At 33.3% G+C, this 144,179-nt stretch overlaps 2 protein-coding genes across 5 annotated transcripts; one reads left to right on the top strand and one right to left on the bottom strand.

Moving 5' to 3' along the window:
• Window positions 1-19,117: 19,117 nt before the first annotated feature.
• On the top strand, window positions 19,118-36,459 carry COPS4_1 (COP9 signalosome complex subunit 4). 4 transcript variants are annotated; one of them, XM_051212192.1, is made up of 10 exons: window positions 19,118-19,268; window positions 19,680-19,771; window positions 19,813-19,889; window positions 19,921-20,075; window positions 20,114-20,217; window positions 24,221-24,374; window positions 28,000-28,238; window positions 32,036-32,315; window positions 34,115-34,199; window positions 35,720-36,459. In XM_051212192.1, exons 2-10 carry the CDS (start codon window positions 19,701-19,703, stop codon window positions 35,866-35,868), a joined length of 1,314 nt encoding a protein of 437 aa, XP_051072346.1. In that variant the 5' UTR covers window positions 19,118-19,268; window positions 19,680-19,700; the 3' UTR covers window positions 35,869-36,459. The 4 variants fall into 4 exon arrangements, with proteins under 4 accessions (XP_051072346.1, XP_051072347.1, XP_051072348.1 ...); XM_051212195.1 differs by having other exon boundaries at window positions 19,921-20,217; window positions 35,720-36,067; XM_051212193.1 differs by lacking the exons at window positions 19,118-19,268; window positions 19,680-19,771; window positions 19,813-19,889; window positions 19,921-20,075; window positions 20,114-20,217 and adding an exon at window positions 28,591-28,678 and having other exon boundaries at window positions 23,584-24,374.
• Window positions 36,460-38,600: 2,141 nt separating this feature from the next.
• Window positions 38,601-114,717, bottom strand: PRKG1_1 (cGMP-dependent protein kinase 1). Its single transcript, XM_051212191.1, has 15 exons — window positions 112,609-114,717; window positions 76,655-76,821; window positions 71,156-71,269; window positions 69,567-69,672; window positions 66,407-66,548; window positions 62,345-62,439; window positions 61,612-61,683; window positions 60,670-60,741; window positions 56,278-56,368; window positions 54,766-54,905; window positions 50,217-50,448; window positions 43,993-44,156; window positions 42,221-42,343; window positions 39,730-39,859; window positions 38,601-39,040 (listed from the first exon to the last, which is right to left on the bottom strand). The coding sequence occupies exons 1-15, from the start codon at window positions 114,417-114,419 to the stop codon at window positions 38,945-38,947; spliced, it is 3,555 nt and encodes a 1,184-aa protein (XP_051072344.1). The 5' UTR covers window positions 114,420-114,717; the 3' UTR covers window positions 38,601-38,944.
• Window positions 114,718-144,179: the final 29,462 nt, after the last annotated feature.

The raw sequence follows: 144,179 nt of genomic DNA, 5'->3' as shown, positions 1-144,179 counted from the left end.
TTATTCCATTTTTAGCATCCTAGTAGTAATGTTGAATTATAATAAATAAATTTGAAGTTTTACTTACTACTACAGTATTACAGATCCAAACAACAGTTGTAGTAAACACTTTATTTCAATTAAGAAATATATTACTTGAAAGTTATTAAGTAGTATTATCTGGTCACTACAGACTACAAAATATCTACGACAATCCGATTATAATACTTAAACACTTAAATAAAGTAAGATAAATTGTGAATCACTTTTCGAGATGCTCAATGAATAATAAAAGTTAGTCTCTGGCTTTCATGAATAATCATGTCTTCTTTTTACAAATTCACCTAAATTATTAGTTTATTTATTAGTTGAGTTCATGAGTCAATTGAAGTTAGACCACTATGGGTAACCTGGAAGCACAGGACAACCGTCTCGTTCTAGTGTGGAACTATAGCTTATATTATTATGCATGTTTTATTTCATTGCATGCTAATTTGTGAAATATTTCTATCTACTGATTAAACCTCTAGCAAAGTTACTGAATCTCATTTCTTTATTCTACCAATCTATGGTATTATTTGTTTAAGTTAATTGAAATAACCCATATTAAATATATGTTTCCAGATTCTTCCTAAATATGTCAATTATCTCTCCAAATCTATGTGGATCCTGTTGTCATCATATTTTACACATAGTCAAGACTCTGTACAAATATTTCCTACGTCATCACCTAAATGCTTATCGTTTTTTTTCCTGATTTACTTACTATAATTTGATTTGAGTCAGCTACATCAGTTTATCATTAAAGATGAGCTTTAAAGGAACTCAGTATTGAAATCCAAGGCCTTCGGCTTGTATTTACTTAGAATCTGCAACCTAACAGCATTGATTTGAATCTTTCTCAAGTTTAAAACACTGCAAAATATAAATTAAACATAATGCCAATAATGAACCAATGATACGAATGTGGATAAAAAACAAAGAATAATCTCATAAAGTTACTAAAAAGTAGTAGTTATAAAGAGATAATCATTCAGTTAATGTGTTCAACGACTTAAAACGCTTGAAAATTCTCTATATTGTATTATTTTCATTTTTATACTTCTTTTCTTTTTGTTTGTTACAAATTGATCATTGTTGAACAACTTCATTCCGTACAAACATATTCAATCCCAATAAACAATAAACTGATACATCACACATGATTAATATAAAATGAAATGATGCATAGAATCTTTTGCTAATAGAGGGAAAAAAAACACGCATTTAACAGTTGAGAATAATCTATGAATATCTCTTATAAGATTGAAAAAAAAATGCGTTTTAAGGAATAAAATACTTGGATACTCATTTGTCTTCCATTGAAATCCATTGATTTTTGAACAACGTTTTTTCTAAATTTACATGAAATAATGATCTAAGTAAAAAGTTAGAAAAATGTATATTACACTAGTTGATTCAAATGAATGGAAATGTATTGTATTGGTTATGTTTCTCATATCAACATAATTTAAAGTTACAATGTATTTGTGGAAAGTGATGTTATCTATGAATGAATTGAATTGTACTATAAACATTGTAACTGTAGTAGGTCATAACCATACGAAAAATAGAATCACACAGTAAGCAGATCATTATGAGTAACATTTGAATAAGTCATTCTAGTTATTTTATTTCAGCTCATTATTGAAAACAGAATCTATAAAGGTATAAGATTAAATAATTTTATGGAATAACATCATTGGCAACTGTTTTCAACTTAAAGCAAGAAGAAAAAAAAGCATTCTGAATGAATGAATTGAGAAAATGAATTATAGTGTAGTGAACGAATACTTGGTGAAGATAACCAATATATTGTTTAATACAAAATTATAGAATGTCTTCGTAAAATATGTAATCCATATATTGAATACATTATCTGCACATTATCCATCGATTAGCTCAAATATCATCATTCCTTCATTCCTGTTTTTATTTCAATTACTAACTGTTTACATTATTGTTCTATTCAACTCGATCTTTTTAACCTTTTGCTTTGAGGCATTCCACTTCTGATTAGTGTTACATACAACGTATGTCTGTCAACATAGGTATCATGTACCACAACATTAAATGTTGAATAGAACTGGACGTAAAATGTCAATAAGGCAAATACTAAAGAGTATCGAGAAGTTTTTTCATTAATTTAATCCATTTAAGATAGTAAATTCCAACATCCCAACTTATACTAATATTTTTGTAATTAAATAACACAAGAATATCCATTTCTGTTTCTATAATTAAGTTGAAATCTTTGTTAAGCATCTATTTTTACTTTGTCATTGAACATTAGCACCTTATTATCTGCGTATTTATATGACTTGAAATGTGAGTTTTTAATTTTATTTTCGACTATTTCCTTTGGTAATACCCACTTCTAGCTTTAAAGCATAATGTTAACAGTTTTATTTATGATTTGTATAGTTAAACATTTTTAAAGAGACTAGTTATAATTTGATCGATTCAATTCTAATAGTATTATTTGTTAATATATAGAAGTCATCATATAATTGTAACCAAAATGAATATTATTCTCAGCTATTAAAAAATAATTTATTTTTATCAGTATAGGTTTATTAAGTTTTGATTGTGATCATGAACCGAATGGTGTTAGACCACCATTGAAAACCTGGAACCACTGGAGGTTAGGCGTTCGCTCTCGAGACTGATGGTTCTGGGTTCGAATCCCGCGGGCGGGATAGTGGATGCACACTGCTGAGGAGTCCAACAATAGGATGAAACGGACGTCTAGTGCTTTCAGGTTTTCAATGGTGGTCTAACATCAATCGGTTCATGATATCAATCAAAAAACTTATTTTTATAATGAAACAATGCATGATATTATCTTTATTCACAGGATATTATTTTATTTAAATGAATGTCTTAATTATGAATTCATTTAGAACTTTGTTTACTTAGTGGTTTAAAAATAGTCACTAAGATGTCATACGAAGTCAGTTTTTTGTCCATTTTATCAATGAGCATTACAGTTTATTTGCAAATTAAGAGAAATTAGGAACTAAATTGATAAGTCAAGTGCTCAAAAATGTATCATGAATATTGACTAATAAAATAAATGATATGATGCCCATAATTATAAAAATAAATTACTGTGTTTAATGTAATCTTACAACGTCATAACATTCGGGTAAATACTGTTACTCCCAATGGAGCATAAGCCGCTGACCAGCATTCTCCAAACCACTGTGTTCTGGGCCTTCCTCTCTAGTTCTATCCAATTTTTATTTGGCTAAATAATTTAGCAGATATTTTCTAATGGAATTCGTTTATTTATCTTTGAATTTTTTGTTAGAACATTGGTATTCCAGAGACAGTCGACCAAACTTATTGATGAGTACAAAATGAACTTTAAAAAAACATTTCTAAAGTAATTCTTCAGTTATTCATTGTTTTGTAAAATGAACCATTTTGTCAGGTTGCTGAGTTCAATAACATAAACTGTAGAAAAATATTTAAAATTTTAAAAATAATTTCTCGTCTGTTATATGTAGTGAAAATTTAATGTCAAGATATTTCAGTAGAAAATTCATGGTTTATACTCACTCATAATTTACTGTTGTGTTTGAACTCTAGGTAAAAACAACCGCTTCAATGAAAATTTAATGAATGTGGAAAATCCTACTTGAAGCCAAGTACTTAATATTTGTGTGTATCTTATGGTTTCCACCCAGCACTTTTAGATCCATCGACGAGCACTTAAGGTTCAGACTAAAAATATTTGGTTAAACTGTCAATGTCATCACGTTTGTGAGTATACGGTTTTACAAAAAAAACATTATAAACGCAAGTGTGTGACATGACCTCTTTATTTTTTTAATAAACCTCATTGGTCGATATAGTCATCACAAACTGAGAGTGATTCAGTTATAGGTTATTAAGAACTGTAACTTAATTAGGACGTATTAGCTTCACTTACATTCCGATATGCCATAGTGTCTTTTATGAAACTTTCTATCTGAAAGTACATGTTGTATATAGTACAAAACGTGAACATTCCTTTGTAAATTGTTTGACCTTATAACCATAATTTTATCAAATCTCAAGTTTCAAAACATCAAAAAATTTTCAAATAATCGAGAAATTCTCTTTACCTTATTTATTTTCTAAGATTAAAACTTTAACTATTTACTTAATTCTTTGTTAAATAATGAATACTATCCAGTTTTGTTTTAAACATAGTAGTTCTGCTCCAAACCCAAAATAAATTAAGTTACTATAATATTAGATTTTATGATAAACTCTAATTAACATGAAAAAAAACCCAAATTATTTGAGCATTCTAAAACCGTCTTACCCTTCTAAGTTGATGAACAATGAATAAGTAATCGCTATACAATTAAACCAATCAAAAAAACATGTCTTATTTATATCTCTGCATAACTTATTAATAACCAAAATGCTGATACATATTTTTTTCTGATTACATCTACATACTGAAAAATTAAGTTGTAGGGCCAGTGAAATTCCACTGATTCTACCAAAATCATCAGGCAGTTGGGTCATTCAATATCGAAAAAATCGTCGATCATCGTCAGGGTCAAGGACAACCAACGCGCATCAGTTAATCGTATGCCATGGACTAGCCCATGTGGTGGTGGTCTTACTTTCCCTTGTGTCTACTTTAACTAATATATTTCTGTAATAACGTCCTTTGTGTTGTACAGTCTTAAAAGCATCTATAGTACCTTGATACGTCAATGGGGCAATTCACATAAGGTGCTGACCACGAGGTGTGACATCAAAGTTAGCTAGTTCGTCACACCATTCCAGTCTAACTCTAATAGGTACCCAGTCATTTCGACACAGATCATCTACGTTGGTGATCTACAAAGTTATTACAATGCTAAAAGATTTCTGTTTATGAAATTTTTTTCAGATTGTTACACAATTGTTCCACATTCTATATCAATCCAAAGTATCTAAATGATAACTTATAATTTTATTTTGTTTCAATGTACTCATTCATTTTCTCAAATTGTAACGGAAGTGTAACGGAAGTTTACTCAAAATGTTTCCAGATTTATTAGAATTCCTTATTACGGATATCTTCTGGACAGTTCTATATCTTCACTGCTTTCTCAAATGGAGTTGATTTCATGATGTAAATTTACTAATTAATAGATTTTCATCAAACTTTTCTCCACTTTTATTTACTTTTAAAAATATCTCAGCGGTTAATTAAGTTATGTTTACTGTATACTATTCTGCATTCAACTAAAGTATAAGTGTTTTATCATTTGATACTCTATTTTAAAACAAATTATTGACCTATGATCTACTAATTAATAAATGTTATTATTATTGTTCCGTGTCACAAACTTATCCCTTGACTGTCAATAAAAAGTATTTATCTTTTTATATCATGAACTAAGAGTTATTTAAACACGATAATTGGATTCAGAAATGATTTATATTTGCCTTAAGTAAATCATTGTAAAGAATTCTACCTTAAAACAATCACCTGGAGGAAAAAAATAATTGACAGTTGTCATTTGGTCAAGTACCAATAACGAATACTATCTACTCATTCTATTCAAGTAGGTGACTCCTAATGACTCAACAACTATTAAGTACTCATTGGTTTATAAGTTGTATTGAGTTGATAAGTTACTGATGATAACTCCAGACAAATTGTTTGCGCTGATACGATAATGAAGTTAAAAAATATACGTCGTTTTTGTGTGACTTATACGAAGAAGGAAATCGGAAAAATTCATTTAAAGAAGAGTTCTCTTTTCGGTGAATTCATTTTCAAAGCTTTACAATTACAAGTATATGTTTCTTTTTCCAAATTGATAGTAATTACAATAATATTGATAATAAAGTCATGCCAAAACTACTTGGAAACAGAAAAGGCATGTTAATAACACGTCTAGTTAAAGGTGCAGGTTTGATGCTGTTAAATCGTAAGATCTTTGTTGACAAAATGATAAACCTTTTGTCAGATGACATCAAATTCTTGAAACAAATCAATGCAAAGAACAAGACCAGAATGACCAAAAAGCAACTGAGTGGAGCTCATAAGAGAATGAAAAATGACCATGTACATAACGAAGTTATCTGTGAGCAGATAAAACAACCAAAATCAGTAATACCACTATCACATGGTTTGCCTAAAATACACGAACCTGGTCTACCACTTCGATCAATTCCTGAGATTTCCGAATCCCCTTTTATTAATTGTCAGCTAAAAACAGAACTACGTCAGTAGTACGCCGAAAATAAAGTGTCCTGAAACTCATGGAAGCCATTTGTCAACGTTATTACACATCATATTCTTTTGGAATATGCAGAAGATTGTAGTATCTAATAGACGCTTACATGATTCATTCTAGCTTTTGAACAGACTTTAGTAAGTCAAACAGAATACGACATTGAGTAGTTTCTACCTTGATAATAATTCCTTTCTTTTCATAGGAAATTATGATCTTCAGCAAGTATGCATGTCTTATTTTTATGCTCTTGTATTTCTACGCTTATGATCCTTGTCTGTAATTGTGTGTGTTTTTCTGTCACTCATTATTTTATCCGATGCCTGTCTCTTCGTCATAAAAGGCATTATCTGTTTTGAGCTATATTAACGCTTGTAATAGCGAGCTGGCGTGTTTACGATCTCCAATCTTATTCTTCCATTTGAGTTATTTTATTCCATAAATTCTTTAATCAGAATCAAGTCAGTGATCATATACGTGGGTAGAGGTATGTATATTTTATTGACATCATCTTTTAATCAAATCGAAGTCAGATTACGGACCGCTAAAATATAGCTTAGTTTGATTTATTCTTATTATTCAGGATCTAAATTGATCATAATTGTCCTGTAACAACTGGGTACCGGGATATGAGATGGCGTAGATTTACTCAATTCAACAGAACGATCACTATCCGTGGTGAATAATCAATACGCTTACTGTACAATTATATATCTGTGTGTGTTGTATTCAAACCTACCATACTAATACAATATAATCTCATACAGATTACTTCGAATTTCAGTTCTTGAATGTGTCTTGTTGAAGTGCTAGACTTATTAAGATTAGGTTTATTTCATCACATTATTTCAAATTCGCAATGTTGCACAATACCAAGGGAGCTGTAAATCATCAACGTAGATTATCTGTGTCGAATGAGTGGAGGTCTACCCGAGTTAGACGAGAATGGTGTGGCAAACCAGCTAACTTCGAAGTCACACCTCGCGGTCAGCATCTAACGTGAATTACCTCTTCAACGTATCAAAGTACTATGGATGCTTTGAAGATCGTATGACACAAACGACTTTATTCTGAAAACGTATTAGTAAGGATAAATACAGAGAAGATAGCGAGACCACCACCGCATGCGCCAGTCCGGCACGGTTAAAACGTCAGAGCCGTTCAAAGCAGCCCGCCCTTTCGTTTCAATGACCTTGAACGGCCTGACAGAGGCGGTCATTCCGTATTTCAACTGCCGTGGGTTTTTTGGGTTGCATGAGCATCAAGTTTTTTCATATTTGAGTCATCTTTTGCTGCATTAAAAAGCACAAAATAACTACCAAAAGCACTAATTTAGCTTTTTCTGTTTTGTAGTGTTCACGTTGGCTGTGTTGTTGCTTCCTAACTTGACCTGTGATCCCAACTGCTGTAGTCAACCTAAACGAAATGTCAAGTCACCGATAAATCTTAAGTATTTGTATTACTTCCTTGGGTTATTATTGTTTCAAGTAATAACGTTTTTATAATTGATGATTTCTGTTTGTAGTGCTTCATGCTCAAGTGACATTTCAGTCGACGTTAGCGATGCTTTTCAAAGTATGATTCTGAACAAGCGTTTTGCGTGCCGGGATGACTTTGATATTGCGCTAAAAGAGTTCCAAAAGATATGGAAGAATAATTTTATCTCTTTTCAGACGACCCATACTCATTACATCCACACGGAAAGCAAGCTGCTGAAGGATGTCAGGTTCAAATACCTGTTTGTTACATTTCACTGTACATTTGGTCATCAGCGGAAATCTGGAGGTTTGAAATTGAAGCAAAAATCGTGAGATCTTTAACTAATATCTGATGTTGAAGGTCTTAACTCCGTAATTGCCCATCTAAGTTCCGTGTAAGACTAGAGGAGCAAAGATATGTCATCAAATCCTACAACATGCTCTACAGTCATCCATGTAGTAGTTCATGGATGGCTTATGATCCATGGTCAAGAAGATTGTCTTCGGAAGAAAAAGAAAACTTGAAGCCAGTAATATTACACTGTCATTCAGCAGATGAAGTTGTAGAAAGTATTAAGGAGAGAACTGGTAAGCAGGAAACTCTCCACTCGTAAGCGTAAATAAATATTTTTCAGGTTGTTGTACTCGGAGGCAGGTAATGGATATGCTGCGACAAAAAAGTGAAGTAAGGGAACATTTAGAAAATGGATTTGTAGCGAGAATATGTTCCAGTAGTTCTGACCAAATACAGTTGTACAATAAATATCCAGAAGTTGTGTGTATTGATCCAACTTATAATACTAATAAGAAGAAGTGATTATGTTTTTCGGTGTATTCTACTTTGAAGATATTCATTATTCCAGTTGGTTATAACGGATAATTTTGGTCAACGACGTAATGTGATGTTTTCCTGGACGCGAAAAAAAATGAGTGCAGATGTCACCTGAATACTTGATAAATTCAAAGAAATAATGAGAAGCACAACAGCGACAGAAATATTTGTAATGGACTGCGCACGATCAGAAAGCGCGGCTGTCCGTATCACACACGGGTATGCAAATATCATTCTGTGCGCCTTCCATGTAATTCGCGCTTTCCGGAAAAAGGTACACCAATGATTGCTTACACAAAATTGCCCTTAGACACAGGACAAAATACTGAGAACATACTTGAGTCGATTGGTTACTGCTGAAACGGTTGGAAGGTATTTTTTAAGTGTATTTATTCACTAGATTTAATCAGTATTTCAGAATAATAAACCAGAGAGACAGAGTGATAGGCCAGTATCTATCACGCTTTTGGATGTCACGTAAAACAATGTGGGCGCGTGCCTTTTATGGCAATGTTCTAACTTTAGGTAACAACACGAATAATCGTGTTGAATCACTTAATCGACAGATCAAAAGATCTGTACGCAAAAGTAATGGTCTGTACAAATGTATTTACAGGGCTTTCAAATGGATTGCAATGACTTCATCTAGGAAAAGTATCGGCGATCAAACAACAGCCGGGAGATTTTGTGAATATAATGCTCCACAGAGCTTGCTTCCTGTGCTGAACATGCTCACTCCATTCGCAAGATCGAAAGTGCTGTATGAACTTAAAAGAATTCGTTTCATTTATCTTGAATACGAAACCGGTGACTGGTTGTTTATGGTTGACTGCGGACGGCATTACGAAGTGGATGTAAATACTTATGAGTGCAATTGCAGCACATTTATTATGTGTCGATATCCGTGCCGCCATCTCCTACTGGCATATACTAAAAGACGAACTCTTACAGGTAAGCTATATTAATCATGAAATATAAACTGTATAGCTCATAAACTTCTTAGAAATTGCAGCAGATGGAAGTTACATATTACGCATAAATTCCAAAAAAACCAATACAGGAGGCTATGAGCCTAGTGGCTTTGACCTGTGAAAAAGAACGATGGCGTATGCGCTGATAACACGAGCACTGACAGTGAGGAATGTATCAGTATAGTACCTGCTGTTACGAGACTTTGATTGACGGAAAAATCTCCGTTAACATTAACGAGGGGGCAGTACCACCTGACACTGACATTGGTAACTGTTGTGAACGGGGAAATAAGAAGCCCAGACAACTACGAAAGCTATTTTCTTGGGACGTTATTTCATTTCATTAAAACGTTGTAAAACACTCATATTTATTTTTGTCCCTATTTTATTCTACATAACATGAGCTTTTGTTCTATGCACCATTCACTGCCATACCCTTTTTTGTTCCGAGAATATTGTAATTTAATCATAATATTTTGCATCTTATTTTCTACCGTAATTCCCAGTTTCGGGCATAATTGTATTTTTCCAAATTATCGTACGTCGTGGTCAGGATATTCACTTATTTATTCATGTACATTTTTGCACTAATCCGAATTCAGAGAATTCAGAGTGTTCCAACTGTCTTGTCTTCTCTCACTTGCGTGCTTGCCAACCAATCAAGTTCTAGAGTAAGTCTCTCTCTACCCGATCTCGAACTCAAGCGTATTAGTCTCAAGGTTAAGCCGCACAGTCTATTGCCTCAAGGTCTGGACTAGACAGATCAAGGTCACGTCATAACAAAGTATCGACGGGGTAAAATCGATTCAAGGTCATGACGGTAACCATGCACCTCTAATGGAAACTGAAGATCTGAATAGAACCTTCACCGTTCCAAGTAGTCCCGGTGTACTGAGGGATGAAAAATGGACTACAGTACGGAGAAAACAAGACGAAACGAATAAAGCTGTAGGCAGTCCGCAGGTGGTCAGCAAGTCATTGGTAGACTCCTATTGTGAATCACAAAATGCACTACCAAATTTGATAGTGAGAGAGAATCCCACCCTGGCGTGACTGAGAAGAAGAATTTAATACCATCGAATATTATTGTAAGCAAGTTACCAGAGTCAAACGACCCTGATCCCAAAATTAGACGCGCGCATGATTTCGAGAAGCTGGGAGAATATATTCGTAGCATCTTATCGGATAACTCTAAAGGATTTCAGGTCCAAAAACTAGTTAGAATAGGCAAGAAGACCGAGGACAATATTAAACCCTGACCATGCAGACACCTTGAGGCAATCCTAGAATCGGATAAGCAACGGGATCCCCTGTCAAGCAGTGCTCTTAGTCACGACAATTTCGACATCCGAAATACACCTGATATGTCTCTCGAAGATAGAATAAAAAGGAAGAAAGCACTAGCTGAGGTAGAAATCCGTCGACAAAACGGTGAGGAGAATCCCCAGTTAGTGGGTTTTCGGATAGTCAGGTCTTGGAAGCGGATGCTACCAAGGCCTGTGTGGATAGGCCGTTCTACTTAGGAGTTTTATATGCCAACCCTCGTAGTCTAAGAAATAAGTTCTATGGACTAGAAGCATTGGTGGACGGATTAAGGCCACTCATTGTAGCAGCTAGAGAAACTTGGTTAGTCCATGACTTAGACATTACTCCAGAATTATCAGGATACCATTACCTCAGGGGTGATAGACATAGATGTAGAAAAGGAGGTGGCATCCTGTTATATATAGCCAATAATATAAATATCCGCTCCTCTGCTAGCGAATCCCATGGTAGCGGTAATTGTGAAGTCATTAGCTGTAAATTGGCTATCGGATGTAGTACATTTATGCTGGGTGTCATCTATCGCAGCCCTATCTGCTTAGCTGATGACTATTTTAGAGCACACTCATCTTTGGAATGCAAATACCAGATGCTTGATAATAGGAGACTTTAATGCACCTGATATTAGTTGGACTGAGATGACCACGGAAGGATCTATAAACTTCTTTGATAGGACGTCCCTGATAGCAATAATGGAGCATTCATTAGAGCAGCACGTATCCAAACCCACACGTTTTGGTGCTAACCAAGGTTCTTCTCGGTTGGACTTGGTAATCACTCATGAGACTGAGGATATTGTCGACCTAATTATACTTCCATCGTTAGTGAACAGCAATCACGTTGTTTTGTCATCCCCGTTTATATATGTATAAAAAGGCGGACCCAGAGAAGCGATTGAATTCCATCACTTCTGATACAAGAAAATCCGTTAATCTTGGCAGAAAATGATGCCGAAAAAGCTGAAGCTTTATCGAACTATTTCAGTAAAGTGTTCGCTATCAGTGATGAGGAACGGCCAACGATTGATTGTGATCGTGGCGTCTCGCTAATGAGACTGCCTGGAGACTGGAAAGAGGCTATAATAAGTCCGGTGTATAAGGCTAGGAGTAGGGATTTAGTTAGTAACTATAGATCCGTTAGCTTAAATAGTACAGTTGTAAAACATGGTAAAAAACATTCGGATATCTGTTATAAACTATGTTGAAGGGTGTAATCTTTTCTTCAGGGAACAACATGATTTTCGGAGAGGCCTAACATGCTTGACAAGTCTTCTCACTGCAAGAGAAGATTGGGGTGGGGCAAAAGATCGGAATATTCGTGTGGATGTGATCTTCATAGATCTAAGTAAGGCCTTCGATAAGGTCTCCCGTTCTGGTCTTAAAGTCAAACTGGAACGTTTTGGAATCCATTATACAGCCGTAGATTGCATAAGTAACTTTCTCCATAACAGGAGACAAAGGGTAAGGGTTAATGGGGCTCTCTCCTCGTGGATACCTTTGGAAAGTGGAGTTCTCCAAGGTACAGTTCTCGGTCCTTTTCTCTTTTTACTTTATGTAAATGAATTACCAACTGTAGCAAAATCATTCGTTCTACTTGTAGCGGTAAATAAATCCCCAAAACAAATAGCTCTTTAAGTTTTCGACATTGGATGCTGACTACATGTTTTGATGGACTCACCTAGCTGAAGGCGCTCGGTCATGCATCCGCACCAGATCACATGTGGGAACACTGTGCTCAACATCTACTGCAATCGCTAGCCAGATTAGACCAGACGATTCTCGATATACTGATAGTCCATCAAATATATTGTAGCGGTAAATAAATCCCCAAAATAAATAGCACTAAGTTTTCGACATTGGATGCTGACCATATGTTTTAGTGGACTCACCTAGCTGAAGGCGCTCGGTCAGGCATCCGCACCAGATCACGTGTGGTAACGCCGTGCTCAACATCAACCGCAATCGCTAGCCAGATTAGATCAGAGAATTCCGATATATTGGTCATCGCCAAATATACTCTTCCGGTCTCCTCGACTCTGTCTTTTGATTTCTCTTGGTGGGAACGAAATATATTAGGTGTTACTGGTAGAAGTGTTGTCAAACACTGAATACCTGTGACATCATCATTGGTGAGCCCGACGTGATCTGGTACACCTAATTGCAACTGTGAGTCTGTTTCTTTTTGGGATTTTTTATATATCATTGCCTTATTTTTTATTTTTTTTTAAACATTGTGATTTTTTTTCGTGTTTTTTCTTGGACATATATATTTTCCCCTCGTTCATTATCGTACTTCATACTTCATCATGACTGAACAGTCACCTAAAGTACTCAAGCTTAAGACTTTGTCCCCACCTTCGTTTCAACTGATGCCTTTCTGGCCCGACAACATCGAAGCCTGGTTTTGCTACGCAGAAGCCGACTTCCACGAGCACGGCGTGATCGACACACGTGCACAATTCCTCGCAGTAGTCAAGGCACTACCGCGCGAATTCAACAGGTACGTAACACCTAGTATGTTTACTAGTGATGTTTCCGATCCTTACGAAATCTTAAAACGCTCGATTCTTAAACGAGGAGACCCAACCGATCGACAAAGGTTAGATCAACTCTTCAATAACATCGACCTGCAACACGGTTCTGCGACAGACATGTTGCAACGGATGAGAGAGGTAATAGGCCTAAGAACTTTCGACGAAGGTCTATTCAAACAACTCTTCTTGTCAAAACTTCCCCAACAGGTGCAAGCAGTTCTGGTCTCGTTTCAGAACAACGTCTTAGACGAACCAGCTGCATCTGCCGACCGCATTCTAGAAATTACGAAACCTTCTACTACCGAGGTATTTTCAGTCAAAGAAAAGCCTCACACGACTCAGAATGATATAACCGACTTATGTCACACACTCACGCGTTATCTTAGTCTTCGTACCGACCGTAAGAGATCGCGCACACCACGTAGAAGCATTTCTCGTAAGCGATCTGTCTCTAGACCACGAGAGACAGATAACCCCGACTGGTGTTGGTATCATAACCAGTATGGAAAGTTTTCCAGAAATTGCAAAAACCCTGCAATTTTCCCAACACGAAACCGACTGATTCGAAAAACAATTCGGGAAACTTCCAAGCCGGCACGCGTTAACGGCAACCGTAGCCGGCGAACAAAGCCGTCTGTTATTCGTCACAGATGTGACAACGAGAGTTCGCTACCTCGTCGACACTGGCGCAGAAGTTAGCGTTCTCCCAGCAAATCCTAACGACCGGCTACACGAATCGACCCTAAACTTACAGGCGGCAAACGGAAAACCGATCGCTACGTATGGCAAAAGGTATGTTTACCTTAACGTGGGTTTACGCAAACCCATCCACTGGATTTTCGTTGTTGCAGATGTTTCTATACCAATCATTGGTATGGACCTTCTACAACACCACAATCTGATCATCGATACGCGCAAACGGAGGCTAGTAGACGGGAACACTAATTTGTCCGTTTGCGTAACTTCTTTTACTGGTTGTAGAGTATCCCCAGTCACAGTTAAACATATGATAGACCCACTCTATCAACCACTACTCGATAAGTACCCTGGGATACAACAAACTCAACCGAAACTACCGTGTGTAACCAGCAACGTCACACATCACATCACGACTACAGGACCACCTGTATTCTCTAAAGCACGACGACTAGCTCCTGAAAAGCTAAGGTTAGCGAAAAACGAATTCGATCACATGATGGACTTAGGAATCATACGACCGTCAAGTAGCCCATATGCATCTCCGTTGCACATGGTCCCTAAAAAGGACAGCAACGATTGGCGTCCAACTGGTGACTATCGGCGATTGAACGCGAAAACCATTCCCGATCGTTACCCGTTGCCTCACATTCACGATTTGACAGCTACCTTGAAAGGTACAACTGTCTTTTCGAAAATCGACTTGGTTAAAGCGTATAACCAAATCCCTATGGCTACTGACGACATACCGAAAACAGCTATCATAACTCCTTTCGGACTCTATGAATTTTTGCGAATGCCTTTCGGTCTAAGGAATGCTGCTCAAACATTCCAAAGATTCATAGACGACGTTTTTCGAGGTCTCAACTTCGTACACGCGTATGTTGATGACTGTCTAATCGCAAGTCCGGACAGAGAAACACATCTCAAGCATCTGGATCTTGTTTTCGAACGACTTCAAAAACATGGCATTACTGTAAACGTTCAGAAATGCCAATTCGGAACCGACTCGTTAGACTTTCTGGGACACACTATCGATGCTCAAGGCATTTGACCTCTTAGGACCAAAGTGGCGGCCATTCTGGATTACCCAGAACCGACCACCGTCAAGCAATTGCGCACGTTCAACGGCCTCGTAAGTTTCTATAGACGTTTCATACCCAAATACGCATTACTTATGAAACCTCTGACCGACCAACTTCGTGGAAATGCGAAATCCATTAATTTGGACGACACCGCACGAAAAGCATTCTCCACAGTTAAGGAACTGATTGCTAAAGCAACAATGCTCGCACATCAGGACACCCGAGCACCCATTAGCATCGCAGTAGACGCATCCGACTCAGCAATCGGAGGAGTCTTACAACAATGGGTTAACAACTCCTGGCAACCCTTGGCATTTTTCTCTAGAAGGTTGCTAGACACCGAATCGAGGTACAGCACATTCGGTAGGGAACTCCTAGCTATGTATTGTGCTGTACGGCATTTCCAACACTACATCGAAGGTCGTGAATTCACTTTTTTCACGGACCATAAACCGCTCACTTTCTCGTTAAGCTCTCCTTCTGACAAGTACTCTCCCCGTGAGTCTCGACAACTGGACTACATTTCGCAGTTTACTTCAGATATTCAACACATCTCTGGAGCAAACAATGTAGTTGCAGACGCTTTATCTCGTATAACTTCCTTGAACAGTTTCCAAGGAATCGACCTTCTTAAACTCGCCGAGCTTCAAAAAGAAGACAGTGATCTTCAGCACGAGTTATCGTCCACAACACTTAAACTACGCATCAAACAGATGGGAACAGGCAAAGAAACCTTACTTTGTGACACATCTACAGGTAGGGATCGCCCAATCGTGCCGAAACATTATCGACGCAATGTCTTCAACACATTGCACAAACTTTCGCATCCAGGTGTTCGTGCAACCATCAAGCTTATAGCAGAACGGTTTTGCTGGCCTGGAATGAATAAAGACGTGAGGGAGTGGGCACGCTCCTGTGTAAGCTGCCAAAAATCTAAGGTTATCAGACACAATAAATGTCCCTTAGGCTCGTTTAAAACTCCCGATGCTCGTTTCGACCATGTCCATCTGGATTTGGTAGGACCTTTACCAGATTCAAATGGATACTCTTATCTCTTAACCTGCGTTGACCGTTTCACTCGATGGCCGGAAGCAGTACCTATTAAAGACATCACTGCTGAAACAGTGGCCCGCACCTTCGTCGAACGATGGGTAGCAAACTTCGGTTGCCCTTCAACCATCACCACAGACCGCGGACGTCAGTTTGAATCCGATCTTTTCCGTCGTCTGACCACACTTTTAGGAATCACTCGCTTCCGAACGACCGCCTACCATCCACAAGCAAACGGGTTGGTAGAACGTTTTCACCGACAACTGAAAGCTTCGCTATCAGCAGCAAACGTTTCACAGTGGACCGACGCTCTTCCACTCGTCTTACTAGGTATCCGCAATGCAGTGAAAGCTGACATTGGATACACTGCGGCTCAACTCGTTTATGGAACGACACTTCGACTTCCAGGAGAATTCGTGGATCCTTCATCCTCTTCAATGAACATGGATCTAACCTCCTACACGAACAGGCTTACAAACGCAATGCGTTCAGTTAAACCTGCTTTCACTCGACCTCAATCAACTGATGTTTTCGTTCAACCTGACTTACGATATAGTACACACGTTTTCGTTCGTCGAGACTCGCATCGACGACCATTCGAATCAGCATACGAAGGACCCTTCAAAGTTCTTCAACGTGAATCTAAGTACTATATAGTCGATAAGAACGGAACCAACGATAGCATCAGCATCGATCGCTTAAAAGCAGCGTATTTAGAAGGAAATCCTATCTACGTGGATTTTCCTTCGGTACAATCGAACGACACGACTCCGACACTTATAATACCTCATCCGACAACCAACACACACGAAGATACTTCGACAGTATCCGAAAATAAACTTAAAACGACGCGTTCTGGAAGAAGGGTGAGATTTCCAGAACATTTAAACGACTATTGCACGTAAGGCACTTCTCGACATTGCATATTATTTTTTAAAAAAAAACAATTTTAATATGCTTATATATTTTTATTTCTATTTAAAAAAAAACAAAACAAAAGAACAATTTTTTAATGCTATTACGTGTTCATGAGTTTATTTTCCATTTTTTTTCTCTGACATTGTGCTTTTACACACATACGAGTGTATTTCGACATGCACTTACATTTTATTTTTTCTTTTCCAGGACGGCTGGAAAAGAACGATGACGTTTATGAGGATCCGAAATTTTCATTGTACATTTTCTTTTTTTGCTATGTTGAACCTCCGTCCCATATAGTAAGGAAAGACGACCAGACGCTGCTAAATTTAGTAAGCTATCAGAAGAGTGTTTACCAACGACAAACTCGTTGGGTTTAAACTTCTGGCTGGCCACGTCTTAGGGTCGTCACTGCCCCACTAGGGGGGGAGTGATCTGTAGCGGTAAATAAATCCCCAAAATAAATAGCACTAAGTTTTCGACATTGGATGCTGACCATATGTTTTAGTGGACTCACCTAGCTGAAGGCGCTCGGTCAGGCATCCGCACCAGATCACGTGTGGTAACGCCGTGCTCAACATCAACCGCAATCGCTAGCCAGATTAGATCAGAGAATTCCGATATATTGGTCATCGCCAAATATACTCTTCCGGTCTCCTCGACTCTGTCTTTTGATTTCTCTTGGTGGGAACGAAATATATTAGGTGTTACTGGTAGAAGCGTTGTCAAACACTGAATACCTGTGACATCATCAATATCTTCGAACTTCCTCGCTTCTGTCTTTTGATTTCACTTGGTGGGTACGCTTCATATTAGGCGTTACTGGTAAAAGCGTTGTCAAACTCTGAATACCTGTGGCATCTTCATACTCTTCGCCGATGACATAAAAATTTAGAGACCTATACACAGTATGTTGGATAGGATAGTATTACAGAATGATCTTAGCTCATTGGTGGTATGGTTGGAAAGGTGGTCACTAGAAGTAAATCCTAATGAGTGTAGTGATGCACTAAATAACTATGATGAATCGTATAACTATACAATATATGGATTCGTGCTACCCAAAGTAAGAAACTATAAAGATTTAGGAGTCATATTAAGCAATGATCTCAAAACGACTGGTCACTGTAAGGCTGTTGCTGCGAAAGGCTATGGAGTATTATGGTCTATTCGTAGGTCTTTCCAGTATTTAGATGACGAGATTTTTAAATAACTATACCCGATTTATGTGCGACCACATTCGGATCATGGAATTCAAGCAGCGGGTTCTTGTTTCAAGTATGAAGCACAGATGCTGGAAAGAGTCGGACGACGATGTACTAAGATGGTACAAGGTCAATCCGGCCTATCTTATGAAGACAGACTGAGACACCTTAACTTATTTCCGTTATCCTACCGTAGAATACGGGGTGATCTATTATTGACTGATCGTATACTGAGCGATGACCTTGGTATTAACATGTCTTATCTTTTACTTCCGTCTAGGACTGATCATTTGAGAGGACATTCGAAGAAAGTTCAAAAACCGAGATCAAATTGTTTACGTCTGGAGTTTTGTTCCTCGCGCCGGGTAGTGAATTACTGGAATTCTCAACCGAAACACGTAATATCAGCACCTTCTGTTAATACATTCAAAACGAGGTTAGACCTCCACAGTATTACAAACTGCAAGGATTAATATGGGTCGATAGACTTCCTAAGACTGACAAGGAACTTCCTAGTTGGGCGTCAACAAACAGCAAGGGTAAACTCAAAGTTGTCTAGCTAGGAAAGTGTGCTTGGCAGGGTGCTGTAAGGCACAGTTTGGGAGACAGTGTTGTTTCTCCTGTATGTAAATGACCTTCCTAGTCTCCTATCATCATCGGTTTTGTCGTATGCTGACAATGTCAAGATATGGAGAGCTATAAAAAGTGAAGGTGATAGTTTAAAACTGTAGTAAGTGAACAGCTCCACTAGTTTTAAAAGAAGAGCTACTATCTGAACAACTTAAAGATAAGGAAAAATCAGTTAACATTCGTTGTGTACCGAGACCTTAGACAACTATATGCCTTTTGGCGCTGTATTCTACCTTCCCGCAACAAGCGGTTAGCACGACTGTCATTATAGTAATTTATCAGCAATAAGCAATACGGTAAGATAAAAACGACCTTTGATTCAAAATTGTTAACTGATTCGCTGAGCCACTACCTTTGATTAGGCAGTTACGGTTAGTTAGAAGCTAGTTGAGCTGAGAATTTATACGTATCTCAATCTTCCTATCTTGGAGTTTTCCCAAAAATCCAATGGTCTTCCCCAAAGTTTCGGGAAATGACACAAACCCACCGAAATTTCCGCAAAACGAATAACGCATTTCTCGTTTACTACTTTTAGGGAGGCTGAGTTATCTTTTTTAAAGTGATTGTTTACAGGTGTTGTTAGCTAAACAACAGTGGTTTAGACCACTGTTTTTCGTTTATTTATTCACTATTGATAATTTTGGTAATATTTTTGAACTTTTATTGTTCTCTGTAAAGTTATTTTTTTGGATGCTTTATTGTGACAGGGTTACGGATCTGTTTTAAATATGGCGGAGAATCTAAGTACTATTCTTTCTGAAATCACTACTTGCAAATCACCAAAAGAAGCTACTGAAAAGTTTGTTGCAAAATAAACTAAAAATTTTGATTTTCTTGCAGGTTTTCAAACTTGCTCAAATCTCTTCCTCAGTCTTCCGATAGTTTACTAGCTGATATAACTACAATCGTCAACACAAGTAGTAACATTTTACCTATTATTGGTTACAGTTTCTCAGGATATGGTGACAGTTATAGCGGCCAGGAAGTTTTGTGATGAACTTATAAACTTTGTGAATCAAGTTCCTGATAATTCTTTAGCGATTAGTGCATTGCAAATTCTACTTTCTCGAATGCAGTCAAGAAATATTGCTTTTGAATCTCAAGTAGGTTTTTGTATTTTACAACTTAAAAATAATTGTAGTTGGTTGAACTACGTGATTCACTGTCTAAGCGATTAGAAGCTGTGGGAAACCTTCGTGAAGCCGCTACTGTTTTGTCTGATATACCATTAGAGAGTGGACAACGGTAAGTGATTTTTGCGCATCCAAGTTTGTGAATAGTTTGGTGTTTAATGTAGATGCTCGTTTCTCTGAACTGGACAGATGTATGTATGAATATAAATTCATTCAAAAGTGTTTTGTAGTTAAACAATCTAAATTGGTCAGGTGATACGATGTAGTAGGATATAATATTAAAGACGATGGCTTTTTTGTTTCTGTTTGAACGATAAACTTAGTGTTTTGCATACATAAACCACTATTCATACAAGTAGATTGAACTTTTTGTTTCTTCCTTATCCTGGTTTTGTACATACAGAAATTTAAATCCTAGTTTCTCACTACTGTCAATTTATCATGGTTTCATTGATTTTGAAACCGATTGCTTTTGATTACAAGTGTAGTTTTTATCTTTCTTAGCTTCCATATTTGCACATTATCTTACTGGAATATTGTTATTTAACTTGTTTCGGATCTTAATTACCTCAAGTGGTGTCCGGCAAAACTGTCCACTATCTCCATTTTCGTTCATTTTCATCAGAAACTTACTGCTGGAAATAACGTCCTTGTCGACTGGATTTTCGGGGATTGATCCCCTACCAAGAGGTCCACTTATTGACTTGGAGTACGCAGGTGATATAATCCTGTATGGTGAAGATGCTGATAAAATACAGTCTTTTTGTAGCGTTGAGAAACTTTCAGAATGTTTGGGATGCGTTTCTACCCCTCCAAATGCAAGTTGTTGCTTCAAGACTGGCCTGCGTTAACACCTGAAATAAGGATAGGGAGTGAAGCAGTCGAACGCGTCGATAACTCCACTTATCTTGGAAGTCTGAACAACTGTAATGTGTTGTTGTCCGACCAAATTTCTATACGGATTCAAAAAGCTCGTTTGGCTTTTGCCAACTTAAGTCACCTATAGTGGAGGTGAGATATCCGTCTATCAATTAAGGGATGAGTATACTGCGCAGCAGTTCGTTTTGGCTTTACGATTACGAAACGTGGCCATTAAAGGTAGAGGGTACTCGTAAGTTACTAGTATTTGATTACAGATGTCGTAGAAATAATGCTCGCATCTTCTGGGATCGCCGGGTAAGTAATAGTGAGGTTAGACGCATAGTATTAGGGAATGATGGTAAATCAGTTGACAACGTTGTGTATCTTCATCGACTGAGATGGTTGGGCCACGTATTGCGTATGTCCAACAACCGACTACCACTACGTACAGTGCTGGAGACGGTTAGGGCGGTCAATCCAAATGTGGCATCAATCCACAAAGTCACTAACTTCTGGTTTAAGTCATGTTGGTAGATGCAGACTACTTGGTTGGGGTCCGCGTGACTATCATAACCAATGGTTAGAGACTGAGTGACATGGCTCAGAATCGATCACAATGGCGTGCGTGTATACACTCTTTATCCTCCTTTAAACTGTGAGATTAAAGTTGCTTTATACTTTTCTTTCTATGGAATCCAGTGTCCATCTTGTTGTGTTAATGAGGTATGGCAACTTGGACCGATGCATATATGTGCCTGGTCCTACGTTGTAGCTGACTGACTTCTATCGACTAATTCTTCCTCCCTGTATCATATCGTTGTATGAAATCATTTTTTGCAATCACTGACGTAACTGCCTCTATGAATTTGATTATCTTGGTGTACTAAGGAGTACTGACAACTTGGACCGATGAATATATGTGCCTGGTCCTGGTTGTAGCTGACTGACTGACTTCATTTATTTACTAACATATAATTATCATTAGACTTTAACTCCTGACTCTTCGGCCAGAAAATTTCTGCGTCTTTCGCTATTGGTTGTTCTTTTTTTAACTTCTGTTTATTCATCTGAAATTGTAACTAATCTATAAATTTTCATAATCGAATCCCATCAAAACAAGATCTGTTTGAGAAACTAAATTGTTGGATCCATTTGTGAAAAACGGGCGGTTTACAACGACTAACTGCAATGTACAAGGTTTTTTGAAATTTGTATATACTTAACAGCCTTAGTGTTCTTTATTTTCAAAAATTCCTTGCGAAGATATTTAGTCATTAAACTTGTCAAATATATTTGTAATATTCCCATATTGTAAATTTAGAACAACATATATAAGCGAACAATATTGTTTTCGATTAGATCCTCATCAGGCTTTACTCTAATATACAGTAATATTTATATGCAACATATACGAAATTATTAAACCAATCAAGGTAGTTTATAAGTCAATGATAACAATGGAAAAGATTACATAATAAGTAAAATGTGAAAAGTACAAATTGATGGTGTGACAACAGGTGCATTAGTTTTTGATAAGCAATAATAATAAAGGTTCAAATCAATGTTACATAATCTGAAATAGGTCAATGATTAGAAAAATATAGAAACTGAGATAACAATTATAAAATTATAATCAGAATGGGTTTTGTGGAGATTTTTTAGAAATTTCACAGATTGAAATCATGAGTCAGTTGAAACTAGACCACCATTGAAAACCTGGAAGCACTGGACGGCCGTTTCATCCTAGTATGGGACTCCTCAGCAGTGCGCATCCACGATCCCGCACCACGTGGGGCTCGAACCCAGGACCTACTGGCTTCGCGCGCGAGCACTTAACCACTAGACCACTGAGCCGGCATCCAACGGTGTTAATGTCTAACTTCAACCAATCCACGAAGTTGCGCCACCGTACACCATTGTCTTCAGTGAGTTCCTATCTCACAACAGACCTGGTTGAACTCCACTGGTAACGGCTTCTCACTAGAACTTCGGGAGTTTTTCCTGAAGTCAGTCAGTGGAGTTCAACCAGGTCTGTTGTGAGATAGGAACTCACTGAAGACAATGGTGTACGGTGGCGCAACTTCGTGGATTGGTTGAAGTTAGACATTAACACCGTTGGATGCCGGCTCAGTGGTCTAGTGGTTAAGTGCTCGCGCGCGAAGCCAGTAGGTCCTGGGTTCGAGCCCCACGTGGTGCGGGATCGTGGATGCGCACTGCTGAGGAGTCCCATACTAGGATGAAACGGCCGTCCAGTGCTTCCAGGTTTTCAATGGTGGTCTAGTTTCAACTGACTCATGATTTCAATCTGTGAAATTTCTAAAAAATCTCCACAAAACCCATTCTGATTATAATTTTATAATTGTTATCTCAGTTTCTATATTTTTCTAATCATTGACCTATTTCAGATTATGTAACATTGATTTGAACCTTTATTATTATTGCTTATCAAAAACTAATGCACCTGTTGTCACACCATCAATTTGTACTTTTCACATTTTACTTATTATGTAATCTTTTCCATTGTTATCATTGACTTATAAACTACCTTGATTGGTTTAATAATTTCGTATATGTTGCATATAAATATTACTGTATATTAGAGTAAAGCCTGATGAGGATCTAATCGAAAACAATATTGTTCGCTTATATATGTTGTTCTAAATATATTTGTATCAAACTTATAGTTTTGTGTGTTGGTTTATCAGCAGATTATTAAATGCATTCAGCATATGTGCGTTGGAATTAGTTTACTGTATTCTCAGCAAGCTGCCTTTAATTCTTTCTGTGAAAGTCAACTATTTGTTTTAGGTGATTTTTTTCTCAAAGCATCCACTTTAGCTTCTATGTAAATTCACTGGCATACTTAGAAGAGAAAACGTAGTTTTTTTTTAAATAATTGGTAACCACCAATTCTAGAGTCGACTCATTTCCTTCATTGTCAAACATTTAAAGCAATAGTATGTAGTGACAATATAACATCGATGTATAATATAATGTTTGATCCCACAAATCAAATATATTTTGCAGTTTGTGCGTAGGTACTTCATTTGGTTAACATCCTAACGATCTGCTGTACATTTTAAAAACATCAATTGATGGCTTTTTCAATAAACACTGAAGTCTCCATCTAGTACATTGTTAATATATTTCAGCATGTTAGCATTTCATTCGGTGTATATCTTTTCTTCATAAACGATGCCATGAAATTTGTCGATTCCTACTATTTGTGTTTTTCGAAATGACATTTTAAATAGAGTCTATGGAGTAAATTATAAATTGGACATCTATTTGAGAATAGCGGAATATTTCTTGAAAATTCATGAAATTCAAGAAGCTGAAGTTTTTGTAAATCGGGCATCTTTGCTGCAACCGGAATGTCAGAATCAGCAACTGTTGGTTCGGTACAAAGTGAGTTTAGAAATAAATTTTTATGACTATCCTTACAATCATAACATAATCAAGTTTTGTTTGAAAGAGTATTTGTGGATAGTCAAATAATATTGGAAAGGCTCAAACTCGTGTCTTAATTTTCAAGATTTTTTGAGTTCTCAAATAAAACATCTTTGTATATAATTTATCGTCAGAGATTAGTTGTCAGTTTATTCGATTTCGTCATTCTCAAACTTAATTTTTCACTGAATAAGCATTTCGTACCGCAAACATAATAGTGTCTGACATGAACTTACGAATAAGATATCTCTACTTCCCACTTCGTTTTCAATATGTACCATACATTCTGTTGAATATATTTAAGCTGTTAGACCTCTCCAAAAATTCACAACTTTAAGATGTGGTTGATTGGTAAACTTACTACTATTGCCCCTAGTGAAGGAGTATAGGCCGCCCAACAGCATTCTCTATCCAACTATGTCCTGGATAATCCTTCCCAGTTGCAATTCATCCTTTTCATGTCTGCTTTCGAATGCTGGTACGGTGTTCTTTGGTCATCCTCTTTTCCATTTCCATTCAGGTTTCCAATTTAGCACTTGCTTTGTCATGCAGTTTGGTGGTCTCCGTAATGTATATCCTATCCACTTCCTACGTCTCTTCCAGATTTCCTCCTCATCTGGAAGCTGATTTGTTCCCTCCCACAGTAGTCTGTTACTAATAGCATCCGGTCAACGGACATTGAGTATCTTACGTAGACAATAGTTTATAAATACTTGTACCTTCTTGATGATGATTGTGGTAGTTCTGGAAGTTTCAGCTTCGTACAGTAGGACTAACTATCTTGACGTTCGTATTGAAGATACTCCCTTTGATGTTGGTTGATAGACAGTTGTTTTGAGTTGCATATGTTGTTCAACTGTAGGAATGTTGTAATTACTTTGCCGATCCTCGCCTTTACGTCTGCATCAGATCCTCCTTGTTCATCGATGATGCTGTCCAGGTACGTGTAGGTTTTCACATCTTTGTGAGCTTCTCCGTCAGTTGTGATTGTGTTTGTGTTCCCTGCGTTGTATTTGAGGATGTTGCTTTTTCTCTTGTGTATGTTGAGGTCTACTACTGCAGAGGCTGCTGCTGCTACAATGTTTATATTCTGTGCTTCCCGTTCGATTTGGAGATCTTCACAATCCAGTCAACCACCAGAAAAAAGAAGAATACGAAGAGTAGGCAGCCTTGTTTGACTCCGGTCCTTTTATTTTTGCTTTTATTTGAACACATAAATATTGGTACAAGGGGGGCACCAAATACATATGCGCCACACAAGTCACTTGATTTGTGTGGGGGCTGGGCTACTGCCCGGGTGCCCAAACCAAAGCAGGTAGTTTTCTTATGGGGTCACACCCGGAGCCTTCTACCTAAAGATCTGATCCACAAGGCAGTGGAGCATCGTAAGGAGATGCAGTCCCATGGTAGCCGGTGACTGACGATTGATTCATACGTCATTCGTTCCTTCAGGATACTGGAGCCCATGTGCACCATTGGTTTGGAATGAGGGTTTTCCAACTCACCTAGATTGACTCTCCGTGTCCACTAACCCGGTTAAATCGCCGGAAATTCGCTTTTCGCCCTCCATTCCGTAAACAACACCCCCACCACGAGAAGGCAGTGAGTAGGACTTCCCTGCCAGAGGCTATATACGCGTGGTCATGTGAGAGCATTTCGAGAGGGAGAGCGGACTCTCCCCACCCTCGACCGTACCAGGGCATTTGCAGATAAAGTTTTCGCCTTCTACTCCGGCCCTTACTTGGAATGCGTCTGTCATCTGTCCTTCATGCACGGCTTTGCAGTGTAGTCCGTCATATCAATTCCGGGTGATGTTGACGATCTCCTCAGTTAATCACTGCATGGTGTCGAAGTATGTTCCTCAAGGTTCACCTATGCACACTGCCAAATGCTTTCTCATGGTCAAGGACGTCGATGTATAGTGACGAGTTCCATTTAACCGATTGTTCAGCGATGGTCCGTAGTGTCGCGATTTGTTCTGTACACGACCGATCTTTACGGAATCCAGCCTGTTGATCTCGAAGCTGGATGTCTACTGAATCTTTCATCCGGTCCAGCAACACTCTGTTGAAAAATTTTCTTGGTACTGATAGCAGTGTGATGCCTGTGTACTTTTCACATTTGCTCAAATCTCCTTCCTTTGGTATATTGATGAGGTGTCTTTCCAGTCTATCTGTGGCACCTATTCTTCTCAAATCTTCTTGAATAAAACTTGGAGCTATCATTGCTAGCTCTTCCACGTATTTCTGCTTGTCAGCTCTGATGCTCATCTCTGTAGTGTGACGCGGTGAGACGCATGTAACTTTTTGTATGCGCTTGTGTGGGAATATTGTGCCACCTATAACCATTTTTTCGAATGCACGCATACACGTTCTCGTTCCTTTCTCCTAGTCCATGTTGTCCCATGATATCTTCATAACTGTCACTGTCCATTCCGACTTTGGCGTTTAGGTCTCCTATCAGGATAGTCAGGTCCCTTCTTGAGCACTTCACTATAATCGATTGCTGTCTCTCGTAAATCTGGTCTTCATCGTCTTGAACGAGGAGTAACATCCACAATAATTTTCTTCCCTGATAGCAGGACTAAATGTCATCGTACCATCTTTTGGGTGACTAAGTGGGAGATCCTATTACTTTCGTCTCCACTGGAGAATTCTATAAGTTTCAAGTTTTAATCTCAAAGTGTCTGTGCGAATCGTCGTGCAAGTTTTTTCATATTCTGCTTTAAATAAATGTTTTTCAGTTATCATTTCAAGTGTTCATTGTCGTCGTCACAACTTCGTATAATCCAATTGGTTTCTTTGCTCGAACATCTTGCTGTTTCAAGAATAAAGTGATAGTTGAAGCGCTCATAGGAGATGATTGTTTCAAGGATAAATAATTAATTTGCCCAATCGATGATGTGTAAGAAATTGGGATTGAAGGAATAATGAGGTAATGGAAATGAGAGATAGGGATAATTACTGATTATGTAGCAATGACAATCGTGGTCATTTATGAGACATACATCGGACACAGCTTGCCGAAGAGCGGTATGGCAACCCACGGGGGAATGCGTGTTTGTCAAGTCTCTTAAAGTTATCCACTGAGGAGGGTGGGATCAGTTTGACTGAAAGCGCATTCCAAACTAGGGTAGCTCCCACTGAGCGAAATTCAGAGCGTGCTCTAATGGCTTATCTCTTGGTACGAAAAGGATTGCGGGTGATTTTTCTAAGATTTTGTTCTGAAAGAAGATTCTTCAACTCGGAGGACAGAGTTTAAATGGTTTGAATTTTTTATTCTGGTTAGCGTTTTTTAGCAAGGTTTTTTTATCCAAGATGAGGTTGCCGTCCCCACTCCCGATCCTCCTCTGTGTGGGCTTCGGACCGACAGTAACGCTATAAGAACTACAAGCGGAGTTGATTGGTTGGTAGTCATGTATTGCTTCAACTTTTTACTATAAATATATATGATACACAGAGAAAATCAACTGATGTAATAGTAAGCTAAAGAATTCAGTTTATATGTTGTAATATATACAATATGTTTTTCATTGTCCACTAGATCGTTTATTTCCCTTATCGTTATTTAAAATTTATCTTAGATAGCCTATGCACATTTATTGGATTTAAAGCAAAAATTCCTCGAAGCTGGTCAACGTTATGCTGAATTGTCCATAAGATTTCCATGGCTTGATGATTCCGAGCGTTTGGCCTTTATAGAACGTGCGTTAGCAGCTGCCTTACTTTCAAGTGCTGGTCAACAACGTTCTAGATTATTAGCTACTTTATATAAAGATGAACGGTGCCAAACTTTCGATGCCTATCCAATTTTAGAAAATATGTAAGTTCACTTTACAGTGTTCACATTAAATGTTATGTCGATTATTAAGTAGGAAAGAATAATTTATATCTCTATCTGATGAAGTCTATAAACTTTTCTTATCAATCAAACACTGACTAGACCTTGTTACTTACACGGGATGATCATACTAACAGTCAATTAGTTTTTCACCTCGTTTAGCTGATTTAAAAGACTTTTAAACTAAAAAATACCGAATTTTATTTGGATAATGTGTTTTTTTAGTTAAAGAATGATTATTTTATTATTCACAATTCAAGCTTGTTGTGTGCCGGGGATACTAGATCCCCAGAAATCACTTGGTAAACGTTTTGTATTTGTAATTTTATTTTAGGAATTTAAGTTTCTCGTTTTCGCGCCAAAATCGTTCAGTTTTACCTTCAGCTTGTATTCCCCACTTGGAAGGACCCTACATGCTATTGGTTCGTTGTCTCTTTTATTACGCTATTTTGTGATGTTTCCCAAGGACCTTTTTATATTGTATATATACGTTTGAGTTGTGTGCTTGGTTTGTCCGGTCTTCAGACTGCTTGTGTAATATACCTTTTACTCATCTGAACCTGGTCTTCTTTCTGGCTAGCAGGGCTGGGGAGCCCATTTATGCTCTGGCACAGCCGAGGGTGGGGAGAGTCCGCTCTCCCTCTCGAAATGCTCTCACATGACCACGCGTATATAGCCTCTGGCAGGGAAGTCCTACTCACTGCCTTCTCGTGGTGGGGGTGTTGTTTACGGAATGGAGGGCGAAAAGCGAATTTCCGGCGATTTAACCGGGTTAGTGGACACGGAGAGTCAATCTAGGTGAGTTGGAAAACCCTCATTCCAAACCAATGGTGCACATGGGCTCCAGTATCCTGAAGGAACGAATGACGTATGAATCAATCGTCAGTCACCGGCTACCATGGGACTGCATCTCCTTACGATGCTCCACTGCCTTGTGGATCAGATCTTTAGGTAGAAGGCTCCGGGTGTGACCCCATAAGAAAACTACCTGCTTTGGTTTGGGCACCCGGGCAGTAGCCCAGCCCCCACACAAATCAAGTGACTTGTGTGGCGCATATGTATTTGGTGCCCCCCTTGTACCAATATTTATGTGTTCAAATAAAAATAATAAGCAGGACTGGGACGCACTGGAGTAGTTTAGCTTGTCTCGTCGTTGTGTTGCTTATCCTCCATCCTATTCGCCTATTTAAGTGATCTCGTAATCTCTTCAAACAGCATCATGGTCGAAGTACATTCTAAGATCATATAAACATTTTTCGTCTGGAAAATGCACGCATATTATCATAAGCTGCTATAGCTTCGTTTGTGAACCACTTCATTGCATTGTGTGCATCTAAAAACAGCAATGCCATTGGAGCATATGACTTATTTGATAGTGACTGGCAATGTATATTAGGTTCACTATGATTTATCTCCTATCCCGACTAACAGTTGGAAAGTGAACCAAGGCGTATAAACACTGAAGAGGTTCGTTAACCGCTGCTATCAATAGTAGTTACAGTCGGTTTTTAGAGAATTCGTTTGTTTGAGGATCAAAAATTCCTAAAGGTAATTTTGGTTTTTTGACGAGTAGTCCAAAGTCTTCATTCTTAGCAAATCTTGGTTAGTTGTTTGGAAAACTAGGCGTTTCTAAAAGGTATCTTGTATTTTACTATTCAAGAATTGACTTGGTCCTTACTAACGTATACAGATAACAGCTGTCACTTTACTAAGCAGTGGGCTAAAATTGAAAGTAGTCTTTCTGTTGTATCTGATGGTCGTACTCCCCCGATCGATCTTTCAATTTCTTTAATTGTATGGATAATATTCTAATGCTACATTGTCTTTTCAAAGTCACTCGGGAATTGACTATATACGTGCATCTTGTGAAGTAATATTGCTTTTAATCTGAAAGCAAACAGTTAGTGTTGTTGCCCTTTTATCTATATATTTGCCGTTCAATATTTGTCCGGTAAGATGCAGTAGAGAATAAAGCTGATGTTGAAACACTGACAAATGTGATAGGCTAGTCATTGCCAAAATTTAACACTTGGTAGGTTTTTTTAAGGAAAGTTTCCACAACAGGTTAAAATTAAGTGGAGAACCACTTAAACGCAAGGGATATGGGATATTCGTTTCATTCTAGTTTGAAGATTTTCCACAGTTTGAAGAAATTACCATAAATACGAAATTGATTTATAACCAGGTTGTTTGTAAATGTCTTTAGTTCTCACTTAGACGGAAGTGAAACTCAATAAATCGTTCACTATTACATTTAGTTATTTGCAGAATGATCCCATTTTAAAATAGTTTGCATAAGTTTCCAATATATGCAACAGTTAATAATGTTGACTATAGAAATAATATCGTTTAAAAAGCTGTTTACAGATTTAGTAATGAACACTTATGTTTCAAAATAATACACTAGTTCAAACAACAATTAGGAAGTTTGTAATTAACTGAGTCCGTATATTGTGTTGACACTTCCTGTTATAATATGATGAAGTGAATTTCTGATAGTCTTTTATCTGAACGGGTGGTGTAATGCTTTTTTATCCTCTCTGAATTGATCTATTCCCAGTTGTATTTATTTGTGATCAGTATTTCGTTATGCTTGAATTCGATAGTCATATGTATCTTATTCCTAATGTGGATTAATGTTCAGAGCAAAGTGCATACCTAACAGTTATCCGTTCATACTACGAAATATTTTGAACTAAGTTGTCGAGCTGTACTAGTCACTTTTTAGTGATTTGTGTTTCTAGCATTCTGTAGTATATTAGTTTGACATTCTTTGGATTAAAAATAGTAATTGGTATCTTGGTAATAATGCATTCTTGAAGATATAAATTTCGGGTTCAACTTTTTATAAGAATACTACTTCATTGAAGTGCAGTAGACGACCAGTTCCCAAATGGGTTAAAAATGTCCTAGTGGTTGCTAAGTATCATGCAATTTCGTTTTTGGTATGTATTCAAAAAGCTTATTCCTTTCTTTTGCTCACTTAAGTAATAGATAGGGTGTCTATCAAAGGGTAAGTATATTGTACACTAGTCTGCTGTTTTACTTCATAATTTCGAAACGTCACCTCTGAGAGTGTAAAACATGTGTGGGTTTCTAGTATATGGTGTTTTTAAAGTATCCCATCTTCATTGTAAAACGACCAAGTTAATACTTCTGAGTTTAGGCGTAGGATACTACATAAAGATGGTAATTCAGTTGATGGATATGTATTATACACATCTATTCACTGCCTACTTTGATGTGCGATGCTGGATTGGATAACAGTGGGTTGAAAGGAAGCCAGAGGTGTCCAAAAAAGATATTGCATCGATCCATTAAGTCATTAACTGTGGGTCGGGGTCGTTAGGAGTGATTCAGACTTCCTGTTTTGGAGTTGTGATCTATGGTTGCAGACACTTGGTGATCTAACTCAATTTGCAGTATTATTTCGTAACTTTTATTACATCAGTTCATTCTTTTTCGAACCCTATTCTCTTTATTAGGCAATTTTCATCATGATAAACATCATTACTTCCTTTTCTTTTCTATAGATCTTATTAATTTCATCTGACTTTGATGTGGTGTAGAAACTTGAGTTGATACATACTTGTACGTTGCTCATGGATACTTGTTATGTGCACGAAGTGTATATGCCAACAAAATCAAATTGATTCACTTCTATTAAAATTGCAACCTCAAATCTATATGTACCTGTGTAAAATTTATATTGTCTGATAATGTCCCACAATATCCATTGTTAAAATAATTTGTTCGTTCATTTATTGGATTTTATTTAGGTTTATGGGACGTTTAATCAATCGTTCATCACTCTCCAGTTTGGAGCCTTTGCTTAAGAAATATTATCCTCATTTATTACAGTCTTCATTACAAGATTTTTCGGGAATAACTTCAAGTATTCAAGATCGGTCGGGGAAATTGTCATCCATAACTTCATCTTCTGTACAAAAACTGCTTGAACGAGCTTTAATTGAACATAACATGTTAGCTGCCAGTCTAATCTATAATAATATCAGTTTGGAGAATTTAGGTCTTCTTTTGGAAATATCTGCAAGTGAGGTTGGTAATTCAAAATTGCTTTTAATATAATTTCCTGTATTATTATTGTTATTTAAAAATAGTTCCTGCAGATTTTAAGGGCTAAAGCGATGTAGGAGTGTTTACGTGATTAGATTTTTGGGACAAATTATTCGTATCTTTTGTATAGATAGTCTTTCATTTGTTTGACAGTTGTACTACTCATCATTCGAAGTAGTTGATTTTTTTCAATATACAATCCCACACCTGTGACCTGAAAATCTAATCCATGACCCAATTGTACTACATCAAAAGATTCATGCTGATGAGTTACTGTTGATTGAAATAGGTTCATACACAATTGGGTATCTTAGATCTTATATTTAAGATAGGCATAAAATCGGGGTTTCCCAACCTTCTTAAATGTACTCTTCGTATTCAGGAAAACACTTTCGATACCTAACATCTTACTTTACCGTGTGTAAAACACCATTACTATGTGAGTGCAATAAATTAAATTTCTCTTTCAAAGTCTATAATGTATGCCATAAAGAAAGAGAAAACTTTACTGTTGATCTAATCGCAGTATTGTATATTGTTACATATCAATCTTAAATGCAAGGAAAAGATTTTTCAAAGGATATCTAAACTAATCAATAAATACAAATTAAGTTTTTCCCCAACATTATTTGTATTCTTGTAAATTTTACGATAAAAATTGTCTTTATAATGATTTCCTTACCCCTTGATTAGTACGTTAACCTCATTTGTTATTTATTGTCGAATCCATTCTTGTTGATACAATCCATTCTATCCTTCTATAGACATACATTTTCCATATAACTATATATACGAATGTACAGCTTAAGTAAATGATTTAGTCGAAAAGAAAATTTTCTTCGCTGAATTCTCTTTTTCTTATTCAATGACACTATGGGTTATTTTAATTATCCAAATTAATTATTCTAAAATAAATATAACAGGTTACAGTTCAGTTAACGACAAATACTAGTGGTTGTGTAATTGAATTCTGTGCATAGTGTCACTCTGGTGATGTATTAAAATGTTTGTTTAATCTATAAAGTATAGATATTTCTAAGCTCATGATTAAATTGTGGAATGTATTAAATATTTATTTTCGTGGCTAAAGTTTTATCTAATTAATTCTTGTCTCAAACTACCACATAGTAATAATAATAATAATATCCATGATTTTGTATCTACTGAATTGTCATTGTTTTTTTAATATATTAGTTTTCCATATAGACAGTTAGTTAGGTGAAATATCTTGTGGACAATTCCTGTATTTGAATGTAAGGCAATAAAGCATTAAGGTAATCCAATACAGATTTTCCTATCAATGTTTATGCATAATGCAAAAAAAGATAAACCTATCTGTTAGCTTGATATTTGTCTCAGGAACATGAGATTATTTCCTTCTAAATGTATTTTTGTGACTATCTCTTGTTGTAGTTCATGAAATCTATGCATTCCTTTTTTGACAGTTTAAATGGAATGATCTAAATGATCTAAGTTCTATTATATTCCAGGAAATTGAAAATTTGTCTCATGGACGATTATGTAGCATATCACTTTTAGAAAGAAATTGATCCATAAACAAAACTGAATTGAATCGGATTTAGTTCAGTAGAATAATAAACAAACTCGATATAAACTGTTCACTTTCGAAGTTTGTTCAAGTAAACTCTTCAAGTCGATTGTGTTTTTTTTTGACTGAGCTTATTTTAATAATTTAGTTTTACAGATCAAAGTGTTGTAATGTAAGCAAAATAAGTAGTTTCTATTTTTTATTAAAAAACCACGTATTTGTCGAATTTTAGGCTGAATCTATCGCCTCTCAAATGATTAGTGAGGGAAGATTAATTGGTAAACTTGATCAAATTGATGGTGTTATTCATTTTGAAAGTACGTTTATAGTTATTTGGTCAATGGAATATAATAGATATCTACTTTATGCTTAATTGCAAATTTTGGTTGGCTGTTTTATTTTCATCCTTTTGAAATGAAATTTAATTGACTTAATTGTATTCAGCCCATCATCGGTAACCTATCTTTGATTTGTCGTGTAAGTACTGGTTTGGTTGAGATTACCTGTAACTTGATGGCCTGAAATGTCCTTTCAGCAGATCTTTTGAGTCGACGTGTTAAAATGTCACCTTCTATGGCACTTTATAGTGGTAATCTTGAAATTTCCGGTGTACGGTTGCAAAATGTTGAGTTCATTTTTAGTTGACGTATAGTAATTGTTCTCCTCCTATGTAACTCTTGTAGTAGGTGTCTTTGTTTATGTGTATGATGACATGTGTCGTTTCTATATCATGTTTCTAAAACTTCTGTCTTGTCTATATATTCTATGGTTTCCTGAATTCGCTAATGGGATTCATAATTGTCCATATTTATTAAGATTATCAACTGTAGTATATGATAGCGCCGATAACCGTTGTTAATAATCATGAGACATTTGCACACATGTGTGCCTATGCATATATAATACTCCCTTATTAAATCATGCCATAAAAGTTGCCGTTGTTATCCGACTCCAAAGATCGAGGGACACCCACTTATATAAAACGGTTCATGTGGGGCTTTTCAGTTGTTATGTTTCATCCCCTTTTTTATAGAGAAATTTACCACAGAAAATGAAAAGTCAGAGATAGGGTGTTCAAATTTTCTCGGAATTATCTTTTTTAAGGTTTAAAGTTGGAGAATGCTGGTGAGCGGCCTATGCTCCTCCACGAGGAGTAACAGGCGTACGTAAGTAAAAAGTATTGGAAAACACTGTTCCATCACAATAAGTACCATCAACATAACTACCTGTATATTTTAGCTCTCAAACTCCTATTACATTGTAAATTACAATAGTATTGTAGTGTGTACTACTGATGTCGACAGATATAATTAGTATGTATCACCAATCAAAAGTGGAATGCCTGGCAGCAGAAGGTTGGGAGGATCGAAGTAAAGAGAACGAAAACAGAGGGTGATTAATATGGAAATGAAGGAACGATAAAGTCTGAGACAATTGATGGACATCTTGCAAATGAAGTATTTACTGTATGGTTCTCAGATTTTACTAAGAGATTCCGTAATTTGGTATTCAAATACATTTGGTTGTCTCAGCCTCTGTTCTCGTCCAATGCAGTTTCATTATCCTTTAATGACCTTTGATGACAAAACTTCAAGAAATAAGCTTCATTGAGATATACCGAATAAATAAGATTATTCAGGACATATAACATCACTAATGAAACTTGGAAGTCGAAACATTTCTACCTCATTAACTAAAGGCCTAAAATGGTGATTTATTAGTTTAACTTGTCATTTATATACATCTATCAATTTAACAATAAGTTAATTATAAGTCGTCGGACTCATGTTTTTATTACGCCATGCGTACATTTCGTTATTCCTTTTATATATTTCAGGCAGAGATCCTGGTGTTTCATCTTGGAGTATGCATATTCAAAGTTTATGTACAGCTGTTAATCGTATAGTTGAAGATATTGAAGCCGCACATCCTGATTGGGTTCATTCTCATTTGAATTCCAGAATGGTTATAGATCCACCAGTGTGAAATAATTAAACATTGTTTATCTTCTGTCCTAGAACCCATCACTAATTCCCATTTATTTTTAAAAAAATATAGTTTTCGTAAATTCATTGAGCTTTGTGTTTTACTTTGGTCCTTTATTTTATCCGATAAGAAACTCCGTTTCATGTTGATTTATTATACCTGTTTCTTTTTATTCTGAATAAAATTGTATGAATCTAAATCTCGGATAATTTATTCAAATTACCAGTAACTTGAAGGTATTATTGAGAAAAATTGAGACAATCCAGCTAAATCATTGGATAATGTGACCATTTCACTAACAGTAGTAAAGATCAAAGTTTACTCAATATTTAATAAATAGTTAGTCATCAAGTTGAATTCGCTAAAAATAAATTAAATCCAATATTAATATAAAATGGTTATGAAATCAAAAAGTGACTAATACACAGTAAGCAAGTTCACTGTCTAGCTCCTGAAATAAATGACCACGTCGCTCAGTTTTTCAGCATCATTCTCCGTCATATTGTAAAATATTCCTAAGGCTCATTTGTTTCGAATAAAAAGTTTGGATTCTAGTCTCCGTTTCTTTTGTCATTTATGCAATTAGCTCCAAAACAGTAATTGAATTAGAAACTCTCATGAAACGTATATAGTACGATCCCCATATTAATTAATTGGCGTTGGCTTCATTTGAACATTTTATTTTCAAAGCCCGTATTTCTTGTACATTAATTGCAAATGGTGATTTGTGAGTATAATGTTATTAAAAGCATCATAACTCGAGATATAAAACGTTTTCGACAGTGCAAGATAAATTGTAAGAGAAATTACTGGTTGTTCAACAGGACGAAGTAATTTTAACGACACAATTATTCATCATCCCTCAAAACTATTGGACAGATATTAATATTCATTGAGAAAAATTAGTTTTGGGTCATTGTGGAAATCGTTCATGAGTTAGGTGTAAAACTTCCAATGATCACAGAAAATTTCCCAGTAAATTATTTATTTGTTTATAAAAGCGTCAACAGTAGGTTATGAAATGCGACAAAAGTTGTTTATAAATAACTGTGAGGTTGAATAGCCATTTGGGAAATATGAATGTAGAGAATGAAATAAAAATAAAGAAAGTAGAACTTGGAAACATGATAAATTTAGAGACTGGACAATTAACTTTTTTCATTTAATCTCTAGCTCCAACTGGAGATTTTCTAAGTCCTTTGTTTCGCACAGATTTCAACATTACAATTTAGCAGTGTTATTTAACTTCGGAATAGTTTTGGAAAAACGGCTGGTTGGACTTTATGACCGGTTTAAACTTCCGTCGTGATAGTCAAATACCGCTCTTGGAATAGGCTCTATTCATCCTACTAACAAGAGCGGTTTTACTTTAGTATGCAGACTGGCAGTCTGTCCCTTAATTCGTGCCAGTCAAATAATACTGATAAAGTCCAACCGGTCAGTTATCGAAGTTCAGTTTTTTCCTCAAAAACCTAGTAAGTAGGGCTGTCATAACCTCTTTTAAAACATCGTCCCTAAATTCGACACACAAATATAGTCTTTAGCGACTGAGGGTCGTTCAATTCTTTCGAGACTTTTCCAATAAAACTACAATGAAAATCGTCGTTTGCAGTTTGTTGTCAAACCTATTCATGAACCCGTAATCCTCTGATCATCTTAAGTCACAATGATTCCAGAAATTCGTATTTTGTCTTGGTAGATCAGTATCTGGTCTACTGCTCAGAACATTCAAAAATTGCTAGTTCTACACTTTAGTCGCAAAATATGCTTTGCTAACTGATAATCATTGAACTGTCAGCTTTGCTATTAACGTGTAAGATTGTAAGTGTACCACTACCATTATAAGTATCTAGCCCAACAATATAGTATTATGGAGGTTACTCATGCGACGATCTTTCACTAGTCCAGTGGTGACCTCTTAGTTAAATGATGTTTTTTTCAGTTAAACTCGTTCAGAGTTGTAGGTTTAGGGAGGGATTCACTAAAACAAACCGATCATAACTTTCCGAAGCAAAAACATTTGAAGATTATTTCTGTCTGACAAATTCTTGAAGTAGAAAATAACGTTGAAAATCAGCCCTTAGATATATTAGCTGAATCAAGTGTGATTCTTCCTATTGTTTGAGAAAACCTCTGTGGTAATATTGTAATTGAGAGATCTGTTTTTCATTAGTATAAGCTTAAGAAGAATTTAATTTTGTATGGTCTTGTCAAGTCATATGTAATGTACATTGTATTATGTTTATAGATATTATCTATCATTAATTCTATGTTTATAATTTAATTTCTAATTCTAGTTAACACTTAAAGGAATGGAATTATGGTCTTGTTCCGGTCAAGTACCATGATTAAGTCATTTGATTATACATCAGTCTTTGTATATCATCGTCAATGTTATATAATCTCGATCTTTTTTAATTTATGAATATTTATGGTTATCTTACGTCACAATATGTTTAGACCACTTAGTTGGAATCCAATGGTCTAACTTCCTAACCTCAGTTATTATTCTCATTATCAATGGTTGCTATTATGAATAACTTCCGTTTTATCATGGCACATCTGTAATTTCCTCCTGTCAATTGTTGACAATTTTAATAATGATAATAATCATGATAATAATAATACGATTGCCGTTGTATTCAACAGTGATCTAACCATATATATATATATATATATATATATATATATATATATATATATATATATATATGAAAATATAGACAAAAAGACTCATGCATTTATTAATATTAATATACGTAGTTTCGTTCTTCTCTGTCGCTGACTAGATATGAAATAAAAGTCAAAAATAAAGGAAATGAATGATTTTTCTTCTTTTTTTCTCTAAAAATAGTATCGTGGTAATAAAGGCAAAAACAATAAGAAAGAATTTCCATCAGAGAAGTTGTTACAATACTAGTTTAACAGAAACAATAAAGCTGAAAAGTGTCTCAGTGAAAATATTGAGAAAATAACGTCATTGTTTATCATACAGAATATTTTTTGGGTCATATCGTTCAGTCGTCGCAGAAAGTTTGGGTTTAATATAAAATTATTATTATTATCACTATGCCTTTTAAAAATCTTTATCCCAACCGGTTGTATCTTCTGGAGGCAATTCTTCTTCTTCTGAATAACTGTCAAAGTTTGATAAGTCTGTCGGTGAGGAAATCTGTAGGTGTACAAAAAAACGAAATAGTGATTACACTGCTATATAAAAAAACATTATTTATCATAAAAGTATATGAATAAACCGTCTTTAATGCTAAACTAGCAAATTAGATGTATAAACCGTAAAGAATAGTTCATTGTGAGGGTAACACCAGCCACAGAACCATTAAAAACCTCACAGTAATTGTGACAGTCATCACTGTGGACATTTTTTTGGTATTGATGCTGCATAGTCAGTTAACTGGAGTTAGAGCTGTGCAATACAGAATTCTAATCCATTGGCCTAAACCTGACGCATTCACTAAATCTTTGATGTATTCGTATTTGAAATTTATGATTTTGAATTGTAGAAGGATTGACAATTATATATATATATTATTATTATATCTTGATCATTTGTAGGTCAGGACATCAACTGATAATGTAAAGCTCACAAGGCAAGTCCTTCCCCAATGATAATAAAGTCATTTCAAATTTGAACAAAGACATATCTATGATTGTTTTCAAGTAAAAATATTTCTGAATGCTTCAGTAGAATTTTCCTTACCTAGATCTAGGGATACTCTTCGACATCAACAAAAAGATATCCTGAATCGACATCTTGATTATTTAAAGTGTCATATAAAGCATTTTTCCTGAGTGGATACTTATAAAATGCAAACAAAATCTGTCATACGCAAATGAACTTACTTTTGGTGTAATAGGAACCTGAATAGTTCTAGCTATAAGTCCATTCCAGTCGAATCCTTCAAACCATGCATGATTTCTCACTTCTATTATTCCTGATTTTCGAGCACCGAGTCGTTGGGCTGGAGCATCTCTACAAGAACAAATGAACTGATATCTTTTACAGTTGAATAATTAGTTTTCTAGTATATATATAGTTATGTTCTACTGGCTCTGTCCATAATCATTTGACCAAACCTTCAATCACAATACCGACTTATATGACCTTATTCTTGTGCTAAACCAATGACACGTCAACTAGCACTAGTAGCCTTGCGTCTACTCTGAATCCTTATTAATCGTTCTCGCCTAGCACTGCCCGTTTAGTTCAGGGCACAATCTCAGCCTTCACTATGTGAATCATGTATTTCAGACATATACAAGCAAATTAAACCGCATCACACGACCAAGCCAAAAGTGGATGTGATTGTGAGGGACTGTAACTAATAAATAGAAAATAAGTTAAGAATTGTAAATAGTATTGCAATAGTCAATAGGTCAAATGTAAGAAATACGAATATATATACATATGAAATTACTACACTACTGTATTCCACCTTCCTTCTCTTCGTTTAAATTTTCCGATATTTCTAAGATATATTTCAAAAGTCTGGTTCTTCACAGATAGTTTAATAGTTCAATTAGTCTTCTAAATTTCTTGAACGACTAGAGTGGCCTATTCAATAATCCCCCGCATGAGATAAATCCTGGAATCTTAATCGTATAGAAATACAAGCTAAGTGACTGAATATCTGACAAAATATATCATCTAATTGTGAATTATTTGTCAATTAGTGAAAAAAATATATCAGAAGGGGTTTTGTGGAGATTTTAGAAATTTCATTGATTGAAGCTAGACCACTATGGAAAACCTGGAAGCACTGGACGGCCGTTTCATCCTAGTGTGGGGCTCCTCAGCACTGCGCATCCACGACCCCGCACGCCGCAGGATTCGAACCCAGGACCTATCGGTCTCGCACCAGGCGCTTAACAAACTAGACCACTGAGCCGGCACCCAACGGTGTTAAAATCACCATTGGGCCCTCTACTGGCGGATATTTTCCTCGCACAACTGGAAAATGGACCACTTAAAAGCACAATTAATCATTTACCAACTTATTATCGTTATATAGATGATACTTTCATAGTATTAGAAAAAGAACATGATTTTACACCAGAAGATGAACAGAACAATAGCATATCATTTCTAGATGTCCAACTAACTGGAAGAGATGACGGAACTTTAAAAAGAGAGATAGACAGAAAATCTGCAACAGGACAATACACTCGTTTCTACAGTGCAGTTCCAATCAGATACAAAAGGAACTTGATAAAGATCTTGACTCATCGTGCCAGAATGATTTGCTCGGAAGACACCATTGATGATGAACTGGTTAACATTCGGAACTCACTTAGTTTGAATGGGTACCCTATGAAATTCATCGACAAGCACATGATGGAGGTGAAAACGAGGGCAACGTACCTACCGTCCCTAAGAAAATACTGTTCATAAAATTACAATTCCTAAATGACACCACTGAAGAAATCGTGACTCAGAAACTAAGAAGAGCTGTACAAAAAACGTTTAATGCAGTCAGATTAAATGCTGTCTTCTACAGCCACCCCAAAATAAGAATTACCAATAAAGACAGACTGCCTGAATTCGCCAAATCCATGTGTATCTATCGGTTCAACTGCTCCTGTGGAGCCAGTTATATAGGGCGTACAATTAGGCAAGTTCGTCATCGTATTACGGAGCATTATCCATCGTGGTTAAGTAAAATGCAGATAAAAGTGATTAAAAGTTTTATTCTCTCACTTGGTTGACATAGGTCATCAAGTCAAATTGAATAAAGCTTTTAAGGTTATCTACAATATCCCATCAAATTTGCCACATGGTATACGAGTGCGCCTCTTGCACGTGGCGGAAGCCATCGCAATTCATGTTCACAAACCTCACCTTTGCATTCAAAAGAGATTCGTACAACCACTTTCTCTGCCCTGGCCATCAGTATAAGATTTCCTTCAAAAGAACTATTTTTCATACTTCATCCACTTGTTGTTGTTTTTTAGTTTTGTTTCTGTTGCTTTTGAACTTTATGACATTCATCTCTTGATTCTTACGTAACTAGTATTCTATTGACCATCCATTAAAAAATTATGTTCCTTCTCTCTTTCTCATACATTACACAACGTAGCAACTTCTTGATTACTTTGAATATTAATAATCCTCTTTCTTCCAATTACTCAATGCTAATTTAAATGTCATTATGTAATTATTACTTAACGTATCCACTCGATGGGTATTATATAATTATTATAAATCGTATATATATTAGTGTAGAGCCATGATGAAAAACTAATTGAAAAGAAATTTCTTCGCTCAATTCGTTCCTTCTATATTACATATATAATTACAGACATTAACTACAGTAGAATTAAAAGAACATTTTACCTGCATAACTTTTTAATAAGGCACTGTGCATTTCGTGTAATAGATTTGGGAAATTCAATTGTATTAATTCCTTTCAGTATAATATTGTATATTTTCATTGGATCAGATGAAGTGAATGGAGGTCTAAAATATAGGAGTTAACATAAAATAATAATTACCATAATGTTAATTATTGATAGTTTAGTTTATTCAACATACATTTGATGAATGGAACTCTCAGAGTTATTTATTTATTAGAAAAGTATCTTGATTAAATGTCTTGGTATCATCTGTTACTTAATTATGAATAATATCTTCAAACCCTAATCTTTCCGATTACTGCTTATACTTTTACTACCTCTACCACTACAGGATTTGAATCGGCAACTGTATCTCTGTGCTAATGTGGTACGGCAACTCAAACTAATGTATGTACGTACGAAGTTCTACGTTGTTACTGACTGACTGACTGATTAATTATGAAATATGATGAATTTTTAATTCAAAGTTTATTTTTAACGTAGTTATATTGTTTGTTTAGTAAACTATTATCTTTGATTCATGTAAATTGCCAGCTTAGTGGTCTAGAGGTTAAGCGTTCGCGTGCGAAACCGATAGATCTTGGGTTCGAATCTCGCAAGGCGAAATCGTGGATGTGCACTGTTGAAGAGTCCCATAATACGACGAAACGACCATCCAGTGATTCTAGGTTTTCCATGGTAATTCAGCATAAATTGACTCATGGCCTGAACTATTAAAATTATGTAAACTTGTTAATTAATGATGCGGCCTCTTATTGTAGAAACTTTGAAATACTTTGTAGTACAGTAGAATTTTTACCACTCTCAATATCTTATGCTGATTATAAGTTAAAGAGATAGTACAGAGAGAATAGTATTTATAAAACTCTTAATGATTGAACATAAAATAAATCCATCTTTTTGTTTGACATTTTGGTTCAAGCGTTTTCAAAGAAAAATAAAAATTCTTGGATCAGACTACCGAGGAAAATGATGGATTTATGTTTAATTTTCTACAAATTCAATTTCCTCTCTGATATATTTATTAATTTGCTAGAAATTTTATTATAAGGTAATGTAATGTAGGTAGTGTACTTCGAATATATCTATTATACCAAGAGTAAACAAAATGGTTATAGTTGCATTTTCATGTGAAAAACATGTAATTATCATATTTTGCACCGCTGAATGCCGGCTCAGTGGTCTAATGGTTAAGTGCTCCCGCGGGAGACCTGTAGGTCACGCGTTCGAATCCTATAGGGTTGGGTCATGGATCGCACTGTTGAGGAGTCCCACAATAGGACGAAACGGCCATCCAGTGCTTTCAGGTTTTCCATAGTGGTCTAGCCTCAACAGACTCATGATCTCAACTATTTAAATTCTTGATACTACAAGTTGTTTGTGTTAAGATTTTGGAACTATTTTTCGATAGATTCGCACTTGGAGACATAGAATGTATTTCAACTTTTCTGATCTTTGTTTCTTAGTAAGAATCATTGTATAAATTATTACAGTAAATATCAAATATTCTTACTTCAAAGAATATATACTATAGGTAATGTTCAATTCTGGTTTTCATTAAAACCTAATAATGTTGAATGAAATCAAATTTATCTTTCTATGATGAATTGTGTAGCAGTTCAATACTAACAATTAGAATTTAAACTGTCTTTAGAATGAGACAATAAACTTGCATTAACCAATAACATTGTGAATTCAACTTCACAGAATTAAAAGTAATAAATAAAATAACAAATCTCTTCTTTGACTTACGTTCCAGTTAGTAATTCAAACATTAAAATACCAAGTGCCCAAAAATCAACGGTGAAATCATGTCCTTTATTCAAAATCACTTCAGGTGCTACATATTCTGGAGTTCCACAAAATGTCCATGTTTTATTACCGTATCCGATTCGTTTTGCAAAACCGAAATCAGTCTGAATTTTAAAGAAATCAGTAACTTAAATTACATAATTCTGAAAATGTCTGTACATTTGAAATTAACATCCAAACTTATACATGTTCTTGTACAGCAAAAACTCATTTATTCCGAACTTGATTGTTTTCATTTAAATACATTTAATTAAATGCTAATAATTCAGACTCAAAGTAAATTTAAACCGTTTTCAGATAAGTGTCCTTTGGTAAACGATCACTAACCTTTGTGCTTGCATGTCAAATCCAATATTCAAACAATCATCTGATGCTACATTTCCACATAGAAGACGGAAACAGACAACTAAATAGTTGGCTATTGATACATTTTTCATCAAGACTTGATCATAATCCGGATTTAATCAGTCTAAACCGACAAATAAATCATACTATGGTGTTCGTTCATATTAAATAGGTTGTTTGAGCACTTTAACCAAAAAGCAAATTTTCAGAAATCATACTACCGACCCAAGTAAGCTATTTCCAACCGAAAACCAGTATTATTAGGTCCCGAAATGAATAAAAAGTTCACGTCATCCACAGACTGCCAACCCCGTTGGTGGTAAGTTAATTTAACGATAAACACTTAAAACCTAGCTTTATTGACTAACTGGTCACAACAATACTTCCTGATCAAACCATTAAAAAACAATTAAAAATAATCATGGATAGTCAACAAGCTAAATACTTCTAATAACCTTTAATTTAATTGCTTTAAAATGTTAAATAGGCTTACAATTACTATCAACAAACTCCGTTAATGATTATAAGTTGATTATCAACTACAGTAAGTTATACAATATTCAAATGGAATAATAATTATTCTATTGCTTATAATAGTAATCATTGAAATGAATAGTTAGAAAATGCTAAAATTAAACAAGAAGTACATTTTGCATAATAATGATTTTAAAATGTAAAGTCCATTTTCTTTTTCATTAATTATGATTGATGAAATATAGGCAAAAGTTGAACGATTTAAAAGATATAAGATAGAACAAGAGATTTATCATGCAGTTGGCAACGGAATAAACAAAAAGTTACTCAGTAAATTTGATTGATTTAAATAAATCCCATTGATTATGATAATAAGGTTTATACTCAACTATTTGTTTCTTACATGATGATAAATCAATAGGCGAAATGAACTACTTATCAAATATTTTCGATTTTATACATTATATTATCCCATACAATATATTATAGATCAACTTGATGAAGTTATTTCCAACCAAAAAGGAAGGCTTAGTAACCATTCAACTAAGAAAAAGCTACACTACCAGAATCAACCAAACATATATACATTATATATAACTTTCAATATCCAAAACGTATGTATGGATGTATATCCTATGAATAATTAATACTGTATATCAAACTAAATAAAATGATAACTATACACCGGACAGATTATTTTACTGACAGTAGGATGTTTAAAATATTTTATTCATTCATATTACTGATATCAATTAAGATAAAATAGTCTGAGAAGATTTACTACAGAAATTATGAACCTTTGTTACAATAAATTAAATAACATTATTTGATGGAAGAACACTTTTTTGATCAGAACACATATTTCTATCTGCCTACAGAAAAAAAACTCTTTCAAAGTGTTTCCTATGTAATCTGTTAACATTCAGAGTTAAACGATGTGTATATGATAAATTATCATTCACATTATAAGCAAAGATGGACAATGGCTAGTAGTGGAATCCAGGATGCGCGTTTCGTCCTATTTGGGACTCGTTTGAACAGCGTTTGAAGCAAACGCTACTGTGTTTGAGTCGTAGAGTGAACATCAGCTCCAAGATACAGGTACATCCAGCTGACGAGTCCCAAATAAAGGAATTTTAAAATCATAGTTTACATAGTGAATTGACCTTGCTTAGACAACTTCTGAAAATCAGGAAACACTAAACAACATTTATATCCAATATACGAACCATCATCAACAGTCTATGTGGTCTTTAAGTTAAGCACTTTGCTTGAGGTCTGAATATGTTGCGTTACATCATTGGTAGGGTAATAGACGCTCATTACTGAAGAGTCATATTTTAGAATGAAACAGGTTAATCCATGATGTAAATTATAAAACTCAACAAACTTCACAATCCACTTAGATGAATCAAGTTTTAAAAATGATTTGTCGTTTATAAGAATAAATTTATCATTCATACAATTGATACCAATACAAAACCATTGGTAATAAGTTTGAGACATGGTAAAAAATCAACTGATTAGTATCCAGTTTATGATCAAAAAGCATACGTTGAATCATATGATTATGTCAGATTCATAACAGACAGCATAAGAATAATTAAATAATTATGATTAGAAGTAAATACATAATGCTAATCTTGCTGGCGTCGAATAAGAAATGTTTATAATATTCATCTTGTAATCTTGACTACGTAAATGCGGAATAAGAATGAATAGTTAGTGTTTTTTTTAGTTTTTAAGTGTAATTAATTCTTGAGAAAATTCTTAATGTAAAGAAACCATAATTATACTTCATTTAATGATGAAGTATTCTAAGTGAATCAGTGACATTGCTATGGGATTGTCACTTGCTTTAAAAAATTTACTAATGATCATTCTAAAAAGCACTATCTTCATATCAACAATTAATAATTTTGATTTATGTAATGATTTATGTATGAAACCACCGTCTAAGACATAAGTAGTGAACGGTACATTAGATTAGTTCGAACATCGTAGTTTTGTACTCCATGGTGCATATTTTGAGATGGAGGTGAAGATTTGTAGCTCAGGTAGATGATTTTGGGTGAAGTTACATTCTCTGAGCACAGAGGACGAAACTCCATCAAAACTGAGTGTATGTTTATCAGTGGCGAAATAATAGATGTCTTTACAGCCTCAATAATAAGTCCTTCTTCAAGAAAATCGCCGAATATTATCTTAATAGTTGAGATCATGAGTCAACTGAAGCTAGACCACCATGGAAGTCCTGGAAGCACCGGATGGTTGTTTCGTCCTACTGTGGGTCTCCTCAGCAGTGCGCATCCACGATCCCGCCTAACGAGATTCGAAACCAAGACCTATCGGCCTTCCGCGTGAGCACTTAATCACTAGACCACTGAGACGGCATCCAACAGTGTTAATGTCTAACTTCAACTAATCCACGAAATCGAGCGACACATCCACCATTGTCTTCAGTGAGTTATCACTTCACAACAGACCCGGTTGAACTCCACTGGACTAAACGGCCGTTCATTGATTCCAGGATTTACATGGTGGTCTAACTCCAAACGACTCATGATTTCAACTATTAGAACATTATCTTGTTTGACAAACTAAAGATAAATGGAAATTAATTAACGTCTTGACTTTTAAATATACATTATCAACTCTGGCATCATTAAAAATTACCAATGAAGTTAGCGAAGAACAGGTTGATGGTAATGTGGATGGCCTGAATTCTGTGTTTCAGTAAAGAAATATCCATATTTTCATATTATCATACTTTTATCCCTCTAACTAGTTCTCTACACCTTTTAGGTTGTCATTATCACCTGTTCATTCCCTCAATTTTCTCTAAGTGGACAATTAAATTTCCCACTTGTTGTATACTTGAGATAATCACCTTAGTGTTTTTTTTACCTCTTTACCTTTATTAAATACTTGAAGTTTTCATTCAACTAAACTCGTTCATGTAAGTAATTGAGACCCATTTCGTAATTATGTTTTAAATATCGTATGTTGTAAGCAGCTGACGAGAACCAACCAAATAAAATGAATTCATGCTATTCTGCTAGAATCTTTGTTCTTGCTCTTTTCAAAATGTTTTTATGACTGAACAATTATTAAATGTGGAATATTATATGAATATTAATATACAACTCATTTTATTCCGCTAAAAATAACACTAATATACAGTTTCCGAACTTTAATTCATTGACTATAAGGATAGATCACATTCAATCTACACTAGGCTTAATCGTGTACGGAACATTCAGTTCACTAGTAGTATATCCATCATGTATATTTACATAGTTCTATATATATTTTATCCAAGATTACACTCATATCATACAAAATGTTAAAAGAGACATGTTACTAACATATCATTTATACATAAAACACTGTGATCTTGGAATAATACAGACTAGTTAACTTTGTAGGGTTCTAATTTTTGAATGTATATTATTATATCAATAAAGTAAATACTTGTACAACTCTTGAATTTACAAAAACTATAATACTCTTTTTTAAATATATGATTCACCATTCTAAATAGTTATTATTAAAGGAAAGTGAAACTTTTCCTAATGAATATATAATAAAGAATGTATGTTAACATATATTTTTAATTTTTCGTATAGATAAACGCAGAGGATGGAATATCGTTTACCATTTATTATTACATTGTTTAATTATTGTTAATAATTAGTAACCTCCAAATGCTCTGGTACGGCCAAGATTAGGGAGAGTCAGCTCTCTCTCTCTCTCTCTCTCGAAATGCTCTCATATGGCCACGTGCATACAACCACTGCCACACAAGTCCTACTCACTATTTTCTCGCGGCATTACTATCGTTTATGAAACTGAGAAGAAAAACAGCGAAGGTCCGACGATTTAACCGGGTTGGTGGATACGGAGGATCCACCTAGGGAAGTTGGAAAACCCTCATCACAAACCAATGGTGCACGTGGACTCCAGAATCCTGAAGGAACAAATGGCGTATGAACCAAACATTGGTCACCGGCTACCATGAAACTACATCTCCTGACGTTGCTCCACTGTCCTGTGGATTAGACCTTTATGTCGAAGGCTTCGGGCGTGACCCCATAAGAAAACCACCTGCCTCAGTCTGGGCACCCGGGCAGTATCCCATCCCTTACACAAATCGAATGATTTATGTGGCACATATCTATTTGCTGTCTCCTTGTACCAATGTTTATGTGTTTAAAGAAATAAATAAATAAAATATAAGTGGAAATTGATATGCATGAAGTCACAATCTTAATATATTGGTTAATAAAGCAACAAGTCATCTGAAAATTAACTCTTTCTCTCTCTCTCTCTCTCACACACACACATACTTTTACCTCAAAAAACCAATGGTTTTAATGTTAAAAACAAGAATAACTGACCAATGTCCACTTATCTAAATATGTATTCATCTTGATTATGATTTCTTTAAGATAAATTTTAAAAAGATTTACCATGATAAACAATTTGTTAACCTTTATTATCAATATTCTTTTGTCAATTCTCTAGTGAATAATAAATCAAACAGATAGTTTGTTACTCAGTTTATTATAGAATTTTTCTAATGTTGATTTTGGATTTAAAGTAACAAAAATAAAAGTCGGTGTATCCAATGAAGCTCATCATACAAACGATATGATAGTTAGAATTAAATTATAGAAACGAAAAAGAACCCATTCATAGGAATTTCTTATAATATCATTAAAGACAAACAATTAAGTAAACAACTGAAATTGATTTTATTTCCATAATGAATATTGAGATGAAGTGGGGGGGGGTGTTTGTTTGTTTGTTTTGAATTCGATATGATGTATTTATTTGATGTGAATAAAAAATTATTTGATTTTACATTGTTTACTGGGTAACAATTTTGTTTTCTTTTGTAATTCTATATCTCATTCATTATTTAGATTTATTTGTCGTAAAGAAAAATTGAATCAGGTCAGGTCAAGCAAACTAGTTTCTGACATGTTTAAAATACCTAAGTAATTATTATTTAAAAGTATAAGCAACTTAGTTACATTGTTTTGATGTTATTAATTATGCTAATATTAGTCATTTCATAAATATTAATTAATATATTTGTAATATCCCAATGAGTAGAAAAACTTAGATTTTCTGACGTTTCATGAGTCAGTGTAAGTCAGTTCTACTCATTGGGATATGACAAATATATTGATTTATTTATAACAATCTACCCAATGCTCAATTTCTTCGAAATTATCAAGTCAAACCTTGATAATAATACTTACAATAGTCATTTCAGTTATATGGAACACTTAATAAAGAAAAGTTTTTAAAAAAAAACACTGAATATACAAATTTACCATTTTGCAGAAACCTTGACTGTCTAACAGTAAATTTTCCGGTTTTAAATCACGATAAACAATTCCTCTTCTATGTAAATAATTTAATGCTTCAACTACACATGCTGAATAAAATCTTGCTGTTGAATCATCAAAAGCTGTAGAATTGCGTAACAATGTCCACAGTTCACCACCTAGACAAACTTCTAATAAAATGTATAAATAACGTTGATCTTTATATGTTCGATATAATCTGAAAAATAACGTGAATAAAATTTAATGGAGTTAGTTATGAAATACTTAAATTATTTTCAAAATATTGTGATATATGCATGTACATCAAGTATATGATAAGTTAAAAAAAATCAGGTAAGGCATGTACACCAAATGCTTCCAGTTTTAGTCATCATAAGGAATGAATCTCTACCGAAACCTTTGTCAGGACTTATGAAACAAAGAACAAGAAGACAGCAATTAATAACAGTCGAACAAGAACAGAGAAAGTCAAGGCACAGGCTGAATGCACAGAAACAAGCACGTAAGTGAAGAAGAGCATTAGAACTAACAAGCAGAACTACGTGGAAGACCTAGCAATGACGGCTGACAAATGCCGCAACGGAAGGAAATATAAAACATTTATATGACACAACGAAGAAACTAGCATGGAAATGTGGTAAACCAGAGAGACCAGTCAAAGACAAAGAAGGCAAGAAAATCACTGAGATTCGAGAACAGAGGAACAGGTGGGGAGAACAATTTGAGGAGCTCTTGAACAGGCCGGCTCCATTGTATTCTGTATGTCTTCCTATAAACTCATTTGAGTTATATCAAGAAGTTATGATTTTCGTTAGTAATCATCACAAAATCGATTCATTGTATTTTTCGGCTTTCTAAAATTCGTTTTATAATAATATCAAACTTTCTTCAAATAATTCTATATATAGTCTCTTTAACTATAAATGTCCATTCATAATATAACAAATGTTAAAATATAAACATATTTACTTGTTTGTGAAGATTGTAGTAATTTTTAGTAGTTGAATTCATAAGTCAATTAAAGCTAGACCACTATAGAAAACCCGGAATCACTGGACGGCCGTTTCGCACCAGTATATGACTCCTCATCAGTGCGTATCCACAATCTCGCATTCAGGACTCGAACCCGGAACCTTCGGCCTCGCGTATGAACGCTTAATCTCTGGTCTAATGAGTAGGCATCCAATGGTGTTGATGTCTAACTTCAACCAACCCACAATATTGCGCGACTTTTGACCATTGTCTTCAGTGAGTAACTGTCTCACAACAGTGCTTTCAAGTTTTCCATTGTATTCTAGCTTTAATCGACTAATGAATTCAACTACTAAATACTTACGTGTCATTTAGTCATTAAAAAAGATATGCAAAAATACAATGATGAAGTAAATCACTGAAGAAATAATCTGATGATAATGAAACGACTTAAAATGAATACAAATTTGAAGTTGATGTTAATGCTAGAATATTTAAATGTCAATCTAAAAGATCTTTATCAAAATAATAATAATAATCTATAGTTTTAAAACTTACTCATTAAACTAATAACAGTGTAAACTGTTTAACAAACTTGTTAGGAAAACACTCATATATAATTACATCTATATACTACTTATTGTTATTATTACTACTTAAATAGATATAATGAATAATACTTAAAGTTAAAATATTGTAAATACATAACAAAAAGTTTTAATTAACAAATTAAATTAAAGATGAGATTATTTTAATTTTTTATTTATTTAGTTGGTTGAATGGAGAATGTCAACCAACCTGTCAATCTTAGTTGTGGTTTTTTTTCTTCCTTAATTTTCTCTTTTTTTTTAATGTTTTTTTTATTTGTTTACTAATTTCTTTATCTCTCTGTGTTGATTAGTGAAATTTTTCAACAGTAAACAAAACTAAGTTAGAATGGTTGTTTTTACTCTTTCCTTCTTTTTATCATTAAAATAAAACAATAAACAAATGAAAACTTAGAAACTAAATGAAGATGGAAATGTTTGTTGTGGTTGTTGTTTATTTCATTGTAACAAATTAACTAACAAAATGAAGAAATTCAATGTTGAGTTGTTTGTTTGTTTTTAAAAAAGAAATAGTTTATGGCAATATAATGAAATTGAATAAATAGGATAATGGTAATTTAGTAGCATGATGAATTCTAGATAAATAAACCACCTTTATTATCTTGTATAAAGGAATGAATTAGTTTAAATGAATCATATCAGAGTGTATATGTCTAACAAAGGTAATAATTTAAATAAAACCAGAACAAATATTGATACAGAATAATATGAATTCATTATATTTCGTGGTTTCTCGTCAGCTGCTTACAACCAAATGTGTATTAGAGTTTTGCATAGAGATAAGGAATAGTATGGAATAATTGACATAAATGAATGTAAAGTATTGGAATGACAACGGTTATCAACGATAACTATATATATGTATGCAAGAACAAGTCAGAGGTTATTAGGTGTTAGAATCAAGGTGATGGAGTTCAGAGAGAGATAAGATAAATTGTGTGATGATTTTAGAAGTGAAAAAGGATTTATGGAACTAAAAACTGATAAGATGGGTCACGCAATAATCGAATAGAATTTGAAGAGTTCACATAATTTAAAAAATTAAGTTAGAGGAAATGTATGAGTGAAAGGGTGGTTTAAGAATTCGGTAATGGGAGTGGAATATAACACAAAGCCTTAATTTCTTGGGAATATGCTCAAAAATGCAAATATATACTCTTCTTTCGATTCTTCCAATGAATGTGCTTTGGCACGTACATGTAAATTGATAAATGCAGTTGGAGCTACTGAGAAAAGAGGACTTTTCGATTTCAGTTTGTTTGAGTGAGCAGTTCGTTTCCCATACCGTTGTCAGTTTTTCCGCTGGGTAGGTCACTTTCAACGCGGAATTTATTATGTGATTAATTATTCCAGTAATTTCATCTCCTTTGAAGCGTAAGTATAAAAAGCAAGTTTTTTTCCACTCTATCATACTTTACCCGAGGGTTGGTATTTGCATATTCATGGATGAATTTAGCCGGATATGTATTTTCACGTAGGCACTTAGTGATCAGAGTAAGTTCTTCATCAAGACATTCCTTTGAGCAAATTTTACGTGCGCGGTCAAAAGGGGTTCGTACGATACCTTTTTGTACCTCATTGGACAGAACCTGTAGTAATTAAGATATACACCACTCCATGTACTTTTGCGATGAGTGTGTCTTTGTAATGTGCCAACTGATGCTCGTCCGATTCCAATATCTAGGGAATGGAATTGACCTTCAACTTCATGTTCCATAGTAAATTCTATATCCCTGTGTCCTTTATTAAGCAGACTGCGTAGGTTCATGGAGTGCTTGTGATTCTTGCAGATAAGAAATGTGTCATCAATGTATCTACAGTAGAGTGTGGTACCGTCGATTGCGTGCTTAAGCTTCCTCTGTTCCAGGTTTCCCATAAATATGTCGGCCAGAATTGGGCCCGAAGGGCTACCCATGGCTACTCCATCAATTTGACGGTACATCACATTGTTGAATTTAAATTGTGTTTCTTGTACACAAAAACAGGAGTTGTTTAAATTCTTGGATTGGTAAAGGCTGAAGTTCAGGATATTCATATATGATCTCTGCCGTTTCTTCTAAGTGGATATTTGCGAAGAGCGATGAGACATCAAATGAGACCATGAATTTATCAGAAGCATTTATATTATCAAGCTTTTGCACAAATTCAAAGCTATATTTCAGAGTGTATGGTGCTAGTTTCTTGCAGATTGGTTCTAAGCACCTTATCAGCCAGCGGGCGAGTTTATGCAAGGGTGATATGGTCATAGATAATATTGGTCAATTGTTCCATACTATTTCTTATCACTATGTAAAATTCTAATACATATAACATTAAATATCTTGGCACATCTTCAGCATTCGCATCACATTATAATACTAATTGATTAAAGCGATTATTTAATTAACACTGTTTAATTTGTACAACTGAAGAAAGTTCATTCAAACTGGACTTGTAAGATCATTAGGAACCAGTATCTGATACAATAAAAAATAGATGTTCACATTTATTAACAATTAAATAATCAAAACCTGTTAGCAAAAGAAGGAACCATTTATTATAGAATACTGTTGAAGTCATGAGTCAATTAAAGCTAGACCACCGTGGAAAACCTGGAAGCATTGGATGGTCGTTTCATCTTAGTATAGGACTCCCCAGCAGTGCACATTCACAATCCCGCACTATGAGATTAAAACCCCCAGCCTATCAATCTCGCGCAAGTGCGCTTAACCTCTAGACTACTGAACCGGCTTCAATCGACTTATGAAGTCAACTATTAAAATTACTATAATATTCATAAAACCCCTCTCTGATTATAATTCATTATTTCTCATCAAAGAAATTTAAGTCAAATATCTGAAGAATACATTCCTTCATCATTACCAATAGGAAGGTTGAATATTACCAATTAAATTATCTATTATCATGAATAATAACATAAATACTAAAGGAATATTAAACTATAACCAACTTACTTTACAATAAATTCATGATTTGTTTCCATTAAAATATTTTTCTCATTTATAACATGCTCTTGTTGTTTTGTTTCTACAATATAATGTTTCTTTAATTTTTTCAAAGCAAAACATTGTCGTTTATCTTTATTTAAATAAACCTACATACATAAAAGAGAGAAACAACAATAACTACATTTAAAATAACTTAAATGAAAAGTTATGCTGATTATGTTATTGTTATTATACACTGGAAATTGAATGATTTATTAGATCAATATGACTCAATTGGCACAATTACATTAGTATCAGAAGGGGCTTTGTGGATATTATAGTAAATTTAATAGTTGATATCATGAGTCAATTTATTCTGGACCACCATGGAAAACTTGGAAGTACTGGAAGGCTGTTTCGTCCTATTGTGGGACACCTCAAAAGTAATCATGCACGATCCCGCCTCGCGAGATTCGAACCCAGGATCTATCGGTCTTGCGTGCGAACGCATAACCTCTAGTCCACTGAGTCGGCATACACAGGTATTAGTATCTGACTTCAACTAATCCATGAAATTTAGTGATACAATCACTACTGACTTCAGTGAGTTACTATCTCACAACAGACCTGGTTGAACTTTACTGGTCATGTCTTCTCACTAGAACTCCAGGAAATACCTCTTGAAGCCAGTCACTAGTGAGCATATGTTGGTTAGTATCAAAAGGGGTTTCGTAGATATTGAATATTAAACGAATTATATACTTGTTTGAACACTTCCTTGAAGAATAATTTGTAGTAAATGATCAGAATGATAAAATATTTTCTTGAAAATATTTTAAGTTTTAGTGCGGCCCTTTACTTAGATGTCAGTTAGATCGGACGATGTTGTTGATGGGCTCACCATTTTGGTAGCCCAATATCTGACTCTAATACGGAAAAAATAAGAAAGAGATATGCTTTAGTGGCCATGAATTTGACCTCAATTAGATCGTATGAATGATTGCTGTCGAAATATATATATCGTCAATCCTCGTACATTTCATCGACTTAGATCAAAAAAGGATTTCGAATACATATAATTTGTACAATCATTGATCTGGACAGACAATCAGAAGGACAAAGCGAAGAAAGTGAAGAAGAGAGAGCGAAGCGATACAAAACGACGCGCAGTGGAGAAGACATGTAAGCCAACTCCATTAAATCAAGTGTTAATCGATATTTATAGTCACACAGAAATAACTACAGACATGCGATGAGTAGGATAAGATGAACACACATATACGCTCATTTAAAGCAGTCAAGATTGATAAGTGAATAATTGACGATGTCAAATCATAACTCACGTAGAATGGATAAATTGGTGTGTCCAGAAGCTAAAGGTAATTATATGGTCTTAACATAGTAACCGACACTACACAGTTGACTATAAATGAATATACACTAGTTATTTTACATCTGGAATATTTTATCTAGTGTTATATTAAAGACAATGTATTAATTGTGTGCCAATATAAAGTTAATTATATAGTCAATACTCACCAATTGCACACGACCAAAGCCACCAATCCCGATTGTTGATACAACAGTGAAGTCACTAAGTTTGATCTCAGAAAATTGTTTTTCTCTTTGACTACAAAATTAATATAAGTATATGGTGGATATGCGATGATTTACATAATTATAAAATATATAATTAGGTATTTAATTAAATGACCTCGGCATGTGGGGGAAGGCACAGAATACAATTGACAGCTTGGATATAACTAGACGATTTTGACTTCACAGATGACCTACCTCTTCTATCCCATACACAGCAACAAATGCAGTTCAAGAAAAACAGTTTAGCAGCAGCCTCTGCAACAGTAGACTTCAACATACACAAAAGAAAAAGCAACATCCTCAAATACAACGCAGGGAACACAAACACAATCACAACTGACGGAGAAGCTCACAAAGATGTGAAAACCTACACGTACCTGGACAGCATCATCGATGAACAAGGAGGATCTGATGCAGACGTAAAGGCGAGGATCGGCAAAGTAATTACAACATTCCTACAGTTGAACAACATATGCAACTCAAAACAACTGTCTATCAACCAACATCAAAGGGAGTATCTTCAATACGAACGTCAAGATAGTTAGTCCTACTGTACGAAGCTGAAACTTCCAGAACTACCACAATCATCATCAAGAAGGTACAAGTATTTATAAACTATTGTCTACGTAAGATACTCAATGTCCGTTGACCGGATGCTATTAGTAACAGACTACTGTGGGAGGGAACAAATCAGCTTCCAGATGAGGAGGAAATCTGGAAGAGACGTAGGAAGTGGATAGGATATACATTACGGAGACCACCAAACTGCATGACAAAGCAAGTGCTAAATTGGAAACCTGAATGGAAATGGAAAAGAGGATGACCAAAGAACACCGTACCAGCATTCGAAAGCAGACATGAAAAGGATGAATTGCAACTGGGAAGGATTATCCAGGACATAGGTGGATAGAGAATGCTGGTGATGATTATTAACTTTACTATTTTTCTGTAGCCTTTTATATTTAAAAAACCGTCAATTTCATGAATGCACAATAAATAGGCCATCGCTATATATCAAACGATACTTAAAGGTAATCAGTAGTTGACAGTGATTTTTATATTCAGTTTCAAAAGAATGATTTTTTGCGTGTGATTCATATCAGCATCATCCGATTTAATTTGATTGTCATAAATATTATTTTATTGGGTTATCAACAACAAGGATAGTTTATATATTTTATTCTAGTTCAAATTAACCAAAATATTATATATGACCTCAGGAAATTACTCGTGGGACAATTAAAAAATCAGAAAGATTCAATTGTAATCATCATCAGCAAAACGGTCGTGTATCGATGTTCATTAAACAGCTTAGAACAGTCTAGAAACAGGAAGTATCTCTTTCTAATAGAAATATATTAATGAAAATGTCCTAATGAATTTATATTCTTGATAAATCTTTATAATTGTATCTAAGGAAGTGGTAGAGAAATAAATACTATACTGTTTTCAAATTTAATCAATCTCTATTATAAAAGCCATTTGATTTTTAATTTTCTTATAGAATATTTCATATCTATTTAGATTTTGTCAAATCACTATTGTTTATTCACGTTGGCGTTCTTTTTTTAGTAAGATTTTTTCTACGGGATGGGGTTGCCGACTTCATGACCAACCCTCCTCCTTTACCCGGGCTTGAGACCGACAGTAGCTATAGAAGAGCTACAGGCGGATTGCTCAGGACAGAGTTGGATGAAGATTGGTGGTGGGTAGCATACGCTTCTCTACGAGGAGTAACAGGCGTAAGGAAGCAAAGAAGTCACTATTAAATTATTATATAAATAACATAAAATATTATGAATACACTAATCTTCATTGCAATAGATTATCAATATTGTTTATTTGATTCTTTTTGAGAATTTTTTTCTAGTATTCAGCTTTCAAGAAAAAAATATTTTGAAAAACGTACATTTTTTTATTATCATATCTAAGTGATTGTTTTGATCTATTTGACAGAAATCGGAACATTATTATAGTTGAAACGTGTTATTATTTTTGTTAAAGTAATCATTTAAACAGTATTTTATAGAATAATTTTATAGCTTATATTATCATTATTATTATTCATATAGGAAGGTAATATTTTCTACAAACATTTATACATTTCAATAGTTGAGATCATGAGTCGTTCTATTGTGGGACTCCTCAGCAGTGCGCATCCACGACCCCGCTTCGCGGGATTTGAACTCAGGACCCTTACAAATTATGTTCACGTTTTAAAAAAAATCTATGAAATGTTCGATTAGTAAAAATTGTTTCAAATAACTTCATTACTAAGCTGTTTGGTGAGACTATAATTTACGGACGACTTTTGAGCCATGCTAAATTGATCCTGAGAGTGTCCACCTAATAACTAGAACCAAATGAAGGTTATGAACCAATGCTAGGGATTAGAATTATGATTTACAGTTGATGGTTGAGGTTAGGAATTAGATTTTGTGATTTCATCACGAACTGACATCAGCTATAACGCCAAAACTCTATTTAATCAAATGGATGAGTGACCTGTTATCTTATACCCGATCGGCTCGTCCATAAATTAGTCTCATCAGCTGTTCAGTTAAAAATCTATAGTCATGGTATTAGTACATCTACAGTTAGACATTCATAAATAAATACACTATACTAGGATGCTTGTTAGAATAGTGAACTATTTACCAAGTTACAGATTAAATATGTCCGAAATGTATGATATGAGTTGCTAAAGAAGACTGCGCAAATTAAAGAATGAAGCAGTACGAAGATAAACATAAAAAAATGTTTAAATTTAAGGGGTCTTAATGTACAGTATATTTATCACAAACGTTTTGCTTATGTAGAAACAAATTTGACGACTTTCAGTAATCTACTATTAAATTTATTTTTACTTCATGTAATATATGAATTACTATTTCTATGATTGTTATCTGAAGAAGATTGTAGTGATGTAAATTATACATTAACTCTATCTAGAAAACCATTAATCAGGAAGCACCATTAATCTATTTCATCCTAGTTTCGAACATCGCATCTACACTACAGATTAAATGCATAACAATTACTCCTTACTATAAGCGTGTTGACTATCATTGATGAGTTTATATCTGATCATTCACATTTTCAACTACAGTCAATTCGTAATGTAACACAATCTTGATCCATTACCACCACCACCACCACTATAATTCAGCTATACCAATAGAGTAATGTAATTCGTATGACTATACTGAAAATCAAAATGTTTATAATCTAACGATTGCTAAACTTTATAGTGTTAATTTGAAGCCAGAATAGTTTGTCAATTGTTGATATATCTATATATTATGAAATATCCACTTTCTTCTCGATGAATATTTTACAAATTTCCTCCAAAACGGGTAACGAATATTGTAACCACGGTCTCAGAAATAGTCATGTGAATAAATGACATGTCTTCTCCAATTACCAATATGCAACAATCAAGTAACTTAATGTTTTTATTTGAAAAAATTGTTTAAGAGTTTATTGGAGAATAGATGTAATAATGCAAATCATTTTTGTGAACAGCTTCAGATTAGAATCGTATCTGCAATGTAATCAGTAATGACATGATCTTTGTATAGAAATAAAAATTTCTGTGCAAAATTTTCATAACCTATTCTGTAAAACATTAATTATTACAGTTTGGATTAATCGATATGAATTAAAACATATGTATAATGATGATTGATTATGTGCTCAAAAGATGGTCTCCATTTATTGTCAAATGATATGAAAGGAAATATACAGTTGAGACAACATGTTCTTAACAATTTTTAGTGAACATTTGACATGTTCAGTGCACTGTGCTATGTTTGAAGAAATTATGCATTCACCTAATCTGCGAACGGAACTAAGACTCAGTGACACAATGACCAAATAAGCTAACTATGCCAATGTGTCCAATCCCAGCTCACCAGAGATAGAAGTCCGGGTTCAAAAGAGGGAAATACATTCCACAACCAGCCAGAAGCACAAACAACAACAAGCGCAATTCATGCGTATATATACAGCATAGAAATGTCCATGGGAAACGTTACAAAATAGCATATTAAAAAAGAGACAACGAACCAATCACATTTAAGGTTCTTCCAAGTGGGAAATACGATATGAAGGTGAAAATGAGCGCTTTTGGCACGAAAACAGGGATTTCGAATTTCCAAAAATAAAACTTTTAGTAAGTAAGTTCTGGGGATCAAACATCTCCAACATACACAAATTATTTTTGTAATGTTTTTTTTTCAAATAAAACGAGTAATGAATTAAAAGATATATTAACTACATTAATTAAATGTTTAATTTGATAGAAATAACAAACGTTAATTGTTCACTTACCTAATAGTAGGTTTCTCATCTGGATAACTTCGTTCAAAGCTGACCAAATCTTTAATGAGTACATTATATGAACTGTTAATTATAGAGAGAAAACAGTAACACATCATTTTAAATACTAAACTGCCTTATCATTTCGATGATGATAGTTTATATATTTATCATTATTACTATCGTGAATGCGATTTAAATGTGGAAGGTAATATGTAAATTAAGTCTAACTTATTATAACTCTGATTTATTCTTTGTTGAATAATTACCACACTAGGAAAATTATATTTATAACATAACAGTAATAATAATAATAATAATAATAATAATAGCTGAGAATATCAGTCAATCAAATTACTGTTACCAGATACTCACTGACTAGTGAAACAAACACCTCACTTGATAATACTTTAATGCTCATAGTGATTGTTACTGCATTTAAAATGCAGGTACATCTAGCTGATGCATCTTAATTAAGATAAAACATGCATTCTGGATTCCAATGTTAGACACTATTTAATTCTAATAAAAAGCCTAGTGTTAAAATTTAGCATTTTAATGTCACTTCAAGTTTGTCAAACAGGTGGTTTATCATCATTGATGATTATAACAATAATCTTATTGATGTATTTAAGTCTTATTAATTTCTGTATATTGATGTTTACACAAGATCTATATTATGATCTAGCGACACGCATTTATCTTTACCTACGTCTCTTAATTCAGTTATGCAATCTAAAAGGAAGTTGCGAATAGCAATTTAATCTATTTATTAAATATGTAAAGCATTTTATTATCATTTCAGATGTTATCACTATTCAGATTTGTCATTTGCAGAAAGTTTGAATAAATTAAAAGTAAACTAGATTTTATTAAAATAAGTAGTATCTGATAGATTATAACAGTAAACGTTTATGATTAAATGCCAACAGTTATGAAAGCGTATTCACTTACTCTCTGTCCAACATTAAACAATCTACACCACGTGGTGGCATCGCGATTATATTTGCGGTACGAACATCTTCACTTTAAGTAAAAGTAAAATTAACAACAACAAAAAACATAACTTTCAGGTAACAGTATGGCAACACAATGGAATACTTATAAATAATAAACGTATATAATTATGAAGACTATTCAGTGAATAATATTTCACTTGTTCAAGTTTATTATAAGTAACAAAAAACGTTATGGTTGCCGTATTACGGGTTTAATTTGTTTCAGTGAGTTATTCGGTTGTCTGACTGAATATTTAACGCTATCTTGTATTTACATTTGTATCAAGAGAACATTTAGTAGAGATTATCGTTAGTCCTATGTGTTATTATAGATATGATACAGTGATTGAGACTAAAGTCGTCGTACACTAAGAAAAACTAACATATTTTTTTCGTTAATATGATTTAATAAATCTGTTAATGTAACCAAATGGAAATTGATAATCTCCCTAAATCAATCAACTGTTATACAGAAAATAAATCAGAGACATGGATAACACGATCACTTTAATTATAAGTATCAATGCTAAGGTTAAAAATAATGGTAATTTTATTTCGGTTATATTTTTACTCTAATGAAGTGGCCCACAATAGACTACGAAACGTCAGAAATATAATTTTCTACTCATTGACACATAACTGAAAAATGGATTCATTATAATCATATTAATTATTTACCAGGAACTTACTCAGTTAAAGCTTTTTCTCCGAACCAATCACCACGTGTCATATAACGAATAAATTGTTCATTGAATTCATTGCCACGGTTTTTTGTCACTTTTACCTAGAAAGTAATCATTCAGTTATTCACCATTCTATGATAAGGACAATAATAATAGTCAGTATTGAACAGCAAGCTTTACAGTGAAACTAAGAAATTAATTTATTCTAGATAGGAATCAATAAATGAAATATCCACTATTAGTAGATCCTTAGCATGTAAATGGTTGACGTGATTCTTTGAATTTTACAAAATTTAGGTTATACCTGAAAATTCATGTTAAAAACTAAGTTTATTGAAAATTCCGAGCAAATTTGTAGGTACTACTGAACTAAAATTGAAATCTATCGTAAAATAATCTTGATTCAGTACATAAATAGAATTGTTACTCTTATAAAAAAAATTTAATTCTTTCTTTTCATATTTCCTCCAGAGATTAGATTCAGACAAATTAATTATCTACATCACATGTTATGAATCGGAATACTAATCTACATGAACATGATAATTAGTATAGTTTTTCATTGCTTACTAAAGTTTAAATACTCTTTGGCCAACTATTTACAGATTGAATAATGCTCAACTATTAAATGTATTGTATTGTAGTGTCGGTTGCCATGTTAAGACCATATCATTTATTTTAGCTTCTGGACACACCAATTTATCCATTCTACGTGAGTTATGATTTGACATCGTCAATTATTCACTTATCAATCTTGACTGCTTTAAATGAGCGTATATGTGTGTTCATCTTATCCTACTCATCGCATGTCTGTAGTTATTTCTGTGTGACTATAAATATCGATTAACACTTGATTTAATGGAGTTGGCTTACATGTCTTCTCCACTGCGCGTCGTTTTGTATCGCTTCGCTCTCTCTTCTTCACTTTCTTCGCTTTGTCCTTCTGATTGTCTGTCCAGATCAATGATTGTACAAATTATATGTATTCGAAAATCCATCCTCGTATTTGACTCATTTAATTTCGCTATTCACTAACGCCAGTTTAGTCGATAAAGATATATGAGGATAGCCAGGATATATATTTCGACGGCAATCATTCATACGATCTAATTGGGGTCATATTAAGGGCCACTAAAGCATATCTCTTGCATATTTTTTTTGTATTTTACTAAACTTTAGTAATATGTAACTACTTTACTTTAACAATACCTGTGTTTTAATTTTCAGAAATGTACACATATGTTTATTTGAATCTGAATGAACAGACTAATCGAAATGCAACTGATTGAGATCTTACAAATCATATTTCATTATCTTTGAGCTAAAATTAAATATTGGCATTAAGTGACACTTCAATGTCAGAAGAAAATTGTTTTAACTACATTAGTATTTTCAAAACTTAGTCAGAGATTGAAGTAATTGTAAATCTAGGTTAAAATATGAAACGTATGCTATTCCACTACATTATTTTTTAAAGAGCGATTTGCCGGCTTCACACTAAAATGAGTTAAATTATAAGAGTAAATGAACGAAGTGTTGAGTACTTCTGCCTTCAATATACAACTGACATGAAATCATTTTTTGATGATCAACTCATCATAAGCTCAACTTTTACGTTGCTAAATATTGAGTGTTTTGATGATATATACACATGTATATTACGTCAAGTTTTTCAATTTGTTGTAACGTGTGACTGCAGATTAGGTGCGCAGCGTATTATCGATCGATTCAGTGATACATAAACACGTAATGAACGACATAGAGTCCCGATTGGCACTGCTTCGCTGTCTGTCCCAGCCAGCTGAGTCTAGAACGCAAGTCACAGCATCTGAGATATGAATCATTATATTTCAGACATACTCTATTTATATACCAATCAACCAGACCACATCGTACCATAAAATAGAAAACAACATTTTTACAATATTTAACAAATGAAATAAATATCGACCAATAGGGAGTGTACATTTAAAGTCCATGGCCACCATTAGACTTAACATGATAATTATTGGTATATTTCTCTGCACATCCTTCCACAATTAAATGTATTTTTCATCACAAACAGATAACATCCGGATATTCACTTAAAGCCATGGGTCTATGAATTAAACGTATCATCTTAGAATGAAACCACCCACATCTATTCTCTTATACAACATTTTTGAGAAAATCAAGAGATCATAATAAAGCTGAATGACTAAACATTAAATAGAACTTTCGATTTTCAGATATTATAGAATCATCTGAAACAAAGTCTTACTGCTAAACTTTGAAATAAACCAAGTTACCCTATGCATAATCTAAATAACCATTTACAAAGAGTACCTCTGACTTTCATCATAACATTTTGTTTGATAGCTGATGTGTCAATGTGGTGACCCGAACAGAAGTGAGCAGAAATCAAATCTGTGATTCAGTTATCACAAGTTCAATATCTAGACCACCAAGCAGCCGCTCGAACTATTTATCCATGAGAAAAAAAAAATCAAATCTCCCAATTTATCAAATAGATTGTTCAGTGCAAAATTTTGTCAATAAACTTTATTAATGTCTTCATGCTATAATTAGACATATTTGATATACTAGTATCATCCTATGAAATGACTGTCGTTTAGTTTACTGGGAAGATTAGCTGATGAGTAAACATAACTGTGCTCCTTAAAACCGTTTATATGAGTTGAATATAATTTTTTACGAAACAGTTTTACATTTTTTGATTGACATCAAGAACCGATTGATGCTAGACAACCATTGAAATCTGGAAGCCCTGGAGAGCCGTTTCGTCCTATTGTGGAACTGCTTAGCAGTTCTCATCCACGATCTCGCTCGCGAGATTCGAACACAGGACCTTCAGTCCCGCACGCGAACGCTTAAGCTCTAGACCACTGAGTCGTAATTCAACGGTGTTACATTTTTTCTCACAAATGTGAATGAAACATGAAAACTTTAAAAACATTTTGCATACGTAAATCAAGTACTAGAATACAATCAACCTCATAAGTAAAAACAGCGTAAAATAAATTATTGTGTTGATAAAAGACTTAACAAATTCTCGAAATGAAAAGTTTGGAAGAGAAGCAAAACAAAAGATCGAGAGGAAGATGAATAATAAGTGTATCTGAGATGCCTTTCAAACTAACAACCGCGACTCCAATCAGGTAGCTTAAATATCACAAGTTGACTCAGGCTAACAGTCAGTTATGTCATGTATTACTTGAACTGAATTTTATCAAAATTAATCATGCACGAAGCACTGTTAGCCGAATTATAAGACTTGTTATATTCAGTACCTGATACTGATTTCAGGATATTAGCCACTCATGTAGAGTATGTTACCTTCAGATAAGTGAGTTACTATTCAGTTGTCCACATTTTCAGTTAATTCATGATATTCTACCGTAAAAACAGTCTGTTCAAACGGAAAGGTTTCATAGCGAAATACGAGGATCATGGTGATAATTCTCTGAGGATTAATACAGAATCCCTATCCACTAGTTTAGAAATATCATATTTTTTTAAACTACATTTAAGTTATAGGTCCAGTGTAACCTAAGTTTGAAGATGCATAACGTTGCTAATCAAATAACGTCCAACTGCATTTTCAAGTGACAACAGTTTTGAAGCTGAATTTTCTCGAAAGAATACATCTTCTGAAGACAATTTGTTATTTATGAAAAATTAAGGGTTTCATACATGTAAATTACTTTTATTTACACAGTTTTTCGTGAATATTTTTCCATTTCAAACGTTTTATTTGGTTTGATCAACAATTTGATATACGATTAAAATCCTTATCAATGAAAACTACAGTTCTTTTATACACTTTTGCAGGAATTTTATCTGATTACTTATCAAACTATGTTTTCTACAAAACATATTTATAGATGAAACGTCGTTTGTTTCATAGGTCCTAAAACAAAATAATTTTCTATGAGCATGCTAAATTCTCATTTTGCCTGAAAGCTATCGACTTAAATATGTTCACAATAAAGCATATTGAGTGTATCACATTTTGCAAGATTACTTTGTAAGCGATATATTAATATCAATATAAAATCATTTACTTACTTTTCCACCTGTTATAATGTAAAATGTGTTTCCACGTTCTCCTTCTCTAATGACATATTCATCAGGTTCATAATGTTCTGATCCAAGTACAACAGCAACTTTTCCAAGAACTTCTAAATTTAGATCTTTAAATGTTGGGACACTAAAAGTACAGTGATAAAATTATAATTTATAAAAACTTATCTCATTATAGAGGCGTATATGTGGCCAATTTGAGTCTAAATTTTATAGATGAAATTTTAAACGATTATGATAATTTTATATATACTGCATTACATATTTTCTTGAATTTAAAACTACGTCTGTCCTATTTTACAAACACATCAAGGAAAATGACACAAATGACGTAGTTCAGGGTAATAAAAATACATTTGAAATTAAGTTGGAAATACTTATAATCGATAGAACTGATCAGATCAACAATTATTCTTAAACATTTTAAACTCAGTAAAACTAGAAGTACTAGAAGTGTAGTGAAAGAGAACTCACGTAGTCATTCCACTTCCGATTGATGTTACATTCAACATAAGTAGCATACACGACGGAAGTACTGTTTATCTGATCATCTTAATAATCTCACTTTAAAGCCAATTTTAGTTGAATTCGAAAGAAACATGTCAGAGTTTGTACTCAATTCACATGATAAAGCCGAAATCAATCAGATTATTCCCAAACAAATGATACAATACAAATAAAATCAATGCATCTCTCGCTACTAATCCACTGAGAGCATTATTAACACTTTACGTATCAAACCTAATTCGAGAAACTAAAACCGTACGCATGAGTAAAATACTGCTGGTCTAATATGCATCACATTTTGATGTACCAAGTAAAAGGTTTTATTGTAGGTTGATGATCAGTTCAATGAAATTCAGAATGAAATTCAAAATCAAGTATTTAATTACTTGTGTAAAAACTGATTTCTATGGATCTGTAAAATTCATTTTCAAAATAAATTCACACCTTTTGAATTATATCAATTATATCAAGCCTTGTCACTTGGATTTAAATTTCATATCCCCAAAACACATGCCGACAGAATCGACACAGAAACTCAATTTGAGAATTTACTTGGTCAAATTAAAGAGCTGCACCCAGTTAGTGAAGAAAAGAAAGGCTGGTTTAAATGTAAACTAGTCGATATTGCAAAACGATATCTTGTTTCACCTACACTACTGCACCAATTTTTGTTCTTGCTCTCTTTAAGGTATATCAATTCTGTTTCTTTTTTTCTGTAGTTTAGCAGTGACTTTTCATGAGTAAATTTGGACAGCATCATTGATGAACATGGTGGATCTGATACAGATGTGAAAGCGTGGATCGGCAAAGCAAGAGCAGCATATTTACAACTGAAGAACATCTGGAACTCAAAACAACTGTCAATCAACACCAAGGTCAGGACTTTCAATACAAATGTCAAGACAGTTCTACTGTATGGGGCGGAAACTTAGAGAACTACGAAAGCCATCATCCAGACAATAAAGGTGTTTATTAACAGTTGTCTACGCAAAATAATTCGGATCCGTTGGCCAGACACTATTAGCAACAACCAACTGTGGGGAAGAACAAACCAGATCCCAGCAGAGGAAGGAATTAGGAAGAAGATAGGATAGGACGACATTGAGGAAAGCACCCAACTGCGTCACAAGACAAGCCCTCACATGGAATCCTCAAGGCCAAAGGAAAAGAGGAAGACCAAAGAACACATTACGCCGGGAAATGGAGATAGACATGAGAAGAATGAACAACAATTGGATAGAACTAGAAAGGAAGGCCCAGGACAGAGTGGGTTGGAGAATGATGGTCGGGGGCCCATGCTCCATTAGGAGTAACGGGCGTAAGTAAGTAAGTTTCATGAGTAAGATAGATTTTTAATCATTTATATAAAATTTAAGTAATATATCCATTCGTACAAAAAGATTGATAGACATTAACAAAACTAATTATATAATATGTAAAGATTTATGCTTCATTCATTTTATGACAGGGTGTAAAATATTCTATAGTATGATGTTTGGTAGATATCAGAATATAAAATATAAATGGTTGATTAGGTTTTAAAGTATAAAACTGTAGAATACCTAAAATACCTTGGAAATAAACATAATACTCATTAATTATAAATCAAATCATATTGAAATATATTCCCAAGTTTGTATGACAACAAATCAGTCATTACATTACTTGACGAATTATATTGTGATATCAGATCATTCAGAAAGAAAGAACACAGACTCTTTTTGTAATTCAATTTTTTTCCAATAATTTTCGGCAATAATAAGAGATAATCAGTAGCAATATCATTTTACAATCACTTTAATTTATTAATAAATAACACTATGGCAAAATAGCTATTTAGTAACCACTGACAGGGAAGTCCTACTCACTGCATTCTCGCGGCTTTATTGTTATTTACCAAATTGAGAGGACGAAAATCGAATGTCCGGCGCTTTCACCAAGTTGGTGGATATGAAAGATCCACATAGGGGAGTTGGAAAACCTTTATTTCAAACTAATGGTGCACATGGGCTCCAGAATCCTAAGGAAACAATTGGCGTATGAACCTATTGTTTGTCACCGGCTACCGTGGGACTGTATCTCCTGACATTACTCCACTGACCTGTGGGTTAGACCTTTAGGCCAAAGACTTCGGGTGTGGTCCCATAAGAAAACTACTTTCTTCGGTTTGGGCACCCGAGCAGTATACCATCCCTCACAAAAATCAAGTGACTTGTGTGGCGCATATGTATTCGGTGCTTCTTTGTACCAATATTTATATGTTCAAATAAAATAAATGAATAAATAAATAATTAATAGGCCATATGTTTGGCAGACTGATTTTGATAGAACGGTTGAAGCTGAAAAAGTGAATTGTAAGTTCTTAAAACTTTATCAGTTGAATCTAGTTAAACATATTAACTAAGTTCCATGCAAATTATTAAGTGATTTGATTGAGTATTTAACATTATGAAGTGAAATTACTGTCACAATTTCAATTCATACGGTTATAAAGTAGGATTAAATTAAGATTAATTCTTGGTAACAAGTTTGTTAATGAATCTATTTTCATTATTATCGTCATCAAAAATAATACTTGCATACTTATTATATGTTTAAATACAAAGGATACCATAAATTATGCATGTGTATGAATTACCTTTTTAGGAATTTCACATATTCTGTTTGTTTTTGTATTCCTGTAAACATCATAATTGATTGAAAACATGGACGATCTATTGCCCATAATTTACAATCGGTTATCGCTATAAATAATTAAATGTAAATTAGAACTTAATGACAAGAAAAAAATAATTTTATGACCATTATAGTTCTAAAAAATGCGCTCAAATAGATATCAATAATTTTTAGTTGAACGGGTTTTCTGCTATGTTATTATGAACTAGGAGAATCTAAGTATCCTAAAACGCTGATTAGAACGTCTCAACAGTCTACACTCAAATCTATCTAAGAGATCAAACATAGCTTCTTCCGACCAACTACGTTAGTGCTACGTTATTATATAGACCGATAGATAAGGACTGTAGTGTTTGAATGAACTAATGATACCTTAGTACTTGTTGAATACTTGATTTCGAATTCTAAATACAATACATTCGTTCGTGCTTGTCTAGTACTTCTTGATTCGATTGCGTTAATTCTGGGATTCCTAGTTCATACAATAATTCAAATACTTTCAAACATTATAGGATCGATTGGATAAGAGATCTTGTGTAAATTTCGAACTAGAAGATACTGAATGCTATCCCTTCTAGAGCCACTGTTATTCTAAAACCAAATAATTTATAAGTATCTTTTAGTTTTCAATATTTTCCCGGTTGAAATAACTAACTGATGAAAACATTCACCGTATTTCCTGTTTTTCAAAACTTTCTTTCCTTTGTAAATTTCTCATTGGAACAAAATAAAATCTTAAGGTGTTGATAACTTCGCTTCATCTCCTCCTACGACTTGACATTGTGAATATTTAAACAGAATGAAATACCTTCAATTCAAAATATTTAATTGGAAACAAGATAAATCCTATTTTTACAATAAATTCCTTTGTTCTTTTGTAAAACTACTCCGTAAACGATCGTTTAAAAACAATAAATTAATTAAGCCTATCACAACAACTTATTTGCTAAATATATTCTTTAATAATTTGTCATCTATTATTATAGTATTATTTCAATTTACATTTTCCTTTGCATTTTTCAAGCATCTTTGATGATCAAATAGTAGTACAATATATTCTTTACTCGTAGTGTATCATTTCATGTTGTATACACATTTCTGTACCCAAGCTCTGGGTTAATTATTTCCCAGCCTTGCAAATATGATGACAAATAAATTCTGGTATTGATTAGCTTTATTTGACTAGTTATAAATATTAGCCTACTAACTTATCCAAGTGTGTTTTATTTTGTACAGATAACTAAAGCTAAATTCAAGTCAGTCATGAATTACAAACGTTTTATTGAGTACAAGCATGTTGCATCTATACATCATCATATGTATTTTAGTTGTATTCATTTTTAATTAGCCATTCAGGTAACGTTTTATTACTCTGAACAATAATATAAAAGACCACTACGTTACAGTCAAAGTTTTCGTTCTTTAATCGATAATTATGCATCTAAATTATTTATAATATGTTTTATTTTTATTACAATTCTTATTACTGACTACTCCAAACATGATGGAAATTTAATGATCAATGTTTAAAGAGCATATATTTTTAATTACCTCTCACACTAGCTGTTCTTGTACAGTTGTACAGAATAGCCAATTCACCAAAAACTGTACCTGGACCCATCTCACGTAGACGTTCACCAGATTTTTGTACTTCAACGTAACCATCTAGCAAATATGGAAAACAGATGGCATTATATTGTTGGATAAGTGCATGATAAAAAAATGAATATAATTTCCATGGAAAGTACAAAAAAATGTTTTATTTAATACTTCTTTTAATTCAACTCATCTATTACTTTATATCTCAAGATATGCGACAGATGTAACGAAAATCTCAATAATGACCTTTGAGATCATGATCTCTAGAAACAACTAAACTTAACAATATTAAGTGGTCAGTAATCAATGAGTATAAACAAGTCAGTCCTACAGATGATAAGTTGATTTCTGAAAATCTCATAATGAAGATCTCGAGATGTAACTATGAGTGAGTTACATTAAGAACTAAGTTTCCTAACATTTTGGATACGTTCTTCTAAAGTATCTACAAGATAAAGACTGATAGTTTCCTTCTTACTGACTTCAGTGTTTTGACAAATCAGTAAAAGGAATTAAAGCATAAACAAACTAGGTTGGTTGTATAGTCTCTCATCTGGATTAAGACTAAAGTCAAATAATGATTTGATCGAAAAGTTTAACATCTAAGATAAACCCTTACTTTTTCATTAATGACTAAGTAATTTGCCCTCTTAACATCTAAGAGTAGCATAAGACTTGTCTTTACTTAGCAATCAAAAAGTGGTTAGAATGATCAAAGTTTATTATGATTATTTAAGATACAGCTTTAGAAAAATAATATAACATGTGCGAAATTAAGATGAACTCCAAATTAAGATTAGTAAAGAATAGATTCAAACGCATTAAAGACATAGTTTCAATCTATGCTAGTTCTTATGACTACACATGTTTTTTAATTGTAATATTAAAAATAATTGGAAATAATGCAAAGTTGTTAGGTACATTGAATATATCGGTTAGAATAATGCAATCAAAAGTATACAATGAGTACTTTTTATACAAATATTGGTGTTTTCTTGTTTTATTTATAAATTCATTAACGTTTACCATGGAAAATTATTACATTTACCAGATGGGTTTTGTGGACATTATAGTAATTTCAATGGTTAAGATCATGAGTCAGTTGAAGCTAGATCACCATGGAAAACCTGGGAGCACTGGATGGCCGTTTCGTCCTAGTATGGGACTCATCAGCAGTGCGCATCCACGACCTCGCCCCTGCGAGATTCGAATCCAGGACGAAACGGCCGTGCAGTGCTTCCAGGTTTTCCATGGTGGTCTAGCTTCAACTGACTCATGATCATAACCATTGATATTACATTTACGTATGAAGATATACTCCTTGAAGACTAAAATGTTCGCTCTTTATTTAATCCTTTATTTCTTTGAAAAGATTATAAGAATTATTAAGTTGTATTAAGTGAACAGAAGGTTATGATTTCTAACAAGTGATAAATTACCAAGTTGTTTAAACAGCTATTATCTTTCCTTTTGACATAATTAAATAAAACCAAAAAGTATATATTATTTCAATCAATAAAACTCAATTATAAGTTTTATTTTCTTTAACTGACTAAAATCTAAGTTTCTTTACCTTTAGGCAACTATTTCGTTAATCAATAGATGAGAAGAAAAAACAAATTCTCCCCTCCCCGAAATTATTTAATGACACAATAATGTTAACGAAATAATTATAAAATAATGTGAAGTCAATTAATGAAGAGAAACTTGATCACTGTAATGAATTATATTATTATCAGAAGGGGTTTTGTGGAGATTTCAGAAATTTCGATAGTTTAAATCATGAGTCAATTAAAGCTAGACAACAATGGAAAACCTGGAAGCACTGGACGGTCGTTTCGTTTTAGTATGGAGTTCAATATGTTCTGTTGTGAGATATCAACTCACTGAAGACAATGGTGTACGGTGGCGCATTTTTGCGGATTGTTTGAAGTTAAACATTGACACTGTTGGATGGCGGCTCAGTGGTCTAATGGTTAAGCGCTAGTGCGAGATTGATAGGTTCTGGGTTCGAATCCCGCGGAGGGGGGTGGGATCGTGAATACGTCCTGCTAAGGAGTCCCATATTAGGACGAAACAGCCGTCCAGTGCTCCCAGGTTTTCCATGATGGTCTAGCTTTAACTGACTCATGATTTCAACTACTGAAATTATATTAATCTAATGTAATGGAAAGTAAAATAGAGAAATTCCAATGAAACGGTTAAAATCTGTCAAAGCAAAAATTATAATAATGAATTTAAATAGGTATCAATTCCAAAGTTAGACATGATAATTTCACATAAATTAAGCATTGAGTAAACGAGTTAATAATAATAATAATAAATGTATATTTTGTTATATCCTAATGAATAAAAGAGAAAAAATTGTATTTCTGACATCCTATTTTAACTTGTCAATATGAGTTTTTATTTACGCATTAGTTTTCCAGCCATTTGGGTGATAACATGGGAACAAACAGTTTTTATATACTAATGTGTTTATATTGTATGATATTTCTTGTTTGTTTAGTTGTTTGTTCTTATTAAAGAAGATAATGCAATGAATTATGTGTGTTTCTGTTCTTCTTTTTTTTCTTTTCATTTTGTTAAATCCTATTATTATTATTATTATTATTATTGGTTTATGTCGGGTTTTCCCAGAGTATATATACAAGATGCTTTTAGAGCATTAGTTAATTAAAACTGGAGCTTAATTTAAATTCTTATGACAGATTTTCATGCACATTAAAAATTCACTAATTAATAATGTGTATGATATTATTTTCTGTATTCTAAAAAAAGCAGCATATTGATGAACTATTTATTTTTCAGTTTGTTATTTATTTAATAATAGAATTCGAGGATACGCACTGCTGGGGAGTCCTATACTGAGATGAAGTGGTCGTCTAGTGCTTCTAGGTTTCTCATGGTGATCTACTTTTAACTGACTCGTGAATTCTACTATGAAATTGCTAAAATCTCCACAAAACCCACTTCTGATGATAATCATCTTGTGCTCACTAGTGACTGGCTTCAAGAGGTATTTCTTGGAGTTCTAGAGAGAAGCAGTGACCAGTGGAGTTCAACCAAGTTTGTTGTAAGATAGTAACTCACTGAAGACAATGGTGGATGTGTCGCTCAATTTCGTGGATTGTTTGGAGTTGAACATTAATACCTATGGATGCCGGCTGAGTAGTTTAAAGGTTGAGCGAAACTGACAGGTTCTGGTCTCGAATCCCGCGGGCTGGATTGGGGATTCGCATTGCTGAGGACTTTCATGCCAGGACGAAACGGACGTCCAGTGCTTCCGAGTTTCCCACGGTGACCTAGCTTTAATTGACTCATAAATTCAACTATTAAATTACTAAAATCTCTACAAAGCCCCCTTCTGTTATTTATTTTTTTACATAGAAATCTAACATACACGTAACGCAACATATGTTAATTTAAGCAAAGGCTATCCACAACTTTCATCAAGTTTGTGTCAAACTCAAACATTTTAGCCATTTTTTGTTCAGTTAGGCAGTGATTCTTTCGTATTCAAGTGTGATATTTGTATGATATTTCATTTCAAGCACTTACATTCATTACACTTCTGCTTTTCATTCGACATAAGGGATTGCTGTTCGCTAAACATTCCCACAGAATATAATATATAGAAAATAACACTAGTTTAAAAGACTGAAATTGTCTTATCTTCCCAAATCTTCAAAACAATACATTAGATACTTGATTATAATATTTATGTCCCAGATCCATCTTATGGAAAATAGACTTAGTATTGTAAACACACTGACAAAATTCATTTAAGTAACATGCAAGAATAATCTAATGACCTAAATCGTATTAATATCATTATTAGGTCTGTAAAAAGAAATGCGACATCAAAATACATAGTCATGCTGAATAGTGTTTTAAACAACTTTGAAAAATAAATGCAGTTCAATGAAATGCTAAGATTAAAAGTCTATAAAGCCGGCAGTTCAACAGCCCTATATTTGATTGAGACATCTATGATTATTTTATTTAGTTACTTCATGTGAATACCTATATAAACAGGTATACTAGTAAAGCAGGTAACATGTTAAGTATGAGATGTTTTACGAAACTATAAATCTCATCGATCGTACAAATATATTGGTAGCAAAACCTAATATCTTGCCAAAATGCTGATATTATTTCTGGTCTAGATGTTTATCACAACTATGGAGTAAACTTCTATTCGATACTTACTCAGCGGAACAAGACTGTTATGACTTAATACAAAGAGGGATGCTTGACCGTCTATGAAGATTTACTTATACACCAAACACTAGCCTATTACTAATCAAGACAATATTCAAATATGCAAGGAAATATATATCATTTTAAATATACATTTAGTGGGTAGATTTGGATAAATGGAATGTCAGTAATTACCATTAACTTATCAATAGTTCATTATATGTAAATAAAGTCTTATGACTTAGCTCCAGGAAGAGAGTAAATAAAGTGAAGCTGAAGCTTTGTTTCATGTGGAAACATGACAAGAAAGACGTTTTATGGTGCATTCATTTCTATACTTAGATTTACTTTACATTAATTATTAGTTAAGACTGATTAACTAAATCAATTGCCTTGAAATTGATGAATCTAATCACAAATAGTTTAGCAATGTTAACAAACATCATGCTTAATTTATCCATAACTGTCTATTACAATAATCAAAATGCATAAATTGTAAATAACAAAAACAAAGTAATTTATTTGTTGAATACCATGCCTGATCTTATCTTAGCACTGGATCGATGATAAACGTATCAAAAAAAGTTCCACTACCTTCTAGTAAAAAAGGTCATGTGTAATAAATTTTAATAAAGAGGGTGGAGATCTGTGGCGCAGGTGGATGATTTTGACGGAGTTTTGTTCTCTGAGCTGGATGGTCGTGGAGCTTTCATCGTTATTCTGAATGACATCATCAACAAAAACTCCAGGTAGAAGTGAAGTGTTCAATTGTCTCCACATATGCCTCATAGCTTGTCCTGTAGACCTCAATCTTGAGTGGTTATTGTTGACCTTTAACCTGTGATTGTTTACTTCTTTACTTTAATAAATTTTAATAAACCTCTTCAGAAAAACCAAGTTATCGATTCAAAAATTGGCTACCTAGACAAGTTTATATTTAATCCCTTCAAATAGATAATATCTAAAATCCCATGATTAATTTAATACAATTTAATTAATTGATTTATAGGTAATGTAATGCAATTAAGCGATAAGGTTTATTAAAAATAGTACAAAGCAAGCATCAAATTATATCTTAAATAGTTTCAGGTTTTCAACAGGAAAATATAAACCTAAATCTTATAGTTACACTGCAAATTAATCAACAGACTTTGATCAGTACTAGAGAACTAGTCAAAAATATGACAATAATCACTACATTTCAGTGATCAATCAATTTTATATAAATGATATAATTATTCATCTTACCTTCTAAAACATAAACAACCGAACCAACTTCACCTTCTTGTATAATCCACGACAATCTAGCACAGCCCAAAGGACACATTGAATCCACAATTTTAGATATTTGCCTTTTATCTAAATGCTTCATAAAGTCATTGTTCAGAATAGCTTGAGTAATTAACGCCTTTGTACTAATGAATAAAAGATAAAATAAACAGGTTTTTTTGTAATTTATGAAAAGTTAGTTGAAATTAATCAAAACTATCATTAATCTGTCACCATACTAACTAATTCTTAGTGTTTTATACACTATGACTGTGCAATCCATTGTGATCAAGGATAGTTTATCATTTTGATGGAGTTTTGTTTTCTGAGCTGGATGGTAGACTTCTATCTGAAGTTTCTGCTGATGATGTCGTTCAGAAGATTGATGAAAGCTCCACGACCAAACCATCCAGCCCAGAGAACAAAACTCCATCAAAGCCATCCACCTGAGCTACAAATTTTCTCCGCCATCTCATAGTTTGTCATATTTAATCAGCACACTTAATTCTTATAAGATTATACTATGACAGTATAACAATGACGAACTATTAGGGAGTTGTATTGTTTAAAATAAAGCAAAAATTTAAAATCTAAACAACCAACTATAAATCTTTAATCTTTGAGTAATTTAAGAAATAGATATATGTGTATACATTTGTTAAACGATTGGTCATGATTATGATCAAGTAGTCTACACAAATTATAATCGCTAAAACCTAATGTTAATAAGTTCATAAGCTGATATCAGACCCTACGTTTCATTCAACCTACTCCTATGCTGATTGATACGCGAACTAAATGAATACATTATAGAAAATATAACAAACTCACTATTTACTAGTAGATTCTTCACTTCCTAGTTATGGTTATGTGCCTTAGTTAAAAACAGCCAAGAAACAATATATTTTAAACTTTCTAGTGAGACAATTCAGCATGTAAAGTTATAATACGATGTAGATAGGCTATCAACCAATTATTAACTGGGTTACAAATCACCTCGCACTTTCTCATATAGACTCGTTCTTTAATTATTTTCACGGTTGAACACACGTATCGGTCTATGTTGGACCACCATTCAAAACCTGGAAGCACCAGATGTCCGTTTCGTCCTAGTATAGGTTGCACAAGATCATGGATCGACTGAAGTTGGACATTAACACCTCTGAGTGCCAGCTCAGAGGTCCGTAGGTTAGGCGTCCTAGCGTGGGACTCTTAAACAGTGAGCATTCACGACCCCGCACACAGGACTCGAACCCGGGGCGCCCAACCTCCGGCCCGCTGAGCTAGTCTTGATGTCTAACTTCAACCGATCCATGGTTTTGTGCAACCCATACTAGGGTGAAACAGTCGTCCGCTGATTCCAGGTTTTCAGTGGCGCTCTAGCTTAGATCAACTCGTGAGTTGAACTATGAAAATACTACACAAATCAGCATACTGTTTAAATGTTTTATCAATTACAATTTGAAAGTTGAATTATAACATATTGTTACATAGTTTACGGTTGATTAGAAACTGTTACAACTGTCTGATAACTAAATCTTAACTGTACGCATTTCAAAAAACACAGTATCCTAATTAAGGAAAACTATGATACCTATATGTATTACTAAACCTAAAGTATAATACCATTATATATTATTTCTTTGCCTGTAAACGCTATCGGCAAAATAGACTTTTTTACCATGCTTGAATTGCAGTTATGCAGATAACTGAACCAAAGATATTTTCCTGTGGTTTTTTCTTTATTTAAAATGTATTTCTACACAGTTTAACAATGAAAAATCACTGTTGAACGTTTAGATTTATTCATATTAATTTCATCATAAAGTTAAACAATGCATTAACATATGGCTAATTCATTAAATAACTGTTCATATAAGCTGGTGTTTATCGAACTTTCTTCAGCTATAACATTAACAATAAAATAAGTTGTCTAGAAATGTCCATAATACGGAATATAGACTGATAGAATATGAAAGAAATTACTCACTGAAATAAGCAGTCACTCAATGTTATTGATTATTTGTGAGTTTTTTAGCTACTATCACAGCCTACTTATAAACTGATAAATAATCTAACTGAACGCTTGAATCAGTTTTCTAAGCTCTTCTAATAACCCCAAGTTAAATCTACACGACAACTTGAACATAAGAGAAAAAACACGAAATGTGAAGAAAAAAAAACCTTTACTCTAAAGTTAGTTTTTGTACAGAAATTCGAAGGTATTTATGACATTTTAGATAGCCTCGAGCTTCTGAAAAGCTCTGGAAATCTACTAAACATAATAGCAGGATAGATAATCATCCAAAAATGCGATATGTCACTTTCTAGATGTTTCTGAGAAAGATCTATTCACTGCTGATTGTATCAAATATTTCCAACCATTTTCAGCGCTCCTCTAAGCTTTCTTTTCTCAAAAAAATACTCTGGATCTTTTCAACATAAATATCTTCAAATATATTTATAACTACTAAAATGTAGTTTGTAATGTTACAATTGTCATAGTAACATAATAAATTGGTAACACAATACATTATACAATGAGTGTATTTTTAATATAAATATAAACATATTTACGTATTATTAATGTAAGGAATCTTATAATAATAATAATATTATTATTATTATCAAAATAAGATCAATGGTGATAATCACTACTGTTAACTATTATTTAGATATGAGTTTATTCAATCATTTATATAATTTATTATTATTATTTAGCCTTAAACATTGAATGGGAATTCTACTATCAAAACAACATATGTTTACAGTAATTATAAATATGTCCAATATGAAAAATTATTATCATAATTACTATTATTATTATTATTACTATTATCATTATTGCCATAACAACAACACCACCAACAACTTTCATTTATAGACAGAAATTGAGACAACTACAGAAAAACATTGTGATTGTTTATTTAATTATTTATTACATCATTAAAAATAGACAAATTTATTTGTCAGTATTTATTCATAGAAGTGTTTTTTCTAGTTTATAAAAACAAAAAAAAGAATAAAAAAATTATTTATCCATGACAAAATCTAATCATCTGATTTAATAACGTTAGCAATAGTTATGATGTAATAAATTGTATTTGATATCTGCTGAACAATGGGAGCATATATATGTATATATAGTAAATGCCCTAGTTCGGCCGAGAGTAGCGAGGGTCAGCTCTCCCTCTCGAAATGCACTCAAATAATCACTTGCAAACAACCACTGACAGGGAAGTCCTATTCACTGCATTCTCGCGGCATTACTGTTACTTACGAAATTGAGAGGACGAAAATCGAATGTTCGGCGCTTCAACTCAGTTGGTGGATATGGAGGATCAACATAGGAGAGTTGGAAAGCCCTCATTCCAAACCAATGGTGCACATGAACTCCGGAATCCTGAAGGAACAAATGGATTTTGAAACTATTGTTTGTCACCGGCTTCCATGAGTTCACATCTCCTGACGTCGCTCCACTGTCTTGTGGATCAGACCTTTAGGTCGAGGTGTGGCCCCCTAAGAAATCCACCTGTTTCGGTCTGGGTGTAGTAATCAAGAACACAAGTGGAGACATTCGAATGTATTCGATATCAAATAACAGAACATCTCAATAGAATCTGAGAACCTTATAATAAATAATTAATTTGCGAAATATCAATCCATCGTCTCAAACTTGACTGTTCCTTTGCAAATATCAGTCCATTGTCTCAGATTTCATTGTTCACGCATTTTCATACCGATTGCGTTCCGCCTCCGTTCTTTAATTATCAATCTTCTACTGAAATACATTCTATGTCTGACCATCGTCATATACTTCTTGTGTGGATATAAGTAGCTCACACTACACGGGCACCTGGGCAGTATCCAATCCCTCACACAAACCGAATGATTTATGTGGTTCATGTCTCTTTGGTGCCTCCTTATACCAGTGTTTATTTGTTTAAATAAATAGATATTTTCTAGTGAACATTGGTACTTAAACAATATAAGTCATTATTGGTCATAAACAACGTTTCTTTTTCACTGAATAAAATCATTTTATTAGTCTAAACAAATTAACTAAATAGCAAATAGTTAGATTTTTTTCAATTATTTAACTAAATGATTGATTTACTAAAATGAATTTTTTATACTACTGATTAGTGTGTAATCAATTAACAATAAATACTATGGACAAGTCTTACCTCCTTGATGTAATTGAAAAAAGAATACCACTAACCCGTTTAAAATAATTTACTTAAACGGTACCATACCTGAAAATTTGAATGAAAAGTTTCTAACAAAACGTTGATTAATATGATTATAAGACTGTAACGATTCATTCAACTAGACTGGTCGTTTCATCCTACTATATGACTCCTCAACAGTGTGCATCCACGATCCCTTTCACAAAGTTCAAACCTATGACCTATCAGTCTAACTTTAATTGACTTATGAATTCAACTACTAAATTATTATCATGTTCACAAAACTCCTCTCTAATTTGTGATAACACCAATAAATTCAAATTTTCTTATTTCTATCACAACTGTTTTAAACAAAAGAAGTAAACTTTTGATAATTCAATATTCAATACATGTGCTTAAAAAGTTACACATTAAACACTTTTCTTTAATAAAAGAAATTCTTTGAATCATTTATGAAAAGAAAAATTAGACAATATAATCAACGTTTTCATTTTAATCTGCATGAATAATCAAAGTGAATTAATAATCAAGTTCCGAATATTATAAAAAGTGAATTATTCAAAGGTGAATAAAATTATCCCAATAATTGATATATATCAGTTTAGGGGTTGTGGAGATTGTTAAATTTTTGATTGAGATCATGAACCGATCGATGTTAGACCACCATTGAACACCTGGAAGCACTTGATGGCCGTTTCGTTCTATTGTGGGACTCCTCAGCAGTGCGCGTCCACGATCCCGCTCGCGAGATTCAAACCCAGGGCCTTTAGTCTCACGCGCGAACACTTAACCTACTGGACCACTGAACCGGCATCCAATGGCGTTAATGTCTAATCTCAACCAATCCACGAAGTTCCTGAGAGGTCCCATAATAGGACGAAACGGCCGTCTAGTGCTTCCAGGTTTTCAATGGTGGTCTGAAATAAATCGGTTCATGATCTCAATCAAAAATTGATATGTAATTAAATAATAAATTATAATTTGTGCTACTCTTTTATGGTTGTGAATTAATAACACTATATTAAGAATAGCTTATTAAAGATCACTATTTTAACCATTATACTTTTCCATACATTAACGAGCATCTTATCCTTTTGAATAAAATCAACTATATTTAGTCCATAATGAATTAACATAAGTCACGCTAAGTAATAGTTTTCATCATACATTCCATGGTTCATTATTATAGATAAAAGTTAGTAGTTGAAACTAATAAAATCAATGTCATTTTGCATTTATGTGTCTGATAATTGATAATGTTAGCGTATTTAGAAATTCCCCAATTCTATAGAATCTATATGGAATCATTTCATATTCACAACCATACTGGTAGACCATCAAAGCTATTTATAATATAATTAACTAAAGATCAGTTTACGCTTATTCAGCATATTCTTTACCAATAAATGAGATTTAGGCTTCTACAATTAATAGACCTTAATTTAGTATGAAGTATCGAATAAAAGTTCTTTTGTGAAGATCTTAACATAAGTTCAATTATAGATGTTGACATAACTTATTATAAAATTACCTAAAACATATATAATATTCAAAGAGTGTGCCTAAATTAGTCTGGGACACTGTCAATCCTCTCTTTTTCCCTAATAGTCACTGATGTTTATAAAAATCCTTTTTACAAAATAACCTCATTTACAGTATATTTCTTATAAGAACAAACTGCTTTCGGATATATAAAACCGTATTAAACTCCTATATGTTTGAAACTTCAGCAACGTTACAACCTCAAAACACTTCCATGAAACAATATTGTCTTCAAGTCAATCCCATAACTTTTACTGAATATGTATTCATCAGACCATGAGCACAGACGATAGTAATGAGCTTTTAGTGAGTATTAATTCCCAACTACCTCATATATAAACATTTACTGACAAACGCAAGAGGGTGTAACGCAGTAGTCAACATGTTTTTTGAGGGCTTGGTGTGGTGTGGATTCCCTTTGGTAACAATCATAAATTCATATGATTAAAGTCTAATGAGTTGTACTAAATAATTTAATTATTAGACAATTTCCGAAATGATAAAATTCCTTTGTTTAAAATAACTGAATTTTTTAGTTTACATCACTGATAGATCTTCGTAAGAAAATTACCTCAAACCAGGAATCACTAGTCAAATAATTCGTTCTAGTATAGGTCTTCGCAGAATTGCTCACCCAGCACCTTTAGATCACGCGAAAACAGCTTCACGTTTAGACCACTAAACAGGTAAAAAGTGAATTATATGTCTACTTTCAGAATTATTTGATATATTAAATACATTCATTAATGAATAAATGATAGCTACCCAATCAAAATTTTTTGTTCCTATTTTACTAGTTAACTAATGGAGATGTTTAGATCTATTATACCTGGATTATTTCGTTAAGTAATCTTAACTTTCATAATGAAGCAATAAACTGTTCAATTAAAATGTGTTTTATACTCATTAGTATGTTATAACTTCCAGTAAAAATGACATTATAAATAGAAACTATTACCAGTATATTCAATAGGTTTTATTGATTACTAGTTCCTTTAAAAAACCTCAAAAATAATGCAGTCAGAAACGCTGACCTCCATATCTTCATGATTATGATGAAAAATTGAACCAGTTATTCAACTCTGTAAATAATAATGTTTATTTGTGACGTTCCAATCTAAGAGCTTTCAGTAAATTGACTCATTCGATAAATCAGCAGACAAATAATTCGAAGTTTAATGAACATTTAGTCCGATATCAATGTACTAATAGTAAACAATAGCAGCATCTTTTCCATATCAGTCTTGTTTGTTTTTGATGATCTAATAAATTCATGTCTACCTGTCCCTCACAATAGCGTTAAGCTTCATATCTTATTATGTGTGAGTCATTGAGATTATTGTAGGCTCTCGTTTGTTGTCTTTCATCAGTCCGTAAATAATTTATTTCATATGTGTCAAAGTACCATAGTAATGTTGTTTCATAACCGTTATATGACCAGAAAACACGTTATTGATGAGATTTAATCCTTTTCAAAATAACACACATACGATACTAACCTCCTTAATGAGAAATTTAATAACTAGTTCTAATGAATTCACAGTATAACATTTTTAGATTAAAATTTCTAGGATGATTATTCATCATTAAGTATCTCATAAGAAAATGTTTTGCTGTCCAATCAATATCTTAAGGATAAAATCCTCGAACCAATATCTTCATATAAAACAGAGAGTCTAAGTAACACTGTGGTTAGTAATCTACCTAAATATACAAAGATACGTCTGTTGATTTCCCGACTAATTTTAGACACTGACATAAAATCACATACATCACATTTTATAAATAAGTAACTATGCTATTTCATTTGTACTTATAAATTCTGTCATCTGACAGCTATCGATTTTTTTTTGTTTTTGATTTAAATGTTTGCCATTCAAACAAAATCTTTATACAAGCTTAGTGTCAGGGGCTTATTACCACTAAGATAGATATAACTATTTCGTTCGAAAGAAAACATTAGGTATGCATCTGATTATTGTGAAATGAGTCAAAACAAAATAATTTTCATGTTCAATTAAGGTTGATAATCTTTCTACACTAATGAATGAAAACCAATAGTTTAACCTGTTTTCTAATATGATGCATTATTCATTCATCTCTTTACTCCTAATGTAAAATATTTATCATTATGACTGATTATCAACGTTATATACTCTACAGTTTTCAGCAAAGTTCACTTTTAAAGAATTTTTTTATTTTATTTATTCATTCAATAATCCTTTCTTATCAAATAAGTAAACATGAAATTCTCTGTTTCCAGTCTCAAATTTATATAACATTTTTCTAAAGCTTACTAATTTAAATCGATATGACAAATCTCTATAGAAACACTGACAATATTTTACTGCCAATGTTTTGTTTACACTAACCCTGAAATCAGGACTGGATACATTTCACCTAATATAATAGAAGAGACAATCGAAATATCACCCTACTCATTCTATGTATATCTAAATTAGTCACCAAATAAATCATAGTACAGAAATGATCAGTGATATATCTTATTAATTCAATCTCTTAATGAGTATAATGCTTGTTATATACTGATTAAACCTGAAATGTAATACTTAACAAAGTGGTGTTATTTAGGTATGTTGTCTTGACAATTATTACTTCATCTTATCTAAAATTTCGTTATTTGAGTGATTAGATATTCCATTTGGTGTATTCTTTCAACATATACCTATTATTTTTGAAGTTATTTAAAACTTTCAAAGTAAATATCAATCTAATTTCATTTTAACAACTTTGTAATTGTTGTGAATTTTACATTTTCAGGTTTTTTTTTCATTATTTAAGAAACCACACAGTTATACTCAAAGCTATACACAATTTATTGAATATAAAGAACTTTTTCTATTCAACTGACAAACTAACATACTTCATGACACCTACACAGTATTTTGATATAGTTATAACAAGACATCATACAATTTTGCTGACAAGATTTCTATTCTTATATTATGATAATATGTGTATGTATATTACAAACCTTGGCTCTAACATCGTAATGATCTCCTTGCTATCATAAAACAAGATATATATATATATATATATCCATGATAGGTTTGACTGTAAAACTTTATTTTAAACCAAATATTTAATTGTTGCACACAGACATACAAAAAAGTAATAGATAAAGCAAAAAACGTTTACACTAAACATAAGAACCAGGTTACAATTATTTCTTATTGTTTCGTTTATTTCCTTGATCCTTTAAACTACACCTACTCTGGTCTTCTCCTTCCTCTCTTCCGCTCCCTCTATAAAGCGGTTAGTTAGAAAAATGCCAAAACTATTGATTTGCTGTTTTTATATATTTTTTTCTAGTGAATAATAAATGTAAACATAAGTGTTGCAAAACTGTACTAACTACCAATTAGTCATAAATTTACATGGAAATCGGTTCGTGTACCAAATAAAACGAGTTAAATTTTAAAAAAAAGAAAAAAACTTCACGAAGAAAAAAACATTGGATTCTGGCTCAGTGGTTCAATAAGTTAAGCGTTCACGCACGAGACTAAAGGCCCTGTGTTCGAATCCCGTGAGCGGGATCGTGAATGCGCACTGCTGAGGAATCCCACAATAGGACGAAACGGCAGTCCAGTACTTCCAGGTTACCAACGGTGGTCTGAAATCAATCGGTTCATGATCTCAATCAAAAACTTAACAATCTTCACGACCCCTATACTAGCAGGCAACATTAGTTTGAACAATGAGACCATTAAAAATGAAGCTGATATCTCCAGCGAAATCTTTTCTATAAATGTAAAATTCAGTTGGTTTTTTTGTTGATAATTTGTTTTGTAAATATTAACACTGTTGATGTGGTGCGTGCTACTTATATTGATATGAGTAGTATAAAACGTGAGTCAGGAATGTAATGTCTGGCAGCAGAAGATGGGGAAGATCAAGAAAGGAAGAGCGGGAATAGAAAGCAATTAGTATGAAAATGCAAGAATAACGAAGTTCGAGACAACTACTGAACATTTTGCAAATGAAGTATTATAGTATGGTTTTTCTATTTTACCAAGTAACTCTGTAATTATGTGCTAAATATAATTCTGTTGTCCTCACCTGTGTTCCCCTTCACTAAATTGATATCACTTTAAGGTATAAAGTTGAATAGTTTGTCTTTCATAAATACAATTAAATGAAAAGTTTTATTATTAACGATTGTAAATAGATTGTTAATATAAGTCGATTAATCACTTTATGATATTTGATAGAGTAATCAATATTGTCGCTGAAGATATAATATTTACAGTTTCGCATAATGTACACATACGGTCTATTTAATTTATATATAACTGTTATGGTTTTATGACATCTTTTTTCTTCCACAGTGTGTGCAACCGTGAAGTGATAACTGCCCTCATTCCTCTGACAGCATTTAAGACATTTCTTTGAAAATGACCTTGTTCCATTTCAAGTAAAAAATAATTTATTTTAAACACAATAAGTTAGCTATTCAAAGAGATATTTATTTTGAATACGCTGGAGAGAATATCTCTCTTCGGATTCCTGATGTTTTATAACATAGATTCAGTTTTGTGTTAGTTAGTCATTCTGAAAACTAAATGTGATGGTAAAAAGAGATAAAGAATGTTTGATACATTCAAAGGAAAAAAGGATATCATAACGACCTTGACGAAACCAAACTCTTTTAATATGATTTCATCATAAATGAAAAACTCCTTATGTATATTATTAAATGATAAAATTCTTAACAAAATGCAAGTAGTGTAACTGTATAGAATGAATGTGTAAGTAATTGGTCAGTATTGCAAAAAAATCATCTTTATTGCTGGCATTTCATTTGCATCTCGAATAGCATGAACACGAAGAGAGGCACTTCGATTGATTCAGTTAACCACCATTCATGGATTGGTATACTACTTGTAAACTTAACGATACACAACTGGACAGTTATTTCTCCTGTTCAAGTATGCCCACTTTAGTCTTAATTGTTCTTCTTTCATTACTAGAATGACCAATATTACACTGTTCTTATTCTGAGGGCAGATATTATCACTCGATTATAATTACAATAATATGTACACACTAAAAGTTAATTGCTACAACGAGAACATATTTTTAAAATAAAATAACTCATGTTTAAACGAAAAAATACAACAAACACTTGAACACAGTTGGATAACTGTTTGATGTCTAGCAGTTCAAACATTATACGACTTCAATTATGTTGATTTTAGTTGTTTTTCTTAATCGTACAAAACTCTGGAACTATTCAAATTCAATAGTTTACACTTTTGTCATTATTATCTTATATTTTGTCGCCAGGTAAATATCATTAACTTGTATCTGTTTACATAGTATTCAAAATGATATCCTATTAGGAAAGCTAATCAGTGCAAATCTCTCAGTAATTGTAATAAGCCTGTTATTTTTATCATATTATAATATAGTTTCAAGTTAGAAGTAAGTCAAACTACTGTACAATAATCACTGACTGTAACATCTCTTTGTATAAAAATCATTAACTTGGCAGATAAGACAAAGCTGTAAATAGAGTATAAAGTTTACGACGTATACACTATTTAACTGTTTCTTTTAAAGTTGTTGGTTGTTGTTAAATCAATAAATTGGCCTCTTTTTTTCTTTGTAGACACTTACCATTATGTAATTTGTTTAAATGAAGTTATTTATACTTGACTAATTCAGTAGTATAATTCAACACAATGAAACAAAAGTAGAAAATTTATTAAACTATTGTTGATATTAATTGAAGTGTATCTTTTCAAGCATCTATGTATTTAAAATTTATTTTCAAGCCAATTATCAGTCTATTCAAGACTAAAACTAATTTACATCTATATTATACCTATAGACAAGCATTATAATAAATTACTTAGGTTACTTATATTTTACATTATAAGCATATGAATAATGGAAGTTAAATGTTTATTGCAATAAATTGAAATGTTTAGAATTTATTTGTTCACATTATGTGTTAATAAGGAGTTTACAAGAAAACAAACCCCATTTTAATAGGTTTTTGTTACTAAGAGAGAGTTTTATTCAAATTGAACTATTTATTCATGTGGACTTATGAATGAATAAGAAATTGAACTTAAGAACTTGGTGTTTTTTTTCCTTTAGTAAGTTATACCAATTTTAAACCATTGAGTCAAACTTTAAAAATCAAAACTTGCAATTCTGCTCAGTAACTAAATATCATCTTATATATATATTTTTTAATTTTATGGTTTATATTATGTAAAATGGGCTCTTTTGTTAACTGACTTGGAGAAGATTGGACTCTACTTAAACAGTATATCATATTAATAAATAGTATATTTGTAATATCCCAATACGTAGAAAAATTAGATTTTCCGACGTTTCGTGGCTTAGTGTAAGTCACTTCTTCAGAGAATAAATAACCAAATTAAAATTAATCCAAGTTTAAATAGTACAACGAAACAGCGGGACATGACATTGGTTTGTTCAGACCTGTTTTTGATTGATCACATAATATTCTTATTGTTCCATTGTACTATTTAAACTTGGATTAATTTTAATTTGGTTATTTATTCTCTGAAGAAGTGACTTACACTAAGCCACGAAACGTCGGAAAATCTAATTTTTCTACTCACTGGGATATTACAAATATACTATTTATTTATAACAATCTACCCAATGCTCAATTTATTCGAAATTATCAAATCAAACCTTGGTAATGACACCTACAAAGTATATCATATTGCTTTAATACTTTGTTTTATGTTTTTATGTTTATATAAATCTAAAAACGGATTTTATCACGTAGCTAAAAAAATCAGAGGTACGTTTTGAGTGAATGAAGTGAACAAAAATTATGAAAGTGTAATACTAATACGTGATTTCCTTAAACACACTGTGATCCTATATATCATATAACAATAAAAAATTACCATTTTTTATTATTTATTTTACACGTGATAAGAATACACCACATCCTTATAAACAACCATAACTATAAAGTTTTAGGTCTAAAAGTATGTAGTGGCTTCGATCACCTCGATAACTGTTATAATATAAATATCAACAGTGTTTGAAATCAGAAGGCAATGAGAAGCAGCAATTATAGTTTGTTAGCGGATAGCGTAGATCACAAAGCTGTAAACACATCAAGCTAATTTGAAGTGAGGAGGCGAATAAGTATATGCCAGCCATTACATAGGCAAATTTATAGTCAAATTGCATAACGGTGCAGCAATGCGAAACAAGGACTAATAATAGGATTTGAGTACATATATACATAGGGGAGGAGAATAAATCATCGAGTGATGTTTAAACGATAAACATTTTAGCTAGTCTGTCATGTGATCTAGTGATCATAACGGTACAAAGAAATATGCGCATTGTTACTATTCTAATAACATTGTTTGTTAAGTAAGTTAATAAAAAGGCTTAATCAAAATTAACTATAATCAAAATTGGTTGTAGGATAGTTGCTATAAGTATATTCTTTACCCTTCCTTGTGTCATACTAAATAAAATCTTTTCCAAATGCATTCGCTGAATCATCAAAATTCATCAAAACACTCATGAAATAAAACTTTATCATGCGTATCTCTGTATATAGATTCAGTCATGAAACCGTAATCAATCGGTTTGTAATGAAAACTATCTCTCTGAAGAGAATCTCAATAAAATCATAAATGTTTCACAGAATTCCCTGGATATTAGCATTATTACATTTGTTTCAATTTGAAGCTAGCATCAATATGTTATTTCTATTAAATTCTGTAATGTAAGTTTCTAAAAATTTTGGAAATTTATTTTACATAAAACCAATAGGTTAGCGTCATTTCTGAATTGTAGAAGAATAGGTGACAAAAAGACAAACTGAATTAAATTCCATGGATCAGTTGAAGTTAGACATTAACACCATTGGATGCCGGCTCAGTGGTCTATTGATTAAGTGCTCGCGCGCGAATCCAATAGGTCCTGAGTTCGAATCTCGCAAGGGGCGAGGTCGTGGATGTGCACTGCTGAGGACTCCCACAATAGGATGAAACGGCAGTCCAGTGCTTCCAGGTTTTCAATGGTGGTCTGAAATAAATCGGTTCATGATCTCAATCAAAAATTTAAAAATCTCCGGTACCCCTAATTTGATAAATATGAAAGTTGAATAGCTTTGCTTTTGGTGATTTCATTTTTACTTTTTTATTGGGTTGAAATATAAAAATATGGTGTGCTATGATATATATCCCTAAGAGTAAGCTGTCATTCGATTCATAGATTTATAGATCTTAAATAACATTTAATTGACCATAAGTGTTCATTCTATTAAAACAACCATGTATGATCAAATTCTAAATAATAGAAAGTACTTTTAAGTGCTCAACTGGTTGTCTATGATTTTGATTGTATATTTAGTAACGTAGATATCTGCAATAAATATAATAATAGAACCTATGAACGGTTGTTAATCAAAGTAAGGAAAAATACAACATATGATTGGTAATGAGCATGTAGTAAAGGATTTGAATTTATTTTATCAGATCAAACAAAATTTGCTGGAAGCTGTACGCATAGATTTCCTTTGCTTTAGCGATACTCCATATAAAGCCATACTTGTTTACACAGATCCAGTTTGTAGGATAGCTCTCCATAACCCCATTCCGTCAATATTAATTCGAATGTAATCATTCAGGATCCTACGTACTCGATTCATATTCTTTGTTACAATAAACTTCACCAATCTATATTAAAAACTGTCTAATAAACTATTATTTTGTGATAATCTATAGTCTCTAATATCTTTCATACTAAGATGGTTGTTGGAGTTAGTCAACAGGAAAGTTTGGACCTAGGTTTCATGCTGCTTGACACTCATCAGCAAGATGTATCTGTTATCCTGATGGATCTAATGCTCCCTGACGGATTCGACCCGGCATCATCAAACCTTACAGTCAGAGATGTTACCACTGAGCTATCCGGGCCGCGACTGACTTCCTGTAGGATTAACATGTTTCATACTCATCAAGTCATTAATTCACATGAATACTAACGTATAAAACCTGTTTATCACATTACTTATTTAGTATAAATACGATTGACTTCAGTACTCGTCATATAGAGTAACGGAAAAGATGATTATTACTTCAGTGATTTATATAGGAACTTTTCATTAATTTGATGTACTTGTTTACAATTCATATATATATATATATATATATATATAGGATGATGAGCAGTTTGATTGCCAAGAATTATAAATTAGATTGTCTACTTAAATAATAAATTGAATTATATCACTTTTTTCTTAAATAAAGTGTAACATTTTAACTAATCATCTTTCACAGTTGACTAATTACAATTCAAGCGAAAACTAACACTTTTTCCCTCTGTATACTTAATCGCAATTGGTTAAAGTATCTATCATTTAACAAAAACAAACAAGCATTTTCTTGATATAACTGATTATTTTCATCTATTATATAATAGTTTGATCAGATAATCAGTAGAATGTTTATTACAATAAACAATATTTTCATTATATATATATATATATATATATATAACTGCTCTAAGTGAAGGTTGATTAACATGTATAGCTTCATTATCTTATAAGAATATTTCAGTTGTCCATCAGACTGAAATGAAAACCAAAGCGTTTGCTAGAAGTAACAACTTACGATTAATATTAAGTTACTATAGTGACACGGTATTTATCGGTTATTAAGATAGTTTCCATCATCCCGTTGTAGACGTTCAAAACAAAATTGAACCAGCTCCCTGAATATATATTTCAATATTAGGTTTTTTTCTTAGATTCCACTGGGAATCAGTATCCAAATTCTTGAATCCAAGTGATATCATGACATTTAAACTAGAAATCCTTACGTCAACAAAGAATAATCAAATTCAGTCCTTGAAAAATACTTACAATTAACAAAATCCGAAAGAGGTTTTGTAGATATTAAAGTAAATTAATAGTTGAATTCATGAGTCAGACCACTATTGAAAACTTGGAAGCACTGGATGGCCGTTTCGTTCTAGTATGGAACTCCTCAGCAGTACTCATCCACTATCTCGCTCGCGGGATTCGAACCCATGAATTCAACTTTAATTTATCATCATTTACCCAAAATGCAAAACAACTAACATAATGTTTACGCTACATCGAATTTAACCTATTCTTTAATTTTGCCTTAATAGTGCTTACACCAGTGACTAGTTCTCACTAAATAGTGACCAATTTCATGTATGTGAGGTCCTTTTTAATTAAGATTGAATCCTACCGATCATGTGTCAATGTAGCCACTGGTCTAGGTGACTAAACATTGCGCGCAACAGACTTGTCACAGTAATTTTAGCTGTTGTTTCTCAGTACTCTGTTTCTGTCGCCTTCACTCTAGTTCTAGATGATTACAAGTGCCTTGGAGTGGTACTGAAATCGTTCTTCGACGCAGAATTTACCAACAATAACGACAGCCTAGTCTACCTAGTAAAATGTACTGGTTCCCAAATGCTGTTCTACATAGTAAGTCTTTGTGAAAAGTAATTTTTAAAACCAATCTATAAACCGAGTCTTTATAAACAATCTACTTTCATATTCCATCCATCACGCGTTTTATTCCTTTTTGTATTAACCAACTCGTGGTTTTAGACCACTGTATGTTCTTTAGTTTCTTTTAGAATATTGTATATAAATATTTAATTTATACTACTGATTAACTGGGTTTCATGTTTCGGTGCATATTTCAATGACTCTGATCATCTTTTCGATGACAAAATTTCTATAAAGCACTTTGAACACTTCAAAATAAAGATGTGATTAAAATTCAAATGTTTGTATGTTATTATACTAATTGTGCCAGTAATATTTTTCGGTAAACACAGTTTACATTTATGCTTTGTATTGGATGACACTCACACCAATGATTTACATACATCTTGATCTATCCGGGTATGATCATAAAATCATTCATTAAGTTCACATGCTTAAATTCCTAACCATTTTACAAATGAACAATTCGAGAATTCTGTAGACTGATTTAAAAATCATCAAGCCCTAAATCATATGATTTCTGTACCACATAATGATTTTACTTCTTAGCAAATATACATGAATCAACGGAAAAATATAGTACACGTGAATTTCTTTATATTTTCATACAGAATTGTTCATTGGATTGATCCATATTTTCATGAATAAAAATAATCTCATGATTATTAAAACGTTTTAATCGTTTAAAGATCCCCATCATATTGAAAGACTAATATTTGAACGAAGAATATTCTATTCTATAAACTTTCTTCAAGTTCTACAATTATATTATCAGAATGGGTTTTGTGGAGATTTTTAGAAATTTCACTGGTTGAAACCATGAGTTGGGACTCTTCAGCAGTGCGCATTTCAGTGGAGTTCAACCAGGTCTGTTGTGAGATAGGAACTCACTGAAGACGATGGTGTACGGTGGCGGAACTTCGTGGATTGGTTGAAGTTAGAAATTAACACCATTGGATGCTGGCTAGCTCAGTGGTCTAATGGTTAAGTGCTCGCGCGCGAAACCAGTAGGTCCTGAGTTCGAATCCCGTGGGGTGCGTGATCGTGGATGCGCACTGCTGAGGAGTCCCATACCAGGACGAAACAGCCGTCCAGTGCTCCCAGGTTTTCCATGATGGTCTAGCTTCAATTGACTCATGATTTCTACAATTATATATCCAAATTAATAATCCGAAAAATAGCCAAGTTAAGGGCAAAGTACATCGTTTAAAGCATATGAATTTAGGATTGTGATAAACAAAATACAATAAAATTGTTTATGTTAATATGAATCATATAGAATATTAACTTGAATCTGCTTATATGTTAAGTGAAATTTTAAGATCCATGATCAGAATAAATAGGGGTCTTTTATTAAAACGTTCCTCAAATCAGATATAATTTTACCATTATTCATTATAATTTTAATCTTTCTAGAAATAAAACTGACCAACTTTCTTTGTTTCTATATTACAAATAGATAAGATAAATACAGTTTAATAAACTATGATCATTATTAGTTAGATGGATCAAATTAATGCATAATAACGTTTTCATACAGAATTATCAAAACAAAACATTTCCCATTATTACTATTATTATTATTATATTATTATTATTTGCTTCTATTTATTAGGATCATATGTTGTTTAGTAAAAGAATATGATATCTATTTATTCTTCTTTAAGAATAACAATTCCATTTGTTTCTTATCAATTCATTGTCCTTGTATATACTATATAGAGTTGTTATTGTTTACAAGGCAGGCATATATATATATATATATATATATATATATCATTTGCTTTTAAGGTCATGCTATTTGAAAGAAAACAAACTAGAGAAAAATAAATAAATAAATATATGTATATTAATAAACAATGAAAATGTCATTTTCATTTCAATTTCTTCATTCATATAATAAATACCGTTCTGGGAAATCAACTTAACTAAGGTTTCTTAAAAACATTATTTTTTGTTGTTGTTGCCTATTGTTCAACTATATTCAATAGAAGTGCTATACCAATAGAAGTGTCAAGTAAAGTATAATCCTATTAAACAAACATTTATTTTAATAGATAGGTAATCTTTTTGTAGAATATAATAAAGTACTATCAAGTATCATATTTAAAACGGCCAAGCATCAGTCTAATGACACAATGAATCAATAAAGATCAGGAAATATGAGCAGATAGATTTTATCAAATAATTTTAATGTCTTCTATGTTTTAATCACTCATTAATGTTGAATAGTTCATTGTTAGATGTTCAGTTTTATTCTTAATCTCATAAAATCATCATTCATCAAGATCATATACTTAAATTCCTAACCATTGTACAGATAAACAATTTGAGAATTATATAGACTGGTTTAAAAATCTCTTTTTATAGCCTTATCAACATTTAGAAAAAAACTGACATCAAGCTCTGGATGACATGATTTCTATACCAATTAATGATTTTATATCTTGGCAAATATTTACAAAGATCTTTTTAGTTGGTATGAACTTTAGATTGCGCTTTCTTTAATATTCTGTGAATAAAAACATAGGTGGCTATCATCACAAAACGAGATTTTATTAACTGTAAAAAAAAAGGACTGTGGAGTATCAGAAGGGGTTTTGTGGAGATTGTAGTAATTTCAACAGTCGAGATTATGAGTCAATTGAAGCCAGACCACCATGGGAGACCTGGAAGCACTGGACAGCCGTTTCATCCTATTGTGAGACTCCTCAGCAGTGCACATCCACGACTCCGCCTCGCGGGATTCGAACCCGGGACATGTCAGTCTCGCTTCAGGCGCCTAACCACTAGACCACTGAGCTAGCCGGCAGCAGGTGGTGTTAATGTATAACTTTAACTAATCCACTATGGAGTAGTTAATCTATCTTATTTTTGATTTCTTGAAAGGTACACTTGAATCAGATTTTTAGGTTTAAATCTACAACATTCATCTTCTAAAATAGATGTAGTAAAATTTAAAACAACTGCATAGATGTACAATCATTTCTCAGTAAAGTTACCTCATAAAGTATGTCAATTTACATTCAAATAGCATGTGAGTCATACTAGTACAAAGCATTAGATAGATTATTGTCATCATAGACTGACATCTCTCTAAAACTATTCACCTATAGTCAGTAGAGTTTTAAATTCACTTTTCAAAACATTTATAAATATGCACTGTTATCTGTTTGTAAATAAGACCATATATCATTATTTTTTTCATTGAGTCAGACATTTACTACGATTTTCTTTTAATAAACACTACTGAAAACTGTAATTAGAATACTTTGATGATCACTTTGAAAAAAGATGGCATTATGTTAGAAAAAGGTTTTAACAATTTTAAAATTAATTTTTATCATGAACTAACTTCACCAAAAAGACTAATGAAAACCACATAGTCATGGATAGTTGTTTCATACTAATTCTAAACATTATAGAATTAGACATCATCGACATTCCACATAATCGAATTCGCAATATCTATATCTTGTGATAGTTATCATATTTTTCTACAGCTACTGAGCTGAAATTCCATAGATTGTTTTTCTAGCTTCAGTTCTTTTAACGTGACAAATTGGTTATATGAAGTAACAAGTTAAACTTATAATATTTTCAGTATAAAACGTTTATCGAGATTGCTGTATTTAGTCAGCTGTTGGAAATCAACAACCATTGAACAATTGTTTCATCCTAGTATAAGATTCTTCGCAGATGCTTGTTAACCTCGTAAATGAATCATACTAATTAGTTCTATATTAAAAAGGAAATAACTATCCATTGCTTCCTAGTCAGAATGTTTATCAAAGGTCATCCAATGATGTTGTTTACATTATTCTACTCTATATTACATATATTAAAAACTGAATATATTTCAATAACCCATAGTGTCATTCAGTGATACTATAGGTTATTTTAATTATCTGAAGAGCTGAAGGGATCCTGTGACGATAAAGGAACTCAGTGGGTATCTTAGTTTTTCTGTCAAGTTTGTCATAATGAATTACAAGTATTTATAAATAACTGTCTACGCAAGGTACTCAACATCCATTGACCAGATACCATCAGCAACAGCAGTTTGTGGGAGAGAACAAACCAGCTTCCAGTTGAAGAAGAAATTCGGAAAAGACGATGGAAATGGATAGAACATACATTACACAAATCGTCAAACTGCATCACAAGGCAAGCCCTAACTTAGATTGCTGAAGGGAAGCGTAAAAGAGGAAGGCTAAAGAACACATTACGTCGGATAATAGAAGCACATATAAAAAGAGATGAATAACAACTGGAAGGAGCTGGAAAGAATTACCCAGGACAGGGTTGTATGGAGAATGCTGGTGAGCGGCATATGTTCCTTCACGAGGAGTAACAGGTGTAAGTAAGTATATTAGTGTCATAATGAATATTGAATATATTTCATAGTTCAATTATTTGTATACATGACATTCGGTTTTCTCTAGATTACACGTCAAATGTTATTATGTAATTATTAATGATAATAATAATTATTATTATTATAATCACTCATATCTGAACTATAACAAAATAATTTAACTAAATATCATTAATTAAAAAGAAGAAGAAAAATGTAAACAAGATTTGACAAATAGTGATTGAAATAAAATTCTCTTACAATATATTTTAATTGTTTTTTTTCCATTTAATCAATAAGACTATTGTAAAACCTGTTAAAATAGTTCACAAGTTTTAATATTTTTTTGTGTGTATTTTTTTGTTCGTTATTTATGTTTTTCATATTTTGTTGCCAAGATAATATATGCATAAAATCATCTATCATATCGGCCCTTTTTTATTTGTTACCAACTAGAGAAGTAAATTAAATTTTGAATTATTTAATAAACAATTAATAATGAATTTTTATGTCAAATATCATTTTGTTCTCAATGAAGAAAAAAAAACGTAATTTTTTCTTTCTAATTAATTATGATAAATGAACAAACGTCATAGTGAACAAAATAATCATTCAAATGACCTATGTTGTTTGTTTGTTTTTTTTTAATGTTTTTATCATTGTAAAGTGTGGGGGGGAGAGAGGGAAGGAGTTTTTAACTTGTATCATCAAAACAAAGCGAAATATTTCAGTAGGGTATTTTTTTTCTTTCTTTTTTTTCCCTCTACTATTTACGTTCTACTTAATGTACACACACAAAAAAAAAAGATAAAACATTTTATGTTTCATATCCATAAATTGAAATATGTTCGTGAGAATTTCTATCGATTATAATTAATATACTGTTAGGAAGTGAATGGGTTTGATGTATAAGGTTGAAATGTAATAATCAAGCTTTACTTGAATTAATTGATGAATGACATTCGAAGATACACTATATAAACAGATACATAATTTAATTTTGTGTACTTTTAACTTATTTCAAATTAAATGAGAATCTATATTTCACAATATCACTAATATGTGATAATAGTGAACATAACAAAGGATTATTTGGAATTATTAAATTATTAATTAACATAGAGACGTATGTCATGTTTAACAAGTGAAGACCTATAAAATTTAAAAAATATAGTTCCAATAAATATGTGATGTAAACAATTATTTATTTATTGAAATCATGAGTGAATTGAAGCTAGACCACCATGAAAAACCTGGAAACACTGGACGGCCGTTTCGTCCTAGTATGCTCATCCACGATACCGCTCCCCGCGGGATTCAAACCCAGGACATATCGGTCTCGCGCCAGGCGATTAACCAACTATACCACTGAGCTAGCCGGCATCCAATAGTGTTAATGACTAACCTCAACCAATTCACGAATTATTGTATATCCACTAACCATCAGAATACTGATTTAGAAATGAAGGTTTGGTCTGTATGAGAGATAGTCAACGAAAGCGACTGTAGGTAACACCAGATAACTTTTCAGACTAACAAAAGAAACTGAGATTAAGAAGTTAACAGCAAGTGAGACGATCTTGAAAAAAGACAACACTCTTATCTACTCTCACCCTAGGCGTTCAGAACGATAGGCGGAATACTTTAAGGGGCGGTTCAGCTGGCCTTCAGCTATCCTACAACTACACACTATTCCCAAACAGCGTGAATGGAATATTGAAGTAGGTCCCCTGACTCTAGTTGACTTTCAAGGGGCTATAGCTAATCTGAGGCTCTGTGGCAGAGTCTGTCATTGAAGGGTGTACCTCAGAAGTAGATAAACCTTTTGAAAGCTCTTTACTCGAACACTCCTATTCGAGTCAGAGCTTATGGCGAACTGTCATCTGATTTTGAAACCTATAATGGTGTCCGTCAAGACTGTCCACTCTCTCCACTTCTGTTTAATTTTGTTGTAGACCTACTGCTGAAAACAACGTTCTCATCGACTGAATCTTCGGGAATTGATCTCCTACCGGGTCCACTTATTAACTTAGAATACACAGATGACATAGTCCTGTTTGGTGAAGACACTGATAAAACGTACAGTCTTTTGATGGCACTGAGCAACAATGTCAGAATGTTTGGGATGGGTTTCTCCCCTCTAGGTGCAAACTATTACTTCAGGACTGGCCTGCGTCAGCACCTGTACCAGGGCTAGGAAGTGAAGTAATCGAACGTGTTGACTTCGCTTATCTTAGGAGTCTGATAAGCTCTAATGTGTTGGTGTCTGATGAAATCTCAGCACAGATTCGGAAAACTCGTTTGGACTCTGCCAACTTACGTCACTTATGGCAAAGGTTAGATATCCTCCTATCAAATAAGAGACAAGTAAACTGTGCAGCAGTTCGTTCTGTTCTACTTTACGGCTGCGAAACACTGCTGTTAAAGATAGACGATACTCGTGAGTTACTAGTATTTGATCACAGATGTCTTAGCAATATTGATCACATCTGATGGGATCACCGGGTAAGTAATAGTGAGGTTAGATGCAGGGTATTAGGGAATGATGGTAAATCAGTTGATGAGGTTGTGAATCTTCATCGACTGAGATGGTTGAGTCACGTGTTACGTATGCCTGAACACCGATTACCACGTCGTGCAATGCTAACCGGTGTTGGAGGTGGTTGGAAGAAAGTTAGGGGCGGCCAAACCAAAACGTGGCATCAGTGCTCGAAGTCACTAACTTTTAGTCTGAGCCATGTTGGTAGATGCAGACTACTTGGTTGGGGTCCGCGTGACTATCGTGACCAATGGTTGGAGACTCTATGTGACATGGCTCAGGATCCATCACAGTGGCGTAGATGTATACACTCTTTGACTTCCCTGAAACCATGAAATTAAAATCGCTTCATAACTTTCTTTTCACGAACTAATTATTTCTCCCTTTATCATATCCGTATATGAAATCTTTCTTTTATATGTTTCTACCATTGAAGTAACTGCTTCTATGAATTTGTTGTTCATCTTGTTGTGCTAATGAGGTGTGGCAACTTGAACCGATGCATATATGTGCCTGGTCCTACTCTCTAGCTGACTAACTAAATAAGAATTAATTTTTTAAAAAATCTACTAGTTAAAAAATGATTTTAACTTTATTTCTTCAAACTGTAAAAACCTTCAATTTACGAAGAACGTTTAAAATTAGCAAATACCTCTGGAATTATACTTCTACTTTGAAGAACTATAGTTACTAGTTCTTCAGACTATAATCAATGATTTATATAACAACTTACATAATTATCATCCAAAGCAATTATATACATGATTACTTTACATATATCCCCATATTATGTTTACTTCTTAAGCAATGAAACATGTATAATTTGTATAACATACAGTTATCCATCATAAGTCACAAACCACTGAATAAACAAAGAAATTAAAATGATTTATATAGTTATTTTACATCACTTTATAGTCCTTATTAATAATCCTTAGATAACTAGATATCTCTATAAAATATAAAATATAGTTTATTATTCCTTGATTTATAAACGTGCTCTTTTCAATGTTCAGCAAATTATTTTGGTGCAAAACTACACACACACACACAAAGAAATAATGAGAAATACAAGCAATAATTTTAAATGAATAATGATAGGAACTAGTTTAAAATTTATTTGTTTTCCTGTTATTATATTTATTAATGTTTTTTCTACTTAAAAAAAACAGGAAAAAAAGGACTGATTTCCCCTTTAATATAAACATGTAAATAAAAACAATTTAACTCATTCTAACCATGATTTATCTATTTTCTACATGTATTTACACGATTCACATGTTTAGTCATTTCAACAAACCTTTACGATATGAATGAAACGGTAACCAAGTGTACATGTTTAATAATGATATAAATTAATAGATTTAAATAATTAAAAACACGAAGTTCAGTGAAAGGATCGCTTTTCAACGGATTTATTATCATGTTGTATTAATTCCTCATGGAATTAGTACTTTGAGAAAAAAATTCCATATATATATATACGATTATACAGCTTGATAATAAATTCTTTGAAAAGAGATCCCTTCGCTGAATTTTGTGTTTTCAACATTTAAATAAGTAATTTCAATGGTTAAGATCATGAGTCAGTTGAAGCTAGACCACCATAGAAAACCTGGAAACACTGGACTACCGTTTCGTCCCACTGTGGGACTCCTCAGCGGTGCGCATCCACGACCTCGCCCCCTGCGAGATTCGAACCCAAGACCTACAGGTTTCACATGCGAGCACTTAACCACTAGACCAATGAGCCGGCATCCAACAGTGTTAATGTCATTGTTATGCCCCGATAAGAATAATCAGTGGTAATTTTTGGGATCCATTTATGGCCCAGTACTATGCGTATATTTTTATCGTATAATTGTTAAATAACTAAACTATTCATATTCATGTCCCTCACATTGTGAACTTTATTTTGACCTCTGAACTATTATATACGATTTATCATTCTTGAATTATGCCCTGTCTGTTAATTAATAACTCCTCCCGTTCACAGCCACATTTGACTAATTTTTGTAGAAATATTGTTTTCTATTTTATGGTACGATGTGGTCTGTCTGGTTGGTATTTAAACCCAGTATGTTTGAAATAAATGATTCACATCTCAGGGTCTGAGATTGATGTTCTGGACTTAAATGGCTGGGTTAGGTGGAAAACAGGACCGATAAGTACTCTAGACTGCTCGTACGAGCTTTATGCGTTATTGATCCGATCGATACTTGACTGCTCTCTAATTGGCGGTATTATTACATTATACATTACTAGGGCACATAGGCCACAAGTTATAATAGTCATAAATAATAATGTTGTCGACATGATTACTCTAATAGACGATCTGTATCATACGGAAATAAGTATAGATAAACAAATTTAATTTATGTTAAGTTTTCCTTAAAGGATATTTTAAGGTATTTTCAAGGGGAAAAAAGGATTTAGGTAGATGATTATTCAGAAAAATATTTTTGGAAAACCTTAGATAAAAGTTCACGAATTCTGTGTTCATTTCCCACTTATTTTTTTGCCCTTTTGAGTTAGTTTCATTAAATAAGTGATTTATGTTGTTGTTTTTTTGTTTGTATTTAGATAAACAAATTTCATTTGAAAATACTTCCAATGACAATTCACAGTGATTAAAACTGAGGTAAAAATAAAATGTGATTAAAAAACAGGTAGCTTGTATCAATTTCATTTCTTTTTAACGAAATTCAAATGATCTTTGATTAGTTTATTTGATTAAAACTATGACTGATCAAATGAATAAACAAACATAATGTTCCATTGAATTAATTAGGCTATTGACAAATAAAACTACAACCTACAAGTCAGTCAGTAACAACGTAGAACTTTCTACGTACGTACATCAGTTCGAGTTGCCATACCACATTAGCACAGAGATGCAGTTGTCGATTCAAATCCCATAGTGGTAGAGGTAGTAAGAGTATAAGCAGTAATCGGGAAAATTAGTGTTTGGAGATGTTATTTAAAGAGTATAATACAGTGAAATAAATTTGGGAAGAGAACAAAAGAGACAATGAGGAATCAGGAGATCAAAATTTGGGAGAACACAAAGAGTGTATGCACCTGCGCCATTGCAAACGATTTTGAGCCATGTCAACCTACAAGAATTATATCAACTACAATATTTTGAAACTTTAAATTTAAACTGTACTGATCTTAATTTAGTTTTATTAGTGTGATGTAGGAGACTTATGTTGACAGATTATAAATAGTATGTAACATCAATCAGAAATGGAATGTCTGGTAGCAGAATGTTGAAAAGATTAAACTGAAGAAAACAGAAAATATAATAAAGGAATTGAGAATTGGAAGAATCATGAAGGATATAGATGACAGTTGATGGAGGATTTGTAACTAAAGTATTTCATGTATGATAATAAATATATTTTTGTTATATCCCAATGAACTGAACAATTATATTTCGGACATTTCGTGATTTGATGTAAGACACTTCTTCAGAGTAAGTTAGAGAACCAAAATAAAATAAACACAAGTTTAAATAGTACGAAGGAAACAATGTGGTATATTTTTGGTACAATCAAAATCATAATAGATCTGACTATGTCAATGTCTATTTATTTTTGGTCAAGCTGAATTTGTATGACCTATCATTATTAACTTTTGTGTTACAGGGTGAGTACGAAAATTATATGCATTCGTAAAATCAAGTAGTGGAGTTGAAGTTGAGTGTGTTCATGTGTATTTGTGTAGATTGTGTGGAAAATAAATAAGGTTAAATGTGGTTGTTTGGATAAGTAGTCCAAGTTGGATGAATATCCAGGTCTTTTTTCCTATTGCGGGCAAAAGGATTTATCATAATGTGAGACACTTCAGCTACTCGTTTCTATAGTTGAAAAAGCCTTTCTGAACTATTTTGATATTTTTAATATCAATTTGGTGATTATTAAAAATAGCATGTACTTCTATTACTGATCTAATTTGTAAATTTTCCAATTCTACAAGGTTATCGAGCGATCTTAGAGTGTTATTTGTCCTAAAGAAAGCTTTAACTTTGTACGTTTTCAATATCCGTTGTAATTCTTCTGTCATACCTTCTCGGTAAGGTAAAACCACAGCACCAATCCAAGAACTTTCACTAGGATTATTATTTACAGACGGACAGTTTTATTTTAATGTGTTTTTAATAATCATCTTTGGAAAATTATTGAAACTTAAAATGTTGATTATATTCTCTTTTTCTTTTAGTTTGTTTTTTTCTGAAGTAATCATCCTGGTTGCTCTTCTGAAGGGATTTAGGTCTAGGGAAATTTTCGCACTGATTGGATATACAGAGTTAAAATCAATATACCGATTTGATTGTGTCGATTTTCGGTATATGGTTATATTGATACCAAAAATATTCCGCATTGTTTCCTTCGTATTATTTAAACTTGTGTTTATTATATTTTGATTCTCTAATTTACTCTGAAGAAGTGTCTTACATCAAATCACGAAATGTCCGAAATATAATTGTTCAGTTCATTGGGATATAACAAAAATATATTTATTATTATCTATCTATCCAGCGCTTAATTTATTTGGAACTAACAAATCCAACCTTGATATTAATACCTATTTAATGCATGGTTTTCATATTTTTACGATAGAACTCCATAGTTTTACATTAATAAAGTAGTCTTCCCCACTTAAGTTCTTGTTCACTACAATAGAATGTTATTATATTTAACGTTATATTAGGTAATCAATGTTTCTTATAAAATTTAATATAATTTAGTTGGATTTTAAAGCTAATAACTAATGAATGAATTTAGTTATTCTACATTCAAGGTTTGGTGTTAATTTAAACAATTAGTGACTAGATGAATATCAATCGGTTCATGATCTCAATCAAAAACTTAATAATCTCCTCAACCCCTATACTGATGATTAACATGTGTGCTCACTAGTGACCAGCTTCGTGAGGGACGTCTCGGAGTACTGGTGAGAAGCTGTGACCAGTGGAGCTAATCTGTATCGGGTAAAAACAGGTAACTATCTCAGTACAATAGAAGATGGTCACTCAATTTCGTGGGTTGGCTGAGCTTAGACACTAACACCATTGGATGCCGGTCCTGCGGTCCGGTAGGTTTAGCGTTCGTGCACGAGACTGAAGGCCCTGTGTTTGAATCAGACGAGCGGGATCGTGGATATGCACTGCTGAGGAGTCCCAAAATAGGACAAAATGGTCATCCAGTGCTCCCAGGTCTCCATCGGTGGTCTAACATCAGTCGGTTCATGATCTTAATCATAAACGAAAATAATTAATAAAGTTTTTATATATACTTTTTCATTACATAATGATGAATTTTTTTCATTCATTGTTTATAAAAACATTGAAATCAATGAAAAACTTGTAAAGATAGATTATTTTGTAATTGTGAATTATGCTTTAAAAGAATTATTTTAAAAAATAGTAACTATCGAAAATGATTTGATATTTTGTTAGATTAATAAATCAACTGACAATTATAATTTCAAAGAGAAAGAATGTATTTGTAAAATAAATTCAATGTTTTGCTGGATAATCTGGTCTAAGCTTTTTCAAGGAAAGATAATCAAACATTAAAAATTATCGAATATAAAAGGGTTCTCCGATTCAATGAATAAGTTATTCAATCAACGTTAACAATGTTTAAAGTAAGTAATTGCATTAGTGTCAACAGTATAATATTTTATTATTGGTAAATATACTATTAGTATCAGAAGGGGTTTTGTGGAGATCGTACTAATTTCAACAGTCGAGATCATGAGTCAATTGAAGCTAGACCATCATGGAAAACCTGGAAGCACTGGACGGCCGTTTCGTTCTAGTATGAGACTCCTCGGCAGTACGCATCCACGATCCCGCACCCCGAGAGATTCGAACCCAGGACCTATCAGTCTCGCGCCAGGCGATTAACCAACTGGACCACTGAGCTAGCCGGCATCCAATGGTGTTAATGTCTAACTTCAACCAATCCACGAAATCGAGCGACACATCCACCATCGTCATCAGTGAGTTACTATCTTACAACTGACTATTAGGTTGAGTATGCTATTCTGTAATCCTTTAATTAATGCACTTCACTTATTTTAAAATTCTCATCATACTAAAACATGGATAATATAAAGGAAGAAAGTTCTTTACAATAGATACTCTTCTGGTCCCACAATTGTATTGTTTAAAAAGTGACCAGATTTAAGATAAAATACATCGTTTTAAATTATTAAATGTGAATTTAGGATTGTTTGTGGAAAAAGAGTTGTTATTATTGAAATGGCTATTGTGTGATGTTAACTTGAATAAGTCTATGTGCTGTTGTTTTTATTTTTTTTATTCAAATGTATTAATGTTATTGTTATTGTTTCAATAACACTATTATTCTTCGGAACACATAAGTAATCCAATTTTATTATCTCTTATGGAATTCATTTCATTTGACCTGTGATTATACTATTGTTTCTCTTACCGTATGTCATCATAACTGTTCCGATAATTTATCGTACAAATTCGTCGATGCTCACTGCTGAGGAGTCTAGTGATAAGACGAAATGGCCGTCCAGTGCTTCCAAGTTTTCAATGGTGGTCCAGTATCAATCGATTCATCATCTCGATCAAAGACGTAACGATCTCCACAACTAAGTTGTTTTTATTCATATGACAATATTTGGTCTAACAGATAATTCGTTTGTTTGTAACATAAGCAGCGCGCATTAACACTGTTGGATGCCGTCCCAATGGTCTAGAGGTTAATTGTTCACGCGTGAGACCGAAGCTCCTGAGTTCGAGTCCTACATACAGGATTGTGGATGCGCACTACCTAGGAGTCACATACTAGAACGAAAACACCGTTCAGTGCTTCCATTTATTCAATGGTGGTCTAGCTTGAATTGATTCATGAATTCAACCATTAAAAGTTATTATAATCTTCACCAATCCCCATTCTAATTTAATAAAAACCAATAATTTCACGTTGAAACGGTTCATTTTCAGCATCTATAGAGTCTATTATTGCACAATCAGAATGAAAACGGCTAGTTGAGCTATTTTAATCTTATAGATTTAGCATTTTCTAATTTATTACAAACAATCGATGCTATTTGTATAATTTTTTTAAAATAGCATTACAAATAATTCGTGTAAGAGCTTTCATACAATTTGCAATCTAATTATAGAGTCCTAATAAATAAATTAAATTATGTTAGTTACGGTAGAAAATGGTATCCTTTAAACTTTCAATTGCAAATTAATTTTTATATATTGCACCTATTTTTATGTATCATTTTCTATGAATATCAAAGAGACATTCATATTATAATTGTGTATCTAGCGTTACAGTTCTATCCCAAACTAATTCAATAATTAGTACCTTCGAATTTATAATAGATTCACAGTGTGCCAAATAGTTGAGGTATTGTTCAAATTAGGTATCCGAAGATGATAATCAAATGATTCTATAAATGAGTGGAAACAAAATTTTTCCCACTCCCACTATCTATGAATTTGAATTGTAATTAGGCTTAAGTGAAGATGAAAGCCAATCACTTACATTGTATTCACAATACTAACAGATGCATTCCGAAGACGTTGGGATAAATATTAGTATAATTTATCGATACATGTATACAGTATATTGACAAACTAACTAACTAACCAGTAAATATGTATAAATGAAGTCTGTCTTACTAGGAGATCGTATATCTGCTTAAGTTCAATCAGCTCACTGATTTTAGTTTATCGTTCTTCATGTGATTTTTAGAAGAACAATTAGTTCTTTAATAATCTTAGTAGTTGAAATCATGAGTCAATTGAAGCTAGACCGAAATGGAAAACCTGGAAGCACTGGACAGCCGTTTCGTTTTAGTATTAGACTCCTCATCAGTACTCATCCACGATCCCGCTCGCGGGATTCGAACCCATGAATTAAACTATTAAGTTAATAACATGTTTAAACAGTGCCTAAAGTAGAATGAACTGTAGTAAATGTGTTGCAGATTCCTTGGAAAACACATTGTACACACCGTATATAAAATCATTATAAGATAAAAGTCTTAAGCTTCTCTTTTCAACAGACCAATAATAATTTTACTGAAGTCAAACAGTAACCTAAAAATTAAACTCTATCTCCATGTAACCCATTCAAACAAACCTCTGACTCATCTCTGAACCAGCATGTTTTTTGTTCCGATACAAATTGAGTTTTATATTGCAATTAATTCCATACAAAATAACATTACTACTAACAAATACATAATATTAAAGTATTTTAGATGAGTAAGGTTGATTTCGATACATCTTAGTTACATTGTGTATACAAAAATGATTATGATTAACTGTATTACTTCACGGGAAGAAAAATGAAGAAGACGAAAGGCAATAATTATTGTTAATTTTCAGCATTCACGATTCCGTCCTCCCGGGAGGTTCGAACCCAGGACCTATCGGTCTTGCGCGCGAACGCTTAACCTCCAAACCACTGAGCTGGAATATTCCGCTCAATTTCGTGGATTGGTTGAAGTTAGACATTAACACCACTTGATGCCAGCTAGCTCAGTGGTCTAGTGATTAAGCCCTCGAGTGCGATACTGATAGGTCCTAGGTTCGAATCCTGCGAGGCGGGGTCGTGGATGTGCACTGCTAAGAAGTCCCACAATAGGACGAAACGGCCACCCAGTAATTTTAGGTTTTCCATGATGGTCTAGCTTCAATTGACTCATGATTTCAACTACTGAAATTATTAAAATCTCCACAAAACCCCTTCTCTAATAATCTGTTAAAAGTGACTAGCGAACCATTGTAAACAAACTAAAGGCAAAGAGGTAAGAAGTTTTGTTAGGTATCAAAAAATCAACAAAGAACTATAATATACAATTCCAGAATTATTAGTTGTTGTGACAAACAGAATACGGTTTTCTTATCGATTCTATTAAATACAATAACAAATCTTGTAATAAATTACAATTAGATTTATATTACACTTCAGTAAACAATACTAGTACTTCCAGTTTTAAATGATTCAATAAATAACTAATATCTTAAAAAGAAAAAGAACAAAAATTGTTGTGCTTTGAAATACATGTAACATTGAAAGTAAACGCAAGTTAGTGATTACATGTCCATTTCTTTAATTATAGACTAATTTTTAAGAAAAATTCTTAATAAGTTTTCTTTGTTAACAAAAGTAATTCAAAAATACTGTTTCAATAAATCTTTTAGAATTCAATAACCAAATCAAGAGATTTTAAGCAAAGATGGTTAGCGGCTAGCAGTGGAATCCAGGACTCACGCTTCGTTCTATTTGGGAGTCGCTTCCTGGATTCCACTGCAAGCCATTATTCATCTTTGCTTAAACAACTCGTTACTTAAGACTATATCGTGGCAATCCGCACAGGATGCACATATGCCAACAAAAGACTGATCAATTGCAGTCCTAAATAAAAATCGGAAGATACAAGTAAAACAACACCAAATCAGTAGTCATAGAGATTCAAATTTACATCTGTGGTCGTTTTTAAAATAAGTAAATCTCTTCCGTCACACTTTTAATGGATAGTTGAATAAAACTTGAGACTTTGACTATCTGGATCAATTTTTCATTAGACTATGGGTTTTGAAAATTTGAAAGTTGTGTCTTATTGTTTATCATGTCTCAAAATTTTATATCTGTTAAGTTTTTTCACTAACTGCGTACTATACCCAAATATTTACGTTAAACTCGAATTTATGCAAATAACATTTTGTTATATTCTCAAGTTTCTCAACAGTTCTTACTAATGATCTCATTTGTGATCTTGATAAAAATACTGAAGTCATAGATTAAATAGCTTAAATTTCGAAAATCATCCCCACTCTTTGAATGTAACAACTAAACTTGTCACTCGAAAATCCCATTCAGCTTGATCTAGTGAATGATACCAAACAATTCGGCAATATAAGTAAACACCTTGAGGTATGTTCATAGCAACAACTTCATTTTTATCAGTTTAGGCGTTGTGGAGATTGTTACGTTTTTGATTGAGATCATGAACCGATTGATGTTAGACCACCACTGAATACCCAGAAGCACTGGACGGCCGTTTCGTCCTATTGTGGGACTTCTCAGCAACGTCGTGGATTGGTTGAGGTTAGACATTAACACCATTGGATGCCGGTTCAGTGGTCCAGTAGGTTAAGCGTTCGCGCGCAAGACTGAAGGCCCTGGGTTCTGATCCCGCTAGCGGAGTCGTGGATGCGCACTGCTAAGAAGTCCCACAATAGGACGAAATGGCCGTCCAGTGCTTCCAGGTATTCAATGGTGGTCTAACATCAATCGGTTCATGATCTCAATCAAAAACTTCATCTTTCATGTTCTGTACTAGTTTTATCGTCTCATACTTTTTCAGTATACACAGATTTTCATCTATTAAGAAACGACGGGTAGTACTGAAATATCTCTTCTCAGTTAGTTTATCATCATGTTTCTGTATATATATATATATATATATATATATATATATATATATATATATATATATATATATATAATAAAACAATACTAATCGGATAGTAGTGTTACATAATATAATAATTATACAGGTGTTAAGGAAAATGATGTCGAATGATTAGCCAAGTGACTAAAACAGAGACGATAAGGTAATTCTTACGAATAAAGTAAGTATATGTAGAAATTTTAAAGATATTTAGGTTAGCGCTTTACATATTCCATAAAACATAACAAGAGTTAACAAAATATTTTGATTAAAGTCAGTCTAGTGAGACTTATGTAGGAATAAAAAGGTAAATATTAGGAACTTTTGAGAACATAAAAGTTTAAAAAAATTAGAAAGAATACGACGAGGTTAAATGAATCAAAGTTTTCTGACGACACACTTTGGTGTAAGTCATATCGATGGTCAAGCTATAAGTAGAGTGACTATAAAAATTTCCCTTACATTACAACGAATTGGTTTATGAATGTGGATTTTGATAGTTTCAGTAGTGCGCAGAAACAAACAATAAATCATGTGACATTTTTGATAGGATGTAAGGAATAACTTTAAACATTTTATTCCAGTCAGTTTGATGTCCTATGTTAATCAGAGATAATAGAACTCTTGCTCAACCATAATTCTTGTTAGCTCGATGATGCCGAATAGTATTTTGTTATAATATGATGAACTTTCGAATTGTATGCTCTATATTCCTGACTCCATAGATTCAGTTGAATTTATAACTATCACAAATTGAAACCAGTATCATTATGGCTTTGTTTGTCATGCATATATATAATCATAGAATGATAATGAAAAACTTATTGGAGTGGAATATATCATTGCTCTGTTAATCTTTTTATATAAATATTAATTTCGAATGATGACATTACACATAACGAAAATAAAATGCGCAAGATTAATTGTCCTGAATATTGCTATAATCTAAAGCAGGCAGAGGAGAAACAACAGAACAATATAAACTAATGTGTACTTTTATTCTTGCCGACTTTTAAGTAGACACAAAAAAGTGATTAGTTAATAATTATAACATCTGAATTGTTTTTAAAAGCTTGTAATATCAGTTATGATTACATTTCCTTTATACTTCGTTGACAATTTTATCCAATTAAAACAGTGTCCTCTTTTCATACCTACAACTAATTTACTCTTTTATCATAATATGAACTTACAGATTACATAACAGTGTAGTATACTAATACATTTTTATTTCAGTAATTATATATACACGTCTATTTTCTATTTATTTCAAACAACGGATGGTTTGTATTTGTACAGTAATTTAAAAACTAACGTTGTTACGTGAATTATAAATCTAACAGGGGGCATTTAAATCTTATACTAGGTTTCCGACCAGGTTGTTGCAGAACATGATTCATAGAGTTGTACATTAGCAACAAGAACCTAGGCTCCAATATTGTTATACTTCATGCGATTATAGAGCACATAAAAGATAATTGTGTTTGTTCACATTCAGAGTTCCTAAGGATTATTTGGAAGATAAGCGTTATAAGAATACCTCACATTATCCCGAAATAAAAGTAGTTATTTATCGATAGCGTAATGAAGCTGCGGCGTAATAATGAAAAAAACTTATCAAAGCTGTCAAACTTTAACTATATCTGTTAAAATGCACTTGGTATTGTTCACATAAATCTTCCCATTAATATTTAGAACTGCAATTGATCAGTCTGTTACTGGCATATGTGCATCCTGTATGGATTACCTCGATATTGCCTTAAGTCACAAGCATTAAAAGCAGAGATAGATGGTGGCTGGCAATGGAATCCAAGACTCATGTTTCGTCTTATTTGGGATTCGTCAGCTGGATGTACAAAATGAATTTAAACTTCACCCCATTACACAAGCAAGTGGCCATCAGGACTCAGTAGCTAAGTGGATAACGCGATGGCGTTTGAAGTGGAGAATACAGGGTCCGAATACCGGGGTGAACATTAACTCAATGACGCAGTGACATTCACCTGACGAATCTCGAATAGGACCAAATGTGCATCCTGGATTTCACCACCAGATATCATCCATCTCTGTTTATAATATATCTGTTTAGTTCTCGTATTTCAACATAAATACGTTCCTAGTATGTCAGTCCTTGAAACAACGATGTAGTAATAGTTTACAATAGGTTCCTTTGGTAAATTATTTTCTTACTTATTTCAATTCATAGTGAATTAAGTTTACACAATATCTGTTAGAAAACAATAACTCAATATTATATATATATATATATATATATATATATATATATATAAAATTTATAAACATAATACTTACTGTGCTGGCTTCTCAATTTTAGGCCAATTCGATAAGTGACTTGCTGGAGGTGGGAGATATTTCTCTGATTCTCCAGATATAGCATTACGTTTAACACGTGATTTAGATATAATTTGTAAATTCATTCCAATCCCTGATGTCTTGTTATCATTTGTTTTCATTCCATCTGTTACATTACTGTTAGTAACGTTTCCAACATTATATTCATTGGTATTATTCAAATTAATAAGTGTACCTGATTTAGAATACTGCAATTTACTAAATGGTAGATCACATTTATTGTGAGAATTACTGCTTATAATTGGACTGTTGTTAGTAGTGTTAACCGGAGTAGGTGTTATTATTTTCACGTCATTTGTTTTATTAATATCTCTCGAATAAGTTTCATGCTGTTCAACAAGTCCAGAAACATTAGCTTTAAGATATGAATTTCTGTTATTTTTATAACGAGCTAACTGTTCCGAATTCCACCTTTTTGACACATTAATACTGGGTACATTTGATTTATCATAAGGTTTTACACCTTTATGATACATTTGTATTTGTTTTGATTTTTGAAAATCAGTAAGGACAGATTTTGTATATCCTTTCAACTCATTGATCGATTCATAGTATTCTTCCGGAATATATGATTCAGGAACTTGTTTTATAAGCTGTTGAATCAGCTGATCACGCCTGAATATAATACTCTGCAAATAACGTATATAAGAGTCTCGTTCAGAAATTTCATTCTCTGCTTCTTTCAGCTGAATATATAGTCTGTGTAACTCATCAAGTAATTTATTACTTCTTTCTGTATCTGCCGTCTTACAGGAGTTTCCTTGTCTTGGTGAGTGATAATATACAGAATTACAAGACCTTGATAAGTTATTAAATTCAACAACATTATTCCAACACTTAGAATATGGAGTGTTCTGCTGATTATGATATGTTTCATTAGAAGGAGTAGCTAAAACAACATTTCTTATGGTAGGTATTTTAAAATCAATACGATCATTTGAAGTACCGTATTGATGTTGTTTACTGCTTTCCATAAGATCATTATGAACGCGTCCAAACTGGTGGTCATTATCACTAAGTATTGGATAGTTATCATAATGACAATGACTGAAGTTAGTAATCCCTGACCTATTCCTGCTAGATGGTTTTATAGTTATCGGTGATGAATCATCGATAGACGTCGACAAAATATTTGATTTTGGTGCAGCTTCAAGGCTAATGTATGCTATATCTCTATAACCATGCACAGTTTTTGAATGAGACATCGAGTTTATTTTATCACCTGAATGTAGTTTTTCAACTGTTTTTGATGGTGAACGTTTTTTAACCGTTGATCGTGTTATCTCCATATCCTTGATTGATTCATTTGAAGGAAATAATTTCTTATTCTTCATATTATTTTCATGTTTTAATGAAGAATCAGCTTGTTTTGAAGTTGAATTATCGACAAACGATATATCATGTATTCCTGTCTGTAAATCAACACTCTGTGAAAGTATTGAAGGTCTAATGATTTTTTCTTGCTCTTGTGACGGTTGTTGAAATTTTCGTCCATGTTCTTCGCTTCCCGAAGATTTATTTGTTGTATTCAGTTCAGACAACATTGATCCCATTTTAAATTTTTCAACAAGACTTAAACTTTTATTAATAAATGACGAATTTCTTAGTAATCCTATGTATGAATTAGAATTATTGTTTGACTCGAGACTGATTTCAGCTTGATTGGTTGATGATAAGTTAGTAGATGTACCAGTTGCATAATTTGAATCTAAATGAGAATTCATGATAATTGGCTGTAGTTCTGGATTCATTTTAACTGATACAGATAAATATCATAGCTACCATCAATAGTAGCTTGATGTTACCATATGGTCCACTAAAAGTTGACATTTCCTGTATATCGTGTTTTGATCTGGTGCATCGTCACGAGAACAATTATTATTTTCCTGTTCAAATCAGTCAAACAAAGTACTAACATGAGAGTTTAACAGCGACAGGTCACCATATATAATGACAAGTTTTGCTCTTTATACCATTTTAATAAGATAGTCGTTAATGATAATAAAGTAATTCATTTGTATTGAAATACAATAAGTTGTGTCCTCTTCTTTGCTTAATTATGAAATTAAGATTAAAACCAGCATTTACCAATTGATAAATGAACGTTGTACAACCAAAATAAATTTTTAAATTTTATGATTGGTCAATTTGAATTCTGAGACTTTAACAGTAACAAATAAAACAAATGGAGAATAGTAAATGTTTGTTGAGAAAAACACTTTCCTTAAAAACGATTGGTAACTAGTTTTACCTGATATGCATATATGTTTGTAGCCATATATAAATGTGTTTTTAATTAAATTAATTTGGACCAGGTCATAAAACAATTACATATATTTGTCAACTTTCATCTGATAAAATATTTTATCCTTGACGTAAACATATAACGCTTGTTCATGGATTTACGTTCAATTATTTTCACTTATCAAGAGATCTAATAGTTAAATGTTTGACATAACTGTGATGACTTGAGATAAAGGGTTTATATAGATTTATCAGTACGAACATCTCCCTCCCCCCACCACGTTTATGAAGACGCAGGTTAAATAGCTATTGAAAAGCATGGAGTATTCAGTGATGATTTCGCACTCTAATAGGATTCCTCAGCAATGTACAACTACAACCCAATATCTGATAAAACCTGAAACATTCATAATATATATCGAACACATTAAATTTAGATCACTGAACAGTAATTCTATGACCACTAACCACTTTTTTTAACTATTACGATTTAATAGACTGCAAAAAATATAACGTTTTAATGTACAGACATATTATGGCAGTATATATAAAAACCAATTGTGTGTAAATACAATTGTACATTTCATAAAGATGAGCTGTATAAAATTCAGTTTACTTATCAATATAAGCAAAGGTGGAAGGTGGCTAGCAGTGGAATCCAGGACGCGCGTTTCGCCCTATGAGGAGATACAGGCAAACAATACCAAGTGACTTTTTACTTAGGAATATATTAGAAATATTTGAAATTTTACTTTAATAATACCAAGCTTTAAAAAGTGAAAAATTGCAGTACACATAGTAATATCAACTAATCAACAGAATATTTGGATTACATGAATTAGAATATTGTAATATTTGTATTTTTTTAAAACACCGAAAATCAGTTGTCATATATCTTTTCTTTCAGCTAACACATAAAGGTGAAAAGAAACTCGTCATTATGAACTGATTAAACTTACTATGATTGACAAACAGTTTATAAATGGTTCACCAACTTCACATCTCAGAAACGCCTATTCACCACATCCAGCGTATATATATACTCGTTTGTTTTACTACAACGAATACTGTCTCACAAGTTTTCACTTACATTTGAATCACAACTGTGCAAATATTTATAAGCAGAGATAGACGATCGGTAGCAGTGAAAACCAGGATGCACCTTTCGTCCTATTCGGGACTCATCAGGTGGATGTTCACTCCGATACTCTAACCCAGTACCGTTCGCTTCAAACAGCATTACGTTATACACTAGGTGCCGAGTGCTGATAGCCACTTGATTGTGTAACGGGATGAAGTTTAAATTCACTTGATGTTTTTTGTTTGAATCTTTTCATTGTTGTTTAGGACTGCAATTGATCAGTCTCTCATTGACATATGTGCATCCTGTGCGGACTGCAGGTACATCCAGCTGACAAATTCCAAATAAGACGAAGCATGAGTCCTGGATTCCACTGCCAGCCACCATCTATCTCTGATTTCAACGCTTGTGACCTAAGGCAATCTCGAGGTAATCTATACACGATGTACATATGAGATTGACCAATTGAAGTGCCAAACATTAATGAGAAGATTCAAACAAACAATACATAATAAATTTATTCAAATATTCGTTAGTAAAATTAAACCACCAAAACATGTGAGTAAATATTCTGTCTCTACTATTGAGGGATAAAATAGTCATCTGGCGCTTAGCTTTATTGCACAATTTACCAGTGAATTCTTGACAAAGATAAGTCCCAGCTTATAGAAGTGATTTTAAACTGGAAAACAATATGGTATTATAATGGAAATATAAAAAGTCCAGTGATTAACTATTGAAACAGAAATAAATACTATCACTGTAGTTTGCAAGTTCATGAGACGAATCTCAGAAAAAATTAAAATAATTTATTCACAATATAATATGTTATAAGCAACTAACTTATGAACACTGATATCTTAATTTTTCAATAATGCATATTAGAAATTTTACGTTAAGCAAAGTTTTATCTTCAGTAATCTGATTTCTAGAGCGTAAATAAAATATTTGTGGTTAGCGTTTTTTTAGCGAGCTAGGTTTCTATGGGATGGGGTCGCTAACCCCATACCCAACCCTCCTCCTTTACCCGGTGTTGGGACCGGCAATAACTCTAAAAGAGCTACAGGTGGAGTTGTAAATAAAATATCAATACCAGAATCCATGGAAAGAACAATAATGAACAAGTATTCATTAACATAGGACCGATTTTTAAAATGAAACATCGAATTCCCACAGAAATCACATTTTCAAGCGTAACCCAATACATTTTATTTACTGAGAGCCTAAATGTATTCATTTAAATATGCAAACAGAAATAACTGTTAGAATATATTTAACCTGCCCTAATATCATTCTGGTGGACCAGACTAAGCAAATTGTGTGACCACCAATCAATTTAACAAGTCAGATAATTTGATTTTCTAAAATCACTTTCGTTTCTTATTATTACCATTATTATTATTATTATTATTATTATTATTATTATTATTATTATTATTATTATTATTATTCATACGCATATTCGTCACTGAGTGGCGATCAATGTCGTATGTGTCTAGTCCTCATTAGTGCAGATCGAATCCACCAGGGAGCACCAGTTCCCTCAAGATTACAGGTACATTTTGCTGACGAGTGCCAAGTAGCGCGAAACCCGGGTCCAGGGTTTCCTGTCGACTACTTTCAACCACCGTCTAATCGGAATATTCGTCAAGATTAGAACGAATAGTTTGACAAAAATTGGGCGCCGAGTAAAGAGAAGTCATTATATGTGAAAATTATATTTGAAATAATCTCAGCGATTGAAATTTAAAATAATTCCAATGTTTCGTCCAGCTAACTTGTCTGGACTTCTTCAAGGTAATAATCAACATCAAAATCATCAAAGAAATATATAGAAATATATATATATATATAGTTGAATTTTTCACATGAATTATAGTTAACTGACTCATTTGATCCTATTTTACAAAAATCAACATCCAAATTTGATTGGTGTATCACAGTATCATTATGATTGTTAAAAAGCTATACATTTCTTTGATGACTGATTTTGATTATTACCTTGAAGAAGTCCAGACAAGTTAGTTGGACGAAACATTGGAATTATTTTAAATTTCAACCGCTGAGATTATATCAACTATAATTTTCACACATATAATATCACTATTATTATTATTGCTGTCACAAATAATTCAATTACATCATGATTATTTTTTTTTGTAATTTTCATATTATTAATCCTTGGAAAATCTTTTGTGTTTATTATCAAGCAATAAATTGAAGTAGGTTGTTCTTTCCAAGTTACCTTCTTTCATTCTTTCTTTTTTTAATCTACTGAAGAATGTTTTATTTTCAGAGAAAACAAAAGGAAAATGTCCTTTTTTTTGTTGTTTTCTTTCTAAAACCACCATGAATTAATTATAAGTTATTTTATTTATTATCTCGAATGAATTTATTTCATTATTCTAATAAATTAATCAATTTTTATTAAACACGTAAATGAACTTCTATTATTACAATCCATTTCAATTGACCAATGTATTAATCTCTCTTTTTTTATATAAACATTGTAAAATATGGCAAAGAATTGATTGAATTACTTTTTTTAGAACAGTTTTTAATGAGACAAAGAAAAAGTTAAAAACTGAAACAGAAACAATAATAAACTGAATAAAAACAAAAAAATATGGATTATTATCAGATGGGGTTTTGTGGAGATTTTAGTAGTTTTATAGTTAAATTCATAAATTAATTGAAGCTAGACCACCATAGAAAACCTGGAAGTACTGGACGTTCGTTTAGTTCTAGTATGGGACTCCTAAATAGTGCACATCCACGGCCCCGCCTTGTGAGATTCAAAGACAGGATCTATCGGTCTCACACGCGAACGCATAAACTCTAGACTACCAAGCCGGCATTCAACGGTATCAATGTCTAACTTCAATTGATCCACGAAATCGCACCACCGTTCACCATCGTTACGATGGTTGAAACACCAAAAATTTATACCAATACACCATGAAATTCCCGTGAAATTTGCGAGACTGATAAGTCCTGGGTTCGAACCTCGCGAGGTGGGATCGTGGACTCACACTGCTGAGGAATCCCAAAATATGGTAAAACGGCCGTTCAGTACTTCCAGGTTTTCCAGGGAGGTCCGGTTTTAATTGATTCATGAATTCAACGATAAAATACAGATTAGTTGAAAAGATTAAAATGTGGAACTTATTGAAAAGAAATTGCAAAAGTTTAAATTATCAGAAATTATTAGAAATCTCTTATTGACTGATAAACACAAGAACATAGAATATAATAAATGAATTGTTTTAGAATCAAGATATAAACTGATGTAATTACTAGCAATCACCTATTACTCAAAAGAAAGAACGATTATTGACTGGTGACCAATAAAACATAAAAGTATCAGTATAGGGTTGTGAAGATTAAGATCATGAATGGATCAATGTTAGACCACCACTGAAAATCTGGGAGCACTGAACGAAGTGTTTGTCCACGGTTCTGCACACAGGGTTCGAACCCAGGACCTTCGGTCTCGCCACCGAACACTTGACCTCTAGACCACTGGATGCGCACTGCTGAGCATTCCCATGCTAAATCGAAACGGTCGTCCAATGCCTCCACATTTTCAGTGGTGGTTCAACATTGATCGATTCGTGATCTTAATCAAAACAGAAACTCATGATCACTTTTTTTAACATTATTTAACTAAAGAATATTACTTAAATAATGATAATCAAATACAAGCAATGAAGAAACTGTCAAGGTGTATGTTTAAATGCATAAACGGCCTTTTTTCATTATCTCTAAATATGTTGTTATTGTATAAATTACCCATTCAATTATTCTGCTTTCATTCTTTATTCAATGCATTGATGTGTTAGTTTATATGTTGCTACAGATCAAATTTTCATGTATTTTCAAAAATTCACTTTCGTGTATAATTTGATTAAATTTTCAATGTATCTTATTTTGTTTAGATTCATTAACAATAGCTTTTAGTAAATGTTTTATTAACAAATCAATTGATTGTTTATCTTATCTATTTAAATCAAATTTTAATTAGGTCATCAAATCTAAGAGAATAATCATCGTGATTAAAAGAAAATAATAGTTTAATGTTTCATTCACAGCTTCATAATGTGGAATATTTGCATTGATTTGTTCAGGCCCTAAATAACCTTCGGAGGATTCAAATCTCATACAAAGCATCAGTTCCCTCTAGAGTAAAGGTATAACTTACTGATGACTGTCAGAATGCTCAAAACCATGATTCAGAGATTTATTTCAATTGCCTCTAACTACCTAATACCTCGATATAGTGCATGTGATTTTGAGTCATTTAGGCTAAATGGCTACATTAAAACAGCAAAATGCCATCAACAAACATGGCACAACACTATACAATGATCAGTTATTTGCATTACAATCATCTTTAGTGTAATAATTATCAAATTTTCAATCATATGGTTTGCAATATATTGTGATAAAGCATTTCAAGCTCCCTAATATTAAAGTTTAACACCAGTCGCCTTATGTGGTCTTATTCTTTTTTGTTGCAATAAATTTTCTTTTAGAATAGAATGAGTAATGCTACAATCAAATCATACTAGGACGAAACGGCCGTTCAGTACTTCAAGTTGGTCTGGCTTCAATTGCCTCATGATCTCAATTATTAAAATTCAGTTTTTAACTTGTCACGATTCCTGCTCATTATTACATCCGTTTTTAATTCACTATAGTGATTCCTCGGTGTAGTATTTATTTTATTTTCAATGTGATTTTCACTCAAGATATGATATTCTTTGTAATAAATTAAAGTGAACTATGTTCAGCATGACAACTATCATGGAATTTTGTCATAATTTCATATATGTATGACATTTTTTTCATAACTAATAATCAAATTAATGCACAAATCAATATATAAGTGAGTGTATTTTCGACGTGGGTAATCGTGTACTGAAATCGATCCATCTTCACTTGTGCTTATCTTTTGTGTTTCTACTTCGTCTTATGGGAATTGTAGTGGTTCGTTTATTTTAAATATAAGTAATAAGTGACACGGACATACCATTTGGAAAATAAGCAGTTTAGATATTTCAGCAAGGTTACGTATTCCTTTTTATCATAAATGTAATAAAACCCTATTATTATTATTTTCAAATATCTTGTTTAAAGTTAAGAAAATCTCGGAGAAACTTTACAAATAATCTTAAGTTAGATAACCACTGAAGTAGATTTTCAAAAATTGTTTGCTTCCAGTCGTTATTCAACTGACATTATTTACCATAATAATTACCCTAAAACTTTCTATTCATTATAGTAAACTATTCTACTGATTATAAGCAAAGATGAATGGTGGCTAACAGTGGAATCCAGGACACACATTCCGTCTTATTTAGCATCCGTCTTTGTTTATAAAGCTTGTGACTTAAGGCAATATTGAGGCAGTACGAACAGGATGCACATACTCTATTGAGAGATTGATCAAATGCAGTTCTAAACATTAATGAGAAGATTCTAACAAACTACAAAACAAATTTATTCTATTGATTATATCATTCATCTATGCTTAGTAAAATAATCAAATAACAAAACTAGAAGATCCATGAATTATTCATCTCATAATACAAATCTTCTGAAAACATATTTTAACGTAGCTCTTTGCCTATCTTATTACTTCACTGGTCTAACTAAAGCATATTCAATAATTCCAAAGCTGTAAAACAACAGGTAAAAGTAAATCCTTCAACAACGACAACAACAACAGACTTAACTCTTCTCATCTTACGCAATATAAACATAAATATCATATACTGTTAAATAGTGTTAATAAAATGGATACAGTTAAATTGATCAACAAAAATCTAATTTATTATTTATTTATCTAAATACAAGTTGAATAAGGATAATTTAATTTGACTAACAATGAAGTGACGAAATATACAATAATTAGGTAGAAAGCAATATGTATGCATATATATCAACTTCCGGAACAATGAAAGGCAAATTATCCATACAAATAAATATAGATTTATTTGGATATTGACAAACAGTTAATTAAATACATAGAGAATGAAACACTGAAAAGATTCCTTACCAGAAAAGATTTTCACCTTCATTCATATTATTATTGTTTTTTTCTTCTTTCATATTATTTATTCACTTATTTCTTTCTTCATTGTGGCATCGCGTGTATTTTCAGATAACAGTTGAAATTAATTCATCTAATCTCTTATTATCTCTTTTCATGGTTTTTTTTCTTCTATTTCTCATCAACTCCATCGTTCTGCTTTATTGGCTATAATCCTTATGATTATATATATTTATATGTAATTTCGTCATAAATTCAGGTAACATACTTCAGAGTTTCCTTTATTTTCATGACTGATTACAAAAAAAGATAAAGATTAGTTTGTTTATTAATTCACAAATATTTTAACTTAACCGCCAGTTAGTTTAATAATCAATTACTGTTGATCATTTCCATTAAATTCGATAAGAAAATTGGTAATTTCTGATAAATAGGTTTAAATATATTATTATTCATTACAAAATGAAAATGAATGTTAATATTTATGTGCTCACTAGTGACTAGCTTCGTGAGAAGATTCTAGGAGTTCTAGTGAAAAGCTGTGACCAGTGGAGCTAATCCGTGTCGGGTATAAACAGGTGTCTACCTCAGTACAATGGAAGATGGTCGCGCAATTTCGTGGATTGGTTGAGGTTAGACATTAACACCACTAGATGCCGGCTCAGTGGTCTAGATGGTTAGGCGCCTGGTGCGAGACTGATAGGTTATGGGTTCGAATCCCGCTAGGCGGGGTCGTGGATGCGCACTGTTGAGGAGTCCCACAATCGGACGAAACGGCCGTCCAGTGCTTCCAGGTTTTCCATGATGGTCTAGCTTCAAATGACTCATGATTTCAATCAAAAGCTTAACAATCCATACAACCCCTAAACTGATATTTTAAAAATGTTTGGTGACAGGAGTTTCTGAATACGTGAGTTGTTATTAATACGAATTTTATAACATTATCAATATAATGTTTGAACGTTATTGAACAGTGATGTTTAACCATTAAGTTATGCAATAAATGTATGATATAATTATATGCTTCATTTTAACCAGTTTGAGATGATCATACAGAAACTCTAAATGGTATGTTTCAATTATACTGGTCAGTAAACAGTCTCTAAATCAGGATAGTAATTGTCCATAATGTGTGCTGGAATCCTATGGAGCATTTATTTTTGAATATGCATAAATACTAACGGTTGACGAATTCAAACTGAGGCTTTCCTAGGCCAAAGAATTTCTACTGACTTCCTCTAATCATTTTATACTAAATAAAATCCATCTCAATGTCTAGTCACTTGAAGTAATTACTCTGTTACAGATACAAAAGATAGAACTTAATCCTTACTAAGAACTAAGCAATATGAGTTCAACCGGGTCTGTTGTAAGATAATAACTCACTGAAGACAATGGTTGGTGTGTCACTCGATTTCGTGGATTGGTTAAAGTTAGACATTAACACCGTTGAATGCTGGCTCAATAGTCCAGTGGCTAAGCGCTTGTGCACGAGACCGATAGGTCCTGAGTTATAATCTCCTGAGGCGGAATCATGGATGCGCACTGCTGAGGAATCCCACAATGGGACGAAACTGCCGTCAACTGCTTCCAGGTTTTCCATGGTGGTCTGGCTTCAATTGACTCATGGTCTCAACTATGAAAATTTTCATTACATTATTTACCGACCCTAAATTTATAGCAATGACTATGATCGGATGTTATGCACTGAGTATACAATTCAATAAGATTAGGTAATATTGTAATATGAATAAGTGATACTTTTTTATTCTAAATCAACAGTTGAAAATTATTATTCTTTATTTCAGAATTATCTTCATTGATCTTATTGAATTATATAAAATAAATCATTCTACATAAATGATAATATCATAAATAACAATTAAAGGATAATGATGAAACCATCTTCTAGTTTAAAAATGACATTGTTTTTTTTATTATTTTACTTGAAGTTAATTTGATAATAATAATAATTGACATATCTCTTTTTGTTGTTGACTATTATCGACTCTATTATCAAAATAAATAAATAAATAAAGATTTAATTGTATATTGTGTTTCCTTTAATTCAACTATTACATTTTCTAATGATTAATGATTAATGACAATTAATGTATATGTATACATAGGTACATCAATCCCAAATAGGAAGAAACGCAAGTCCCGGATTCCACTGCTAACCATTATACATCTTTGCTTAGAAAGCTTGTAACTTAAGGCTATATTGAGGCAGTCAGCACAGGATGTACATATACCAACAAGAGACTGATCAATTAAAGTCCTACACAACAATGGGAAGATACAAGTACAACAACACCAAGTGAATTTAAACTTCACCCTATTGCACAAGTAGGTGTCTATCAGAACTCAGTAGATAAGTGAAAAACGCGATAGCGTTTTAAGCGAACGGTGCTGGGTTTGAGTACCGGAGTGAACATCAACTCTGAGATGTAGGTACATCCAGCTGACGAGTCCCAAATAGGACGAAACGCGCGTTCTAGCCACTATCCATTTCTTTGCTTAAAAAGCTTATGACTTAAAGCTATATCGAGGCAATTCGCATAGGATGCACATATGCCAACATGAAACTGATCAACTGCAGTCCTAAATAACAATCGGAAGATACAAGTAAAACAACACCCAGTGAATTTAATATATATGTTATTTAGAATACTGACAATATCAAACATTGTTTTTTTATTTATAAATAGCTATCAAATATGATGAAACAGTTTAATATTATGATTGATAGACAGATTTTTATTTGTACATTCTTATCAATTTATAATCTAATTTCCGTTGGAAAGATGAATAATACATAAAAAGTTAAAATCAATAATACCAAGGACAATACAGATCTGATTCAATCTAATTACATATATAACATATATTTCATTTAATTGGATTTTGTCAACTAACTTATGTAGTTTCATATGGTAATATCTTTTTGTTATATAAGAGTACTTTGACTTAATAAATTGTGTTCCGAAGTAGTTAAAACCTATGTTTGTATTAAATATTAAGTATATTTAAACCATAACACTGTCTGTAGCTCTTTAGGACTACTACCGGTCACAAGTACATACAAAGGAGGAGGGTTGGGGGTGGGGTCAGCAATCCCATCCTGTAAAAAACGATGCAAAAAATACCCTAATGAGGCCGATACCCCTTCTAACAACCAGAAAAACAATTAATATGGGTATATGGAATGTTCGGACATTGTAGGAGACCGGATGGACCAGTCAAATAGCTAAAGGAATGAGGAGATACAACTTGGTGGTGCTCGGAATAAATGAAACCCATTAGACCCAAGCTGGCCAGAAAAGGTTAGATTTGGGAGGAATGCTTCTGTACTCCGATCATGAAGAAGAAAGTGCTCTTCAAACTCAGGTGGTTGCTCTAATGCTGTCCAAAAATGTACTAAAAGCATATGTAGAATGAAAATCTCATGGAGCCAAAATCATCAAGGCATCCTTCAAAACAAAGAAGTAGGGAATAACAATGAATGTTATCTAATGTTACTCACCCACCAATGTAACAGTGACAACGATAAAGATCAGTTTTACGAAAGACTGCGATCGGCCATAGTGAACTGCTCAGGAAACGACCTGATCATCTTCATAGGAGACCTAAACGCCAAAGTCGGAATGGACAACACTGGATATGAAGATATCATAGGACATGGACTGATTGGAGGAAAGGAACAAAAATGGCAAGACATTTGCGAATTTATGTGCATTCAACAAAATGGTTATAGGTGGCATAATATTTCCACACAAACGCATAAACAAACTTACATGGACCTCACCGGATCGCACCACGGAGAACCATATAGATCATATTTCCATCACGAAAAAATTCAGAACAATGGAAGAGGTGAGAACCAGGAGAGGAGCTGATATAGCTTCACATTACCACTCAGGGGTTGCCAAGATTAAACTGAAGCTATAGAGGCACTGGACAACTGGCGGAACAGCATTACAAAGTTTCAATACAGACTTCCTTCAAGATGCAAACGCAACTATTGTAAGACAGCTCTCAACAACAGGTTCTGAGTCTGAGTTAAGGCACATGCCAAACACTCAAACAACCAAGAGAGTGAGGTAGAACATTAGAAAAGATGAACAGAAGTAAATGGGAGGCCTGAGAATGATAGCGGAAGAAGTTGCAACATAAGGCCGAAATAAGCATCATCATACGGAATGGATCTCAATAGAATCCCTGGACAGCATTCAAGAAAGGAAGAACAAGAAGACAGCAAGTAGAAACAGTCGAACATGAGCAGAGAAAGTCAAGGCACAAGCTGAATACACGAAAGTAAACAAACAAGTGAAGAAGAGCATTGCAGGTTTTCCATGGTAGTCTAGCTTCAATTAACTCATGATCTTAACTATTAAACTTATTATAAATTACTTAACCAAGTAATCATCTACATGATTAAAAATACATTTCCATAATTCTGACAACTACAACTCAACTTTAAACCAGTAATTTATTACTTCACTATAAAAATTTTTAGTATTTTTTTTAAAAAGAGATTTAATGAAATAAGACTTGAGATATTTCTGAGAACCTATAATAAATAGTATGAATAAATAATATTGACAATCTAATGGTTCAAGGTATTAAGAATTGAAAATTGTAACAATATTCTCATCTCTGAATCCCAGGTATCAACCAAGTTTATTTATGATTTCTTCTATAATAATAATAGGGAGAAGAAGAACAGGAGGAAGAAGAAGAAGAAGAAGAAGAAGGAAAGAAGAAGAATTAAAAGAAAATCTTATCATTATTTTTAGTTTGACAAAATGTGTTGTTGTTTTGTTTTGTAGTCTTTTTGAATGTGAAAACAATGTAAACAGAAACAGATGGATGAGTAATTTTCATAACTAACATTACAACTATTATTATTATTATCAGCAAAATCATGTTTCGCTTCTTATCCTATTGTCAATAGATTTAAACAAAATATACATTGTAAATAAGAAGCAAAAATGAACGAGTAATAAACTGTGATAAGAATTATTTACTTATCATTACTTATCTTTATTCTTGTCGTTGTTTTTTCTCAAATTCTTCTATGATCTACAAGAGAGCAAGGGTACACACATGCATGTACAAACAAACGAATGAATGAATGAACATATTTATGGACTACATGGAATTACTTAACACAAATATTCACTGTTAATATTTCAAACAAACAAATATGGAGATGTTATTCTCTTTCTTATGAATTAGATAAATAATTCCATATGTTACTATTGTCTTATAATCTAATTTATCATAAATAATAATATTTTCTATTAGATATTTTTGGTAAATTATTTTCAACTGTTAAAATTACTACAATCTCCACAAATATTTATTTTGATAATAATCATGTGCTCATTAGTGACTAGATTAAAGATGTAACTCATGAAGTTCTAATAAGAATCCGTCACCAGTGGAGTTCAGTCCGTGTTGGATGAAGATAGTTAGTCACTTCAGACAATGGATGAAGGATTGCGCAAGACCATGAACCGACTGTGCTATCGTAGATGCTCACTGCTAAAAAGCCCCATACCAGGAAGAAAACAACATCCAATGCTTCCAGGTTTTCATTGATAGTCTAACTTAGATCAACTCATGAATTTAACTATGAAAATTACTATAATCTCTACAAATCCCCATTCTGGTAATTTATTTTGCTTGTTACTATAGGGAGATTGTGGAGATCAATTAATTTTATGGTTTAGAATAGGGACTGTTCTAAATTAGATAACCATTGCAAACCAGTAAGTAATGAAAAACTGTTTTACTTCTGTGTGAGACTCTTCAACGGTGCAGATTCACGATCTATCGAAGATCAAATTCAGAATACACAGATTTCACAACCACTGATTTAGTATACAATAGTTTCACATCCAACTTGTCTCTAACTTATTTTCATTGTATTTGAATGATTATTTCTTTAATCTTTACTATAGTTCTCTATTTGAGCATTGTAAAAAAAAGGGGTGAAAATCAATCAGTGCTTTGGTTTGTGAATTTCCTATCCATTCTTTTTTTATCGCTACGCTAGAATACTTTTACAAAGTTATACCAAATATCAAAAAGATCAGCTGAAGTGGTTTGATAATCAAAAACCTGAGTACAGTCATAGGTCTAGCATTTCACTAATTCAGCCAAAAATTGAGATACTAAATACCTGAGTTTATAATGGTCGCAGTATTCCTTTTAATTTTCTTTCATGATGATATATTTTTATTACTACTTATGTATTTATTCTTCACTTTTACTTGCAGTCATTAAATAAATGCAAATAACTCCTTGGTTTCTCATAGATAAATAATCTATTCAGTAGTTATCCAGGTTACACAAACAATATTCCCTAGAAAATAAAGTCAATGATATATTTTCCGACGTTTATGCTTTATATGATCGATTCTCCATAAGCGAATCACAATCAATTATAGTTGAAGATTTAAAATTTACCCAATTTTTCGTATGTGAATGACTTTCTTAATAAGTAAGGTGATTAGTTATTAAATGGTTCATTTCAAGAAACGAATTAACTGGATTAAAAGTATTTTTATCTCATCGATAAACGAGAGAATAACAGAGATCTGGAATAATCAACTACTTTGTCTTTAAATGTGATATTACTTTGTTTGATTAGTTAGTGCTTGATTAAAACCAGTAATGAGTAGTCATGATATAAAAATCCATTAAAGCATAATTATGGACAAGTCCATTGTTTATTTTAAACCCAACTACATGCTTAATGCATCAATTATTTGTCGACAATCATGAAAGGTGACACGATCATTCAATTTATTGAACGTTAGACGCCCAAAGTTCTTTGATTTCATGTTGGTTGGAACAATTTTCTCATTTTAAATCTGAAGTAATACAATACTGTTTATAATGAAGTGATCAAGCATCTCTCATAACCACAATAATCCCAATCAATCACAATTGAGTACCTTTAAAATTTTCAAGTAATTCATACTTATCGTTTCATAACTGAAAATGTTTGTTATTAGTAAAACTAGTCAGTTAACTGTTCCCTTCACTCTACTTAATGTTCTCATCTATTAGAGCCAATTCATGGATTCACTATTCAACATATCACCTTTAAATGTTTCAAGACATTATGGCATTTTATTTCCTTCTTTCTCAAAAAACAAGTTCCATCTACTTCAAGTTTCTCGCTCATGTTTACAATAAACTTCATTGATTCGCTAATATTAAAAAAAGGTTTGTTACTCTAGAATAATATTTAATCATATTATCAACACTCAATCAGTTTGACAAAATCTTGAAATTACTTTGGTAGCCAAAATGATCGTTTCCACATAGAACTGCTCGTTGAGTAACTGACTAATTAACTTAATGTATATTAAAAATCTAAAATTGTTATTTACCTACGTATCTAACGACTTATAACAGTTGATTGATAATAACAAAAATCATAACACGATCAATGATCTACTGTAACAAAGTTTAAATGATCCAATAATTATCACTTTACAATCAATACTGTTTTTTTCAATCTCAATATCCATTTGTAGCTCAGTCACATAGTTGTCAATCTCATAAATTTTTACAGATTGAAATCATGAGTCAGTTCAAGCTAGACCAAAATGGAAAATCTGGAAGCACTGGACGGCCGTCTCGTACTAGTAAAGGACTCCTCAGCAGTGCGCGTCCGCGATCCCGCACCTCGTGGGATTCGAACCGAGGACCTACCGGTTCCGCACGTGAGCACCAAACCATTAGACCATTGAGCTAGCCGGCATCCAACGGTGTTAATGTCTAACTTCAACCAATCCACGAAGTTGCGCCACTGTATACCATTGTCTTCAGTGAGCTGATATCTCACAACAGACCTGTTGTTTAGCAAAATTAAGTAACAAACTCATATCAATTCAAATCATCACGTTTACTTACTATATGTACAAACATGTCTCAAACAGACTTAAATTATTCAACTGAATTGTTACTTTATCAAAATGATTTCTGAACGGTTATTCAACCTTCTTCAACAGTTGCTTATAATGTTACAATTTATAAATTACTTTAAAGTATAATGATTTTAAAAAAAAAACGTTTTCGTCCAGTTTACATAAAAATCAAGTACATGTTCGTGTATTCAACCTTATGCAACATTGTTATGCTTATGAACTAGTTACTCAAGCTCAATTTTAAAATCATAATAAATGATCGATTAGCAAATCAATTTTTCATTCCACACACTACTGTATCACAATATCCATCATAAAGCAATAATAAGTTGGAAGGTAAATAACTAAAAAAGCCAAATACAAACTCGTGATCTATTGAGAATGAATAGTTAACACTACAAAAGTTACTAATTTACAAATAATCTCCAAAGATAAATCTACCCAGAATTATTTCTGTTAGGCTGTTGGAGGTAATCAATAGGAAGTTCTAAACCTGGGTTTTATGTTAGTTGGTATTCTTTAGCAGGACTTAACTATAATCTTGAGGGTACTCATTATTTATGTGCTATTTTAATCCACTCCACTCAGCTACACGGTTTGAGAAATAACGACTGGCTACCTCAACTACCTTAAACTACACAACACTAAAATATAGTGCACACAATATCCAGTCATTTAGAATAGCGGGCACATTTAACTTTAATTGATAGAATTTGAACAGTACCAAGGGATAAATAAATATAATATTGGTTATGAATTAATGATTGATGAGCGCATAAATCGAATATTAAAAAATAAATATGATCAAGCTATCAATTAAAGCAAAATACTTTGTGATAGTAATCACTGATTTAAGTTGAATTTAATACTAGGACGAAACGGCCGTCCAGTGCTTCCAGGTTTTCAATGGTGGTCTAGCTTCAACTGACTCATGAGTTCAATCTGTGAATTTAATTGTCAATAATTAATAAACAATAAAACTATGAATTATATACTGTCTACAATTATGATAAATAACTGGAAGCTAAAGTCATTATAAAGAACCTAATTATTTGTCTAATAAATTACCATAACTTGCTCATTTACTTGAATAACCTTTTAAGCTATTAACAAAGTTCTATTTTGAATGAATAATGAAAAATATAAATATTTAGTTAAACAATTAAGTTCTAGTGAAAATATATTTAGTGGCTAGCAGTGGAATCCAGGACGTGCGTTTCGTCCTATTTGGTACTCGTCGGCTGGATGTGCCTTCATCTAATAGTTGGTGTTCACTCTGGAACTCGAATCTAATACCGTTCGCTTCAGACGCTATCACGTTATCCACTTGGCTACTGAGCCTCACACCCAACACGAATTGGACTCCACTGGTGACGGATTCTTATTAGAACTTCAGGAGTTACATCTTTAGTCTAGTCACTAATGAGCACATGATTGTTATCAGTATGGGAATTTGAAAATACTAAAATCTTCACAAATCCCCATACTGATAATATTATTAAACTAAAATCAAGATGAAGATAAATTCCCATACATTTTTTATCATAATTAAAGTGTTATTTCCATATGAAAGTGAATATTAATTCAAGGTAAAATCATTCAAATTAGGCCAGTTGACGCAGTTAAAATTGATTGCAAACATAGCTCACTATTGGCTGAACATCAAAGTACCTCGTTACCTTATATATATAATATTACAGATTTGGGGAAATGCTTAAAAAGCTTCAAATGAATATGTTTGTAAATCTTAATACACGTTCCCATGGTTATTTGCTAGTACATTCCTATACATTGTCATACATGGCTAAGTGTGAAAATCAACTTCAAACTTATTGTTTCTAAAACGCAATAAAATTGTTCATATAAAAAAAATAGTCTACGGAATAAATGTCCTATCACCAATATCGGTAACTCTAAACCCAACATTTCTGGGTATTTCTATTCTCATTACTTTAAAAAATGTACTTTTCGTATTGGATTCTGTTTATTTAGATAAAAACATAAGTCACATTAAACTAACTTTATTGTTATATGCCAAGTTAAAGCATTATTTTACATTTATAAATTTCTTCTGATTCAATTGAAGAAAATTATACGCATAGTTATGTAATGTCATTTTAATTTGTGTATGATATTGAAATGTGTTGCGAATTTATCATCATTCCATAGTAGGAATATATACTCAAATGTTGAAAAAATCCCAAGAATGTCGATATTCATCATTTATTCTTAGAAACGAAGTGTTAAACATAAGCTTTAGGTTAATTGTTAAACATTGACTTTACGAGTAATTAATAAGGTTTCTCCAATGTTTCGAGATAGCTGACAATTTACATATCATTCCTATAATAGGTGGTTGTTTCTTACTTAAAATATTCTCTGATAATTTAGTGAATTGACCTCCCATTACCATTTGCTTCGTGAAATAAACGTGAACAAACTTTATATTCAACGTCGAAACTGTCTAAACCAGTAGTGATCAAGTTGGTCTCGATCTTCTGTCCAACTCAGTGAAGATTTGTCATAGATTTTATCAAGCCACTAAGCTAGAATAAAATTAAAATTAGATCATGTATAAAGCAACGTATTGGTCTTGAGAAGTTAAAGAAGTTACACTTCTATAGGTGTTGGTCAAATAAAAATGTGAAGAATCTCAGCTATCACGTCACTGTTTAACTTTATTTAAGTCAACTACATAATAACCTTAGGTTATTTTAGTATATACTTGCACATAATAACTCACAATAATTCATTTTTATATTGGTTGTTTAGGACTCCAACTGAACAGTTTCTTATTGATATATGTGCATCCTGTGCGGACAGCCTTGATACCGCCATTAAGTTACAAAAATTATAAGCGGAGATAGATGGTGGCCAGCAGTGGGATCCAGGATACACGCCTCGTCTCATTTGGGACTCGTCAGATGGATGTATCTAAATCTCAGAGTTGATTTCGACTCCGGTACTCGAACGCAGTACCGTTCGCTTCAAACACCGTTATGTTATCTGCTTAGCTACTTAGTCCTGATAGCCACTAGCTTGCGCAGTGAGGTGGTTATCTGGACTCAATGGCGCTTGGAGTGAAATGTGCTATTACTTAGTAGCGTTTTATTTTAATTTCGTGTAATTTAAATAATAAAACTCTAATAATCACTGGATTCTCGGAAACATCAGTTTTTCAGTCAAAAATCATAAAGTAAACATTATTTGCATCAGAAGGGGTTTTTGTAGATATCATAGCAAGTTCAATAGTTGAGATCATGAGTCAATTGAAACTAGATCACCATTTAAAACCTGGAATTATTGAGCCGATAGGTTCGAATCTCGTGAGGCGAAAATCGTGGATGGGCACTGCTGAGGAGTCCTGTAATAGGACGAAATAGCCGTTCAGTGCATCCAGGTTTTCCATGGTAGTCTAGCTTTGAAAATTATTTGTTTATATGATTCATTTTTCAAAGTTGCGTTTATTTTACTGAATCAAATTTGAAATTCAAATAGTTCTCTTATTTCTCTACTTAAGCTGAGAGAAACAATATAGATCTATCTCCTATACAATTTTTTTCTATTTACTTAAGTTTGAAATTGGATACAACTTATTATAGTTACTGGTTTTTATTGTTTTGTTCTATCAATCGCCACAAATCAATAAATTTTTTAAACTAACTATTCAAGCTGGTGAGAACTAAAATAAAAAAATAAAAAAATATTTTGTCATAAAAATTACTTTTAAAAATATCCATACTCTAAACTAATGGTTAATGAGACAAAAGTTTTTCTACCTAGAATTTTAATTTAGGCTATTAAATGGTTTTACTAACCTCACTAAACAGTTTATTCTGTTGTTGTGTCATTCAACATAAGTAATTCGATAATTTTCCTGCTATATTCAGAACTTGAATTTCTGCTATACAGCGTACTACTTGAGCATTTGAGTGTTGGAACTCTCCAAATCACAAGTTAGAAGACAGAAGATGAGTGGAAAGGAATCTTATCCCAAACAGTGTCAAATATCTTACAAAACGCTCAAGTATTTATGGGTTTTAGTAAAAAAACGAAATCATCATTATAGTTATCCAATCTGCATGTAGTGTATTTAGCATTTGTCCAATCGGGAAGCTACACGTTGAGGGTCTGGAATATTATTTCAGACGATGATTGGATGGAATGTCTTCGGCTCTTTCATAGCTTCCTTGAGTTCACTGGGGGCCGTCCCCAAACTTTTCATTGTAATTTTAAGTTGATTTTCTCTGATATTCTTTAGGTTTAGTAAGATATATAGTACTGGTGAACAACAATTCGTACTTGCTGTCTATTCGTATTATTCTGTTCGATCCATCTAATATTATTGTATCAATAAGCTTGATTGTATTTGTTTAAAATTTAGCATTAGTACAAACGAATTAATTAACTTCATAATCCCCTTTAACCTTTTCTACAATAGAACACATAGTTGCTTAAGTTCATTTGGATAATAACTAAACATGGGCTCAGATACTATGTGCATAATTTCCTGAGATGTTTGTTGACTAATGTATTACAAAGTTAAATAAAATAGAATGTAGTATATAATCCTTTTTCAATCAATTTAATTATTTCACTAGTTGAAATCATGAGTCAATTGAAGCTAGACCATCATGGAAAACCTGGAAGCACTGGATGGCCGTCTCGTCCTAGTATGGGACTCCTCATCAGTGCACACCCACGATCCCGCACACCGCGAGATTCGGACCCAGGACTAATCAGTCTCGCTCAGGTGCTTAACCAACTATACCACTGAGCTAGCCGGCATCCAGCGGTGTTAATGTCTAACTTCAACCAATCCACGAAGTTGCGCCACCGTACACCATTGTCTTCAGTGAGTTCCTATCTCACAACAGACCTGGTTGAACTCTACTGGTAACGACTTTTCACTAGAACTCCAGGAGTATCTCCTGAAGTCAGTCACTAGTAAGCAGGTGATTATTATCAGAATGGGTTTTGTGGAGATTTGAGAAATGTTACTGGTTGAAATCATGAGTCAATTGAAGCTAGATCACCAGTGCTTCCAGGTTTTCCATGGTGGTCTAGCTTCGATTGACTCATGATTTCAACCAGTGAAATTTCTCAAATCTCCACAAAACCCATTCTGACAATTTAATTTTTGTTCTAGTAGACATTCATGATAACTTACAAGTTCAGGTAATCGTTTAATAAAAGAGAAAAACATAATCATTTATTAATTTATATCCTTTTCTTTAGAGAAAAACTTGTTCATCACTGTCGTAAATTAATTTTTTTTTTAAAGCAACAGATTTATGTCATATACATTTACATGTCCACCATATCAACATTTTTAACCATAAAACAATTTCTTATAAAATCCAGTGATCCATTTATTTAAAAGCAAACATTTTAAATGTTTTATAGAAACTCGAGACTCTAATTATTGAATGAGGTTACGTAACAATCAGGGGGTTAGAGAAGAATATAAGGGTGAAAATAATTTACAGGTCAGAATTATGAAAGATAATTGTCCACTTGACAGATGTGAAGAAAAACGAAAAACATAAAGGTCATAATAATAACTGAATAATTATCGTGAAAAATTGCTAAAAAATAATAATAAATGATTACGCTTTAAAATTACGAAAGACTAATTTCAAAAGAAGAAAAACCAAAACATACTACAGAAGGGAATTAGAATTAAGGAAGGATGAGAGGTTGGACGTATCTTTTTTGCATGCAGAGTTCGGGCTTGAATTGGTGGATCACTAATGCTTCAGCAATGCATAAAATTTTTACTCGATCTCACTTTGATGCCGTCCCTTTGACTGCGTAGATTATTTTGAAAGAAGACAACTTTGAAGCGATGTGTTCAGAGTTGATTAAATGCTCCTGTACTGAATTGGTCACTGTGTTGCATTCTTTTAAAATCTTTATCGAGTAGTGTTCTGAGATGTGTTTAGAAAGCGATCGCTTTATGTGGCCAATGTAATCTGCCCCACAGGAGCACGTCCAACCTCTCATCCTTCCTTAATTCTAATTCCCTTCTGTAGTATGTTTTGGTTTTTCTTCTTTTGAAATTAGTCTTTCGTAATTTTAAAGCGTAATCATTTATTATTATTTTTTAGCAATTTTTCACGATAATTATTCAGTTATTATTATGACCTTTATGTTTTTCGTTTTTCTTCACATCTGTCAAGTGGACAATTATCTTTCATAATTCTGACCTGTAAATTATTTTCACCCTTATATTCTTCTCTAACCCCCTGATTGTTACGTAACCTCATTTAATAATTGGAGTGTCGAATCACTTGATGGTGCAATCTTTCCTATTATTCTATAGACACATAATTACCATACAACTATAAAAACGAATGTACAGCTTAAGTAAATGATTTCGTCGAAAATAAAATTTTCCATGCTCAATCCTCTTTATTTCTATTCAGTGACACAATGGGTTATTTTAATTAACAGTAACTGAATTAAAAGAGAAGACTAAACTATCAAACTTAGCTGAGAAAATCAGATAAAGTACACTGAATTTACAGCGTACAGCCAAACAAAGGAAGAATAACATCATATGCAAAATGTTTAACAGCATGATAGAAAGCAGTTTTAAAGTCTATACAAGAGTTGGATCAGACAACTACAGGCAGATATACAAGCACTTAACAAACAGCTAACTAATAACTGGTTAGACATCCCAACCAAATTAAAACTAGACAATTTTGATCATTATAAACCCACCATAGTTCGAAAATGATAGTTAATAATCACATGTCTGAATGAAAGTCGCACTTCAATGTTTGCTACCACTAATAAAGAAATGCGTCATTACTACAAAAATGATCATGGGAATAAAGAAACACCAGTCATAAAAATAGACATAAATGTATGTTCAATAAAATACTGTCGATAAGGATACAAAAACATAAGGATGACTTATAAGACATATAAAATACATGAATTTGAACAGGAAAAGACGGAACAGAAGCAAACAAACCCTGGAGTTTCGATAAGCGTGAAAACCAACAATAGGAAACATAGCACAGATATTCAAATACATAAATGTTCGTGTGAACAATGTACAAAATAAATTCACAATGTGGAAAGGTATAATTAATCATTTCTGTATGGTCCATAAATGGTCTTCAGTCACTGGATGTGAGATTAGAAAAATAAAGATCAAGGAAAAACAGTTATTGAGCCCCAGTAATTGCGTCGTGTCATCAATAGGTGTCCATATAAGCCAATCAGCTTTGCCAACCTATATGGCTGGAATGGGACAACTATCGGGTTACGAACACATCTGATCCGATGTTTATTATACCAACGTAATTCATTATCGCTTAATTCGAGAACATACATAAATAGATAAATAATCGCATGGATCAATTTACCATTCAAACATTTGATGCTTCTAATCAAGTCAATATAAAGCATAAAGTGCGTAGTTCTCATTGTTGATAGTTCTGCAAACAACGCTTTCATTATTAATATGAGTAATATTCCTCACTGAAAACAAATTATCATTTGACTACACTATTGGGTAAAATGACTGATACAACTTACTACCCTCTTCCATCATATTTTCGAATTAAATAATCTGATCAGCATCAAAAACTCAGTAATTTTTCAACTAATGTAATTTATTTAGCTCTAAAGTAATCAACCATAAGTCGGATATGTCAAACCTCATATATACATCTATTACATTTGTGGCATAGCTTTATGTCTTAGTCATCAAATTACCTTGAATTCCATACTTGTGAATTATTGTCTTTTTCTGAAATACTTTGATTATTATCTTTGAGTGCGTTCTACGCGCTTTCTAAACTGTCGGATAAAAATTCCATTTGTTATTCTCGCTTTTGAGTTTGTGTATACACTTATTTACTTATAGTGATGTTCACCTACAAATATGACGTGTACCTATCGAGAGTTCATATTGATTTCATGCAATGACTGTGAGACTACAGAGTTCGACTTTAAAAAATAACCAACAACGGTGTTTCAGATTATCAAACTATAAACAGGGTGAAAATATAACTTATGGATGAACCAATCACATTTCGAATAACAAGTCTTGGATTTTGGCACGAAATTCATTCACCCAATCGTCTAAATAGCGTTTTCGCATTTTAGCCGATGTCAGCTCGTGATAAAAAACATAGATCTAATTCCAAATCCAAACCATCAATTGTAAATCATGATCCCTATTCTTTACGCTGCTTTATAACACTTATTTAGCCCTACTAAGTAGGTGGTTATTCTCAAGGCCACTTTAGCGTCGCTCTAAGGTCGTCATTTATTTATTTGAGCACATAAATATTAGTACAAGAAGTCAACGAATACATATGTGCCACATAAATCATTTGATTTGTGTGAGGGCTGGGATACTGTCCGAGTGGCCGAACCGAAGCAGGTGGTTCTCTTAGAGGACCACGCTCGAAGCCATCGACCTAGATGTCTAATCCACAAGGCAGTGGAGCAACGTCAGGAGATGCAGTCCCATGGTAGCCAGTGACCAACAATAGGCTCACTCGCCATTTGTTCCTTCAGGATCCTGGAGCCCATGTGCGTGATTGGTTTGGAATCAGGGTTTTCAAACTCCCCTAGGTGGATCCTCCGTATCCACCAACCTGGTTAAAGCGCCGGACATTCACTTTTCGTCCTCTCAGTTTCGTAGACAACAGTAATGCCGCGAGAAGGTAGTGAGTAGGACTTGTGTGGCAGTGGTTGTATGAAGGTGGCCACTTGAGAGAATTTCGAGAGGAAGGGCTGACTCTCCCCACTCTCGGCCGTACCAGGACGATTGGGGGCATGAATTATAGTCTCACCATACAGATGTCTTAATTCAGAAGTAGAACCACCAAAACGTAATGAACTTAATAAAAAAACAATGCAAACATTTAAGAGGGGACAGAACAATAGTTTAAATTTAATTCATTGTCAGGTAAAATAAATAAAGATTAGTAACAGTATTTCTTCTCATCAAAGCAGCCCTGGTTTATAAGTTGTTTTTTTTAATGTACAAACTGTTAAACGCATATTAAAGAAAAGATGAGAGGAAATCAATCACCGTGATTGTAATTTCGACTTTTTACTCTGTCTTAAGTAACATGCAATGAAGTAGATATGCAAAGGCTATCAAAATTAGGTTGAAATTTGAACTTTTTTTTCAAAACGTTTCAAGGGCCAGTTTATAATTTCTCCTATGAATTATTTTGGTCAGTAGTACTATGTTTTTTCATGATGCTTTACCATGGATTATACTTCAACGGGTTCATTTTAGATAAATTTTCCGTTTCATTGTAATCTTACAAATCACTTTTTTCTTATCAATTTTCCCAAGCTGTCATTATCAAATGCTATAAAATTCACGGTTTATAATGGACTTTAATTTAATACACGATTACTCTATTCACAATGCTTAGCAGTAATTATCTAATTGGTTACAGAAAATAAGCACCGATTTAAACAAATCAGTGTTATAGTTGACAAATTATCCTACTAATATAACTATTAATATGTTTCTGCCAGTAACTTTAATTAAGATAACAGAAATACATTCATGAAAATAATCCAGATAGAAAAACTTATTTGATATAAAATACATTTCCTACAACGTTCAAGATATAAGGAATAAAAACAAACGAAAGAACAATTTTGTAAAGCAAAGTAGACAACGTTATCTAAATAGAAAAACTAAGAGTAAAGAGTATTGAAGTATACAAAATTAAGGGAGAAAAACATCGCACAATTTATGTGAATCTTTCGTCCGGTTTAGCAACACTGTTGAAAACTTTTCCTGGAACCGACAGTAGTGTAATGCCTCAACAGGTTTCACATTTGCTCAAATCTCCTTTCTTTGATATCTTGATGAGATATCCTTCTATCCAGTCCATCAACACTTGTTCCCCTCCAAAAACTTCTTGAATTTACGTGTAACATGTTTTCAGTTGGTTCTGTGTCTGAATTCAGTGCTTCAGCTGGTATTTTGTCAGGTCGTACTGCTTTCCCACTCCTGATTTGTTTGATGGTCATCCTGAGTTCTCCAATCATTGGTGGGATAACAACTACAGGAGAGACTGAAGGTGCTACTCCGATGTCCTGTAGGTTCAGTGGGGCTGGTCTAACTAAGAGTTCCTAGAAGTGTCCCACCTATCTGTTCCTCTGTTCTTCAATCTGTGATAGTCTGGGATTCTTTGCCCCTGACTTATATCACTGGTTTACTATATTTCCCTGTCAGTTTCTTTATTGTCATGTAGTTATTTCATATTTCCTGATGTTGCAGCATTTTCCACTGTCATTGCTATATATTCCATGTATTTCTGCTCGTCAGTTCTAATGCTCTTCTTCACTTGTTTGTCTGCTTCTGTGTATCCAGCTTGTGCCTTGACTTTCTCTGCTCGTGTTCGACTGTTTCTACTTGCTGTCTTCTTGTTCTTCCTTTCTTGAATGCTGTCCAGGGATTCTATTGAGATCCATTCCGTATGATGATGCTTATTGCGGCCTAGCTCCTCCTGACACGTTGAGGTTAATACTTCATTGATCCCTTTCCAGTTGTCCTCCATAATAATCTCTTCCTCTCTCAGTAGACCCTGTAAGGCTTGGAACCTGTTGTTGAGAGTTATCTTGAAATAGTTGAGTTTGCATCTTGAAGGAAATCTGTTTTTAAACTTTGTAATGCTGTTCCGCCAGTTGTCCAGTGCATCCTTAGTTTCAATTTCTTCTTAACAACCACTAGGTGGTGATCTGAAGCTATGCCAAGTCTCTCATCAAGATGGTGAGATCTTTTCCCCAAATGCCCTGATACGGCCGAGAGTGGGGAGATCCCGCTCTCCCTCTCGAAATGCTCTCACATGGCCACGTGCACACAACCACTGACAGGGAAGTCCTACTCACTGCCTTCTCATGGCGGAAGTGTTTACGACATTGAGAGGACGAAAAGTGAATGTCTGGCGCTTTAACCGGGTTGGTGGACATGGAGGATCCACCTAGGGGAGTTTCTGCTTTTTTCCCTACGACTTTTATACTTATCAAGTCTACACTTATCATTCATACATTCGGTTTCATTTTATTGTTTTTTTAACTTCCCGATCACTGTGTAACCCTACTTTGATATGTGAATCTTCTCAACAGATTGCATCTGTTAACTCATTATCAATACGATCGTGTAACTTCAGTAAACAATATTGTAGAGACGAAAACTTTCTACATTAAGTTTTCTTTATTTCTTCCTCAATTACACAATGAATTTCAAATACACAAGTAACACACTCATTATACAAGTTACATTTCCTAAATATATTACTTTCACTTAGTGAATGAAGTTAGGTTGATTATGTCAAGTAACAACATAAAAAGTATCAGTATACAAAAGCACACGCATATTTTACGAAATATTGTCTTTAGCATACATACATCGTTGGTTAATTAACGACGAACATGAATCTCCCTCTTATAAGAAATTAACAGAGTTGAATGAAGAACCAGTTAAATTTAAAAACAATATCATCTTATCCAAGTAAATTACTCAATAGAGCACAAATCAACCAGAAAAAAAACACACCACTACAATCCATGGAATATAGATAAACAGGAGACCAGAACAACTAATTATTGAGTGTATACAATCAGTAAAAACAGTCCAAATTTCAACGTTGACCCTACCCTACAACTATCTACGTACTGATGATGTCACAGGTATTCAGTGTTTGACAACGCTTCTACCAGTAACACCTTCTAATATATTTCGTTCCCACCAAGAGAAATCAAAAGACAGAGTCGAGGAGACCGGAAGAGTATATTTGGCGATGACCAATATATCGGAATTCTCTGATCTAATCTGGCTAGCGATTGCGGTTGATGTTGAGCACGGCGTTACCACACGTGATCTGGTGCGGATGCCTGACCGAGCGCCTTCAGCTAGATGAGTCCACTAAAACATATGGTCAGCATCCAATGTCGAAAACTTACAGAGCTATTTATTTTGGGGATTTATTTACCGCTACAGATCACTCCCCCCTAGTGGGGCAGTGACGACCCTAAGACGTGGCCAGCCAGAAGTTTAAACCCAACGAGTTTGTCGTTGGTAAACACTCTTCTGATAGCTTACTAAATTTAGCAGCGTCTGGTCGTCTTTCCTTACTATATGGGACGGAGGTTCAACATAGTAAAAAAAGAAAATGTACAATGAAAATTTCGGATCCTCATAAACGTCATCGTTCTTTTCCAGCCGTCCTGGAAAAGAAAAAATAAAATGTAAGTGCATGTCGAAATACACTCGTATGTGTGTAAAAGCACAATGTCAGAGAAAAAAAATGGAAAATAAACTCATGAACACGTAATAGCGTTTAAAAAAATTGTTTTTTTTTGTTTTTTTCTAAATAGAAATAAAAAAAATAATATACAATGTCGAGAAGTGCCTTACGTGCAATAGTTGTTTAAATGTTCTGGAAATCTCACCCTTCTTCCAGAACGCGTCGTTTTAAGTTTATTTTCGGATACTGTCGAAGTATCTTCGTGTGTGTTGGTTGTCGGATGAGGTATTATAAGTGTCGGAGTCGTGTCGTTCGATTGTACCGAAGGAAAATCCACGTAGATAGGATTTCCTTCTAAATACGCTGCTTTTAAGCGATCGATGCTGATGCTATCGTTGGTTCCGTTCTTATCGACTATATAGTACTTAGATTCACGTTGAAGAACTTTGAAGGGTCCTTCGTATGCTGATTCGAATGGTCGTCGATGCGAGTCTCGACGAACGAAAACGTGTGTACTATATCGTAAGTCAGGTTGAACGAAAACATCAGTTGATTGAGGTCGAGTGAAAGCAGGTTTAACTGAACGCATTGCGTTTGTAAGCCTGTTCGTGTAGGAGGTTAGATCCATGTTCATTGAAGAGGATGAAGGATCCACGAATTCTCCTGGAAGTCGAAGTGTCGTTCCATAAACGAGTTGAGACGCAGTGTATCCAATGTCAGCTTTCACTGCATTGCGGATACCTAGTAAGACGAGTGGAAGAGCGTCGGTCCACTGTGAAACGTTTGCTGCTGATAGCGAAGCTTTCAGTTGTCGGTGAAAACGTTCTACCAACCCGTTTGCTTGTGGATGGTAGGGGGTCGTTCGGAAGCGAGTGATTCCTAAAAGTGTGGTCAGACGACGGAAAAGATCGGATTCAAACTGACGTCCGCGGTCTGTGGTGATGGTTGAAGGGCAACCGAAGTTTGCTACCTATCGTTCGACGAAGGTGCGGGCCACTGTTTCAGCAGTGATTTCCTTAATAGGTACTGCTTCTGGCCATCGAGTGAAACGGTCTACGCAGGTTAAGAGATAAGAGTATCCATTTGAATCTGGTAAAGGTCCTACCAAATCCAAATGAACATGGTCGAAACGAGCATCGGGAGTTTTAAACGAGCCTAAGGGACATTTATTGTGTCTGATAACCTTAGATTTTTGGCAGCTTACACAGGAGCGTGCCCACTCCCTCACGTCTTTATTCATTCCAGGCCAGCAAAACCGTTCTGCTATAAGTTTGATGGTTGCACGAACACCTGGATGAGAAAGTTTGTGCAATGTATTGAAGACATTGCGTCGATAATGTTTCGGAACGATTGGGCGATCCCTACCTGTAGATGTGTCACAAAGTAGAGTTTCCTTACCTGTTCCCATCTGTTTGATGCGTAGTTTAAGTGTTGTGGACGATAACTCGTGCTGAAGATCACTGTCTTCTTTTGAAGCTCGGCGAGTTTAAGAAGGTCGATTCCTTGGAAACTGTTCAAGGAAGTTATACGAGATAAAGCGTCTGCAACTACATTGTTTGCTCCAGAGATGTGTTGAATATCTGAAGTAAACTGCGAAATGTAGTCCAGTTGTCGAGACTCACGGGGAGAGTACTTGTCAGAAGGAGAGCTTAACGAGAAAGTGAGCGGTTTATGGTCCGTGAAAAGAGTGAATTCACGACCTTCGATGTAGTGTTGGAAATGCCGTACAGCACAATACATAGCTAGGAGTTCCCTACCGAATGTGCTGTACCTCGATTCGGTGTCTAGCAACCTTCTAGAGAAAAATGCCAAGGGTTGCCAGGAGTTGTTAACCCATTGTTGTAAGACTCCTCCGATTGCTGAGTCGGATGCGTCTACTGCGATGCTAATGGGTGCTCGGGTGTCCTGATGTGCGAGCATTGTTGCTTTAGCAA

The sequence above is a fragment of the Schistosoma haematobium genome, chromosome ZW (genome assembly GCF_000699445.3).
Source record: "Schistosoma haematobium chromosome ZW, whole genome shotgun sequence".
Lineage (NCBI taxonomy): Eukaryota > Metazoa > Platyhelminthes > Trematoda > Strigeidida > Schistosomatidae > Schistosoma > Schistosoma haematobium.
Note: the sequence above shows the minus strand (reverse complement) of the source record. Positions and strands in the feature narration are given on the sequence as shown.

Coding starts and splice junctions, on each gene's coding strand:
- COPS4_1 (XM_051212192.1), top strand. CDS start 19,701: ATGGCGGAGAATCTAAGTACTATTCTTTCTGAAATCACTACTTGCAAA. Junction 19,772..19,812: donor CCAAAAGAAGCTACTGAAAA/GTTTGTTGCAAA, acceptor ATTTTCTTGCAG/GTTTTCAAACTTGCTCAAAT. Junction 20,218..24,220: donor CCATTAGAGAGTGGACAACG/GTAAGTGATTTT, acceptor CATTTTAAATAG/AGTCTATGGAGTAAATTATA.
- PRKG1_1 (XM_051212191.1), bottom strand. CDS start 114,419: ATGAATCCAGAACTACAGCCAATTATCATGAATTCTCATTTAGATTCA. Junction 62,440..66,406: donor ACATTATAACAGGTGGAAAA/GTAAGTAAATGA, acceptor ATTACTTTCTAG/GTAAAAGTGACAAAAAACCG. Junction 60,742..61,611: donor TGTTTAATGTTGGACAGAGA/GTAAGTGAATAC, acceptor TATAATTAACAG/TTCATATAATGTACTCATTA.